Raw genomic sequence first — 142,481 nt, forward strand, 5'->3', positions numbered from 1 at the left:
ACACTTGATATGGGGCAAGTAGATTTTTATAATCGCTGCAGCCTCCGCAATTTGTGCATTGTGGCTTTTCGTGTACTTTGTGCCGTACCGGTGCACTCCGTAGCGCACTGAGGTGGCGTTTTCATCTCAGACATTTATATTATATTGTCCGCCGATTCGTGATGTATCGTTACACCCCTGAAAATGTAAAAATTGTGTGTGCGGTTGGATCCCCTGAATCTTTTAATCATGCCGGAAGGGTACCAGCGAGGAGGTGAAGAGTGTGCGGCTCTTAATGAATTCTGCGTTGGATCGACGGCGTGTCTTCCGAATCGTCCCCCGGAGGAGTGGCGCGTAAAGTTTGGTAATTAAAGCGTTTGGAAGGAAGATTGGAATATCCTCCGGAGCCGCTGCGCTTCGGCTTCCACCAGCGTGGAAATCCAGGACATAAGAGGGACGAGAGGGGGAGAGAAGGAACGATGGAAGAGAAGGAACGATGGAAAAAGCCGGAGCACTCCGCTCCTGCAATGCATTATAAATTACTCTCAGCACGGTGCAATGGGCCTGTCATCTCTGAGTCGGGAGGGGAAGAAGAAGGGTAACTACCTGTTTATATTTGACGGATCCAATTCGGATGTTCTTACTGTCCCTGTGCTCCCTGACTTGATATTGTTCCCACTGGAGGAATCCTGCTGCAGGTTATGGCTCACGATCCTTGTCACACAACAGACCCTCTGTCCCAAAAGCCGGTGACCTCTGAATCGTAGCAGCTGGTCAGTGCCGACCACTGTAGGTCAAGGCCAACGTGTTCATCTTAAACCTCTTATTCCAACTTCAGACCCCGGCATGTCCCACGTGGGACACAGCAATGGACCAAGTGGAGGAGCGAGTGATTGCCAGACCTTATCCAGAGCGCCTTACAATCAGTAGTTAAGGGGACAGTCCCCCTGGAGACACTCGTGGTCAAGTGTAGGGCTGAAAAATATATCAAAAATCAAACCAAAATCGCGATTTCCATAAATGCAACCCCCGGAGGACACATGCGCAGACGTGCTGGGTCGGCTGTATGCAGCCATTGAGCGAGAGTCGGGAGGCGGGCAGGAGAGGGACGGAAGCAGTGGGGAGAACGGGACCCGACGAATGGCGAATGCAGCCAAATTGGCGGAGCGTGGGCATACGGCGCTCCGTCCGTCGGAAGGGGTGTGCAGTAGAGTAAACAAGGTTTTTCACCTATCAAAAATCAGCTTTTCCTCCATTCCCGCTTTGTGGTTGTGTGTGCGTGTGCCTCGAAGGGGAAGACCGAACACCCGAAGCTTTGACTCTATTGGTCGTGCGAAAATGTGGTACGGATACGGCACTGAAAACCTCTCTTTCGCGACGCAAGCCTTAGAAAATAACGGGCTTCAGAGCAGCGCACGCCACGTTTGGGCCACCAACCCCACCCACTGTGGCTTGAACCTGTGACTTTATGGTTTTCCGGTTGATAGTAGAGTGTCTACTGCCACTCTTCCCGTATGTTACTGCACCAACAAGACTCTACAGTTGCAGTCAAACAGGGTCTAGTTGTCCTTGCGATTAGTGATCTGATCCGCTAATCAATCACCGGCAAGACTTGTAAACTTTTAGAAAAGTCCATACCTCACTTCTGAGAAGTCCGGAGGTCCCTGTTGATGCTTTGGGGACGAAACCAATTGCTCTGGGCCGAAACGGACCTTCGTGCCGACACACCTGAGTGGGTAAATTGAGCTCCAGACAGTTTTAAAAGGCTGCACTGTTCATCGTTTTTACTCGCGTCCTTGACTGTCTGTGCCATGTGTCAGCCCTCCCCGAGGGCCAGTCGAAATGAACGAGCCACTTTCCACCAGGTGAGGACTGAGAGCTGGTGTCTGTGGCAAAAGAGGTGTGATAAATGGCATGAATTTTTCAAGACCGCAGTGCTTCGGAGCCATTGCTGAAGATCAATAGTGATTTGAATTAAGCAGCAGTAGATACGTACGTTGGGTAGGTCTAATGTGTGAAGTTGCAGATACATGTTAAAATTGGTGGATATGGAACCATCTGAATGAGCATATTTCCCCTGTGAGCCTGTTTATCTCAGTCTGGGTCTGAAACCAATCTTTCTGCCAATCTTGATCACAATTGCATCGTCTCAAGGGCGTTGCCTCTGTCACCGGCATTGTTCCAGAGTCTTGAGTTGCTTAAAGTGCCTGTCTAGTAAACAGGAGTATTCCTGGGTTCGAATCCCAGTGGTGCCTTCATTTGTTTGAGGGCAGTGGTGTCCTAGCAGTTAAGGAAGCGGCCCCGTAATCAGAAGGTTGCCGGTTCGGATCCCGATCCGCCAATCTGGCACTGAGGTGCCACTGTGTCATGGCTGCCCGACGTCCTCAGGGGATGGGTTAAACGCAGAGACCACATTTCACTGTGCGCACTGGGTGCTGTGCTGTGGTGTCACATTCACTTCAGTATGGTCTGTACCTCGATTTTTAGGCCATGGTTTCGGTTCGTTCTTGGTACATGTTTTGCGCGTAAAGAGAACTATTTCATATTTTCTTATGTTTTATGCCACGGTAGGTATGTTCAAAGTAATTTTTCGATAGACGGTGCATTTCAAATCTGCGGTTTGACTAGCTGTGTTATGTGGTTGGGCGGATCATCAGCCCGCACGTCTGTGGTTTACCTTTTTAAATCCCAGCATTTCACCCTCGCACGCGCACAAAAATACAGGCTACCTGTTTGATTTGCTCGTTCGAACCTCGAACTCCGGTTATAACAGTGTGAGATGGGTCAAGCGGGTGGAGTCACACCAGTGACTGGACATTGACGGGGTTAATGTCCAATCACTGGACATTGCTGGACAAATTTCGAAATGAACTGAAAAAAACGAAATCGTGGTCCATAGTGTCGCATTGGACAAACGAACAGCTCGGTATTTTACCAATTACCGTTGCACCGCTAGTCCAGAATATCGGGATCTTTAGCTAGTAGCATTTTGATGTGTTTTTCTACTACAGAAAAGGATGAGTAGCACTTTACATACTGATTACCGTGTACACCGATACGTGCGGGGAACTCGAGGTTGCTGAATGCGTTTCCGCCCATCGATGCCATCGAAGACCATGACTTTTTGCCACATTTAATGAGTGGACATTATATTTTGCATGCAAATTAGTTTACCTATGGGTGTAGGGCAGAACACCTGCTTCATTACCGTGCCGATTCCGCGCTGCGCTCTGTTCGCACTAGCGATTGCTCCAGATTGTTCCCTCGTCGAGCTCATTTCTGCTGAAACTCTGCTTGTTCGGTGCAATCTGGCGTCAGCAGAAAACAAGTCGGGGGGGCTGCGGGGAGCCGGAGCGGCGTCGCAGACGTCATTACACCGGGCTCCGGCCTGCCCACGGCATCCTGCCTACCACTGTTTCAGGCGCCCATCTCTGAATCCACGCTGATTACCGCAGAGTGCCGTAAATGTGGCGTGTTTCTATCAGTAGCCGGCACCTTCCTCCTCCTCCTGGGAGCCTCATATACCGAGGCTGTTCAAAGTGCTCGGTGAAAGGAACCGGCCGATTCACCGCAGCGCGGCACACTCTGCATTTAGCCCTGCATCACCCATGAAGGACATGACCTCAGTGGGACCTTCACTACATTTAAATGGCCGCCGGTCACAGGCCACACGGCCTTAAGCGACCTTGGCTATTTATACAAGGCGAATGCCCCAGTCAGTCCTGGCTGTTACCTGGAGACTTTTGCCGGTTGTAGTCGGTTTACCGTTGCTGTATTAATAATAATGAACATGTCCTTGGTCCTTCAATGATGATTTGTTTCCTGAAGCACAAGGACTAAATAATGCAAATGATCTAATGCAGCCTTGGGCCTGATCTCCGCGGAGCTTCTCCGTCCATGGCGGCCTGACTCGTCCCTGTAACATCGGGAGGCGGTGCCGGGGACCGGTGCCACGCGCCAGTCGCTTTCGCTCAGCCTTGTGGAGGGTTCGGTATGCGCACGCTGGCGACTCCGCCCGTCCTTCGGCCTAATGAGGGACGAGAGGCCGGTCTGGTCACGCCGGCGCCTGGGCGGTGGGGGAGGATAAGAGACGCGAGGTGCGGCTCTCGGCGCGGTGATTTGCAGGATAATGTATTCGGCGACGATGGCGCCTTCTGGCGCGCCACCTGTTGTAGTGGGAGAGAACTGGGACTTTGGTCGGCCCGTTTACCCTTCGGAAGGCTGTTCTAGCGGCGGACGCATCATTAATATCTTAATATCGCCCCATTGCCGCAGCTTCCTGTTTTGCTGCAGCCGGCGGCGGTAAGAATGGGGGGAAAAAAGTGAGCCGCGGATAAAGCGATCTGTTTTTTTTGTTGCGGCATCTGTGAAAAATGATGCCATCAGCGCTGCAGATTTCCGGGCAGCGCAGCGAGGATGCGTTAGCGGGTTCGGGCGTGTCTCGGAGCCAGACGTTGCCGCGCCGTGCATCCTCGTCACCGGACCTGCTCATTCAAACGAATTCGTCATCATGGGCCGCGGCCATTCCAACTCCACAGTCTATTCTGCTCATTTGTTTCCATTAACGAGTTCATGAGTTAATGAGTAGGCTTGGGTTAAATTAGATATTTCATTAGATTATGAATAAGTTATGAATTATACACAACCAGGAATTATTTGATATACATTTACAGCATTTACCAGACGTCCTTATCCAGAGCGACTTACAGTCAGCAGTGACGGGGACAGTCCCCCCCTGGAGACACTCAGGGTTAAGTGTCTTTCTCAGGGACACGATGGTAGTAAGTGGGGTTTGAACCCGGGTCTTCTGGGTTACCCGCTAGGCTACTACCACCCTACATCCAAATACAACTTTTTTTTTTATTGTTCGGATTATTTGGATGCTAATAAAATTATTTCATGTGGTTGTTCAGCAGCTTTGTTTGATTATGTAATCTTCGATTCTGCCCTCTTATGTATTTTTCTTTCTTATAATATTCGTAGTAATTCCATATTTAATAATGGATTTTTATTGAATGTATTGTATTTGCTGTTCCTGTTTTTTTTCTGGTCTTCTTGCCTCTGTTATACAGTGCCAGTGAGTGTGTGTGTTAATAGCACAACAGTGTTTAAAAATAGAATCCTCTCTCTCTCTCTCGCCCTTGCTCAGCACGCCGTGGCCATGTACGATGGGGCGAAGGCTCCGTCTCCCCAGGACGGCACCAACGGCCTCCCCGCGCAGCCGGGGACGCCCGCGGCCGAGGAGCCTGCCGCGGAGGAGCCAGTTGTGGTGAAGAAGGCCCGGCGAGAGATCCTGGACCACGAGCGCAAGCGGAGGGTGGAGCTCAAGTGCATGGAGCTGCAGGAGATGATGGAGGAGCAGGGGTGAGTCTGACAGACGGGGAAAACTGCGGGAAATGAGTGGTGACAAATCCACATGAAAGGATCATTTTACTCCTACATTTTGTAATAAGAAAGTGTGATGCACAAAAATTTAAAAGATGGTTTTTATTTTTGCATTTGGGAATGTACTTGGCCCTGAACTTTCAATTTATGCCTGTGAGTGGGATTTTTACACCCACACATGGTGCATTATTGTGATATCATAATACAGCAAACATCTGGCAGCTTTTCTGCACCTCGTACACATGCTGTACATGTAATTGCTGTAGATCCCAGTAGCTGCTCCCCGCATCAGATTCAAAATACTGACGCTGGCCTACAAAGCCAAACATGGGGTTTCACCATCCTACCTCATACTACCATACCTCGCACCGCACCTCGCCCTCTCTGACCCTCCTGTACTGCTCGCCTGTCCCTCCACACCTAAAGGTACGAGGAAGACATGTGTCTAGACTCTTCTCCGTCTTGGCCCCTCGGTGATGGAATGAATTTCCCCTGGAGTATTTTCAAACGGCAGTTACAGTAGAGGCCAAAGGTTTGGACACCTTCTCATTCAACGTGTTTTCTTTATTTTCGTGACCATTTACGTTGGTAGATTCTCACTGAAGGCATCAACACTACAGGGAGTGCAGAATTTGTATTCTGCACTCCCTGTAAGTTGTATTTTTGAGGAATAATTTTATTATTGAACAACCATGTTCTCAACGAACCCAAAAAAAACTCATTAATATCAAAGCTGAATGTATTTGGAAGAAGTTTTTAGTTTGTTTTTATTTTTAGCTATTTTAGGGGGATATCTGTGTGTGCAGGTGACTATTACTGTGCATAATTATTAGGCAGCTTAACAAAAACAAATATATACCCATTTCAATTATTTATTTTTACCAGTGAAACTAATATAACGTCTCCACATCTCCAGAAATATACATTTCTGACATTCAAAAACTAAACAAAAACAAATCAGCGAAATCACTGCCATCCATGGATTCTGTCAGTGTTTTGATCTGTTCACCATCAACATTGCGTGCAGCAGCAACCACAGCCTCCCAGACACTGTTCAGAGAGGTGTACTGTTTTCCCTCCTTGTAAATCTCACATTTGATGATAGACCACAGGTTTTCAATGGGGTTCAGATCAGGTGAACAAGGAGGCCATGTCATTAGTTTTTCTTCTTTTATACCCTTTCTTGCCAGCCACGCTGTGGAGTACTTGGACGCGTCTGAGTCGGACTGGAGCTCTCTGCCCTTTACCAATCCAGCCACGCGCCCATCCATCTGGTCAATCAAGACTCACTCTCATTTCATCAGTCCATAAAACCTTAGAAAAATCAGTCTTGAGATATTTCTTGGCCCAGTCTTGACGTTTCAGCTTGTGTGTCTTGTTCAGTGGTGGTCGTCTTTCAGCCTTTCTTACCTTGGCCATGTCTCTGCCCAAAAGCACCAGGTGTGCAATGCTCACTCCAGTGATGTTGCAGCTCTGAAATATGGCCAAACTGGTGGCAAGTGGCATCTTGGCAGCTGCACGCTTGACTTTTCTCAGTTCATGGGCAGTTATTTTGCGCCTTGGTTTTTCCACACGCTTCTTGCGACCCTGTTGACTATTTGGAATGAAACGCTTGATTGTTCGATGATCACGCTTCAGAAGCTTTGCAATTTTAAGAGTGCTGCATCCCTCTGCACGATATCTCACTAGTTTTGACTTTTCTGAGCCTGTCAAGTCCTTCTTTTGACCCATTTTGCCAAAGGAAAGGAAGTTGCCTAATAATTATGCACACCTGATATAGGGTGTTGATGTCATTAGACCACACCCCTTCTCATTACAGAGATGCACATCACCTAATATGCTTAATTGGTAGTAGGCTTTCGAGCCTATACAGCTTGGAGTAAGACAACATGCATGAAGAGGATGATGTGGACAAAATACTCAATTGCCTAATAATTCTGCACTCCCTGTATGAATGAGTTCTGTACTTAACAAAAAAAGGTGAAATAAGTGAAAACATGTTTTATATTCTAGTTTCTTTGCTCTGATTACTGCTTTGCACACTCTTGGCATTCTCTCAATGAGCTTCAAGAGGTCGTCACCTGAAATGCTTCTCCAACAGTCTTGAAGGAGTTCCCAGTGGTAGCACTTGTTGATCCAGCTCACCCCAAACCATCTGGATTGGGTTCAGGTCCAGTGACTGTGGAGGCCAGGTCTCCACTTTTTGTTAAGTACATAACTCCACATGTGTTCATTCACAGTTTTGATGCCTTCAGTGAAAATCTACCAACGTAAATGGTCATGAAGATAAAGAAAACACATTGAATGAGAAGGTGTGTCCAGACTTTTGGCCTGTACTGTATGTAAGAAAAAACTACAACCGAGATGTATAAGGGATAAATGCCGTAAATGTAAATGTAGTCATCACTGCCTCTTAATGATGGCCATTTCTCAACATGCGGGATGATCTAATGATCACTGTTCGCAGTCGAAGAAAGAGAGTGTGCCGGTGACCCTTTCTGGAGATCGAGGTGAAGCCCCGCCCACAACCACTTTTTCAGCACCCGTCTGCTCGTGCCCTGTGCTCCCAGTGTGGGTTGGTTTGCATTTTTTTAAACCGAAGGCCGAACAGAACAACGGCGTTCTTCATTAGGATGTTTTCGTCCCCGAGCGTCGCATCACGGGGACTCGGCGCCTACGGTGGATTTGTTGTCGCTTATCCTCGGCGCGCCCACGGCCACATTCGGAACCTTTCAGACTTGCTCGGAGTGGAGGCACAAAGCTAGCGGTGACGCTAATTAATGACGAGGCGCGTGGCCTTGCATTTAATGGAGCAGCGTAGCTTCTCGGATAAATACACAAGCTGCGTTCAAGAAAGAAGCGAATCTGCAGCTTTTTTTCATTCTCACCACTGACGCTCGTGATCAGTCCTTCTCCTCAATGTAAACACTTTACTTTACTTTACTTTACTTTACTTTACTTTACTTTACTTTACTTTACTTTGCAGACGCTTTTATCCAAAGCGACTTACAAGAGGACGACACCAGCAATTCTCGTTCGGTTTCTATAGATTTTGAGTTACAAAACTAAGATCCCTGATAAGGCCGAACTTGTCAGGAATAGAACATGCTCGGGACTTGTTAAGTGCTGGACGAGGAACATTTTTTTTTTTTTGTGAGTGTGTGTGTTAGTGTTAGATTCGTCTGAAATGCTTTTAGAACAAGTGGGTTTTCAGCTGCTTCTTAAAGGTGGTGGTCGTCTCGGCTAGTCGAATGGAAGCCGTTTGGAAGCCAAGTTGTCCCACCAGCCAGGGACAACAAAGGAGAACAGAGTCGAATGGGACCGGAGACCCCGTGAAGAGGGGATTTTTAGTCTCATTTCATTTGCAGATCTGAGCGGGCGTGCAGGAGTGTATCTGGCTAGTAGTGTGTTGGTGTAAGAGGGAGAACTTCCATTTACGGCCCTGTAGGCAGCATCAAGGATTTAAACTCGATGCGAGCGGCTACCGGGAGCCGGTGGAGAGAGGTGAGGAGAGGCGGGACGTGGGGGTGTTTCGGCTGATTGAAGATGAGGCGGGCTGCTACGTTTTGGACCATCTGGAGGGGTTTTATGGTGACCGCAGAGGCTCCAGCCAGGAGAGAGTTACAATAGTCCAGTTTAGAGATGACCATTGCCTGGACCAGGAGCTGCGTAGCCTGTTGTGAGAGAAAAGGACGAATCTTGCCAGTTTGTCATCAATCCAAACTCCAGACGCCGTGGGTGTTAACAGTAGCGAGACTATTTGAATTGAAAGGTTTCGCTGAGGGGAGTTGTTGCCCGGAAAGATCAGAATCTCACGCCACGCAGTTTGCAGCCTGCTTGTCCTGCCACGGCTCTCCACCTCGGCAACAGACGAGTGGGATTATCGGGATGGGGTTGGGTGGAGGGGAGCAGCTGGGTGTTTACAGGGCCCCCAGGGACCCAGGTGATGGGAAGGGACCATATGTCTGGTGTGGGGGGCAGCCGGGGCGGGGTCATGATGACAGAAGGGGAGCGGCTGAGTCAGCATCTTGACCCTAATCAGTTTCGCACACTTTTCAAACAGCAAAATACAAATAAATAGAAATAACCATATAATGAAACCATATTCATCCTGCTCTATATAGTAGTATGTCTAAGGGAAATTTGGTAGAATTTGGTAGAACACGATTTTTTATTTATTTATCATTGAATTGTAACCTTTCATCCCTCCTAAACAAGCCCCGCCCCCCCGTGATGTCACACTTGTAAGTCGCAAGACGCTTGTTTGGCTTTGATTAAACTGATGATTTATTCAACACGTTTACGGGAAATTATGCCTGTTTCTAATTGCAATTATGTTTCAATATGCGCTGTGGGTGCGTGTGTGTGTGTTTTTATGTGAGAAAATTGGCATAATGAACGTCTTAATGGCACAGGGGAGCGTCTCTGTCTGTGTTCTAATGACAACCAAATATATATTACGTGTGAATATATATTTGAATATAGAATAGAAAAAGAAAGAAAATCAGTCAGAATGGAGTGTCTAGACGGACCACTGCAGTCATGCGGTTTTCCAGCTCCATAATAAAGTTCCTCATCGTCAGAGCTGTGGTCGTGCATCCTACTTATGGCGCATCTTCACATAGTTTCGTGATCAACCTATGTGTAGCAGGGAATTAATGTATTTCATTTCCTTTTAGATATGTTGTGTAATTTTATTTTACCAAAATCTGTTTTGTAGTGGAGGTAAGGGGTTAAACTGTCAGAAATTAGGTCACCTGTCTGGAGGGAGGTACGTGGTTGGATCAGTTTTCTGATTTACATGGTGTAAATAGGGGCTCTTGTTTGATGTGTAAAATTGTAAATACGTTGCTGTATTGGTTGTGGTGGCCCAAAATGAGTTGGGGGGCACGTGTTGTCAGCTAGTTAGCCCGAGCATGTTAGCGGCTGCAGTTTGGTCTTCACGAAGGAGCGTGAAGTTTTATTAAAATGTGATTTTATTTTTTTCTTATGTTAATTTTCTGTGTTAATTTTGCGAAGTTATTCATATGTCCGGACTGAGTTCACCTGTCTTTGTCACGTCCGCGAGCTTACGGGGGAATGAAGCGCCGAGGCGGGACATACTGGCAAACACAATTTATTAGAACACAAACCAAACAGGCACGAGGGCCAAAAATCAGGCGAAACAAAAGGGGAGAACAAAAAGAAACCCGCCAGCATGTGGCAATTGTCCATGGTCGCACGGTCCACGCATGGTCCCGGGTCGGCTGCTCAGCAGGTCCTTATAATTGGGCTCCAGCCATGCACACCTGTCCAAGGCTGGAGCCCCGCCGTCAAGCAGACCGGTGCCCGCTGTGTTTCCAGCTGCACCCAATCGCTCCTACAAGAAGACGCCAGTTCGTACATCACGCTCAAGAAGGTTCAAGAGTGAGAAACAGTTGTCCACGTCGTTCCATTCCAGCAGCAGAGGAGATTCATCAGGAAGCAACTTAAATCAGGCCTCTTTCAGAATGTTCTGACGTCGTCGTTACCGCCATCCATTAACAACCCCCATCGAGGTGAACTGGGTGAGCCGCTGATGGCTGCAGACTCGCTCGCACGTGAAGTCATGACCTCGCTGTTAAAGCGAGGGTCAGTGGCTTTACTCCGCCGGGCAGAAGATCGATGTTCTCCGATCACCACCTCTTTCTCTCCGGACATTTGGAGAGGTTTCTCGTAATCGTGACTTGTGAGCAAAATAAGCCACCAGCGGGCAGATAAATACCAAAAATCTGAATCCGAATCACGTTTTTGTGTGAGTATGCGAATGAATTTTATTCCAGTCAATGGTGTCCCTCAAGCACAACAGTACGAAACAACAGCAGTATACAATACAGTGGAACTCGTACACACAGCAGAATACAAAGATTACAGAAGCAGTACAATTGTACGTAAATGTTTATCGTTAAAATAGTTACAGCCATTAACACCCTTACACCAAGTGAGGGAGCCTGTGTACTACATTTCTGGGGGTATTTATGTCTGAAAAAAGTAGCATTAAAGGTTATGCTATTTTTTTTTTTATTTTGGTCTGGTTGGTCCCCTAATTCTGTATCTGACGTCTCTTTCCGAAGTTCAGACACTTTGATCCAGTTCCACGACTAGATTTTCACCGTTTCACCGTCTGTAGCTTTAAATGAACCAGAAGACCCGGGTTCGAATCCCACTGACTACCATTGTGTCCCTGAGCAAGACACTTAACCCTAAATTGCTCCAGGGAGACTGTCCCTGTAACTACTGATTGTAAGTCGCTCTGGATAAGGGCGTCTGATAAATGCTGTAAATGACTACATAAGGGGACAAATTCCAGATCTGACCGTCTGAGCTGCTGCTCTCTGAACAAAATGACCAAAGCACTCTTTACAGCTATCACCATTTCTAGCCACTGCAGGACCATAGACAGGCTCGGGGAACTCGTTAATGTTAAATCATCTCACCAAAGCACATTTTCATGATAGGGGACCTTTAACAATGCAACTGTTTTAATACACGGCATAACCTTTATTAATAGCCGTTATGAATAGTCGTAGGAAAACCCAGACTGAATAGTGGTGGCCTAGCAGTTAAGGAAGGGACCCCAGTAATCAGAAGGTTGCAATCTCGATCTGCCATGGTGCAACTGAGGTGCCACCGAGCAAAGCACCGTCCCCACACACTGGTCCCCGGGCGCCTGTCATGCTGTGTGCTGCGCTGCAGTGTTTCACAATGACGATCACTGCACCTTCACTTTCTAGTAGCGCCCTACGCTGGCGCATATGTAGGTTCAGTAAGACGACGGCCCCGCGGTCCCCCTGGTCCGCCAAATCTCCTCCTGGAGAAGAGCTGATAGTGTGTGAAACGGCTGAACGTCTCCGATTAGGCCAATTGGACAAGGCGTCCCACAGGCACGCCAGACAAACAGAGGACGAGAACCCAAGTGAAACCACGCCAAAACACCTTCTGGAACCCTCCCCTGCACGTGTCTAAAAACTGGGGCTCGACGGCCAACTCTGAGCCCATCCAGACCGTGCTAATCTCGTCTCTGCAGTCTGTTTAATGTCCAGACCGGCCCATTTGCATGCTGGGTAATGTTCACAGGCAACAGGTCCTCTGCGATGTGAAAACGTTGATGTTTACCCGCATGGCGAGTCCCCGGCAGCCCCAACCGTGTCAGTCCCGTTAAGTGTCTCCGATCAATGGGGGCCCGAATGAATATCGACTCGGATGTCATTTTATTAACTGTCCCTCGTCCCCGTGACGCTGCAGGGACCTTCCGCTTCCCCGCCATGTGTGAAAGGCCACAGCTCGCCACTTCCCGTGTCGGCCTCTCGGAAAAAGATGCCCGTGCCCATGTTTACGCTAAACTGCCAGAAACGGGCGTGGCCCTGTGCGGACACAGGAAGTCGCGACTCGTGATCGGCGTGTGTGCTGAAATGAGGAGGTCGTCCCGGTTACTGTGTGGACACATGAGAGACGAAAAGTGTGTGTTTGGGGGGTCGTGGCAGTGACTCGGTGTTACAGTCACAGCGTCTCCACGGCCGTGGCCCCGCCTCTTTCACCCCCGCTCGTTTTTCGTGGCGCAAAAAAAAAGATCGGATGCCACATTTATTCATGTACATTTTCAACCATTAGTCATAATTGAAGCAGATTTCTGTGGCCGTTTCGTACATGTTTGTGTGCAGGTACTCCGAGGAGGAGATCAGGCAGAAAGTCGGAACTTTCCGGCAGATGCTGATGGAGAAGGAGGGGGTGATCACCAGAGACGGACTAACACCGTAAGTAGAACACACAATTTCATACAGACACACACACACACACACACACACACACACAGCTGTGCCTAGAGTGGAGAGGCTGGCTGACCGGCTGCTTTACAGATGACGAATGGCCCCGGTTAAATCCCAGCCACAGCCCCGAGCGAAACCACGGCAACCGTACATCACCGCCACAGCCCGGAGTCCCCGACTTAATAAACGAGCCGCCAGCGGTTCCGCGGCATAGTCTCATCGTCCAGCACCAGCACACCTTTTTTCGCAGATGGAATTTTATTCATGCTGTAACACGGAAATCGTTTTTACGTTCCAATCAGGACGTTAATGGGCGGGGTTTAAGTATTAATGGGTGGCGGTAACATGTTAATTGGAGGGTTTGAGAACAGTTATGTGGGAGGGGCTTCAGTGTAAATGTTTCCATTTGTATTGAATATGACCTGTTATTGCTAGGATTCAGTCGTAGTGTCACCCTCAGACATTTAGGGTGGTAGTAGCCTAGCGGGTAACGCACTCGCCTGTGAACCAGAAGACCCAGGTTCAAATCCCACTTGCTACCATTGTGTCCCTGAGCAAGACACTTAACCCTGAGTGTCTCCAGGGGGGACTGTCCCTGTAACTACTGATTGTAAGTCGCTCTGGATAAGGGCGCCTGGTAAATGCTGTAAATGTAAAGGTGATTTAAAATGCTTTGATATGCATGAATAATGTGTGGAAATGACATCTCAGTCTGGTGCCTTGGGTCCACAGGGTTGCCCTCGATCCCCATCACCTGAACGACCCAGCCTTGGCAGATGGATACGGGGAGGAGAGTGACTGGCAGGACGGTTACTATGACGACGACTATAGGTGCATAGTGTTCATGGCCGTGTGGCAGTTGTGTTACAGATAGTGATACCGATGTGTCGCAGAGCAATAGAGAGTGTAACTTTTTGTTTTTGCCTTTTTTTTTTATATTCCCTGCTTTAAAACAGAACAAAGAGGAAGTTAAGCAGCTCTCCCTCGCCCCGTCCCAGGAAGAGGAAGAAAAGGAAATCCGGGCGGAGAAGGAGCCGGTGAGCTCTTCACATGTTTCTGATCAGAGCAGATAAGAATCTTTAAATGGCTGGTGCGCAGTAAGAGGGTTTGCCTGAGTGAGATAATGAGTCTCTCAGATGATAGCGACACCGGGAAAAGCACAAGGCAGAGTCTTAGCTGAAGGCAACAACAAAAAAAATGCAGGAGGAAAACAGAACAAAAATAGATCAAGAGACAAACACATATTCAGATAACAGAAGGTGACATACACGGAGAGAAGAGAACCAAGAGGGGAGCACCAAACTGAACAATAAGACATACGAAAACAAAAGGGTCGCTCAGCATTGCAGATCTCAGGTGCAGGAGTTCGGGCAAAGCGCTACTCCTTATTCAGTCCTCTTCCGTTTTCTCCTCTGTGTCTCCTGCAGGGTGGAGGGGTCTCCTGACCCCCGCAGAGAGAAGAAGAAGAAGAGCAGAAAGAAGCACAAAAGAGACAGGTGTGTTCAGAACTGTAACACAACCTCACATCAGTTATAATCATGAACACAACCATAGCATGAGCTTACACCAATCATAACACAACTATAGTACAACATTACACCAATTATAACACAACTACAGTACATCCTAACATCAATCATAACACAACTATAGTACAACATTACACCAATTATAACACAACTACAGTACATCCTAACATCAATCATAACACGACCCTAGCACAACCTTACACCAATCATAAAACAACTATAATACATCCTTACACCAATTATAACACCATCATAGCACAACATTACACCAATCCTAATACAACTATAGTACAACCTTACACCATTTATAACACAACCATAATACAACTTTACACCAATTATAACACAACCATAGTACAACTTTACACCAATTATAACACAACCATAGAACATCCTTACACCAATCACAACACAGCTATAGTACAACCTTACACCAATTATAACACAACTATAGTACAACCTTACACCATTTATAACACAACCATAATACAACTTTACACCAATTATAACACAACCATAGTACAACTTTACACCAATCATAACACAACCATAGTACAACTTTACATCAATTATAACACAACTACAGTACAGCCTAACATCAATCATAACACGACCCTAGCACAACCTTACACCAATCATAACACAGCTATAGTGCAACCTTATACCAGTCTTAACACTACTATAGTACATCCTTACACCAATCATAACACAACCATAGTACAACTTTACACCAATTATAACACAACCATAGTTCATCCTTACACCAATCATAACACAGCTATAGTGCAACCTTACACCAGACTTAACACTACTATAGTACATCCTTAGACCAATTATAACACAACCAGAGTACAACTTTACACCAATTATAACACAACCATAGTACAACCTTACACCAATCATAACACAGCTATAGTTCATCCTTACACCAATTATAACACAACCATAGTACAACTTTACACCAATTATAACACAACCATAGTACAACTTTACACCAATTATAACACAATCATAGTACAACCTTACACCAATCATAACACAGCTATAGTACAACTTTACACCAATTATAACACAACCATAGTACAACCTTACAGCAATCACAACACAGCTAAAGTACAACCTTACACCAATTATAACACAACCATAGCACAACCTTACACCAATCATAACACAGCTATAGTTCATCCTTACACCAATTATAACACAACCATAGTACAACTTTACACCAATTATAACACAATCATAGTACAACCTTACAGCAATCATAACACAGCTATAGTACAACCTTACACCAATTATAACACAACCATAGTACAACTTTACACCAATTATAACACAACCATAGTACAACCTTACACCAATCATAACACAGCTATAGTACAACCTTACACCAATTATAACACAACCATAGTAAAACTTTACACCAATTATAACACAATCATAGTACAACCTTACACCAATCATAACACAGCTATAGTACAACCTTACACCATTTATAACACAACCATAATACAACTTACACCAATTATAACACAACCATAGTACAACCTTACACCAATCATAACACAGCTATAGTACAACCTTACACCATTTATAACACAACCATAATACAACTTTACACCAATTATAACACAACCATAGTACAACCTTACAGCAATCACAACACAGCTAAAGTACAACCTTACACCAATTATAACACAACCATAGTACAACCTTACACCAATCATAACATGACCCTAGCACAACCATAATAAAATGTTATAATTATAACACAACAAGCACTTCATAAAAAAATCAATTTAATTAATCTGAAGGACAAGCACAAATAATAATATATAAGGATTTGTGATCAACTATCAGTTTATTAACGGAGTATTCTGTAGCATCCATTGTTCATTTGTATGTTTCTGATCCAGTCCTGGCTCTTTCTGGGTGTTGCGATTCTGCCTCTAACCTTCTCTCTGGTCCTTTATTTATTACGTTTTGGATGAAAGCATCCACCGAGTTAATGAATGCAAATGAAAACGTTTCACGTATTCTCTGGGACAGGAGGGCTGTTACATTTGCCAAGGTTTTTTTGCAGTGAAAATACTGCAGGTGTGAGGAGTAAATCTCAGTAAAAATTGCTCATCATGGTGGTACAGGGTGAGACGTGTAAGAGCAGGTACTTCAGTGCATGCGCCACTTATGGATCTAGTGGAGGACTGAGGACACGCTGGGGACATGATGACATGTTTCCTCCCTTGTGGTCTAACACGGTCCCTCGGGTACGAATTTATTTCTCTAATAACCTGAACACCTTGTGCAATTCATGTTCAGTAGTGCTGAAATAAGTGCCACGCCTCGCCCCACCTCACTCGTCCCCCTCCTCTCTCGTGTCACTGAGGAAGGGCTGCGTCTACTTTAATAAATAATGGACCCGTGGGTGGAAGACACAGCGAGCGTGTGTCTGGATGTGATCAGATCTGCATCTGCAGTGGAGTGTCTGGTGTCTGGATGAGCTGGTTCGAGGCGATCAGCATCCCTCAGTGACTGTTCCTACATGTTATCGCCTGCGTCTCGCTGGACGTGGAACAGGCTGAGGAAGGTAAAGTAGTAAATTAGGGTCAAGTTGAGGCATTTCGAAAGCCAGGACTGCTCTAGCAGAAAACAAACCATTTGAATGACAAAAACTCATCTACATAAAAATCTACATGATGAGCGTTTATGGAATGTAAGTTGCATTGCTATTCAGAGTGTTATCGCCCCATTGTGGTCTAGATTAGGTGTTATTACAGTCTAGAGGGACGAAGTCGCTACATCTACATGCTTGAGAACCCACCGGTGCCACCATGTGGCCCACTCTGTAATAAACAGAAAGAGCCTGGGATTTAAATGTTGAATCTAGAATTTTTTTTATATATGTTAATAATAACCCTGCTGCCTCTGTGAGAGCCGAACCTTTCTGAACCGGCGCTGTGTCTTTTGTGTGACGTGACTTTTCTTGCTTTGCACCACAGTCTTGCTCTTGACCTTGTGAATTCATTCCCACAAGCTCTCTTGGAGTCCACAAGCCGTCAGTGGCAGATCCTGGGAGTTGCGAGTCGGTGGCTGCGTGGATCGGACTTGATCCTCCAGCACAGCACCCCACAGATTCTCCATCAGATTTTGGGAATTTTCAACAGCTTCATCTAATGTTCCTCAAAGCCACTCCTAAACAGCTTCTATAGTGTGGAAGGGCGGAGCATCCTTTTATCCACAAGTGCCGTATCCATGGAAGGGTGTACGTGGTCGGCAATGTTTAGGTAGGTGGTACATGTCAAAGAAACATCAAGATGAATACATGATCCAAGGATTCCGAGCAGAACATTGACCAGAACATTGCACTGCCTATTCTTCCCAAGGGTTCAGATGAAACATGATCCATCAGACCAGGGTACCTTCTTTTACCCTGTCATGATCCACCTCAGACGTTCTTGTACCTAATGCAAGAGGTTTTGATTGGGGTCGGGCTTGTGGGTTCACCGGTTGTCCTTTTTTGGACCACTACTAACCACTGCATGTCAGGAACACCTCATCTGCTGTGTTGGAGATGTTCTGTCTACCATCATAATCTTGTCAGTAAAGTGACGACACTTTTTCCTGCTTCCAGCACATCAACTGTTCATGAATCCACCATTGCAACCAGATGAGTGAAGTTCTTCACTTCTAACCAGAGGTGTGAACCCTCACTGGTCTCACGATTCGATTCGGTTACGATTGTCCGTGCCTCGATGATCAAATCATCACGATGCAACCCACGCCTCCAGAAAATCACCATCATTATGATATAATCGATTATGTTCTGCGTGTTTGCATGGCGATGCATCGATTGTGAGGTTAATTTCCGCGGCCCCGAGTTTTAACGTTGGGGAGCATTCGTTATTCTTGCTCAGAGCGTCTCGTTGCTTCTCCAACGGTAAGAGTTCGTGGGATCGCGGTGAAGCAGCGACTCCTGATGTCTCCGGCAGGTCTGCCTCCGACTCCCAGGGAAAGAGGAGGTGCCGGTGAGACTTCGGAGTCTGCAAAGACGGCCTGTTGTCATGGCAACGCGTCCAGCCGCGCCCGCGTCGACCTCTCAGCTGCCGAAATACATATGACCTGAAGCTTTACTTCAAGCCCCCTACTGACTTAAAATTGTGTTTTTTACCAGGTCTGGGAGCTTAAAGAACAAACACAAAGACAAGAACAAACAGAGGAAAAGGTGAGAATTTATTATTCTAAACACGGCTTCTAGGCGCGTGTATGTGCAAATCAGCGGAAACGGATAATGAACGCGGAAGGGCTGCACATCTGCACACGTAATTGTACGCCATTGTTTATACCGCTCAGGTCTCCAGCTGACTCTCCGAGCAGGAGTTCCCACAGACGATGGAGCTGCAGCTCACGCAGTGCTTCGGTCTCCTCTGCTGGAAGCCTGAACGGATCCCCTGGCAGGTACACACACGTACCTCAGTACGCGGGGTGTAGTGGCCTAGCGTGTAACACACTCGCCTGTGAACCAGAAGACCCAGGTTCAAACCCCACTTACTACCATCGTGTCCCTGAGCAGGACACTTAACTCTGAGTGTCTCCAGGGGGGGACTGTCCCTGTAACTACTGATTGTAAGTCGCTCTGGATAAGGGCGTCTGGTAAATGCCGTAAATGTACGAGCACCACACACACACACCAGCGCGTCACACACACACGCCGATGACGCAGTCGTGTGTGTGATGCCAGGCCCGCCCGCCACAGGATGGACGCGTCTGATGGAAGTCCCGGCCCCGCCCCAGCCGCGGACGACTCCTCGGCGTGGCAGAACGGAAACCACGGCGACCGCGCCCGCAACGGCAAGGACCACGTGCGCGGCCACCAGGACGGAGAGAAAGTGCACAATGTACGTAGTCTCCTCTGCTCCGCCCACCACGCCCTCCACAACGGTCTCCTCCGCACCTCCCCCTCTCCCCCAGTCCAGCCATATCAGTGTGGGTTGACTTCTTTTATTTGATCTGTTGTCTGTTTGACTGTTTTTCTCTCAGACTGTTCCTTGTGGGTAGGGGGGTCCCCTCTTTAACTAAAATAAACACCCCGTGGGCGCTCTCTTCTGCTTTTATGCCTCGACTGTTGCACAGGAAGCCAGAGGGCATGACAAACCTTTCAGAATTTCACCACCGGCAGTCTGACAGCTGATCATATATGATCATATGGCCATTTCATTTCTTCTTTTTAAATGCTACAGCGCTGTTTAGCATTGACGGTAGGTTTTAAAAAAAAAGAAACACCTCGCCATAGCAGGTTGGGTTGGGTTTGAGGACCACAATCGACAGGAAAGATGTCATTAAAACAAAAAATATATATATAATATATAATATAAAACGATAAGACACGTTTTTCTTCCTCGCTTTGTCGTGGTGGCTCGTCGCTCCCTTTCCTGCCACATGCCCGCTCTCGTAGGAGGGTTTATTTTAATAAGTGACCAGGTACGTGGTGTTGCCACACTACTATTAGAAGAGATAGAATTGGCATCGCACTCTTTACCAATAACCAAGTCAGTGGTGCATTATTAATTGACATGAAAAAACGGTGTTTTCACTGTCGGGTGGGATTCTGCAGCCTCACACTTCCGTTTTATGTACATGAATTACATTTAATACGTGTAGGCCTCGCTTGTTCAAATAATCGTACCGCTTCCATCTGCTCTCAAAGCTGAATGCTCCATCACAATAGCAAATAGAGAAGTTATGAAGTCTGTTTTTACACTCCGCATCAGATCGATTAAAAATGGCGGCTGTGCTGCCTAAAGCCGACTCTGGTTTATGTACGGTGCCTATTGTTTTCTAGGCACCGTACATCGCATTACACGTTTCCATGTTATTTTAGAACTGTCGTGGGGCATCTGGACCGGCGACAGACGCAAATTAATTCTCTTTCAGGGACGCTTGTGTAGCAGATACCGGCACCGGTCTTTCTGTCTACCTGCTGTTATTGGTTTTGGAGTTTACAGGCCTCTTCGTGAGGATGATGGTCTAACGGCCAGCGCGTGGCGTCTGCTCACATTGCATGCGTTCGAGGAGGTCTGAACTGCTGTCTCTCTCTCTCCTCTCTCTCTCTCTCTCTCTCTCTGTTTTCTCGACTGCATGCCCCATCCGTCACTCTTTTATTTGACCCCACCACCCCTGTTGGTTTGACTGCTGACTTCCCGCGAATTAAAAACCCAAACTTTTCTGTCTTGTTTGTGTGAAAAGCACTCATGTTCTTTGGAAGTGGACCACGTAGGTTAAATGGGTATGTCAATTATCAGTTCTTCTTGTCAATTCAGCTGTCTTCAACGCACATGTTCTGCACAGTGATGCTGTAGCACCCCCCTTCCTCCAGATCTGTCACAGGTGCCGCCCTTCTGAACTCGCTCATCTTGACCTGCATGTTGCCTCTGGGTGGCAGTGTCACTTCTGTCCGACTGTCCCCCCGCCCGATGCTTACTCTCACCTCTCTATGTGGGACGCAGTAAGGCAGGGACTTTCCGTCCCGGCAGGTGGCTTCTTGATATTCAGGAGACGTAGGACCTCCAGGCCTGCACCTGTAGCACGGTGTTCAGACATGTTTGTTGGGACACCTTAAGGTCAATCTATGCCTTTTCTTATGTCCTCTTTTGTTTCAGTTTGTCTTGTGTCTGTCTGGTTGTTTAAAGTACAGTGTCACCGTTTAGATAGGACAACGTGCCACATTTTAGTGACATTAAAGGGACTGTAGATATTTGGACCCGAAGGGACGGCCTGTAGAGATGACCACATGCCACTCGCCTGTACACGTGGCTGCATGGCGAGGCGTCAGGCCACCGGGGTCCCTTTTAAACGTGCCCCACCCTAGCGGCGCCACCCTACACCGCCCATCCCATCCGTGTCGTGTTCGTGTGTCACTTCCACCCCTCCACCTCCATCATCTGCATGCCCCGCCCCCTCCATCCACCCCATCTGATTTATTTTTTAATTCACCCCCCCTGCCCTGGTACTGTGGTGGCTGCATTTATCAGAGCGGAAAAACACGGCGGCGCGTCACGTAGCTCTAGACGTCTCTTCTCTTCTCTCTCTTCTCGTCTTCGTTTGTGGGCTCTTCCTTCATTTCTTGCCTCAGTTCTGTTTGTTGGTCTGTTCCCCACCTCCTCAGTGTGAGGAGCGGTGCCTGGCGCTGATACTAAAAGAATTCATTGTCTTTTTCCCATTCCGCTGCGGAGAACTTTCCTTTCTCCTTTCTCCTTTTGTTTTTTGTTTTTTTTTTCCCTTGTTTCCTCCTTTCCTTGTTTCTGTTGATCTTGCATACGTGTCTCTGGTTGAAATGGAAGGTAGGTAATCCTCTGCCTACGCACGTGGTCTTTATTCAGATGAGAATGTGACGAGCACCCTAGCTTGACTTCTATGTTTCTCTCGTTCTTTTTTTTTTTTACTTTTTTTTTTTTCATTTAAAAGCCTAAAACAGTTTCAGTTGTTAAGAAAAGATTCTGAAAAATGTTCAACTCCTTGAGTCTTTTATCCTTTGATTTTAACTCCTCCTCCTCAGCTCATACTGAAATGTCCAGCGCACTACCCTCCTCTACGGCTCATGTCCTTGTCCACGTCTCTTCTGTTTTCGGTAGAATGCTTCCATGTCTGTGCTGCATCTTTCTGTTTCTTGGTGAAATGGTTCATTTATCCATTTATTATTATTCTATGTTTATTTCCTTTCCGATTCATGTTCAGTTCTGTTCACGAAGGCCATGTTGTCATCTGCACCAGGGCTCGTGCCAATCTTCTTTAGTGCTCCTGCGTTTAGCGGTTGGATGTCGTTACGTCTCTGGCAACGTCCCCAGATAAATTATCCGTATCCAGCGAGAAACGCCACCGTTGTCGGAAACGTGTTCACGTATTAACTGGAGTATGCACGCTGTTATTATCACCTATCTGATTTAATTCTACAAAATCACAGTAAAGTGGTACAATTTTAGATCATTTCCGTAACAGAAATCATTCGCATTTTTATAGCTTTGCGCAATATCATTGGGATAAAAGTAAATGTAAATTAAAATGTGAGCAAAACTTTAAGTTAGCGATATTTGCTACAAGTAAACTCCAAAGTACTACTAATAAGAAGAATTGCTGCATAGCATGTATAAAACTATGGTATATATGAAAATGTATGCGCTTAGGACAAAAGAACAGATCAATAGAAAAAACGTTGTCCAATGGATCATCACCTACCTGGGAATAAAGCGCGTTCCTCTACACATTGTACGTTTCCTTTGGTTTCTCTCTTCAGTTTGATTTCCATGCATTTGTCTCATGATTCACAGCCAGGGAAGAGTTTTGTGTCTTTTTCTCTTGCATTTTGTGACTCTAATGATGCACTTATGTTGCCCCACTTTTCCCTTTTCTTCATACCTTACCTACTAAAGGAGGGAATACCACTTTATTGGTAAGTGGATGTTAACCGAAAGGGAGTTATGAGATTAACCAGTAACAGTCAGAGGAAATGGGTCGCTGTTCACATCTCAGCAATTGTCTGCAGGGCAAAAAAAAAAAAAAAAAAAAAAAGATCCACAAACAGAAAGTTACTCTTGAGTAAATGGAATTTGTTTTCTGATTCGACTGATTTTATTATTGTGAATCTTTATTTTGTTCCTTCCATTTCTGTGATGTTCTGTCGAGTTGTCCTTTTTTCTTTTTCGTTTTTTTTTTTTTTTTTTTTTTATTCCTAAGTTTGATTTCACTTTTGTGTTTTAGCCATTTTCTAAAACTGAAGAAGTCCTCCTCTGCTTTTTTCTGTAACGTCTCTGTCTCCTCTCTCCTGCCTCTCTTCTTTTCTCTCACAGTTTTTCATCGTTTCTCTTTCTTCCTCTTCTTACGATATCGTTTCTTTGGGGATTTTCTTTTTCTTCAACTCATTATGGTTTTGCATGCCAAGTATTGCATGCGCTGCACCATAGAGGACTGTCTATAAGCCATACTGAGACAACCTAGAACCTTTTCCTTTCTAGCTGTTTATCTTCTTTTTCTGTTGTCGTTTTTTGAGAAAAAAAAGATACACCGTAGCGCTCCCTCACTATGACGACGACCTGCTAAGGCCCTTTCTCACTTTGCTCTTTATTTTTCTGTTTCTTTCGTTCTTTTGGTTCTCTTTTATTTCCTTCTGCAGAAGTTCTCCTCACCAGGAGCTCTGCTCGCACAAGCCCAGGGCAGTGAGCTCCCGCACGGGGACCAGAGGCAGCGGCCCTCCGCCGAGTCGTCCGGGAAGCGCAGGGGGCGGCACCAAGCCGAGGGGAGGGCCCACAGCAGCGACTCCGCCCACTCGCAGCACAACCCACCAGCCAAAGGCAAAAGCGCGCACCAGAAAAAGTGAGACATGCGGCTCAGGACTTTGATGGGGTTTCACATGCTTTTATATATCACCTACTCATGATACTGTGATGAACTGCTACTTTTATAAGTATATTTTTAAGTCTGTAATTTTACGTGTACTTAAGTACAAATTTAAGTGAGTAATCTACTTTTACAGTCACATTTTGTTATTGAGTACAAATTTAACTAATAGTCAAACCTTTGCATGGCATGGCAGAAAGGTATCCGATTACAGACCAACCAATAGCAGGTTTTTGGGAGAAAACGGGAGTCATTTACCGTCAGAATTTTTGGAGAAAGAAAGATATTAAATGCAGCACAAATTATGAAAAGGAAAAAATGTTTTATTCAGTTGACCATGTGCTGGCAGTGTTGCCAGATTGGGTGCTTATTCATTGCTGGCAGTGTTGCCAGATTGGGCGTCTTTCATTAAACTCACGAAAGGAAAGATGGCTGAGAATGAGGCACCCTGCGCCTCACAGTAAGTATCCGGGTTAAATATCACATTGTTGTGTCACAATGTCGACTTGATTTGTGAGGTGCGGTCTTGTTTTTCTATGTGCATCTGCTGTTCGGTTTAGTTGATTTATCGATAATTCTGGAAATGGGTCGATAGTAGCCTGGTGGGTTTAAACCTGAGTGGTGGGTTTAAACCCAGGTTTAAACCTGAGTGTCTCCAGGGGGGGACTGTCTCTATAAAGACGCCTGGTAAATGCCAGAAATGTACTGTAATGTAAATGTTATTTCAGAGAAGACTGCTTTGTACTTTTTGTAAAACCAGTACTACCAGTTCCACTATTATTTTGAAAGTGTAGTGATTGTCACTTGTGATACATAGCAGCACAGGACACGGTGAAATTTGTCCTCTGCATTTAACCCATCACCCTGAGTGAGCAGTGGGCAGCCATGACAGGCGTCCGGGGAGCAGAGTGTGGGGACGGTGCTCTGCTCAGTGGCACCTCGGCAGATTTTATCTGTAACAGTACTTACGCTTCGATTCAGATTTCCAGTCCTGCCTAGAACGTGCACCTTGACTGGGATGTAAGATGTGTCTGAATGTTCCCGCGCCAGGGCCAGAGGCGCTCACTCGTCAAAGAGGCACCACCACCGCGGGCGGGGCCAGGCGCGGCACCGGAGCTCGTCGGCGTCTCCAGGTCGGCACCGGCACGCCTCCGGCAGGAAGAAGGGCAGGTCGCGGGGCGGCGTCCGGCCGCGCAGCAGCTCGTGGAGCAGCGACCGGTCCTCCTCCCACTCCAACTCCAGAGAGCGCGACCCCAGCAAGGCCAAGTCGCCCCACGGCAGGCAGATGGCGTCCCGGTACGCCGCCCCAAAATATCCTTCTTTCCTCTAGACTAATACGGAAAGGAAATTCGGAGAGATTTTTGACGTTTTCCGTATGGTGTTTTGCGTGCGTGGGCAGGGAGAAGGACAGCCCCCACCCCTCGGACGCGGAGGGACGGGTGCGCCGGCGGTCGCGGAGCTACTCCCCGATCCGCAAGAGGAGGCGGGACTCCCCCAGTTTCATGGAGGCCAGGAGGATAACCAGGTAGGATGGGGAGGTTCCCGCGTCCTGCGTCCTCGTCCTGCGCGGCGTTCTGTAGGCGCGGCGGCTGCGGGACGTTCTTCCTCTACAGCCGCCCCGGAGCGCGGGACCCATGCCAGTTCCTGTGTTTCAGGTTCTCTCTCACTCTTGCATTGAAGGTGCCCCGAAGACAGGCGACGGCGGGATGCTGCGGCGCCGCAGGCGGGGTTACCACGGTAACTGTTGCCATGCGGCAGGACTCTCCTGGGTCCTCCGCGAGGCGGTTAGCGCACGGGCGGCGTCCCCTGAGTACCTGCCCCGCCTCTCTCTTTGACTAACAGCCTCTCGCCCCGCCTCTCTCTCTCTCGTTTTCTGACTGACGCACTCCAGCTCTACCGGGTGGCGGGACGCCAGCGCTGTCACGGAGGCCACGAGTCCACGCGCATCATTATCCTTTTAATGATTAGATATCAATACATTCAAATACATCGATAAATCTTCGTAGCCATATTCTTAGTTTGAATCCCACTCATGCAATTTTCACATGAAAAAAAAGTGTATGGATATGGAAAAAAATGGACCCTTCCTAGATCCGGACCTACTGCTTTTGTGGCGGGTCTCTATGGTTACAGAGGCGGTGATTAAACGTACCAGCCAATCAGAATTGTAATCATCATCAAGCGGTTTACTTCCATTCAGAAAGGACCATTTTATTCCTCCCTGACCGCGCTGCGCGTCCCCGGCAGCAGGGATCTCTGGGATCCGCCCCTCACTGCCTAACGCTTTACTAACCGGCGGCACGGCGGCTCTACAACTCACGGTAACCTGGTTTACGCGCGTGTGTGTGTGTGTGTGTCGGTACAGCTACTAACGAGGCCGGCGTTCCTCCTGCGTCACAACCACAATTCCAACCACCCGCTACGGTCGCGACCGATAATCTCCGGTACCGAGGCCCAGGTGGTCAGATCCCATCAGGATTTTGCCGGTGAAGTCCTGGGGGGCCCTGGCTCTCACCCCGGCCTGACCGACGCTCTGTTCTCCTCCGCAGCGCCCGCAAGCGGCCCATCCCGTACTACCGTCCCAGTCCGTCCTCTTCCAGCTCGGCCAGCGGCCGCGGCAGCTCCGGCCGCAGCCGCAGCCGCAGCTACGACAGCTACAGCAGCTACAGCCGCAGCCCCGCCCACAGCTACTACAGCCACAGCAGCTACGAGAGCCCGGGCTTCTGAGGGCCGCCGCCCGCCTCGGCCCTTCTTTTTGGTAAGAGTCATGACTTGAACCCGGGAACAAAAACCGCAGAGAGAAGAAGCACTTTCCCCCCCCCGGAATACTTCCACCGAGCGGAGACGACCAAAAAAAGATCAACGCGAGCGAGCGAGCGAGAACAAAGACCAGGATGGTGGAGCGGTGGACTGGAACCGCCGCATCGTGGACGCGCCAGGGGGCCTGGGGCTTCTGGCTGTAAAACTATGCACTGTAAATTTCACTTTATTTCTAGCGTATTTCCTGCGCCTGGCGGCACCCAGAGTGGGCGTGGCGTCCCCCGTGCCCCTCCCCCCGCTTCTCCACACCACCCACGAATGGTTCCTGCCGCAGAGACGTGCATGGACTCCTGGGGGGGCGGGGCCCGGCCACGTCCATTAACTTGTGTTTATTGGTTATTTATTATGTGTTATTTATTTCCGTATTTGTTTATTTATTGGTTATTTATTACGATACGACACTTTTTATTGCCTGATGAGGAGAGGGTCACATCGCAGCCGTGTAAGGTGGTGACCGTTTCCGCGGTGGAGCTCCTGTGTCAGAACTGCACCCGTCTGTAGACCAGGAACCGCCAGGAGAACAACTCGGACGAGCTGCAATCAGGGAACGAGAAACCCCGCAGTCTTCCTGCCCCCCAAAAAACCCGTCAAATCAGCGCCGCCCCTGCGAACTGTATACAAGTCAGTAGTTCTAGTTGTACTAATTATTATTATTACGATGGTCATGGAACAATAAAATATATTGCAATGGCAAGTGAGAGCCGGTGTGTTTTGTGCAACGCCGCTTTTGACCAGGTGAGGGCGCCGCAGGCTCAGCTCTGCGCTGAAAGATCTCATTCTGGGGATTAATATGGTCAGGCTGGTGGGGTGGAGGAGAGGAATGCAGGGGTGGAGGGACATGGCGAAACACACAAACTTCCTAGAAGTCCATTTCCTGTTTAATAATCACGTTTCCGTCATAATGCAGCATTGTAACAGCGTAAAAAGGGTGGTAATAGCCTAGTGGTTAACACACTCGCCTATGAACCAGAAGACCCAGGTTCAAATCCCACTTACTACCATTGTGTCCTTGAGCAAGACACTTAACCCTGAGTGTCTCCGGGGGGGGACTGTCCCTGTAACTACTGATTGTAAGTCGCTCTGGATAAGGGCGTCTGATAAATGCTGTAAATGTAAAATGTAAATGTAAAAACCGTATGTCCACGTGCTGCTGGGAGGGTTTTGGACACCAAGCTGTAGATGAAGGCGGGTTGGTGATGATGATCCACTCACAGCGAACTCGACTGGGGTATTCCGAAATGAACCCGCAGCTTCTAGAGTTGAATTCCATTCTAGTGCCTCGTCTGCCCTGAATAGACCTTCTAGTCACTTCTATAAACGTCTGGCGGAGGAGGGGCCGCGGAGGGAGGGCTTATAAAAGCCGCCGAGGGGGGGCGGGGCCGCCAGAACACTCGGGAACACGCAGACATGGCAGAGAGACGCGTGCCCTTCGCCTTCCTGCGCACCCCCAGCTGGGACCCGTTCCGGGACTGGTACCAGGGCAGCCGGATCTTCGACCAGGCCTTCGGCATGCCCTCCTTCCCCGAGGAGGTGCCGGCCTTCCCCGGCAGCCACTGGCCCGGCTACATCCGCCACGGCCTGCCCCCCGTCCCCGACCTGGCCGGCCCGCTGATGGTGCCCCAGCACCCGGCCTACGCCAGGGCCCTGTCCCGGCAGCTCAGCAGCGGCGTGTCCGAGGTCAAGCAGACCCAGGACTCCTGGAAGGTCAGCCTGGACGTCAACCACTTCGCCCCGGAGGAGCTGGTGGTGAAGACCAAGGATGGCGTGCTGGAGATCACCGGTGAGTGAGCGCCGCTCCTTTCCTCCTCCTCGCTGTAACTGTCCGTGTCCGGGAAACTGTCACGTGCCAGAACAAGAGCAGCAGAACTCCGATAAAGAGTCCTGAAGGTCTCAGTCAGGTCCGCTTCTCACCAACGATTCATTCCACACGTTCTTCTCATTAACGAGTTTGGAGGAACTTGGCGAGTAATGGCGATGAGCCCATGTTGCTGATGTCATTTATCATCAGACGGGTCACATGTTGGTCATGTATTATATTATGCTGTAGCGGTGAAAGTAACTTGGACGTTGTTGTCCCGCAGGCAAACACGAGGAGAGAAAAGACGAACACGGCTACATTTCCAGGTGCTTCACCAGGAAGTACACGTAAGTGACCTCTGACCTCAATTCGTCCTCTGGATAAACGCGGTTGATTCGCAGCCGCTCGATATCGGTGTGGGTAGATATCTGTCATCTCGATGACATTCTCCGTGGCGAACTGTCACAGCGGCGTTACGCTCCCACACGCACATTCCTGGTGGACAACGGAGACCAGGCCACAACTCCCCCGGGAAGCCTGAGCTCATCACTCCAAATACACGTTTTAAAAAGTGGAACGTGGGGGGATTTTGGGATCTTACTGGACGCCCTTATCCAGAGCGTCACAGGGACAGTCCCCCCCTGGAGACACTCAGGGTTAAATGTCCTGCTCAGGGACACGATGGTAGTAAGTGGGGTTTGAACCTGGGTCTTCTGGTTCATAGGCGAGTGTGTTTCCTACCAGGCCACTCCCATCCCATCTCATGGTGGTGCTTCTGACGTTCCAACAGAAATACTGTGAAAGAAGGACTTTTTAAAGCCAGCACTTCCCAGTCGGACTTGATCGGAGCGCCGTGGAGACAACTATTCCGATTCTCGTGTGGATAAGTGACGCCGTTTTTTTTTTTATCGCTTCTCTAGGCTGCCCCCCGGTGCCGACGCTGAGAAAGTCACGTCCTGCCTGTCCCCCGAGGGGGTGCTGACGGTGGAGGCCCCGCTGCCCAAGCCGGCCCTGACGGGCCCCGAGATCCCCATCCCGGTCCACAAGGAGAGCAGCGTTGAGAAGAAGTGAAGAGGCGTTCACCCCTCCTCCTCCTCACAGCAGAGCCTTCACACTCACACACACGTTACACTCCTCACATCAGCAGGCCGAGCGATAGGTGGCGCTATGCGCCGGACAAACGCAGCCTCCAGCTCGCCCTCCCACCCGCAGTAAACAGAGAGAGAGAGAGACAGAGAGAGGGAGAGAGAGAGAGAGACAGAGGGAGCGAGAGAGAGATGCTTGCTTGGCTGATTACCGCTGCCTTTGTACATGTTCTGCTGCTTTTCAGGGCCACTAATGCTCCACAAAACCATTTCGTTAGATCCTGCTCGGCCACGCCTTTTTTTGTATTTTGTATAATGTGGAAACTTGTGGAAATGAACATTAAACCCCTTTTGTCTGTCACATGAATAGAGCTTTTTGTGGTTTCTGTCTTGAGCCAGGAGACGTGTACTAGACATGAGAGATGTTACTGTACAGGTTTACCACAAATATAACCCAAAGGTTGATAATTAACCGTTCCCGAAGGTCACGGGGTCATGCCCATGTTTTAAGGATTTATTTCATATAACTGCAGCTGTTCATTTCTGTTCAATTCAGTGCGCATGCATGATTAATAATCATGAGAAGATCTACACTGAGATATTGAGAATTTAAAATGTGTAAAATTGCAATCCAGGAAACGAATCATTTGTTCATTCGTTGAATTGGTTTCGTTCACGTCTCTCTAAATAGAAATGAAATGTTATCAGTTTCGTTATTATGGTTATTATTTTGTAGGCTGTGATACGTTTCATTCAGCTCAGATTGAAGGAACCATTTGGCCAAAAATGACCAGATTTTGCATTATCAGATCGTATGAGAATTTCATACCCCATAATTCCACCCTTAATTAATAATTCATAAAACGATCTTGCCTTAATTAAAATCTTAATCAAGAATTTGTACAGGTTTAAGGACCCTTAATCTAATTCATATTTTTAATTGTAATTAATTCATCAAAATCAGGCCTGAGGGTGTGAAGGATATGAAATGTGTAAAAATGGGGGTCGTTTTTCCATCTTAATCGGTGAGGAATTCTGCACGTTCTACATTGAATCTTCGGAATTGTTCTTAACGACGTTCCCCCCTCCTGGCGCGGCCATTTTGATGGCGCCCTGATGCAGCACGTCCCGTGGTAATTCAAGCCGCCAGATCGCCACCGACATTCCTTCGCTTTTTTATTTTGGTTTATTACTCTTCAAGTCGGTCAGTACGTAGCAGCGTCTGGTGTCGAGTTCCGGAGGGTTCTAGCTCTGGAGCGATGTGGCCTGTGTCTTCACGAACCCGCCCGGATGCGAGATAAACGACGGAACCCGGAGACGAGCAGACAAATGCGACAGTTCCACGTGTGCAGAGCTGGCCTGCGGCATGGGACGGGGTGGTACTGGGGGACAAACAGAGCGTCTCTGTACTGGTCAGTTACAGGGGACCCCCACAACTTCACCTCTCTCTCTCTCTCTCTCTCTCTCTCTCTCTATGATCTTTATTCATTCACAAAAGAACAGAAAACACCCCATCAACAGAACGTTCCGGCAGGAAGCCTGATGCGGCCGGAGGAACCGTTTAAAGTTTAATAGTCTTATCGCCGTTTCATTGGTGCAGCGGCGGCCTAGCGGTTAACAAAGCGGCCCCGTAATCAGAAGGTTGCCGGTTCGAATCCCGATCTGCCAAGGTGCCACTGAGCAAAGCACCGTCCCCACACACTGCTCCCCGGGCGCCTGTCATGGCCGCCCACTGATCACCCAGGGTGACGGTTAAATACAGAGGACACATTTAACTGTGTGCACCGTGTGCTGTGCTGCTTCACTTTCAAATAATACTTCCCCCTCAAGATACCAGACAAAAACGAATGAATGAAAAGCAATGAAAAAAAAACGGTCCATGTGCGACTTTTCGAACAGAATCGCCGGCGTTTCACCCCCCAGTGTCAGCGGGCGTCTCTGGGTTCATTTTTATTTTATTACCGATTCATCTGTGAAATCTGCATCTTTTCTTTAATAAAACCCAAACACAAGAATGGCATGTCACTACAGCAACATCCTTGACACGTCATGGTTAACAATCACTGTTGTGGTGTAGCGAACTTCAGCCAGAAAAATCCAACGCAATAGACAGAATTAACAGAATTTCTCGTTCATACCAACAGATAACATCTACAGTTAAGTTAATAAAGTCAAGCTACTGTATATAAATACATCACCAGCATGCACGGTACTGTAATATTCGGGAATATTGGATCAGTCATCGTCTTACACTGAGAAACAGTATAATAGGCAAGTGCATGTCTTGTAAAAAAATTATAATAAAAAAAAAAATACAAATCACAAACCTCAAAAGCTGCTTTAAAACCATCGAGCGCGTATACGTCACCAGTGCTCTTCTGTTCCAGTAGATTCGGTTTACTGCGGCATTATGGGAAACGAAGCATTGGGGTCGGGGTCACCTGGATTTCTGGGATAATTGCTGATTATTATTCACGGATTATGCTCACACTTTATTAATATAACGTTAATAAATACGAATCTCTATATGTCATCTGCTCTGTTCCAGCCCCAGTACCGCACTGCAGAAGCAGAACAGTCCTGTTGCCATGGTAACCGGGCGTGTGCGGTCCTGAAATATGAATACGGTGAAGCCCCTCCCCCCCCGACGCATCTGGGACCAATCGGCAAGCTCTTCAGCCAGGCGGTGGCGCGTTTTATTACCGCCTCGTCGCGCGATTAACAGAAGCAGCTTGACGTGGAAAGACGGGGGGTCCCTGCGCCCCTGAATGTTGAGAATTACGCTTTTTATTTAACCTCTTACGGCCTGAACTGGTCAGCGTCCCTCTACGTTGCGGATTTAGGTTGTTTTTGGGGTTTTTTTTTCTCGTTTCGTGCGGCGCCGCGGCTACGGGACGGCCTAGTTGTTGCCCTCGCCGCCCTCCTCGTCCTGCTGGTCGCTGGTCCACAGCGTCAGGTTGTCCCGCAGCAGCTGCATGATGAGCGTGGAGTCCTTGTACGAGTCCTCGTTGAGGGTGTCCAGCTCGGCGATGGCGTCGTCGAAGGCGCTCTTGGCCAGGTGGCAGGCCTGCTCCGGCGCGTTCTGGATCTCGTAGTAGAAGACGGAGTAGTTGAGCGCCAGGCCCAGGCGGATGGGGTGGGTGGGCTGCATGTGCTCCTTGCTGATCTCGTGGGCCTCGCTGTAGGACTTCTCGGAGGACTCCACCACGGCGGCGCGCTTCTCGCCGGTGGCCACCTCGGCCAGGTAGCGGTAGTAGTCGCCCTTCATCTTCAGGAAGAAGACCTTGCTCTCGTGCTGCGTGTCGCTGCAGTTCTTGATCAGGAAGTCGTCCAGCAGGTTCAGCACGTCCTGGCAGACGGCCTCCAGCTCCTTCTCGATCTTCTCGCGGTAGGCGCGCACCATCTCGATCTTCTTCTCGTTGCCGTCTGCGGAGGTCTTCTGCTCGATGCTGGAGACGACGCGCCAGGAGGAGCGGCGCGCGCCCACCACGTTCTTGTAGGCCACGGAGAGCAGGTTCCTCTCCTCGTTGGACAGCGCCTCATTCAGCTCGGTCACCTGACGAGAGAGGAGAAACTCCATGTTTAATTATTCAAATTTCCACCTTCTGATTTCTGATCCAAGCGTTGCGGCAGCTGTAATTACGTCCTGAATCCGAACACGAAGAAATAACTCAAATTTCATTATGTATTCAGCGCGTGTAACTACAACCTCAGCGAGAAGCTACAAGCACGGATGGTTTCACCAGTAGCCTAGCGGGTAACACACTCGCCTGTGGACCAGAAGACCCAGGTTCAAACCCCACTTACTACCAACGTGTCCCTGAGCAGGACACTTAACCCTGAGTGTCTCCAGGGGGGGACTGTCCCTGTAACTACTGACTGTAAGTCGCTCTGGATAAGGGCGCCTGGTAAATGCTATAAATGTAACAAGGAGAGCGGGGAGTTACAGCGCCACCTACAGGTGTGGAAGGGGGTTTAAAACAGCGTTCAGGACGTTCTCACCAGACAAGGAGAGCGGGGAGTTACAGCGCCACCTACAGGTGTGGAAGGGGGTTTAAAACAGCGTTCAGGACGTTCTCACCAGACAAGGAGAGCGGGGAGTTACAGCGCCACCTACAGGTGTGGAAGGGGGTTTAAAACAGCGTTCAGGACGTTCTCACCAGACAAGGAGAGCGGGGAGTTACAGCGCCACCTACAGGTGTGGAGGGGGTTAAAACAGCGTTCGGGACGTTCTCACCAGACAAGGAGAGCGGGGAGTTACAGCGCCACCTACAGGTGTGGAGGGGGTTAAAAACAGCGTTCGGGACGTTCTCACCAGACAAGGAGAGCGGGGGGTTACAGCGGCCACCTACAGGTGTGGAGGGGGTTAAAACAGAGCTCTGGACGTTCTCACCAGACAAGGAGAGCGGGGGAGTTACAGCGCCACCTACAGGTGTGGAGGGGGTTAAAACAGAGCTCTGGACGTTCTCACCAGACAAGGAGAGCGGGGGGTTACAGCGCCACCTACAGGTGGTGGAGGGGGTTAAAACAGAGCTCTGGACGTTCTCACCAGACAAGGAGAGCGGGGAGTTACAGCGCCACCTACAGGTGTGGAGGGGGTTAAAACAGAGCTCTGGACGTTCTCACCAGACAAGGAGAGCGGGGAGTTACAGCGCCACCTACAGGTGTGGAGGGGGTTAAAACAGAGCTCTGGACGTTCTCACAGACAAGGAGACCTTGTTAAGGACAGGGCGGCTGCTCTGTGTTTGGCGGGTGCTCTTCTCCAGCTTGTGAATGGTATGAATCAGCATGAATCAGCGCTCGGTTACAAATACTCGAGATTTCCACGGTGCTGACGCCGAGGACGCCTCCTCCACGGGAGCTGATGGTTGGGCGCAGGTACGACACCACCCACCCCTGCCATCCTACCGGACCGAAGAGCTGCACCCACGGGGTGCGAGCGGCGCCGAGTACAATCACTGGTTTCTATGGCAACGAGGCGGTCTGCTTTGTTCGAGCCTGGACTCCATCTCCGCGATGCCAGTGCTGTCTGGGGAGGTGTGTGTGTAGTAAAAGGGCCAACTGCAACTGCAGATGTGCTAATGCGGGACCATAATCTCATATTCCACACAAGCCAGTCACCTTTCCGGCACGACCTACGACCTACGACCTCACCTGAAGGGATCTACAGCGACTCTGCCTGTGTGGAGGTCTGTCATATAGACACGGTGCAACAATGGTGTAAAAAATGAAAAGAAGAGATGAAGAGAAGAGAGGAGGCCGAGGGCGTGGCTGGTCAAAGTTCGTAGCACGACCAAATTCGAACCCCGAAACAGAGGTTCTATCCCCGTAATCGAGATGTTCTAGAAGACCCCACTCGGTAAATGATTGTCTCTTTCCATTCATCATTCAAAGAAGCAAAATTAACGCTTCAGATGAATCCGTATTTGATCAATATTTGGCACGGCGCGGTTTCTTCCCGCATATCGATATTGTCCAATGTTCTGATGGCTTTTTCGATCCAGTTTCCAGTTGGACCGTCCTGTCTTGGTCTCTCTGTCAGGAAGACAGCAGCCCCGCCCAACGAAGTCCACGGGCACGGAGACGTCAGAGGCGGGGTGGTGAGCCGTCTGGCTGGCGAGCCCAGGGAATTCTGGGACGCAGCGTAACTCGTTATTGTTACGTAACCGTAAAGCAACTTTTTTTTTTAAACGTGCAGCTGTTTGCAGGTTCTAAAAATAAAACGGCAGGAACGAAGCGCGCACCCCGCAGCTAGTAGCCCGGATACCACTGAAATACGGCAAAAAAAAAACCTCGTTTAATACGGACGGGTGACGGGACTGGAGGGGAGTCCAGACAAGCGGAAATGATCCCTAATCCAGACAAAAAATATCTGCAATACGGTTCATACTCTACATAGCTGTGAATATTTTTATTTCAAGCTTTCACCAACACACGGTTGATATTTATTCATGGATTTTTAGACTAAATTATTTAAAACCCAGAGAGATAATTGTTGCATTTTACCATCTATGTGTTACTGACGTGACCTGTATGATTCCAACACGTCAGCCATGGAAAAACAGACCTGCCTGGACGTGCAAATCAATGTAAATCGCCACCAAAGGAATATTACACTTCTAAATTAAATGTCAGCAAACTTGAATGCATCAATGTGTAAAAGTTGAGTTTTATTAGAAATCTGCTTAAAGGCCGAGTCCCTGATCGAATGAAAAAATACCCGCTTTTACGCCCGGCATAACGAGCCCACGCTCATCGATATTTCCCTTCAGCATCAGTGCAGAGTCCAGGCCCGGTTGTCCGAGGCACTGGCCATTTAACCGTCCCGAGCTGCAGTTCCGCGTCCAACTGTCCAGCTAGAGGAGCAAATCTGAGGCCTGCTGAGAAAGCAGCTGGCGTGTAGTGAACGGGAGCCACGCCCACGTACGGATCGGTCGCCGGTGGAGAGGTGCAGGGGAGGACCACCGCATTGGCGAGGGATTCCCCGCCGCTAGTGGCCAGGACAGTGGACACACCCCACCGGCCCACTGCAGCAGAGGTGGTCCTGTATGACGCCCCGCCCCCCACGCCATCCGGCCTGTAAAGAGCCCTCCAGAGGGGTCTGGAACACCATGACCAGGCAGTTTTCTCGCCTCCTGAAAGCATCTCTCCTGCTTCCTGACCTGGACCTGGATGAATTGGTGCAGGATGGGCGCTGCGGCACGCCTCGTGGGAGAGACCTGCCCTCCTCAGAGGAGAAAGCCGAGCATCACCACACCAGACTCCTTCCTCCTGATGGACGTCTCCATCAGTCCAACGCGGTCCGGGCACCGCCCCAACATCCTCTGCTCCCTCATCATCCCCCGCCGGGCGGCGCCATCATTCATTATAACAAACGCGGGCACATTTCGATCCGCATTTATTCATTTATTCGTACAGAACCAGAACGGGACCGGAACTCACCGATTCATGGCAGCTGCCATGTCGTCGTACCGCTCAGCCTGCCTCCGCCAGCCGGGCTTTCTGAACCAGCTGCTCGCGGTCCACCATGTTCGCGGCTTCCAGAAGCTTCTCGGCTCCGTGCGACGGGGATCGGCTGCTGATCGCGGCGGGGAGACAGGCGCCGAGTTCCGCTCTCTGCCGCAGCTGCTGCCCGATGTCCGCCGCCCCGCCCACCGCGCACTTTCTCCCTCCCACTCGGTGACGCGGGCGGGCCTTGTGAGGAAATGGGCGTGTCCGCGGTTGTGGCGAGTTAGCGAATCGGAACGGAGGTCCTGCGGAATTGTGGGAAATGTAGTCCGCGCGTCCTCCGGCGCTGTCATTACTGCCACACCCAGGAAACGACTGAAGAAGAAGGTTTCAACCTTTCATTCTGACGCCATTGTTTTTTTTAAATTGAGTATTTAAATTAATATTTAATATAATTAGAATAATATAAATATAATAACAATTAATTTTTACATCACAACCAATTAATGTGTTGCAGTATGCAATCGAGCCCCTGTTTCTCTCTGCCAAAGGCTCTCAGGTCCACAGCTGTCTGAAGACGAGTGAATATGTTCATTTGGTCGCAAAAGAAGGGCACCACATGGCTGTGAGGTAATCCACTCCTCCAGGCAGACCTCAGCAGTTCCGACTTCTCTCCCCATAATCTGTCCAACTATTCAAATTCAAATTTTATTTGTCACATACACAGTCATGCATGGTATGATATGCAGTGAAATGCTTTATTTATGCACCAGCTGAACTGCGGCACACACTTAATGCAGATGCTTTGCCTCATAGCCAGTCGAGTTGTAAAGATGGTGAATTTTATACTTTATCAGACATATTTGTGCTGATGGCAGTATTCATGGTGGGAGATCAACTGTGTACCATTTTATTATGTTTAAGATAAAATATTATTAATATATTCTACTATACTAAAACATCATGCCTGATGTGGATGGTGCGGAAGAAGTCAGGTTTTGAATATTCATGGTTGAAATACCGGTGTGTGTGCTGGAGATTTTTGGCCCTGTTGGCTTGCCGTAGTTGGCTCATGGGACATTTACATATCATCATTATTATTATTACTACTTAATAGGCTTTGCTACACAGGTATAACCTTGAGTAATGCGCATGCGTCACACGATCATGCTGTACAAGTATGTCAATAAAAAAAAAAAAAAGTTTGCACACGCATGTCCTCTCGCTCACAGTATCTTACAGACTTGATAAATAGCACAAGGGATGGAAGGAGGGGGTGTTCGTTTTAGATTCTGACACCCCCACTCATCCCCACTCAACTCAAGTCTTTTCATGTTGTTGCATCCCACATCCCAACCATTGATCCCATCCTATCAGAAGTCAATCTTATTACAGGAAGGGAAAGGATTTTAATGTCTTGACTCAGGTTATGATGTCCTTAATTCTCAATCCAATCTCAATTTTAAACTCTTTCTGATAAGAAGATTGCAGGTTAGTTTCCTACCACGGTCGCTCCCTTAGGGCCAGTGGTGGCCTAGCGGTTAAGGAAGCGGCCCCGTTATCAGAATGTTGCCGGTGCGAATCCCGATCCGCCAAGGTACCACTGAGGTGCCACTGAGCAAAGCACCGTCCCCACACACTGCTCCCTGGGCGCCTGTCATGGTGCCCACTGCTCACCAAGGGTGATGGTTAAATGCAGAGGACACATTTCACTGTGTGCACCATGTGCTGTGCTGCTGTGTATCACAATGACAATCACTTCACTTTTGTTTACTTTACCTTGCAGCTCAGGTTTTTGTCTGTTAATATCCAAATCCAATGAAATAACAAGAAACGTCTGTGACATTTAATGCTTGTCCTAATGGAAGTGTGTATAACAAAATACGATTCCAATTGTGAGCAGACAGTTATGTTCTTTCTATGAAAGGGTTCTTCAACAGTGTTTATACCTTGGCACACCACAGGACTTACTGAAAAACTCATTTAATCTGAGAATATGGTGGTGTGTGTCGTGTGATGCACTGAAGAAGACACTATTAGAATCACCACCCAAACTGGGTGAACTGGGAGATGCCTGTCCATCATCTGTCCATCATATGTCCATACACACTGAATGGAATCTAAACTGAAATGTTAGACACCCTCATATGAAACAGCCCTGAACAGCTGGAGATCTTCACTTTGTCACAGAATTGGCCTTTTCCATCGTCTCAGACCCAAAAAAGAAATCTTCGCACATGGAGCCAATAACTGAAAGCGCAGCCAGAGCGGTGGAACCCCGGCACACGCCGCATTCACCAGGCTGAAGCTCAGCAGCAGGCGCCGAGGTATTTACACCACGCACGTGTGTTTCTGGCGTGGAAGCGGCTCATCCATCCTTTTTTGGTGCTGTGGTGTCAGCGAGCACTGGGAGGAAAGAGGAACCCTTTCATCTTCAGGGTGAATAATGAATGGCCTTGTTCCACCATGCCTTAGTCAACCATCAAAGAATGTGGGCCGCTGAGGCTGGCAAGTGTATTTAAATATTTCAGCGTCTCAGCGGAGGGAAAGACGAAGATAGAGGCAGTCAAACGCTTAGCTCAATGAATATCTTCAAAACCTTTTAATACTTTTTTCATATATTTATTTATGTATAAAGTGCATAATAAGAATATATTTATTTAACTTTATGTAATAGTATGGTTTGTGTTTATAGTTTTGTTTTTTCATTCATTTATTAATCTTCCGTCGGGGTCAGGGTAAGCATCTATTTACATAATGTACACAAGTCCAGGTTTGATGGCTCCACCCACTTGCTCATTGCCCAAATGGCCAGTGAGCAGGGGGCGTGGCCACAGGCAAAATCAGGAGAACAGGCATGTGACCCCGGCGTCCTCTGAGTGGTCGCAGTTGTGCACGTCCCACGCTATATGAGAGCAGTGTAGCAGGGAGCTCTCCGTGCCTCGGCACTTCACATTGTCCAGATGGATGGCGCCGACGCCCGGCCCAAAGTACGCCTCCCCCTGGGCAGCCGTGGCCTTCCCACAGCCCGCCAGCTTGCACACCACGCCGGCGTCGGGCAGGTTCCAGGCGTCGTCGCACACTGTCCCCCACATGCCCCGCGAGAACATCTCCACCCTTCCCTCACAGCGATGCTGACCCCGGACCAGCCTCACGTCACCTGGAGAGAAGAAGGGGGCGAGATAGCATCAACGCGTGGCTGCGTGTCACTACAGAGCTAATCCGACCCGACAAGTACAGGTTTTTAAAAAGCCCAGCTTTCTTCACTGTACTAATGTGCGGGGAAATTTTCACCTACTGTCACCTATTAACAACACATCACCTGACGATGGTGGCAATTCACCGGGGCAGTGGTGGCCTAGCGGTTAAGGAAGCGGCCCTGTTATCAGAAGGTTGCCGGTTCGAATCCCGATCTGCCATGGTGCCACTGAGGTGCCACTGAGCAAAAGCACCGTCCCCCACACACTGCTTCCCGGGCGCCTGTCATGGCTGTCCACTGCTCACCAGGGTGACGGTTTTAAATGCAGAGGACAACTTTCAATGTGTGCACTGTGTGCTGTGCTGCTGTGTATCACATGTGACAATCACTTCACTTCACTTTCACTTTCAATGAGCATCTCACCGAAGCAGCGAATCATACGGAGAGGATAGGTACTATAGACCGGAAGTTCGTATTTGCTGACTGAAAGGATGTTGGCTCGGCCCACACATTTACATGCTCTACACTACAGCCACTTTTTTAGTCATGAATTCCGGACGTGTGGTTCAATAGCAAGAGGGTTTACGTAACTTTTTAAAGAGACAGACGTACTGTTTTTTGAAAGGTCAAAAGACCAGGCCACAACTGGCGCATGCAAGGAGCATCGCTGATGAAGAGGAAAACAAGCAGCAGAAGACCACCACTTCCTGCTCCGGTGGGCAAAGCACCTCCGTACGAGGACCTGCTGGGTTCCGATGAACTGAAGCATGCGGGGTACAGCAGCGGGGGTTTGATTGCAGGTTGGACTGAAGTGGACTGACGTTACCTGGTAACCGTCATCAACGTCCGACAGGATTACTTCTTACAACCTGAGTCCTCTGGTCCAGTACAGCAGCTTTGTTTGCTGTATGAATGTTCTGGTAGCATCATAATGGACACGTATTGTACGCCATGACACTGGACTACACTCTGGACTTCTCCACCTCTACAACTGTAGGTCTTTTTCTCTTATTGGACAATCATCACAACCTGCACTGACACCACTTGCAGGTTCACTCTACCCTGGAAGGGGTGCCCTCTCTCTTTCACTCTGGAGTTTTTCCCTTGTGTGCAGAAGGGTCAAGTGTGTTGGGGTTTCAACTGTAGGCCTGTCAAAGCCCATTGAGACGTACTGTATGTGATTATGGGCTTAAGAAAAAATAAATGTTGTAGTTGTTGTTGTTGCCGTCTAATCCCAGACTGCTGGTGTACGAGATGCAGCGATTAATGCAGTAGCCTTTACTAAAAGTTAAAATTGCATCCGGACGCAGCGTTTAATGCATGCGTTCCTCACGTGATGTTGCTCCCTGTGAAGCAGCTCAGTGAGCAGACAAGCTCTTTTCCTGAGGCCACGCGTGTCCATCATGCCCCGTCAGTCACTGTCTCCCATAATCCCATGGTGCCCCCCGCGGCAACTGTGGCTCTATTTCAATGCCTGAGTACACAGGCTCGAACATTTTGTTTCTGAATGGCACACGTTGCTATGGCGAATTAGGCCTGTGATCACATGTTCAGGGAGTGGCGTGTGAGTGGGAAACTTCCGCAGCCTTCTCCTCACCTTCGACTGGAGGGTTTGACTGTGGTCTGGGGTTTCAGAACTGGGGCGGTCGTTCTTGGCACTCCAAAGTCCCGTGCCATTCCCACAAGGCTCTGGAACGCTGAGTCAAGGAGAGGAAAGAATAGCACTGTCAGAGAGACCGTTCAACGTCCACGAAACCCTCTCCACGGGCCACGAACCCGAGCCAACATGGACCCCATGTTTCCTGTTATGCCCCCTGTGCCGCTGTCTTCATAAATGTTCATATGCGGGATAATTTCGTGCATTTATTAATGGCCTGCAAGCTCCGCGTGGCTTTGTTCGGCCCGTCAGAGCGGCAGTTTGGCCCGCGGGCCTGCGGTGACGCTGAGTCGCCCCGACTGGCCTCTCTATATTTCATGCATTCGTGGCTCTTTGGAGAGCTCAGCTGTGCCCAGTGATGAGAAAGCAGAGTCTGCACTGAGGGAATCTGCGTGGGCTCTGCACGAGGTGCACCAAGGTTGCCTGAGCCTGGCCCTGGAGATCAGGCGACAAAGTTATAGGTTGTATGCAAAAAAACAACAAACTGTCTTACGCAAGCAGATGACCCCAGCGTCCTCATGGTGGCCACAGTTGTGCTGACCCCAGCCCCAGGTTTGAAGCAGTCAGAGAGCCTCGGCTCGTTGCCCCCTGCAGTCCACGTTGTCCAGGAAGATGGTCCCGAGCCATCCCGAAGTAGGCAGCTGCTTCGCAGCTAAAGCCGGGCCGCAGCCCAGCTGCCTTGCAGACGACCTGGGCGTTCTCCATGTCCCAGTCGTCGTCACACTACCGGTGCCCCACACGTTGTCGTGGAACACCTCCACCCTTCCCTGGCAGCTGCTGTTGCCATTGGCTAGTCGGATGGTGGGTGTTCTCTGCACAAATGTATTCGATCAGTAAAATTATTAACAGGTTTTGCATGAGAAGAAGACAGTAAATTTTACTGAAGATCCATAATTAATAATCATTGTCCCTTTGGTAGGGTACCTTTTGTAGGTTGTGGAGTTGTGGGTGCAGAGGTAGTTGTCCTCTGTGGCTGGACCCGTCACATCAGTAACTGAAAGACAACAGTGAGGTGAGCGCCCCCTGCTGTCCAGTCTGTTGCCCAGTACTGGTTTTGATCCAGACTGCCTGATGGCTTTTAACTGTTCCACGAATGGCAGATGAACCGCTTTGGACTTGTGTGTGTGGACATACCTGCAGCTGCTGTGCTTTCTGGGTGCAGAAGAAACCTCCGGCCCATCGTCTCGGTGTTTAACATGGCACGCTGGTGGACAGAGATCCTTCGGGAAGGAGAGGGATGGATGAGCCAGTCAGTAACGTTCACATCAAAGATTGTCGTGTGAAAAGTTCTTGCAGTGTGCTGTGAGCGTCACTAGACAGTGCTGTCTGACTGTGAATATGCAAAAGGAACATGCACATCCATGTCGGTAAATGTCTAATTTTAATACATTAATGCACCAAGAAGGTAAAACTTCTGATCAATAATCAGTCCTTAATTATGCATTAAGGTGTCAGTTTCCCATTAAGCCTAGTCCAAGACAGTGAAGTTTTCCATTCAGGACTAGGCTTGTTTCTATGAATGGTATGTATGGTTTCTTTGTAGTAACTAGACTGAGTGCCGTGGCACCTGAGCAGATGACCCCAGCATCCTCGTGGTGGCCACAGTTGTGGATGCCCCAGCCCAGACTGTAGCAGGCGGACAGCTGACTCTCGAAGCCTTGGCAGTTGACGTTGTCCAGTAGGATCAGGCCGGTCCCCATAGCCAAAGTAGGCATTGGTGGTGGATGCAATGGCTTGGCCACACCCGATCTGCTGACACACCACCCCCGCGTCTTTTATGCTCCAGTCGTCGTCGCACACCGTCCCCCAGCTTCCGCTGTAGAAGCCTCCACCCGACCCTGGCAGGAGTCCTGCCCCCCACCAGCCGGATGGTGCCATCTCCTGCAGCACAAGCAGCCGTGATATTATGAGTCTCTATCTGCAGCACCCTTCCTTTCGGAACCAGTTTGCCAACAATACCACTGCTCACGTGGGAACGCAGTGTGAAGGGAGTTGACCATGCATCTGGTGTGATGGAAAAGCTCACGTCTACGGTTACAGTGGAAGTTATTATTCATTGTTCTGTATCCCCCCGAGAGAAGCCATATGAACAGAGAAGGTGTATCTTGAGTTTCCACTTCTGAAATTGGTCACGAGATATCATTCCTGCGACAAACAGGTTTTACGTTTACATTTCTGCCATTTATCAGACAGCCTTATCCAGAGCGACCTACAACCAGAGGTTTAAGGGGCAGTGGTGGCCTGGCGGGTGAGGAAGCTTACTCCAGAGGGGACCTCAGAGTCCCCACACACTGCTCCCCGGGCTGCCCACTGCTCACCAACCAACGGTGATGGTCAAAAGCTGAGGAATTTTCACGCGGACGATCCCCCTGGCCGCACTCTTGCTGTGGGACACAATGGTTCTGCTGATTTAGGATTACTAAGCAGAAGCTAATGAGATCTTCAGTTTCCTGGCCAATCACCTCATTTCCTCATTGTGAATTTTGCCATTTGTAACCGTCCTCCGCGTCCTGGAAGGAGCTCGTGAAGATCGTTAGAAGCCCGTCAAGACCTACGGTTACGTGGCGGAGTAATTACGAAGCTATCAAGTGCTATTATGTAACACGGTCACTTTTCATGTGGGCCTTTCTTCTGGAATTGCATCTACTGAGTCATCCTATGTCCTGCTGGAATAACCCTAACGACTGTGGATGAACTTACGTAATCCTGAGCTCCTGCGCGACGGCGTGGTAGGCGGTTCCTGACCTCCTCGAAACTCCGGCATGGATGTTCCTGATCACACACAACACCTTCAGCATCAACAAGGGAGAGGAACTAAAACCAACTCCCACAGTACATGATAAGCTGTCCAAGCTGTCTGACCTCAGAAGAACGTCTCCTGATCAAAACTAACTCCCACGGTGCATGATAAAGCTGGTCCATGCTGACTGACCTCAGAAGAACATCTCCTGATCATCCATCAATCAGCATGTCCTGCATATCCTGCTCATTTATTGATATTTCTTCCCTGTTTATTCTATGTCTAACTTTGTGAAGACCTTCCAAGCTTTTTGCTGTGGTCCATGTATGTTTGGGTACCTTACAGGAAACAGCCACATCCTCATAGTGGTAGCAGTTGTGGACGCCCCATCCCAGACTTCCACACTGACCCAGGTCCACCTCACCACCCTTACAGTCCACGTTGTCCAGGAGGATGGGCCCGAAGCCCCTGGCCAAAGCGGGGAGCTGCTGCCCACTGCTGCCGCCAGGCCGCACCCCAGCTGCCGACAGACCACGTTGGCGTCCACCATGTCCCAGTCGTCATCGCAGACGGTGCCCAGGTCCCGTTGTGCTGGACCTCCACGCGACCTTCACACCGGTTCCGCCCGTTCACCAGCCGAACTGACAGGGGTCCAAGACACCAGGGTTCACACACGTCACCATTACTGATGTTAACACTCTGAACACGACCCCATATTGTTTCATTCAGTAGCAACAGTCGTCTGTTTTCCATATTTGTTATTAAGGCTCCTTCTTCTACAGCAGCGTTAACAACAACATGTTCACATCACGTCCCCTTCTGTCCCTGTACTGGTCAGCCATTGTGAACCGGAAAGCTGAGCGCGAGGGAGGCGACCTCGTTATTTGTGCCTGGAAGGCTGGAAGGGAAGTACTGTCCCTCCGCCGCCCCCCTACATTGTCCCTCGGCCCGTTCTCGAGGGGACGCGTGCAGGTGTGTACGGCGGGGAGCGCGAGATCCTCACCTTGGGACGGCGCGGCGGTACGGTGCCGTCGGCTGGAGGAAGAAAGAGAGCGGGACGGGTGGGGTGGGGGTGGGGGTGGGTGGGGGGCAGAGGGGCGGGAGAGACTCAGGTGAATTATTTGTTGAAGGAGGTCCTTGGCCCTCCGTAGTCACCGTATTCTATATCGGCCGCATCTGTCTTCCTGTATCTTACACCTGGCCAGCACCAAAGCAGGAAGGTAATTTTCGTCCTGGCCATCGTCCGGCGTGCCTATCAAACCGCGCTCGGACTGGGAGATCTACTCAGGAAAGAGTTTAAAACACCACCTGGCGCGACTCGTCTCGTAACTTCAACGCTTCCTGTGGTTGGACACAAAAAAAAAAACAGGCAACTTTGTTTAAAGTGAAGTGATTGTCACAGCAGCACAGCACACGGTGCACACAGTGAAATTTGTCCTCTGCATTTATCCCATCACCCTGAGTGAGCAGTGGGCACCATGACAGGGCGCCCGGGGAGCAGTGTGTGGGGACGGTGCTTTGCTCAGTGGCACCTCAGTGGCCCCTTGGCGGATCGGGATTCGAACCGGCAACCTTCTGATTACGGGGCCTCTTCCTTAACCGCTAGGCCACCACTGCCCCACTGACCACTGACCATTCAACTACTCAGAAAACTGATGAATAATAATTCACACACACACACACACACACTGACCTGAGTTGTGCAGGACGGTGGCGACGCCCAGGAGCAGACAGACCGCGAGGACAAGCAGGACGACCACTGACCTCCACGCCTGCCACGCCCCGATCCAAGCGGCCCTCATGTCAGCCAGAGAGACGCCACCGGCACCTGAAAACACGCCGACACACACACACACACCAACACACAGCAGGCTTCAGTCACCCTTCTTCTGTCCCCCGCGTCCCCTCGCTTACTGAGTGCCAGCGCTCGCTATCGATGCTGAAGTGGCTGCTGATGGGAGTTCTTCAAAAGAAGAGCAGGACAAACACGTAGAGTGGGGCTGAGTGTGTGTGTGTGTGTTGTGTGTGTGTGTGTGTGTGTGTGTGTGTGTAGTTAGGTTTGTCAGGCGGTGTTTATCTGTCTGCGTGCAACATTGATTGTGTCTGTGTGTATGTGGGTCTGGAGTGTGTGTGGAGGGGGTGCTCGTCTGTTTACATCATAGTAGGGAACAAATTTTAAAATCTATTTATTTTTCAAAGTATGAGAATTTTTTTTTATGTTTAAGTTGTAGAGAGTTAATTAGCAGTTTATTACACTGTTATTACACTATGTTAACACAAATTTGTGAAAACAAATTTGCTTGTGTTATAGAATCTCTGATTGATTGATTGACAGTCTGGAGTGTAAACCCCGCCCATATTCCCCGCGGCAGCTTACTCCGCCCACTGATCACCAAAACCAGCATTGGTCCATTGAAAAACACACACTTCCCTCCACACAATGTACTACACGCTGCCCTACACACACTACACACACTGTACTACACACACTACACTACATACACTGTACTCACACACTACACTACACACACTTTACTACACACACTACACTACACACACTGTACTACAAGCTGCCCTACGCACACTACACTACACACACTGTACTACAAGCTGCCCTACACTACACACACTGTACTACAAGTTGCTCTACGCACACTACACTACACACACTGTACTACAAGCTGCCCCATCACACACACACACTGTACTACAAGCTGCCCTACGCACACTACGCTACACACACTGAACTACAAGCTGTCCTACGCACACTACACTACACACACTTTACTACACACACTACACTACAAACTCACTGTACTACACACACTGCCCTTCCACACTCTGTACTACACACACTTGTACTCAAACGCTGCCCTTCACATACTAACACATGTACTACACACACTAAACTACACACATTACACTAAATACACTGTACTACATGTTGCCCCATGCACACGTACTACACAACCCTACACATTCCCTAAAAACCTTCCAACCGGAATTTGCAACTGCACACTGCACTTGAGTCTGTGTGAGATCACCTGTTACTGTCATGTTTAATGCACAGAGGATTGGTTGTAGCTGTGTTGGGTATTCGGGTCTTTACTGTTTCCTCCAAATCCGCCCTGACCTTATCCTGGAATGCGCTGCAGCCCTGGGACGATGTTCTGAATCCACAAGAAGAGGGAGAATTTGATATTCGGGAGAGGAGATAGCGCACATTCCGAGCCCGGGTCGCACAAAAAAGCCGTTTCTGCTGTCTGTGTCCCCCATCGTCAGGGCTAAAACGCCGCTTCCTGCGGATCTGTCACTGGGACCCTCCGAACCGCTTAGGCCCCCGATGACACCTCAGGGGCGCCTCTCGTCTCTGCCCAGCGGGCGGAGGGTGGGGGCGCCGAAGGCGAAGGCGCCTGGGCCTCGGCCTTGCTGGGACTTGGACATTTCGTATGGGCGTCCGGATCACAGGGGAGCTGGTCAGCGGCCGGGCTGTTTCCTGCGTAATGCTGCCACCTCGGTCATCCTATTAGCGCGCAACACTAACAAAGTAGCACAGTTATGAGGGATGAAAAATAATCTAGTCCCCAATGTTGTGTCGTTCAATACTCCATTCATGGCTGGACGCAGCACTGGTCCACAGGGGAATAATGTTTTCTTTTGTGCCACTGCTGCTCGCCCTCCCTCCTCTCTCCACCCCGCTGAGGAACAGCTGAAAGATCTCGGCCCCACAAAAATACCCCGTAAAGTCATAGATAATCAGCAGAAAACAGACACACACACACACACACACACACACGGAACCAACACGGCTGAGGAATGTCATGGTGCTTTTAAAATTCGCCTTCGCTGCGTCTGTCAGCGCGTCCGTCAGGCCCGTATCCAGTTCCCAGTCAACAACACAAACCAGCCAACTGATACACACATATATACACAGATGGGACTCAGACATCACAAACAGTCCCATCACAACTCCAACAGAACCCATCAACGTCCAACCACCTTCCAACCAACTGGACTTTTTCCATCAGAAAGTTCCTCCATGCTTTTAAGACGTAGTTGCCGAATGTATTTTTCATGGTAAAAAGTGTAAAGTCCCGTACCTGAGGAGCTGCTGAGGAGCTGCTGAGGAGCTGCTGGGGATCTGCGGTGACCTTGTCCCCAGCAGGAGAGCCGGTGAGGAGAGTCCCCACAGGGTGGTCCGGAGAAGCGGGGCTCCGCGTTTCTTCTGGAGGTCGGCTCCCTACAGCAGCGTCCGGCTCCGAGAGCGCGGTGGTGCCAGGGCGGTCATGTCCCGAGCGCTGCGTGTGGAGGTGCGGATGCCTGGCGTCCTCCTGCCTGCCTGGGATGAAAGAAGAAGACAACGGGCGGGCAGCGGCTGAGAACCCTTCACAGGTGAACTGGCATCTCCAGTTTCAGGCAGAAGGTGCCGCCTCGATCATCTAAAGGAAGAGAGTGTGACAGAGAGAACATGTCTGTGGGAGGTGTGTCTGTGTGTGTGTGTGTGTGTGTGTGTGTGTGTGTGTGTGTGTGTGGTGAAATAACATAAATGTGACTTATTCCTTCATCTGAGTCTCAATCAAATCATGTTTTTTTTTTTATTAACCTTTATGCACACAAAATCATCTTCTATTTTCATTAATAAAGGAATAAACAGCACAGTGAAATCAGTTGTTCTATATTGCATTAAGACAATTGTAATTATGTAAGAATTATGTAGATCAAATAAAGTTTCAGCTGCAATCCTGTGTCATTTAAAACGAAGTTAAAACGTTCAATCCAGCCACTTTGTGCAGATTTTTCATGTGCAGATGCCACTGTGCCATTGGTCCGGAGGAGAGGTAGTGCGAGGCCCGACTGCAGGTGACATGGGCTCGGGGTCCACCGGGGGCCATGAGCCAGAATGCCGGGCCTCGACGGTGGCCTGTTTGGTAGAAAGTAGGTTACGTAAAGAAGGAGAGTGAGAAAAAACCCGGCGGGAACAAAAGCAGGAAACAGGAACGCGTCTGATTGTGCCCAGCTGGGAAAGTGATACGGGACAAAGGCTCTTGCGAAACCCATGATCTCAATAAAAGATCAAAATCGCCACAAGCAGATCTGAAGCCTTCAACAAGGCCCTGCACTTCCAGATGATCGGGGTCCAGGTTGGGCGTTGCTCCAGGATGAAAAAGGGTCCCCTTCAGGAATCAGGAGAGATTTCGTTGTGCTCCATCCTCCTGTCCACAGATGGGGACAGAGGCACACCAGGCCTGAGGAGAACGGATGGAACTTCACATAGGACAAGCACGAAGTCCGGCTTTGTGCTTGTACCTTCACTACCGGTCAAAAACGACCGAATTTGCACAACGAGGACCCTGAATGACGTCAGAGTGGACGTCAGAAGACGACGCCGTCCTGATGTGGCCTGTTCACTGCCCCAATGTCATGCCCAAAGGGGGTCTGCTAGGGTTCCGTTAAACATGATATAGCAACATTTAGAACTCTTACAGGGAGAACAAGCACGATTTCTTTTTCATCATGATCAGCCGCCAACGACTTGCTGTTCTATTACAGCAGATCAGATGCTGATCACATCCTGTGCTGAGATGGTCTAACAGAAGATTCTGGGTCGTTCTGTTATAAAATCTCTTCCTGGTCTCCATTCACATCCTGATGCTTTTGTCTTGCAGAACCTCCAGAACCTCCTCTGGCGTTTTCCTGTCCCCCACCCACAGTGTCTGAATTCACTGAAGTGAAGCGTGAAGATCGGCCACTTGGTGAGACCAGCTGATGATGGATTTCTTGTGCACTGGACAAATCAGTCATTTTTGCATCTAGTGTTTATTGTATTTATTACCAAAGGAACAGCATTGCAAGATCTGATCTTAATATTTTGGAGTGCTACATGACATACTATAAAATAACATATGAAGACATAAAACAGCTGTGCAAGCATTAGCACAAGCTTTAGTCTTAAGGTTCCAAGAAGTAAATTGCAATATGTGTAATTAAGTAGTTAAGTAATGTTTTAATCAATCGACAGCCCTATTTTCTTATGACAGTTATCGCAGTTAGATTTACAGTGTCACCTGTACTTTTAGAAATGGTACCTGAAGGACATTTGGTGATGTATCATGGTGGCAAGATATCAGCTATTGTGGTGGCAGTGGTGGCCCAGCAGGTAAGGAATCGGAAAGGTGCCCCTGAGGTCCCCTTGGTCAAGGTACTGTCCCCACGCGCTGCTCCCCGGGGCGCCTGTCATGGCTGTGTCACCGTTTGCTCTGCGTCACATATTTCATATTCGCTTTCATATTCTGTATCATGGGCAGATGAAATGCCACAGAGTAGAAACAGAACCGTTTTCAGAACCGCTTTACGTGTTTTTTTTACTTCTTGTGTGTGAACAGCACGATGCCGTGAAGGTTTGGCGCTTTGAAAACTCCCACGAACGGCCTCGGAAACAGCGCACAGAACAAACGAACGTTTAAATAACCCGTCTCAGGGGCTTTACAGCCACTACAGGTGACACGTCTCATACTCAGACGCCCTCTGGACACGAGGAACAGCTCCCTGGACAACTGACATGGAGGGAAAACGGGGGGGGATTCCGAGTGGGACGCCCTTCCGGGGCAGCACGAGGGTGATTGTCCACGCTGATGAGGGGTAGTGGTGGGTCCAGCAGTACATTACATTCTATACCTTTTAACTTCATTTTACGTGCATTCGGTGTATTATGTGTTACTGATGTTTCAGTCTATTTGTTACATAACTTTTTATCCTGTGCTAATGTGTAATGCTGTACAAATAGAATTAAGGCTTTCTTTTCTACTCTAATATCAGTCTAGTTTGTGCAACAGAGGACAACTACCCTTACATAAAACTAAAAATGAAAAGGATGGGGCAGTCTGCGTTATGAAACCAGCCCAGCCTGGCGGTACAAGCTTTCGGGCTCCAGGTCCCTGGGGCTTTTCTTCTGACGTCTGAAAGAAATGATCTGAGCGAAACCCAAGCCCCGTTGGGACGGTCAATGCACCACTCCACTATTGTTTTCTGGAGAGAAGGAAACAACGGGGACAGCGTTCGCTGTCAGGGAAGTTCCTCCATCTTTCACCTTGATCAGGCGTGGATCAAACAAGTCTGAGAATGAGGAAGGAGAGAAATCATTTCTCTCCGTCGCAGGGAACGCGGCCAGTGAGTGAAACGAGAGGAGGGGGAATATGTGGATGAGACGAGAAGGTACCTCCCAGCAGGTTGGATGAATGGCTGGGTCTGCGGGAATAAAGAACATGCAGTGTGATGGAACACGATATTCATTCCTGAATCTCTCTGTATATCTTGCTCCGCCACTAGGAGGCGTGCTGGGATCTTCCGAATGAGAAGTGTGCAGTTCCTCCAGCCGCCAAGGGGCGCTCTTCAACATCTCTGGAGGTCTTAAAATGGCTGCACTGACGCTTCCCATTAAAACCTGGTGGAGCCTGAGAGGTTCTGCAGAGAGGAATGGGCCAAACTGGCCAGACTTTAACATGAGGGCAAAAAAATGTAATGGAATACATTTTGGAATAAGGCTGTAACATAAGATATTGTGGGAAATGGGATACATGTACATTCACATTTACAGCATTTACCAGGCGTCCTTATGCAGAGCGACTTACAATCAGTAGTGACAAGGACAATCCCCCTGCTCAGGGACACAATGGTAGTAAGTGGGATTTGAACCTGGGTCTTCTGGTTCATTGGCGAGTGTGTTACCCACTAGGCTAGCCATGAATACATTCATAAGCCATTAAAGTTACGTTTTCACATGGCGGGGAGACAGGATTCAGGACAGGGTTGCGTCTAAAGGTCGTGCCTCTGATAGTTCTCAAAAAAAGTCACTTCATTGGAATCAAAAAGCAAAAAAAAAAAAATCAAAACCTAAAAATTCGTGTGTTCTGGCGCACAATTATCCAACACATTCATCCTAAAACTGTCAAACTAAACCCCATTCTTGAAGAGTAATGGACCATTATAACAACATTATAACTGCGTGGCACTGGGTGATATTGGGCCTGCAGACCCAGACACTCTGCTCCCTTTTCATGGCTGCCCACTGTCACTAAGGTGAGGACACGTTTTACTTTTGATAAATTATTTGTGCGTTATAGCGTGATAAGAGTGTATTAAAAGGAATAAACATTACAGTAATATCAGTGCAAGAGCTTCTTCCCCCAAGCAGTTGGCGCCCTCAATGCACCGCCATCACCAGAGCGCTGTTAAACTTCCAGCCTTATGCACCTCCTAACGTCCTGCACATTTTGCACATGTTTGTCTTGTCTTGTGTGTCCAGTTACAAGCTTCTACGTGATGTTGTCCAGTTGTCCTTGTTAAGTGTACAGAAAGTTTTACTAATTTCTTTTATACGTACAGTACAGGCCAAAAGTTTGGAGACACCTTCTCACTCAATGTGTTTTCTTTACGTTGGTAGATTCTCACTGAAGGCATCAAAACTATGAATGAACACATGTGGAGTTATGAACTTAACAAAAAGTGGAGACCTGGCCTCCACAGTCACCGGACCAGAACCCAGTCCAGATGGTTTGGGGTGAGCTGGACCAACAAGTGCTAAACACCTCTGGGAACTCCTTCAAGACTGTTGGAGAAGCATTTTCAGGTGACGACCTCTTGAAGCTCATCGAGAGAATGCCAAGAGTGTGCAAAGCAGTAACCAGAGCAAAGAAACTAGAATATAAAACATGTTTTCACTTATTTCACCTTTTTTTGTTAAGTACAGAACTCCACATGTGTTCATTCATAGTTTTGATGCCTTCAGTGAGAATCTACCCACGTAAATGGTCATGAAAATAAAGAAAACACGTTGAATGAGAAGGTGTCCAGACTTTAGGCCTGTGCTGTGTATATTTGTCTTTTTTTGTGTGAAACAGCATTTAATACACTCATTTTACTGACAGTAAACCTCTCTCGGACCCGCACGTCGGGCTCCGCGCAGTGGCGCGTCTTGGCCGCCAGGGGGCGGGCGGTCCCCCGCGGCGCCGCGCTTCATGGCGGTCAGCTGGTCAGCGGCGTCCGGCGCCGGGGATTTAGCAGCGGCGGAGGCCCTGGCGGCTCGGCGGAGGGCCGTGTCGCGATACACCCCGGACGCGGAGCCCGGCGCGCCGGCAGGTCGCCGCGGGTTAACCTGTTGCGCCGCGACGCGGCTTCTTCTCCTCACACGGCTCCTCGACGTTTAGGTAAGAAGACGGAACGTCTCCCGGTAACTCGCTGCGTTCTTTCTTCCACTTACTTCCATATTTCCCGCAGTTATTCAACAAAGAGACGAATCGTTTATATAGCCAGGTACAATTCTGCGTTTATAAGGCGACATTTATTATCATTTACAGCAATTACCAGACGCCCTTATCCAGAGCGACTTACAGTCAGTAGTTACAGGGACAGTCCCCCCCTGGAGACACTCAGGGTTAAGTGTCTTGCTCAGGGACACGATGGTAGTAAGTGGGGTTCGAACCTGGGTCTTCTGGTTCGTAGGCGAGTGTGTTACCCGCTAGGCTACTACCATTCTCAGCTAGCCTAGTGGGTAACAATAATCCATATTCTATTAACCAGAAGACCCAGGTTCGAACCCCACTTACTACCATCGTGTCCCTGAGCAGAAAAAAAGTGAAGTGATTGTCACTTGTGATACACCGCAGCACAGCACACGGTGCACACGGTGAAATTTGTCCTCTGCATTTAACCATCACCCTGAGTGAGCAGTGGGCAGCCATGACAGGCGCCCAGGGAGCAGTGTGTGGGGACGGTGCTTTGCTCGGTGGCACCTCAGTGGCACCTTGGCAGATCGGGATTCGAACCGGCAACCTTCTGATTACGGGGCCGCTTCCTTAACCGCTAGGCCACCACTGCACCAGGACACTTAACCCTGAGTGTCTCTAGGGGGGGACTGTCCCTGTAACTACTGACTGTAAGTCGCTCTGGATAAGGGCGCCTGGTAAATGCTGTAAATGTAAATGAAATTCCAGGCCACGTTCCAGTAACGTTATTCAAAATGCAAGTAATAAGGCGGGAACTCCGCCCTTTTCCCAACATCCGCGCACAATGTAATATCTGCGGCGGTGTGAGTTCACTAGTACGCGGTACAGACGCTCAGGGTTCGGGGGGCTCAAACCCGGGTGTGGAAGTTCTGGAACCCGAGCTTCTCTTTCCCTCCTGACGTCTCTGACGTGCATGTCCATCTTGCTTCTTTTCAGTGGCGCGGGGCTGCTGCTGCATGTCCATGTTTCTGCCTTTAACTCCCATAATCCTTTGCATGAGCCTACCATATCTGTCGGTCCTCCGAGTGTGACCCTCGCCTGCGTGTGAAGGCCGCGGCGCCGCCACTTGTGTTGTCGTCATGGGGAAGGACCGAGGTAACCGCCCACCTCTCTCCCCCCCAAGAAAGCCCCGCCCCTGCTGCGCGGCACACCACGGCACGAGCGGGAGGGGTGGAGCGGCTCGGCGCCGCCCTGGAGGCTGAGGGAGAGGAGCCGCGGCAGGCAGCGCGCAGGAAGTTCTCCTGGAGCTGCGGCGGGCGCAGCGAGGAGGCGGGGCGGCAGCTGACCACGCCCTGCGGGACCTCACCTCCCGGCTCGAGCGGCAGAAGGCCCTGGAGCTCCACCGGCTGCGGGCGGCCCTGGACAGAGACAAGGCGGCCGAGGTCAAGCGGCTGCTGCGGCGGGCGGGCGGGGCCGCAGGGCCCGGTTGCCTGGGCAACGCGGCGGCCTATCGTAAACTGGACGAGGTGCTGCAGGCGCTGTCGAATGGACACGGCGCCCGCCTCCGATGCCTGCGGCACGACCTGGACCTGGAGCGCGGCCTCTTCCTGTGTCACCTGCTAGACGCCCACGGGTGTCCTCAGGAGGGCGAGGACCCGACTGGACCTTCTCCCCGTGCAGGATGGAGCATCTCTGAGGGCGTCATGCAGGAAGCGGTAAGACGCACGTGTCTTTATTTCTGGTTTTCTGGACATGGCCTGTACGCTGAGGGCGTGGCGGCGGGCGGGGTGGAGCGTTCCGAGGTTCAGGGGTGTCGCTCCGACCTGAACCTCCTCCTCTGCGGAGCTCGGCTCGGGTGGAGTTCGGCTGTGTAAATTATTAAGGCCCGCCCTGCAGATGGGAGAATGGAATAAGTGTGTGTGTGTGTGTGTGTGTGTGTGTGTGTTATCGCATTTTAATGCGCCGTTCGATGCATTATTTAGTAAATTCCGGGTGTCTGCGGCGCCGGTCTCGACCCCGGACCGCATTACTAGTATGTTAATGAAGAGTGGAGCACATGAAACGCGCAAATGCGGCCAAATATGACGATTATTATTGCCTAATTAATTAGATGCATTTTTAAAATCCCTGCTTGTGTCGATTCTGTATGAATCATAATGTCCGTGTGAGTTGTGGTGTAAACACACACACACACACACACACACACACACACACACGCTGTAGTTAAAAGCGGTCTGTGGTCTGAGCGCTACACCGGGCGGAAGAACGAACCCGCATCCAACGCGCGAAAGTGAGGAGGAAATCAGCTGATGTGAATATGTTCTCACAGAACTGTGTATGTGTGTGTCTGTGTGTGTGTGTGTGTGTGTGTGTGTGTGTGACTTTTCTGATGTTTTTGATGCCTCGCTCTGATTGGTCGGTGAGGGGTGTAGCGGGACTCTCCTCGCTCTCTCCTCGCTCTGGGTGGGGTGAAGAAGAGGGGTGCTCTGCACGGGGTGGGGCAGCTGGCGGAACTCCTCCCAAACTGGGAATTTTAAATAATTGAGTTTTTTGAGTGTTTTGAGTGGAGCCCCAGTGGGACGGTGGTGGCGGGTCAGCTGACCTCCAGACGTCTGTTTTTATTTATTTACTTCATTATTGATTCCCTTAAACCCCCACATCTCACCGTCTCCCGGCTTTTAATCCGGATGCGGCGCAACTGGGCTTTAATTAATAATGAACCGTAAAAACAATCTATGCATGTGTCGTAATGGCAGCGTTAGGTTTAAATCACGCTTATTATGGGGTCTCTCAGGTTAGCAGAGGTGCTACCGGGCTAATTCAGAAAATTCAGAGATCGTCCGGGGATTAATGCCATTCGTTTTAATGCCACGTGCGTTTTATATTCATATCGGCGTCAGAATTCCTGCTTTTTTAGAGCAAAGTCGACATCCTGCTCCGGAACTGAGCGGATGGAAGGTAGTTACGGGGCTTTTTTTAATGGAATTTGTTTTAAAACGTGCGTTTTATATTCATATCGGCGTCAGAATTCCTTTTAAAACGTGCGGTAAAATGGCCAATCACAGACGAGATGAGAACGTGGCTCCTCCTCCAGCCGGATCTGAACCTGTAGGCACCGTCCCGGTTTCTGCTGGTCTGGTCCTGGTGTTTAAACTCTCGCCACCTCACTGCATGTTAATGACCCATGATGTGTTTCCTCTGGGAGACTGGCCAAACACACACACACACACCACACACACACACGACTTGGTTGGTTTTCATCTCCCCAGGGTGGCGTGTCTCCGTCTCCGTGATTATTGGCTGTCTCAGCGCCGCCGTTATATACGAGTTTAAGAGTGTGTGACATCTTTGCTTACCAGCGTCCTTCATGTGTCAGCAGGTGTGTGTGTGTGTGTTTTTTGTGGAATATGAATTATTGATTTATTGACATTAGACACAAATGATGCGAACTGGTAATTTAATACGAATTCTTGCAGCAAATGTTGGTTTATTTTTTGAAGATAAAAAGGCTGATGATTCAACAAAAATATTTTTTTAAAGATCGTCACATGCTGATATGAAGAGTGTGTGTGTGTGTGTGTGTGTGTGTGTGTGTGCGCATCTCCTTCCGTTACACCGAGCCTCCTCTTGAACAATCAATCGGCTCCCAGCATCATTCCAGCATCATCTCCATGGAAACCAGTTCCTGCTGCAGTCACGATTGGCCCGCTGCCTCGGCCTGGCTGCACGTGATAGGCTGACGGAGCCTGTCTGCCCCACCCCCTTCACCCACACCATCACACACACAAAGCTCCTCCTCCGTCCCTCGTCTCCCGTCTTAACGTTCCGTGTCCGGACGGAGAACGGAGAGGCGGCGGCGACCCTGGATACCGCGGCAGAACCGGCTTTTCTCCGGAGGAGCGAGTGCGGTGCCGGTTCCGCCCGTTCTGCGAGGAACCGACCGCTGCGGCACGACTCGTGGACGACGTCCCTGCTTCGAAGTGACTCCTTCCTGCTCCTCGCTGTCCATTGGCTGAGGAGGGCCCTGGTACTGTCTCCGCGGCGACGAGCGGGCCCGTCATGCGTCCGCGCTGATCCGGCGAGCGGCGCCGGGAGATGTACGACCTGTGCACCAGGCCGGAGTCCGACGGTCCGGGCGAGATGGACGCCGCGCCGGACCCCCGCGAGGAGCAGGGAGCTCCCGTCCTGGGAAGACGCACACACTCGCTGTACGAGGCGGGCTTCGCCAAGGTGGGTGTGTTCACGGACCCCGGCAGTGATGTCACGGCGCCGCCGACACCTCGCGGCTCTAAATCCGGACTCTGACCTCGACCCACATTCCTCACCGCCTGTCCGCCCCATCCGTGGAACGTTCATACTCTGGAAGGTGGGGATGGCAGGGGACGGGGTGTAGAACGTCTGTTCCAGCCGGCCTGCAGAGACGCAGCCGTGTGTGTGTGTGTGTGTGTGTGTGTTCCACCTCTATGACCTTCCTGTGAATTGGGCAGTTATAGGTGGCCTATGGTGGCCAGTGGTGGCCTGGCGGTTAAGGAAGCGGCCTCGTAAATAGAAGGTTGCCGGTTCTAATCCCAACCCGCCAAGGTGCCACTGAGGTGCCACTGAGCAAAGCACCGTCCCCACACACTGCTCCCCGGGCGCCTGTCATGGCTGCCCACTGCTCACTCAGGGTGATGGTTAAATACAGAGGACATGTTTCACTGTGTGCACCGTGTGCTGTGCTGCTGTGTATCACAAGTGACAATCACTTCACTTTACTTTACTGGACATGGAGTTGCTCTTTTTTTCCCAGCTGTCGGGTGGTGTGTGTGTGTGTTTTTTTTGGGGGGGTCAGTTACTTTTTGTGGGTTCTGTAGTGTGTGTGTGTGATGTATTTTTAGACTAGTTCTGCAGTTTTGTCTCGGCTCGGTGTAACGTGTGTATGTGATTCATCGTCCCCTTATGATTTACATTTACATTTCCAGCATTTACCAGACGCCCTTATCCAGAGCGACTTACAGTCAGTAGTTACAGGGACAGTCCCCCCCTGGAGACACTCAGGGTTAAGTGTCCTGCTCAGGGACATGATGGTAGTAAGCGGGATTTGAACCTGGCTCTTCTGGTTTGTAGGCGAGTGTGATACCCACTAGGCTACTACCGATTTACTGAACTGGGATCCTGATAACGCCTTTACGTTTGGGCCGCTGTCCAGAGCAACTCCCAATCCGTAGTGACGGGGACAGTGTCCCTGAAGACGGGCTCGTGTGTGTGTGTGGTCGACCTCGTTCTGTGTGCATGCGGCATGAGTCGCGCCTCTCAGTCGTGTCAGGGTCCGTGTTGAAGTTTAAGTTGTGCGGCGCGTGTGACACTCGTACCCCAGCGGCCTCGTCACGCTTTACGGTTTAGAAGCTCTGTGAAGATCTAATCAGGTCCAGGGGCCCTGGAGGAACATGAATAAATTCACACGCTCCTGTAAACCAGCAGCTCTGTGTGTGTGTGTTGATGTGATGCCTCGGGCACCATCTCTATAGTCTGCAGTGTTCACAGCACACACACACACACACACACACATACACAGCGTCATGCCACATACACACACACACACACACACACACACACATCAGTGTTCACGTTTTTTTTTCCAATCCTGTCACTTTCACACCTTACACACACACACACACACACACACACCTCCTGGACTATCTTGCTTACACCCGCGTGGGTTCCAGGTAGAACCATGGGATGTTCTCCCTTTTCCTCAAACACACGTCAGCTGTTCAGATGTGTGTGTGTCAGACCCCCCACCACCACCACCATCACACTTCAGCGGCGTCTCTGCTGTAGAAAGTCTGCCGTTGACAATGTGACTGTTTGACACCGTCACTTACATTCGTCCCACGTATCCCTGACGTCCGGTCCTCGTCCTCTGTTTTGGCCCCGCCCCTTCCTTTGTTGCGGCGCTGTTACGGAGCAGGTTGTGATGCCTCAAGCAGATCGGTTGTAGACCTGTGTGGTGTGTGTGTGTGTGTGTGTGTGTGTTCCCGATGAGGAATTGGCCACTTGCTTTTCTCCACCTGACGCGGTTCATCTCCAGCGCGTGGTGAGATCATATCAGGTCTCGAGCTGGAGAACCCGGTTCCACCTCCAGAGACACAGAGATGCCGTCTGAGTCCACACACACACACACACACACACACACACATTTTTACACCCAGAATTCCACTCCAACCCAATTACGATCGCCCCCTTAGAACAGTATAGATATGTTCTAGCGTATGTTTACCATGATGTATTTTACTGGTCGGTCGATCGGCTGCACCGGAATCGGACTTCCGATTCGGGCCTCCAGGAAGTTGGTAGAATGGCCGGAAGCAGAATCCAGTCGGAGGAAATTCCTGTGTCTTGGTCTCCCACATTTTTCCCCCCATGTGCTTCATGGACAGGAACCGCCTGGTTATCTTTTTAAAGTTTAAAACAGACTTTCTCTGTCTGTCTGTCTGTCTGTCTGTCTGTCGAGGTTGGATCAGAGGCTCCAGTTTAACCCCTCGTTACCTCCGACGTCAGTGTTGGTATTCGGAGGAGCTCCTCCTGCTCCACCTCCTCGGCTAAACGGCCGCCTGAGGGTCCAGCACGTCCCCAGCGTCACGGTGACATTTTACAGAGAGAGAGAGAGAGAGAGAGAGAGAGAGCGAGAGCGATCTGGTTTGAAGGCCTTGCAGACGTCTGAACGTCAGACTCTGACTCCACACGTACGGGATGGAGAACCCGTACTCGTCTCTGGGGCTTTATGGGTTCTGCGTCTGAGCTGAAGGTCAGAGTGTTGGATGATGACGTTTCCCTTATTTTACGTGATGAATGATTCATGACCTGCTGCTCAGGTGGAGCTTCCGACGCGCCGGCTTTCAAGGTGAACCTGGTGAATCCAGGCGTAGACGCTTTTTGTGATGTTTCTGTAAAATGACCTGTTTTCGTCCATCGGAGGACATGGCGGGGACTGCTGGAATTCTGCGTTGGCTTTTTGGACCATACCAGGCCTCTGCTTGCACTTGATTGGTCGGGGAATGGTCTATAAAGGCCGTACGGCCAATTTCACACATCTGCTTGACTGTAATGGACAGACGTCCATGTGATGAGATTTCATTCGACAGACTAACTGAGGTGGGTGGTTTCCGCCCACTGATGCCGACGCCCATTTAAATAGGCGGGCTACGAGGTGAACGGGGTTCGGGATTGGGGACGGGGATGAAGATTGTCACCCAGTTCCGCATTCTTATCACTCACGCGCCCGGAGTCACGTGACAAACTTTGGGATCAGATGGGAAATTTAAAAGAAAGCCGTCCAGAACGGATCTGACTCCGTTCTGACTAAACACACTCCGGGCGTGGTCTTCCTCCCTGGATCAGATGTAGTTTGCCAGGGAGAATTGTGCAATAAATGTCTTACTACTTTATAACAGAGATCATGGTCGTGATGTGCAGTGTTTGTGAAGTGATTGTCACTTCTGAGACACAGCAGCACAGCACACGGTGCACACAGTGAAATGTGTCCTCTGCTTTTAACCCATCACCCTGAGTGAGCAGTGGGCAGCCATGACAGGCGCCCGGGGAGCAGTGTGTGGGGACGGTGCTTTGCTTTGCCGTATTTAATCAGGATCATGTAACAGTTGAGGGAGGACGTGTGTTTATAAGGTTCTGAACGGCACGTTCGAGGCTCTCGCCGCGTTTATGTCCCCCGTCCGCAGGCGTGTGCCGCCCGGGCGCATCTACGGCATTTTAATGGCAGCCGGGCCCTGCGGCGGGGTGGGAGGTGGGCCTGTAAATCCCGCCGTCCTCCCTCCCTGCTGTAATTGTGTCGTGCGGCACTTGCCGATTTCTGCCGCGCGGCCCGCAGTAAATTCGCCGGCGCGGACTCGATTTATGTCCGCTGCTTCTTCCGGATCAGCACTGCGTGTTAATCAGATGCTGTTTAATATGGAATCTGCGACCCCGTGACCTCGTCTCATTTGCATGAAACGGAAGAAAGCGGCGATGCTGTAGCATTTATGGCATTTACCGGACGCCCTTATCCAGAGCGACTTACTATCAGTAGTTACAGGGACAGTCCCCCCCCGGAGACACTCAGGGTTAAGTGTCTTGCTCAGGGACACGATGGCAGTAAGTGGGGTTCGAACCTGGGTCTTCTGGTTCATAGGCGAGTGTGTTACCCGCTAGGCTACTACCACCCCATTCTCCCGTTTGGAGGGTCGGGGTCACATCTAATACACCCTGATGGTGGCGTCCTCCTCTCAAGACGATGCTGAAGAAGACGACAGGATGTCTGGCTGTTTTTTCGACATCATGTGTTTGGTTTGATGGCCCAGGCCAACTTTCGTGTTGTGTTCTGCTGTGTCCTCTTTATCAATCGGCCTGAAAAGTTAGGCCCGACCCGACTGAAATGCTCGGGCCGAGATTCACAGCTCTAATTTGTATTTTCATGCATGTGCACATCATTTGTTTTCATCCTTTTTGCTTTTTGTTACCGTGTGCTTTTTGTCTTCACGTTGTCCTGTATTAAGGACACGCTCCGGGGGGGGGGTTACCCACTGAGACAACCGCCCCCATTCCACACCTGAGGCCGTGTCCAGACCAGCATCTTTAATTCCGGTGGGAGTCTGAGGGGAGGGGCTGGGTGCCTGGAGAGCTTTGTTCCGCCGGGCGGGACGCACCCACCCTAATCAGTCACCGCCCACTACCTGACAGCACAGAAACGCTGACAAATCACAGCCGGCACGAGGAGCGCCATGAACGGGCATGTCTCAGGGAATAATAAATTACAGTAGAGCGACTTTGTGGGATTTTTATTTTCCTTAAAGGATTACAGGCAAATCTAATTCTCACCGGACTAAATATGGACATTCAATTAGAAACCGAAGAGTCAGAAGTGGGCGTGGTTAATACTAATGCAGTCGTCCATCCTTTATGTCTTCTGAATATTTTAGGCATCTACCATTTACGCCATTTACCAGACGCCCTTATCCAGAGCGCCTTACAATCAGTATTTAGAGGGACAGTCCCCCCCCCCCGGAGACACTCAGGGTCAAGCGTCCTGCTCAGGGACACAATGGTATTAAGTGGGATTTGAACCTGGGACTTTGTGGTGTTCTGGTTTTATATGCAACTAGCAGCCTAATGAATTTAGTTAAATGTATTGATTATTAATCGTTGCTGAAGTCCCGGGGAAATCTGTTAAATGGAGCGGTCGTGTATTGGACCGCGGTGTGCGGCCGAGCCCGCGGTGACGGGCCGGCGTGGTTGTGGCTGAAGATCGGAGGATGGATTACACCGCAGCGTGGGCAGGGAGAGAGAGGTACGACGCAGAGTCTGACAATGGTGCTCAGTGTTGCTGGAGTGACCCACTTTCCGAGGCGGCCCAGCGCTAGTGAGCTCCGCCTCCACGGTTCTGGCGTTTTCCAAGCGCAGCAGGCATATAGAAGGGGTTTTATTGTGCCCAAGTTCCCATCACGTACTTTATACATCCCTGTAATTAGAGCAGGAGAAGGAAAAAGCGCCTTCATCAGCTTTTACTAACAGACCCGGGACTCGTAAACCGAAATAGATTTTTCTACAAATGCTGCATGTAGAGGAATGAAAGCTGTAATGTGCTTTCATTTTAAAATCTTAATTCCTTTTTATTTATATGCCCCCACTGTTCCTGGGTTCTGCCAATCGCCACAGTCCTCTCATCCAGAGAACACATCAAAGCATCACCACTAATCCTGCAGAAGAGAGATGGAGCGCAGAGCTGGAGATGCTGCAGCGATGCTGCAGTTCAACCTCCTACGGGTGGAATATTAATATTCTGTCTCTTGTAAAACACACATACAGATATTTAAAATCCAAAATCCATCCGTCCATCTATTCATTATCCTTCTACCTAACATCCAACACTACAACATCCATCCCTCTAACAGTCCAACATGACAGAATCCAACATCCTTCTACCTAACTTCCAACCATACAACATCCAACACTACAACATCCGTCCCTCTACCAGTCCAACATGACAGAATCCAACATCCTTCTACCTAACTTCCAACCATACAACATCCAACACTACAACATCCATCCCTCTAACAGTCCAACATGACAGAATCCAACATCCTTCTACCTAACTTCCAACCATACAACATCCAACACTACAACATCCATCCCTCTAACAGTCCAACATGACAGAATCCAACATCCTTCTACCTAACTTCCAACCATACAACATCCAACACTACAACATCCGTCCCTCTACCAGTCCAACATGACAGAATCCAACATCCTTCTACCTAACTTTCAACCATACAACATCCAACACTACAACATCCGTCCCTCTAACAGTCCAACATGACAGAATCCAACATCCTTCTACCTAACTTCCAACCATACAACATCCAACACTACAACATCCGTCCCTCTAACAGTCCAACATGACAGAATCCAACATCCTTCTACCTAACTTCCAACCATACAACATCCAACACTACAACATCCGTCCCTCTACCAGTCCAACATGACAGAATCCAACATCCTTCTACCTAACTTCCAACCATACAACATCCAACACTACAACATCCGTCCCTCTAACAGTCATCCATCCAACATGACAGAATCCAACATCCTTCTACCTAACTTCCAACCATACAACATCCAACACTACAACATCCGTCCCTCTACCAGTCCAACATGACAGAATCCAACATCCTTCTACCTAACTTCCAACCATACAACATCCAACACTACAACATCCATCCCTCTAACAGTCCAACATGACAGAATCCAACATCCTTCTACCTAACTTCCAACCATACAACATCCAACACTACAACATCTGTCCCTCTACCAGTTCAACATGACAGAATCCAACATCCTTCTACCTAACTTCCAACCATACAACATCCAACACTACAACATCTGTCCCTCTACCAGTTCAACATGACAGAATCCAACATCCTTCTACCTAACTTCCAACCATACAACATCCAACACTACAACATCCGTCCCTCTACCAGTCCAACATGACAGAATCCAACATCCTTCTACCTAACTTTCAACCATACAACATCCAACACTACAACATCCGTCCCTCTAACAGTCATCCATCCAACATGACAGAATCCAACATCCTTCTACCTAACTTCCAACCATACAACATCCAACACTACAACATCCGTCCCTCTACCAGTCCAACATGACAGAATCCAACATCCTTCTACCTAACTTCCAACCATACAACATCCAACACTACAACATCCGTCCCTCTAACAGTCCAACATGACAGAATCCAACATCCTTCTACCTAACTTCCAACCATACAACATCCAACACTACAACATCCGTCCCTCTACCAGTCCAACATGACAGAATCCAACATCCTTCTACCTAACTTCCAACCATACAACATCCAACACTACAACATCCGTCCCTCTACCAGTCCAACATGACAGAATCCAACATCCTTCTACCTAACTTCCAACCATACAACATCCAACACTACAACATCCGTCCCTCTACCAGTCCAACATGACAGAATCCAACATCCTTCTACCTAACTTCCAACCATACAACATCCAACACTACAACATCCGTCCCTCTACCAGTCCAACATGACAGAATCCAACATCCTTCTACCTAACTTCCAACCATACAACATCCAACACTACAACATCCGTTCCTCTAACAGTCCAACATGACAGAATCCAACATCCATCTACCTAACTTCCAACCATACAACATCCAACACTACAACATCCGTCCCTCTAACAGTCCAACATGACAGAATCCAACATTCTTCTACCTAACTTCCAACCATACAACATCCAACACTACAACATCCGTCCCTCTAAGAGTCCAACATGACAGAATCCAACATCCTTCTACCTAACTTCCAACCATACAACATCCAACACTACAACACCCATCCCTCTAGCAGTCATCCATCCCTCTACCAGTCCAACATGACAGCAGACAAATGGGAAAACCAGGACTGAGTTTTGCTTCATTTTATCCGTGGTTGACTTTCTGCAGAAGAGTCTTTTGTAAATTCTTCTGTGATGAGGACTGCAGGCCGATCCATACAAATGGAACTAAAAGCTTTGAGGAGCTTGAGCAGATGTGCTCTCCTTCTATTTAATTACCGACACTCACTCTCAGAAATTAAATGCATTTGGAAGGAGGTTGAACTCTGAGAGGCCTGTCATGGAAATTTGCTTTTCACCGCGGTGCCTCCAGGGCTCGTCTCCAGCGCTCTACCCTTCTATTTCCTGCACCCCGACCCGACCTGCACCCACATCCAATTTACCTGGAAAAATGAAACGTGTTCTCATCGCTGGTGGCAGGAGAGAGAGAGGGAGACGGAGTGGAAGGAATAATGGGAATTCTCATGAGGAGGAACCCCAGGGGGGATCCCGCTCGGCGACGTCTTATTGTCATGCATATTGTTTCCCCCCTTTCCAAAATGCTCCAGGCTCCAAAATGCTCCGAGTCCATTATTTTCACAGAACGTTGTATAATTTAGTGCATTACGCGGCAGCAATAAATTTTGGTTCGTGAAATTGGTTAAAATTTGTAGCCCACTATCCCACCTGGGCGACGCATCCAATTATCTCACATTTACGGACATACAGAAATCAGGCCCATCTATCATAATTACCCCCGGTTTTATAACACTAAGTAGCTGGGTGGGGCCACTGGATCGTTTGGAGAGGCTCCACCCCCCAGCCAGGCTGGCTTTTTGTGCTTCTAAGCTCTCCTGAACAGAGGAGTTGCAACCGGGCTCGATGGATGGGAGATTCTCCAGCATCGAACGTTCAAATACGAACAGAATGAAGTTCTCCATCCTGGGTAGATGATGTGAAGGAATGTGCAATTGTTTCCATGGTTGCATCATTTTCTGAATAATATGATAAACATTTAGCGTCGTAATGATTGAAAAATGACAATTTTCCGCTCACTGGAGCAGGTTCACAGTGATGATGCAAACGGTTGAATATAAAGAGGTTCGTTACCACACTGCTGCTCTAGAACCACCACCATCATATCCTCGTTACCACACTGCTGCTCTAGAACCACCACCATCATATCCTCATTACCATACTGCTGCTCTAGAACCACCACCATCATATCCTTGTTACCACACTGCTGCTCTAGAACCACCACCATCATATCCTCATTACCACACTGCTGCTCTAGAACCACCACCATCATATCCTCATTACCACACTGCTGCTCTAGAACCACCACCATCATATCCTTGTTACCACACTGCTGCTCTAGAACCACCACCATCATATCCTCGTTACCACACTGCTGCTCTAGAACCACCACCATCATATCCTCATTACCACTCAGAGCAGCACTGATTTAATCAGAATGTCATTGTTCCCTGTCCCTCTGTCTTGCCGGGACGTTGTGATCTTTTTTTATTTTTTGCTTAATTAAAACCCAGCAGGAGGAGAAGAAATTAGAGCGGCGCTTTTAATTGTCATTTTTACAGGAACCGGTCGTCCATACAGCAAACTGCAGTGATATGGAAATATAAAAAGCAGGAGGGAACCTCTGCTTTCACACATGGGTGTAGCTGGAATTATTATAGCATCTATAGCATCTACTAAAAGAGAAAAAGAACAGCAGTAAATAGAACCATCGTTTAGAGGTAGTGTGGGTCATTTAGAAATGTCCTCTTTTATAGTAGGACACAGAACTCCAGACATTGCTCATGTTGTAAGTTACTCCATCATTTGTTAAGTCAGTCACTTAAAAAGCCTCTTTCTTTATCAGATTATTAAACCCTTTTGTGTGTGTTCTGAACAACCATGGCTGCTTAATGAACTACATCATTCTGTTCTCTGAAATCAGAACCTAATCACGAGAAAAGTAGAACCAACGATACTGAAATACAGATGCACCGAGATATATCAACCTGTGTGTGTGTGTGTGTGTGTGTGTGTGTGTGTGTATATACAAACACACACACCTATTACTAACTTGATCACTGAAATTTCTATGTTGGATGCGGTTGATGTTAACCTGATAGTAATTTTGGATAAATCTGTAGTCATTTGCTAGATAAATGTATGTTGTTTGTGGGAATTTGCTGAATAATTTTATGGCCCTATGAAATCTTAGATTTTTCCCTAAATTCCATTTTTTTTCCATTTTAATCCTTCTGAATTCCATGTTTTCCATTGTAAGCGTATTTATTCCCCTAAAACCTGTGTGATTATGGAGTGGATGGTGCAAAAAAGAACGAATGCTGAACTGCGGAGCCGATCGGGCAGGTGGTACGGATTCGACACCGACAGCCTCTTCGCCACGGCGGTGGCCACGTTATCAGAAGGTTGCTGGTTACCGTCCCCACACGCTGCTCCCCGGGCGCCTGTCATGGCTGCCCACTGCTCACCAAGGGTGATGGTTAAATACAGAGGACACGTTTCACCGTGTCACCGCGTGCTGTGCTGCACAATGACAATCCCTTCACTTTCACATAGTGGGCAGGAGCAGCCAGAAAGGCGAATTATATGCAATTCTACGTTTTACAGCGGATTCCATTTTATTTGTTGGACTTTCCGTGACGTGGAAGTCAAGCTCCCGAAATTTGTTAGTTGTTTGTGGGAGTTAATTTCTTTCGTCTGGTCGGGTACATCTGTGTTTGAATCCGACGTTCTCTCTAGAATCGTCTCATTCTTGCTCCTTGGACAGTTTGGATCTACACCCCATCCAAGGTGAGGCTTCCATCTCCTCAATTCTTTTGCTGAGATATCTGAGGCCCCTCCCCTTTGGACTCCTGTGTCCCACCTGTGACCCGGGTTCCTCCCATGAGGGTGCGGGCCATTTGCACGCTCAGCGTCTCCTTCCATTGTTCTCCAGCCGACCCTTTCACACGTGCTTGATTATCGTGGCTCTTTATTTCCACCAGGGGCTCGCGTTTCAGACACTTCCCGCGCCGGGGGCGGGGCAGACTGCGCTTCCTGCACAGGCCTTCAGGGAACCGGGAATTTCGCATATTCCAGGCCCGAGCATAACATCGTGTCATAACACACACTCGCATCTGCTGATTCTGCACTCGCTTCTTCAGAATTGCACCGCTGGTGCCTGCGTTTCATCAGAATATTCCAGGCTCTGATGTTCTGACGTCTGGAGCCACCTGATTCTAGTGTGATCTGAGGTTTTCTTTACTTCTTGTTCTTCCTCCTATCGATTCCTGTCAATTTAATTTCTGATCAGCTGCGTCCCAAACTCCCATTTACGCTTATTCAATTATAATCGATCGCATGTCCTTGGGCATAAACAGCGAGGAGAAATGAAAAATCGATCAGGTGAGGCGGGATCCCGACGCTTTATTAAAAATGAGCCAGATCGTTTGTCTGGTTGAGAGTATTTGTGAAAGTGAAGTGATTGTCACACGTGATACACAGCAGCACAGCACACAGTGCACACAGTGAAATTTGTCCTCTGCATTTAACCCATCACCCTGAGTGAGCAGTGGGCAGCCATGACAGGCGCCCGGGGAGCAGTGTGTGGGGACGGTGCTTTGCTCAGTGGCACCTCAGTGGCACCTTGGCAGATCGGGATTCGAACCGGCAACCTTCTGATTACGGGGCCGCTTCCTTAACCACTAGGCCACCACTTCGGGTGGTCGGCTCGAGCGTCCGATCTATAGTACCTACCCTTTCCCTGTGATCCGCTGCTTGTAAATTTTTTATAGAATGTTTATTTGATTTTCAGTTTTTGGCGGACATGGTCAGGGGATTAGATTTAAACATCGCGAGAAAGACGCGAAATTGCTGAGGGGGGCGAAGGGAGTACTTTTCAGGCCCAATTACAGCTGTTATTCGTGGGTGGCAGGCTGCTGCACCCACGATGTGGGAAGGAGAGGTTCAGAAGGTCTATTCTTCCAACCGCTGTCAAGACACACACACACAGACAAACAAACACACACATCAAATACACCACAGTAGTTACCTACTGTACAGGTGTACCCATTGCACATGTGTTGATTTCAATTGTACATTTGTGTGTGTGTGTGTGTGTATATATATATACACACACACACACACACACACACACACACACACACACACACACACACATATACATATTTATACATATGCTATTACCTCTGTTTCTATCCACTTTCTGCCGTGACATATGCAGTTTCCCACTTGTGGGACTAATAAAGGTTGATCTTATATTATCTTATCTTATCTTAATGCTCAGCGCGCATATATTTTTTACTTACGCTGCATGAGCAGCAAGCGTTTTTTTTTAGTATGGCTCAAAAACATAAAAAAAACAATAATTTCATTTATTTGTTAATTTATTTATTCATGTATTTGTCTGTTTGAATTTCAGTATTGTGACATGCCTGCTTCGTATGGGTGGTGTTTGTATGTCCTGTCCTGATGACCTGGTTGTTGGTGTGTGTGTGTGTGTGTGTGTGTGTGTCATCTGAACGTGAGAATAGCTGCCTGACTCTTCCTCAGCGAGCTGTCAGAAAGTACTGTCTCCCGCTCTCTCTCTTTCTCCGCCCTAAATCCCGCTGTCTGTCATGCTGCGCTTGACGTCTGGAGGTGTCTGTGGCGTTCCCGTCTCCCCTCTCATCTCCGTGGGTGGAGTAGCCCCCCCAACCCGTGGGACTCATGTCATCACAGCGCTCCTCTATCGACCCAAAATCCAAAATAAAATAAAACGACCCGACTGCCGACTGTCGTTTAATATTTCAGCAGGAACGTCGTTTACAGGCTGAAACGTTCCCCGTTGTTCTGTTCAGCCTTCATTTCATCTGGAACGGGATTAAATAATTTATGCTGCGGTTTGCATTATTCTGTTAATTTTTAATCCTTCATTTCGGAAAAGATTCTGGAGCACATAACCATTCCAGCTGCATCGGAAGATATGAAGAAATAAAGATGATGGAGGTTCAGTAAAGTGAAGTAGATCCCGTTTATGACCGCTTTAATAATAAATATGGATCAAGTGGCCATATAGGAGCATCGGTTATGTGGAGATACCAGGTTCATGTCTCGTTAATGATGAATTATGCGGCAACATTGATGCACTCACGTTTATCCATAGCAGCGATCATGTGATGCTGATAATGTATATTATTATTATGTTTTTTTTTTTTTTCTTGCTTTGCACACTTGTTTAGGATCATTTGGCAGAGACCTTTATCTAAAGCTCACAAATGTACAAATGCAAGTACCTGAGAATTCTGACACTCTTATTCAGACTGTTGATGTGATTAATGGCTGCAGATGTTCTGTCGGTTTTACTTTGGTGAAAAGTGCATCAGCAGCTGCTGCTCGTCCGCCTCTAACCACCATGTCCCCTGGAAAACTGTGTCTCCATGGAGACCGGTGTCAGGCCGTGCCGCGTGATGGAGGGTGTGTGTTTTTGGAGGCTGTGGCCTTCAATTATCTCCATTTGTAGGCTCCCCTCTTTAACATGACGTGGTGGAGAACTTCCCCGTCCCGTATCATTCCCCGCTCCGTCCCCATCTCTGGGGCGGTGCCGGCCTAGCGGTTAAGGAATCAGAAGGTTGCCGGTTCGAATCTCGATCCGCCAAGGTGCCACTGAGCAAAGCATTATAAAATAAGAATGGACGGGTCAACATGCTGCCTTAACAACATAAAGCCATTTATATGTAACGTTATTTTCATTTAAACACTAGACAAGCGTACAGCCATGCAGAGATAGAGAATTTAGAGTATTTACCAGACACCCAGAGCCCCTTACGGTCAGTAGTTACAGGGACGGTCCCCCCGGAGACATTCAGGGTTAGTAAGTGGGGTTTGAACCTGGGACTTTGTGAACCTGGGACTTTGTGTATCAAGTGACAATCACTTCACTTCTCTTCTGGTTTATAGGCGAGTGTGTTTCCCCCGGCCACTACCATCCTGTTCCTTTAAAACCACACACACACACACACACACACACACACACACAGACACCTTGGCAGCCAAAAGGCTCCTTTAGTTGGCGTAGCAGCCAGCAGGTGTAGACGTGGTGGCCGTCTGATTGACGGGCGCTTGTGCCACTCGGCCTCCCTTGGACGCCTGTAAGAGGCCGTTTGCTGAGGGAGGCATTGGGGAGGATTAATGTTGGCCCCGCCCCCCCCTCCAGAGAGGGGATTTGAGGTGTAAAGTGCTGAGCGTAGGACTCAGATGCTGTAAACTGGTGTGAGATTCCTTTATTTCTACTTTTTCCACCAGTAAAGAAAATTTAAATCTGGAACACAGCGCGTTCGTGTAATATGCAGGGGGGAGGGCGGGGCACCGGGGACTTCATTTGGGGAACACCATTCATCACCGGCATCGGCCCGGCGTCTCTGGCCCCGCCCATTTATCCATCCCCCGCGATGGCAGTAGAAACGGTGGAAAACTCTGTCTTTTCATATCCGCCGGTTTTGTTCCCATTCTAGTGCCTGTAGTTTATGTATTTATTAAATGTCGACCATGTCGGCACTGATCCGCTGGCAGCAGTGGGAACGTTGTGTCTGGCGTTCCGGCTTCCCGGCACCCGTCTGGCACGACGGCTCCTCACAGTCAACTGGGATTGTGACGGCGTCCCTGTGCCAAGAGAACGAACAAAAGGCGCAGCTGTAGACACGGCGAGCGGCGGGTGTCCGGTGGTGTGTACAGCTTCAGCTGGACCTCAGGGGAGGCGGAGCTTGTTTGGAAGTCATGGGCTTGCAGATGCTGCTGATTGGTTGGAATCAATCAGGTTTGCCTGGGATCGTCAGGCCATGAGATCGCTGATGTCATCTTTACATTTACAGCATTTACCAGAGCGACTTACTATCACTAGTTACAGGGACAGTCCCCCCCGGGGACACTCAGGGTTAAGTGGGACTTGCTGTCTTACCCACTAGGACACCACCAGCCACTTCAGCTCCTGTCTCTGACTTTAGCCAGAGGGCGTGGCAGGGGTGCTAGTAGCCTAATGGGTAACACACTTGCCTATGAACCAGAAGACCCGGGTTCAAACCCCACTTACTACCATCGTGTCCCTGAGCAGGACACTTAACCCTGAGTGTCTCCAGGGGGGGACTGTCCCTGTAACTACTGATTGTAAGTCGCTCTGGATAAGGGCGTGGCAGGGGCAACATGGAGTAACGCCCCCTCGTGTCTCCGCAGAACGGCGCGGACTACAGCTTCCTGGTGCGGCAGAACGCGGAGCTGCTGCGGGCGCTGGAGGAGCTGGAGAAGACGTGTGCGACGCTCCGCGACGAGAACGGGCTGCTGGTGAGGCCACGCCCCCACCCCACCCCCTGCCTGAACCAGGGAGTCTCACCCGACTCTCCACAGCACGTAGCCCACTTCCAGACTCCTGATGCATTATGGGTCTAAAGTCATGCAAGAACATTTCTTTTCCTTCTTTACCCCTCCATCCTACCCCAGCGCAAGAGCAGCTGCCCGGAGACAGAGGAGAAGGTGAAGCGGCTCCGCAGGAAGAACACTGAGCTGGCGCTCATCGCCAAGCGGCTGGAGGATCGAGCGCACAAGCTGCAGGAGGCCAACATGAAAGTGGTGAGTTGCAACACCGCAAGACGCATTATTCCAGTCTTCAGGGGAAGCATCGGATATCCAATGAAAACCGGGAACATGGCAGCGGCACTCATGCGCCGCAGATCAGATGCTTTCATGGTCCTCGGTCGGCTGAATGGCCCTCGTTGTTCCACCGCAGGGGTTCCGCCGAGCAGCCGAGTGGCTCATTAGTGGCTGGTAATAAACCTTCATCAAATCTTCAACTCTTTCTATTATTTCATAGTCCTGTATCTTTAGTTTTGTCCTATAATGTAAAAACCCATGAATGAGGAGGCGTCCAAACCTTTGACTGGTACTGTACATTATTTTTTTTAAATATCCTATTTGGGAAATTAGGCTTTTACTCTTAATTTACACTCACCGGCCACTTTATTAGGCACACCCCGTTGACACAAATCACATGGTGGCAACTCAATGCATTTAGGCATGTTGACATTTTAATCATTCCAATTTGAAGACGGTATTTCCTAAATTTCATAAAAACATTCTCTGTCACACCAGAGGAAACAAAACTCTGGATCAAGTTTATACAAACATGGCTGAAGCCTATGCTGTGACCCCCCTCCCCCACTTCGGACAATCAGATCACCTTTCTTTGTTTCTCACCCCCAAGTACTCCCCCCTCATCAACCGTGTGAAGCCATCAGTGAGGACCATCAAAGTGTGGCCAGCGGGGGCTGACATCACACTCCAGGACAGGTTCCAACACACAGACTGGAGTATGTTTGCTTCACAGGCCACCTGTGGCTCTCACACGGACATCGACATCTACACCTCCTCTGTTCTGAACTACATTAACACCACCATAGACACGGTTACTACTCAGAAACAGATCACCACATACCCTAATCAGAAGCCTTGGATGAACAAGGAAGTGCGTCTCCTGCTGAAGGCACGCAACAATGCCTTCAGATCGGGTGATGCACAGGCCTACGGCATTTCCAGGGCGAACCTGAAGAGGGGCATCAAAAAGGCCAAGCACTGCTACAAACTAAAGCTAGAGGAATACTTCTCCAATGCTGATCCTCGACGCTTGTGGCAGGGCATTCAGGCCATTACAGACTACAAACCCAGCAACTCAGCCCCCACAACCACAAATGTCCTCTTTCTGAATGAGCTCAACGACTTTTATGCTCGCTTTGAAAGAGACAACAAGCAACCTGCTGTCAAGATCCCCTCATCTACCGACCACTCGCCCATCATACTCACCTCCTCAGATGTTTGCACTGCACTGAGTCGGATAAACGCGCGCAGGGCTGCTGGACCAGACGGCATCCCGGGGCGCGTTCTTAGAGCATGTGCAGAGCAGCTCGCTGGCGTATTCACGGACATTTTTAACATGTCTCTCGCCCAAGCAGCTGTTCCAACATGCCTCAAATCCACCTCCATTGTACCAGTGCCGAAACATTCTAGCCCAACATGCCTGAATGACTACCGCCCTGTAGCACTCACACCCATAATCATGAAGTGCTTCGAGCGGTTAGTCCTGGCACATCTGAGGGACTTCCTCCCACCAACTCTGGACCCACACCAGTTTGCGTACCGTAGCAATAGGAGCACAGAGGATGCAGTCTCCATAGCGCTGCACTCTGTACTCACACACCTGGACAAGCAAAACACATATGCACGGATGCTGTTTGTTGATTTCAGCTCAGCATTTAACACTGTCATCCCCTCTAAGCTAATCTCTAAACTTAGAGCCCTGGACATCAACACCTCACTTTGCAACTGGATTATGGACTTTCTGACCAGCAGACCACAGCATGTAAGGTCAGGCCACATCCGCTCCACTACTGTCACGCTCAACACTGGTGTACCACAGGGCTGTGTGCTGAGCCCCTTCCTCTACTCCCTCTTCACCCATGACTGCCGACCTATGTATGGATCAAACTCCGTTATTAAGTTTGCAGATGACACCACGGTGATAGGTCTCATCGACAACAACGATGAGACTGCCTACAGGGAGGAGGTCCAGCATCTGGCCACTTGGTGCACAGAAAATAACCTTCTTTTAAACACCACCAAGACCAAGGAGCTCATTGTGGACTTCAGGAGGGAGAGAAGAGGCTCGCATGATCCCATCCACATCAATGGGATGACTGTGCAGCCTGTTACATCCTTCAAGTTCCTGGGGACCCACATCTCAGAGGACCTGTCCTGGAGCATTAACACCTCCAGCCTGGTCAAGAAGGCTCACCAGCGCCTCTTCTTCTTGAGAACATTAAAAAAGAACCAGCTACCCACTACCATCCTGTTGAACTTTTACCGCTCTACAATAGAGAGCATCCTTACCAGCTGTCTCACAGTGTGGTATGGAAGCTGCACTGTTGCTGAGCGTAAGGCAATGCAGCGGGTGGTGAAAACTGCCCAGCGCATCACAGGGACTCCACTTCCATCCATTGAGGAAATCCAGAGGAAGCACTGTCTGCGTCGAGCTCGCAGTATTCTTAAGGACTCCTCCCACCCGGCCCACGAACTGTTCTCTCTCCTGCCTTCAGGCAGACGGTTCAGGCTACCACGGACAAGAACCAGCAGACTTAGGAACAGCTTTTTTCCCAGAGCTGTTTCCTTGCTGAACTCCTCTGCCCCCCACTCTTGATAATCACTGCACTGCACATATCACTTTGTACTGCACATATCACTTTGTACTGCACATATCACTTTGTACTGCACATATCACTTTATGTATAGCACATATCACTTTATGTATATATATATAACTTAACTTATTTGAACTGTATCCTGCACTTGCTGCTTATTGCACTTCTGGTTAGACCTAAACTACATTTCGTTGCCCTGTACTTGTACATGTGTAATGACAATAAAGTTGAATCTAATCTAATCTAATCTAACATGGTCAAGACGAAGCGCTGCAGTTCAAACCGAGCTTCATAATGAGTGGCTTTGAACGTGGCATGGCTGTTGGTGCCAGACTGCTGATCTTCTGGGACTGTCACACACAACCATCTCTGGGGTTTACAATGATGGTCCGAAAAAGGGAAAGAAAGGGGCACCTTTAGTAGATATAAATAGAGCACTTTTGGGATGTGCTGGAGCGGGAGATTCGCATCATGGATGTGCAGCCGACAAATCTGCAGCAACTGCGCGATGCTATCATGTCAATATGGACCAATATCTCGGAGGAATGTTTCCAGTACCTTACATTTACATTTAAGGCATTTGGCAGAGCGACTTACAACGTGCTTCCATGTCACCATGGATGAAGTGGTCAGTTCTGGTTCACTAGGACCCCCAACTATCAATACAATCTTTTTATTCACTCTGTTCTAGTTACTATACAGACGTCAGACAAGAAGAAGGTTACAAGTTCATCTAAATCTTCTCTAAAGAGGAAGGTCTCGAGCTGCCGCTTGAAAGTGCTCGGTGACCTTGTTGAATCTATGCCACCAAACATTAAGGCAGTTCTGAAGGCAAAAGGGGGTCCTACCCGATACTAGCATGGTGTGCCTAATAAAGTGGCCGGTGAGTGTAAAAGAAAGGAAGAAACGTTGGGAAGGAGTGATATAGAGAGGGACCCCCTTCCAGGGTAGAGTGAGCCTTCAAATGGTGTCAGTGCAGGGCTGGTGATGATATAATAATAAGTCCTACGTTTGTAGGGTTGGAGAAGTCCAGGATGTATTCAGTGTCATGGTCTAGATTACGTGTCCATAATGATGCTACTGGTCCATTTGAAGATCCCTGAAGTTGTAGTTGTAATGGTGGTGGTGGCTGTGGTGACCCTCTGGTTTGTTTCATGTTATGTCCTTGTAAAGCAGTTGTCAGGAACCAGAGCGACTTACAACGTGCTTCCATGTTCCCATCAATGAAGTGATCAGTTCTGGTTCACTAGGACCCCCAACTATGAATACAATCTTTTTATTCACTCTGTTCTAGTTTCTATACAGACGTCAGACAAGAAGAAGGTTACAAGTTCATCTAAATCTTCTCTAAAGAGGAAGGTCTCGAGCTGCCGCTTGAAAGTGCTCGGTGACCTTGTTGAATCTATGCCACCAAACATTAAGGCAGTTCTGAAGGCAAAAGGGGGTCCTACCCGATACTAGCATGGTGTGCCTAATAAAGTGGCCGGTGAGTGTATATGCCACAAATGTCAATCACAATATAATATTTAAAGATTGTCTAATTTAAGCATTAAAATACGAAACCGTAATGACTGTATGTCACTAACGGGACAAAATACAGAAAAAAAATGGAGGCCTGTGTTCAGTATTAGAACATCATTTGTAGAGGAACGTTTAATAGAGTTCATTACAGTTACTCTAAATGATACGAGAAGGTGACGTTTAGGCTGTAATGCAGACAGTAAATTATTGATTATATTGATTATTAACCCAGTCAGCTGCTGGCTACATGCAGAGACAGATCGGCACTAATGTTTAATTGTGTGCCGTGCTGCTGTGTATCACATGTCTATGTCTATGTTAATTGAGTTGAAGCCCCGCCCCCTATCATGTGTCCCTGGGGTTGGTGTCAGTGGGACGGCCGCCCACTTGGCCACCTGGACCTCCACCTGTCCCTGTCCTGGTGGGGGTGGGGGGTTACAGCATCTGTTCCTTGCTGCCATCACACACACACACAGACATGCACACGTCTCACTAGAAAATGAAAATGACCAGTAAAATACCCCCTGTTTCAGGTCAATGTCCCCATGCCGGTGAAGCCGGGGGTGGTGGAGCAGTACAAGAGGGCGTTCGCCCGGCAGCGGGCGCGGGACCTGGCGCAGCACGCCGACTCGCTGCTGTCTAAAGACAAAGAGATCGCAGCCCTGCAGCAGGAGTGCCGCCAGCTGGAGGCTCGACTCGGACAAAGCAAGGTGCTTCATCGTCTTCTTCTTCTCCATCGTCCCGAGTTTGGGAGTTTTTACCAGGACGCCGCTGCTGTTGAAATAAAAGCGCGAATGCTGGTGAACGCGTTGGTTAATGGCGCCCCCTGGTGTCAACTGTTCCCTGTTTGCCACGCTTTCGTTGTAATAGGACATTATTGGATGCAATAATATGTGTCACATTACGCTCTGTTGGAAGGGTGACCCCGTTCTACTGTGCCAGTTCAGTCATTTGTAATGTCCTGGAAAACACAAGAATGGGAACCCTTCTGTTCCCAAAGGCCTAATAACCTGAATTTCTTCCATTTAGTTTTTTTTTCACCTCCCTTCGGCCCGTTGGGCTCATTTAAAGCATAAAAATACACAGTCGGGACGAAGGTTAAAGGGACACGAGTAGGAGTCTTTCTGAGTACAGACAGACTATCGGTCTTATTGGTCCCGTAAAACTGTAGGAAGCCTCTTTCTGAAATTCAGTGTTGGTGCAGAATTACAGCCACTTTGATCTAGTCCCACAATGAGATTTCCCACCCACCGTCTGTACCTTTAAATGCTAATGAGGAGGAGAGAGGCGGGACGAGGAGGAGGGCGGCCAATAGAAGTTGAGGGGGCTTTTCTAACCATTTCTAGCCACTTAAGGACAGGCTAGGGGAACTCGTATTAATGTTAAATCATCTCACAAAGGGAAAATTCCATAATAGGGGACATTTAACAACGTAAATAATTTCTTATTGACAGTTTTTCTTGTGTTATTAAGCGGTTTTTATTGTGAGGACCTGCAAAATGTCCCCACATGGAGGAGAGGGGTTTTCCAACTTTGTGTACTGTGTGTGTGTGTGTGTGTGTGTGATTGCAGGACTCTCCCGACTCCAGTGCTGTGGCAGATTTTGAACGTCTGCTGAGGGAATCGCAAAAGGAAGTTCTGCGTCTGCAGAGACAGCTGTCTGTCAGCTCCACCCAAGAAGTAAAACCCGCCCCTGACTCCGCCCATGACATTACAGACATTGCAGTGGCAAGCACCCTCCTCACCACAGATGACACCCACAAGGTGGGTTTAAACTGCGCTTTGGAAATGGCAGTCCTACTGTACCCCTCTACAGGAGTGTGCAAATGATTGAGGTAGCCTAGTGGGTAACACACTCGCCTATGAACCAGAAGACCCGGGTTCAAACCCCACTTACTACCATTGTGTCCCTGAGCAAGACACTTAACCCTGAGTGTCTCCTGGGGGGGACTGTCCCTGTAACTACTGATTGTAAGTCGCTCTGGATAAGGGCAAATGCAGTAAATGTAGGTAGCGTACTGGTGTGTATTGTAGTGTAATGTAGTAGCAGCGGAGTAGATGCAGTGTGTATGTTGCAGGTTATGTGTATGAGTGCTATTGCCTGGTTGTAAAAACTGTCCTTCATTCTATTGTTCTTGACCTCAGCGCCAGCATCTGAAACGCCCTCTGTCCCGGGTGTGTGTAGTCTCCAGCGGGTGTGTGTCGTCTCTAGCGCTACAGTCTTGTAGACGTCCTTTAGATGTTCTCTGCGGTGTTGATGACCTTCAGCACACTGTCAATGGAGCAGCGGTAGAAGGCGGTCCACAGCTCCTTCATCAGGTTGACTCTCCTCAGGAGCCTCAGAAAATGGAGTCGCTGTTGGGCCTTCTTTACTACCGCCAAGGTGTTGGAGCTCCATTTCAGATCTGCATCCATATGAACACCCAGCAACTTAAAAGTGGCCACCTACTCCACACCCTCCCTGTGGATGTAGATGGGTTGCAGGTCAGCATTCCTTGGTTTTTGAAGTGTTGAGGACCAAGTTGTTTTCCACACACCACCCCACCAGCCTCTGGACCTGCTCCCTGTTCGCTGTCTTGCCACCAGTGAGGTCACGCGAGACGTGATGATAGCGTTATTTGGGTGGGCGCTGACACAGTCGTACGTGCACAGCGTGGACCGTAGGGGACTTAGTACGCACCCCTGTGGAGATCCAGTCTTAATGCTGAGGACTGTGGGAAGCTGGGATCCCACTCTGGGGAAAATCTCTAATCCAGCAGCAGATGGAGAGGGGAACGCCGATGTCCAGTAACTCTGTAGTGCAGCAGGACCCCATTACAGGGGTCAGAGGTCATGCTCAGAGACACCTGTCAGAGTGCGTCCCTGACCGCGCCGAAGCGGACAGCGATTTTCCGACGGCGACAGATTATGTATGTGTGCGTGTTAATGCGGAACGTGGTGTGGCGCCGTTTTTGGGAGCTTAGTGTATGTTTACACTGTCGCCGTGGCGACTGCGGCTGCTGTTATATAATGGCTTGCGGTGGGAACTGCCAGTAATCCGCCGCGGGGCGTAATGAGCCGATTCTCACGCTGAACTGTGGCCCGAGAGGGAAAGAGAGAGGTGGGGCTTCCTCCCACCGTCCAAACGTCCAAGGGGCAGCGGTGGCGCAGCGGTTAAAGAAGCGGCCCCGTAATCGGAAGGTTGCCGGTTCGAATCCCATGGTGCCACTGAGGTGCTGTGAGGCACCGTCCCCACAAACTGCTCCCCGGGCGCCTGTCATGGTGCCCGCTGCTCACCAAGGGTGATGGTAAAACACAGAGGACACGTCTCACCGTGTCCCCATGTGCTGTGCTGCTGTGTTTCAGAATGACAATCACGTCACTTTCACTTTCAAATGCAAGTCCACGACCTGCAGGATGGTTTCTGATGAGCATTTTCATATTTTATATTTCTAAAACTATTTTTGTAACGTTGAACAATTAAAAATATATATTTCTTCTTTTATTGTAATTTAGTTTAAATTGGTGATGTGTAATAAAATATCCGCTGCATGCAGAACTGTTCTGGAAAAAGCGTCCAGTTCTACGCCCACTTTAAGTTCCTCTCTGGATCTCGCAACCTTCTTCCTGAGGCGCAGATGAGAGTGCCAGTAGTGGTAATCTGTGGTTTACACACACACACACACACACACAGAAAGGGGGCCATGTTGTGTATGTGTGTGCGCGCGCTAATCCCCTCTGACAACAGAATGGTACGGTCCAGTAATCCTCTCTCGGTTGCCGTGGTTGTGGTGAGAGGGTTTGGGGATGAAGGTAGAACTGTGGCGAGATCGAGGACCGGTGACACCACGCAGGAGGGGTACGTTGTGTTCTGTTGTGTGTGTGTGTGTGTGTGTGTGCAGTTTCGTGCAGCGTCACGGGGCACCGGCGTGTGCACCGTGCAGGTGGCGTCCGTGAGACGCTCCGGTTCCGCTGCGGCACCTCACCGCTTCTCGGAAGCGGTCTGCACCCAGCAGGCAAGGCCGTCCCGTCCTCCGCGACTCCACCTGGCACTGCCAGAGAGGAGAGGAGGCCCGCCGGGCCGCCACCGCCACCACCGCCACCGCCCGCTCCCTCGCCCGCATCTTTATATATATTCAAAATCAAAGACGAGCAAGCAGGCCGGCCAATCCATTAAGGTGCTTTTAAAAGAAGTGATCCAGTTACCCGTTCCAGTAGTCCAGGGATTACGGCAATGTGCTTACGGTGACCGCGGCCTGTCCCATCCGATCTGTGCCCCTTGGTAAGCGCGTGCCGGGGACAACGCCCGGGCGTTTTAACCCGGCCGCGCTGGTGGCGCCTCGGCCCGGAGTGAGTCCACTGTGCACATTCAGGGCATTTATTACCCCAGGGGCGCCTTCCAGTCAGTAGTGACGGGGACACACCCGGGGACACGGCGCTCGTAAGCGGGGTTTCGGCGTTTCCAGGGCTCGTATGTTTGAACCGCCGGGCGTGTTCCCCCTGCCGTGTGTCTGTGTGACTTGCTTCTCTGGCTGGGTGCGAGGTGAGGGTCAGTAGGGCAGGTCAGGCGGGATCGTCCTGATCTGCTCCGTCAGGCTCTCACCTCCGATACCGCCACACGGAGCTGATTTAGCAAAGTCTCCTTCACAGTTCACTTTCGTCTTTGACTTCGGTGCAGTTGCATGCTGGGTAAACTCGGGCTGTCAGAACGCCTCCAGCTTATCTGGCTGCTTGTTGGTCGGGGTGATGAGAGCGGGACGCCCACCCTGCACCCGCCTCTCATCTCGTTACCACGCAGCCTTGCCGACGCCGTGTGACCAGGTGTGGCTCTAAAATTAGCCTCCGATTAGGGGCTGACCTCTGACCTGCTGACGATAGACACTCTGTCCACCGTTCTGCCGCGGCGTGGTGTGGGCCTGCTGATGTATCTGTGTTCAAGTTCATATCACTGTGACAGAATCATGCATCTGGACAGGTATTTAAGTTTTAGTTTTAGTTTTAAAAAAATGTGCAATTCTGTGCAATGTTCTTTTGTAAATTAATGTGAAATGTACAATATTTGTATACATATGTATTTTTTTTACAATCGCGCTCTGGGGGGTCTGTGTGAAACTGTATTTCAATACACTGTATTCTGTGTACACTGTTGTACTGACAATAAACCTCTCTTGAATCTTATAGAAATATTAAATGTGGAAAGAATATTATGGACAAAAGCAGAAAAACTGTAGATTTTAAGGACATCAGGATGGCAATGAGTCAATGAACAGATTAACATCTGTATCTTGTGTGAGGTGTAGAACCTTCACTGGTCGTACGATTCAATTCGAACGCAGCTACAAAGCGCAGTAAAAACACGTCCGGCGTTCAGAGGGCGTTCACTCCAAACGTCCTTGTGGACGAGGCCGAACTCCTACCTGGAGCGGCGCTGTTCTCAGATCAGGTCGCTACCGGCCCTACTATATAACTAGAAAATCACCAAACATTTACAGCATTTACCAGACGCCCTTATCCAGAGCGACTTACAACCAGTAGTTACAGGGACAGTCTCCCTGGAGCAACTTAGGGTTAAGTGTCTTGCTCAGGGACACAATGGGATTTGAACCCGGGTCTTCTGGTTCATAGGCGAGTGTGTTACCCAGGGTGGTAGTAGCCTAGTAGCCAAACAACGTCATTATGATCTAATGGAGAATCTTCCATGCAGAATCATCCACGTCTGGTAGTATCCGAGTTGGTAACACACTCGCCTATGAACCAGAAGACCCAGGTTCAAATCCCACTTACTACCATTGTGTCCCTGAGTAGGACACTTAACCCTGAGTGTCTCCAGAGGGGGACTGTCCCTGTAACTACTGATTGTAAGTCGCTCTGGGTAAGGGCGTCTGATAAATGATGTAAATGGAAATGTGTAATGTCTGCATCGCCATGCATCGATTGTGAGATTTATTTCAACACGCCGAGTATCTTGTGGCATTAAGGCAGCTTCTTGGTGAAATTTATTTGCCATTATGTGCGTAAAAAGGCTAGATTTTTTCCCGCGTCCGACCATCAGCTGGGACATTCAAGCTGGATGTGGACTTCCATCATGACGCTCAAATTTAGCTGTCTGGTTGTGAACCCTGGTGTGAGCTCAGACTCCCAGGTGAACAGAGTGTTGAGTAAAACCTAGTAGTTGGTTAGTAGCCTAGTGGTAGTAAGACACTTAACCCTGAGTGTCTCCTGGGGGGGACTGTCCCTGTAACTACTGATTGTAAGTCACTCTGGATAAGGACGTCTGGTAAATGCTGCAAATGTAAAACCGTGGTCCTTGCAACTTCCTTATATTAAAGATTAGGCATTTCATTATGAGAGCCAACTCAGTAAGTAAAACTGGAGGGACGTCACATGTTATGACCGCTATACTGGACATCGTTGACCTGCTTTGATGTGTGAAAGTTTGTTCCTCGACTGGATAAAAGTGTTTGTAATGTCTTCTGTTCCGCAGTCCCCGCTTGAGACCCCATCACCACCATTAGATGATGCCCCGCCCAGGTGTCAGGAGGCTCCTGTCAAAGAGAAGGAACCGTGGCAACCAGTGACGCCCCCACCGGGCCCAAGCCCCGCCCAGGAGGAGGAGCCAACAGAGGAGCAACGTGTCCAGTTCTTGGTGAGAACAGCGTATTTAAGGGCACTTTCGAGTAAACGATTCCTCGTTTTAGAAATGTGCATTTCAGGAACATCATAAGCAGCGGGTTTTCTGGTGCAGGGTTTCATTAGCAATTCGCTGCTCTCTCAGGACTTTTAATCTGAGATCCCACCTCCGGCTTCAATTAAGCTGATTTAATCAACACCTCCACTGGGGTACAGCATCAGAAAGTCCAATTTAGTTATTGTGGATCATATAAGCTGTACTGAATTGTGGCAGTGGTGGCCTAGCGGTGGGCAGTGGTTGCCTAGCGGTTAAGGAAGCGGCCCCGTAATCAGAAGGTTGCCGGTTCGAATCCCGATCCGCCAAGGTGCCACTGAGCAAAGCACCGTCCCCACACACTGCTCCCCGGGCGCCTGTCATGGCTGCCCACTGCTCACCAAGGGTGATGGGTTAAATGCACTGAGGACAAATTTCACTGTGTGCACCGTGGGCTGTGCTGCTGTGTATCACATGTGACAATCACTTCACTTCATTATTATTATTATTATTCATACGCTGAATTGTGATTTCTGAAGTTCCGTTTTGCGTGGAAGCTCGTGGTGAAATAATCAGATTTCCACCTTTTGTTGGCACTGCATGTAAAGCTGCATTTAGATTAATTAAAGGGCGCTAAGCTTTACAACACGGCAGCGCAGCTGTTTGAGAGCGGTGGTACTCCTCCTCTTTTTTGGGGGGAAACAGATGCCTGGGAACTTTTAGGGAAAGTGAAGTGATTTTCATTGCGAGACACTGCAGCACAGCACACGGTGACACAACGAAATAAGTCCTCTATATTTAACCATGGGCAGTGGGCGCCCACGACAGGCGCCCGGGGAGTTTTTTTGTGGCACCTTGGCAGACCGAAACCTTCTGATTACGGGGCCGCTTCCTCAACCGCCAGGCCACCGCTGCCCCATTATTTCCAGATCTTGCCCACCCGGAGAATAGATCTCCTGTTTTTTAACGATAAGTTGATGGAGCTGTTGATCGACGCAGGACCTCCTGCAGGTTGCATCGCGGTGTGGTTGTGAACTGCCGTGTTGTCCCACAGGAAAGCGAGCTGAGCAAGAAGAGAAAAGAATGTGAAGGTCTCGAGCATGAAGTAAGGAAGCGGCAGAAGAGATGTCAGGATTTGGTAAGAAATCCTTCACACGTTTCTAGATACAAATGTACAAAAGAACACAGACACACACATGCCCTTTATGGGACTATACACACAAAATATTTTCACAGTTTAGCACTGTAATTGGTTCTATTGGTGTGTTGTGTGTTGTGTTGTGTGTCTGATCTGCAGGAGAGCCAGCTTGAGGAGGAGTGCAGCAGAAATGAGAGATTAGAGGAGGAGACGCAGCTCCTCAGGAGGAAGGCTCAACTGCTCGAACAGGTGTGTGTGTGTGTGTGTGTGTGTGTGTGTGTGTGTGTGTGTGTATTTGATGACTGTATGTTTCTGTGTGTGTCTGCATGTTGTATTCGTGTGTGTGTCTGCATGTTGTATTTGTGTGTGTGTGTGTGTGTGTGTGTGTGTTTGATGATGGTATGTTTCTGTGTGTGTCTGCATGTTGTATTTGTGTGTGTGTGGTGTGTGTGTTGACCGTATGTTTCAGTGTGTGTCTGCATGTTGTGTTCATGTGTGTGTGTGGTGTGTGTTTGATGACGGTGTGTGTGTGTATGTGTGTGTGTGTGTGTGTTTGATGATGGTATGTTTCTGTGTGTGTCTGCATGTTGTATTTGTGTGTGTGTGGTGTGTGTGTTGACCGTATGTTTCAGTGTGTGTCTGCATGTTGTGTTCATGTGTGTGTGTGGTGTGTGTTTGATGACTGTGTGTGTGTGTGTGTGTGTGTGTGTGTGTGTGTGTTTGATGATGGTATGTTTCTGTGTGTGTCTGCATGTTGTATTTGTGTGTGTGTGGTGTGTGTGTTGACCGTATGTTTCAGTGTGTGTCTGCATGTTGTGTTCATGTGTGTGAGTGGTCTGTGTTTGATGACGGTGTGTGTGTGTGTGTGTGTGTGTGTGTGTGTGTGTGTGTGTGTGTGTGTGTAAAATGTAATGTTCTGTCCCGCAGTCCCAGTGTGATAATGATGGTTTGAGGGAGGAGGTTTGTACGCTGGGCGTTCAGTACCGTTCTGCACTCGACGAGAACCAGAAACTCCGAGCCAAACTGGAGAACTTAGAGCAGGTTCTGAAGGTACTTGTAGTGTTCTTTAACACACTCACACACATTCTTAGTGATGAACCAACACACACCAGGCACTGTTTAAAACGTGTGTGTATGCGCGTGTGTGTAGCACATGCGAGAAGTCGCTGAGCGAAGGCAGAAGCTGGAACTGGAACATGAGCAGGCTCTGGCCATCCTCAAATTCAAGCAGGAGGAGATCAAACGGCTTCAGCGGGTCAGTCACACACACACACAAACGCCACAAACACACAGTCATGGCCGCCTTGTATACCAAATAATAAAGATTACAATAAAAAATTAGACTAAAGAGCGAAAATGATCTTCTCCTTGTTTATGAACATCCGTTTTAATTCTTCCCTGATTGATGCATGAAATAATTTAACCTCCCTGGACCACCCTCAGCAGCGCTCAAGTCCAGGCTGTAATTAAAAGCGTCCAGCAGGGGGCGCCAGCAGCGGCAGAATATTCCGGATCCAGGTCCAGTCCAGAGTCCGCTGGTTCTGGCGCCCCCTGCTGGAGAGTGTGAACCCCGTTACCATTCTGCACCTTCTTTCCCCTGCCAGGCCCAGTTGTTTGCTAAGCGGGAGCATGAGGGCGTGGTGCAGATGCTGGAGGTCAGTGCGCCTTTCCTCCTCAGCTCTGTCTGTGGTTGCCAGATCTTGAGATGAAGCTTCACGTTTGACACACCGACAGAAATGCACAGAAATGTTGTTTCAGTCTCTATAATTACACGGCTGTGTGAACAGTCATGTGTGCCAGGCTCCAGGCGTGCGTGACTGGGTTAGTGGTCATTACAGACATTACTACCCAGAATGCAGTTCTCTGTCACACATCTTATCAGATCAGAGGCCTGCGCTTGCCACATATAAACCGTTCCAGAGCCATATGTCCTGAACAAAGAGCTCATTAATGTTTCATCACACACACACACACACACACAAAAATGGTACATCTTTTTTTCTGCTTATGCAGATTCAGTCTTTGTTCCCTTATTTTTATGCACCTGGTGGTTGTGACATCACTCGGTAGGTCGCCGTGGAGACGCTGGTGCTTCTTCACTCAGAAGGGCAAGTTGTCAACGGTGTGACTTCTGCTGCTGTGTCAAATGTGAAGTGTCCATTTCCCAGTTTATGTATGTGTCTGTATAAAGCTGTTGAGTGTGTGTGTGTGTGTATGCTAACTAATGGAAGTGTTTGGTGACTGGCGCCACTGGGCCTGAGTGTGAGCGTGAGTGTGTGTCAAAAAGGAAGCAGTGAAATGCCTGTGTTTTGTGTGAACATGTAAATATTTTTTTGCCACCATGCAGTAAATGAAGATAAATGTGTGTGTCCACATGAAAGTGTGTGAATGTGTGTGAAATGCCATTTTTAATGTACAGTTTTGGTTCTCCTGTCCCTTATCATGCATTTAATGGTTGGTGTGTGTGTGTACATGAACAGAGAAGATGTGTGTGTATGTGTGTGTGTGTGTGTGTGTGTGTGTGAGAGAGAGAGAGGTGGAATGCCAGTGATGTATTTTTATTCTCTTGTTATCATGCAGTTCCTGACGTGTGTGTGTGTGTGTGTGTGTGTGTCCTGTAGGAGTTGGTCCAGCTTGTGTTGCACAGGGAGCTGGTAGAGTACACTAGTTGTTGATTTGTTTGAAGTGTTCTTTCTCTTTCTCCTCCTCTAACTTCCTTCACACTGTATGATCTCCTCCTCGACTTTTCCCGCCTCGCCTCCTTTATCGGGAGTCAGAGACACAGATGGTGACACTTCTGCCACCGTGGGAGTGGTGGCAGTTGTCACGTTGAGGTTCCTACCTGCAGCATGTCATGTTTCTCAACAACTTTCTGTCTGTCTGTCTGTTTATTCTGTTCTTTTGCTGCTAATCAGAACACGCTGGACTGCATGCAGGTACCGGCGCCACACGACTACACCCCCCTCAGCAAGCTCTCTCTGTGTGTGTGTGTGTGTGTGTGTGTGTGTGTGTGTGTACATGCTGCTGGTTGCTTGGCTATTGGTCAACCCCTCACTAACAGATTGCTGGTTGTTGCAGCATTAAAGTGTGTGTGTGTGTGTGTGTGTGTGTGTGTTTGTGTACCTGACGATTTTCTCAGGTTTTATTGTTTTCAGATGTTCCCCAGCTGAATTTACAAAAAAATTGCACACACTCTCATTCTGTGTGTGTGTATGTGCGCTGCCTAATTGTATGCTTGTGTAAGTGTGTGAATATGTCACTAATGTGTGTGTGCGAGAGTGTGTCGGGTTGTTTGTCAGAGGCCCTGTTTGCCAGGAAGCTTCACCGCAGCCGGAAGTGAGAACAGCTCTGAGCTCTCACCTCTGTGTGTTTGTGTGTGTGTGTGTGTGTGCGCGCGCGTGTGTGTGTGTGCTCCTCCCTGCATGCCGTAAACTCAGCCAGCAGCTTAGCTCCCAGCTACCAACACACACTTTAACAAACCAGACCTTGTGTATGTGTTCTCTCATTACCTCTCTTTTTGTGTGTGTGTGTGTGTGTTTACCTTCAGAAACACAGACCACATGCAAAAGTTCTGACTGTCTCTCCAGCTTTAGTCATATAACGTATATAAAACACAGATGGCCGAGATCATGAGATCGTGAGCCTACGATGGCGCTCAGCCAAACCGTGTGAATGGTGGGTCGATGAGTATGAACATGTTCATCCCTCACCTGATCAGCACATCACCTATGGGAGATTCAGGATTTGTACAATTGACCTTCTGATATCACAAATTGAAATTTGAAATAGAACATACACACAAATTTTAAAATAAAAAAAATCTATAGCCAAATTTGTAAAACTGCATTTACATGTTACATCTAAAATACATTGTGCCGTATGTCATGATGTCATTTGGTTTGTCCCCCTTCTGTAGCTGTAGTCTGGCAGGGCATCGCCGCAGGGCGTGTCCAGCTGTAGCTGTAGTCTGGCAGGGCGTCGCCGCAGGGCGTGTCCAGCTGTAGCTGTAGTATGGTAAGGTGTCGCCGCAGGGCGTGTCTGTAGCTGTAGTCTGGCAGGGCATCGCCACAGGGCGTGTCCAGCTGTAGCTGTAGTATGGTAGGGTGTCGCCGCAGGGCGTGTCTGTAGCTGTAGTCTGGCAGGGCGTCGCCGCAGGGCGTGTTTGTAGCTGTAGTCTGGCAGGGCGTCGCCGCAGGGCGTGTCTGTATCTGTAGTCTGGCAGGGCGTGTCTGTAGCTGTAGTCTGGCAGGGCGTGTTTGTAGCTGTAGTCTGGCAGGGCGTGTTTGTAGCTGTAGTCTGGCAGGGCGTCGCCGCAGGGCGTGTTTGTAGCTGTAGTCTGGCAGGGCGTCGCCGCAGGGCGTGTTTGTAGCTGTAGTCTGGCAGGGCGTCGCCACAGGGCGTGTTTGTAGCTGTAGTCTGGCAGGGCGTCGCCGCAGGGCGTGTTTGTAGCTGTAGTCTGGCAGGGAGTGTTTGTAGCTGTAGTCTGGCCGGGGGCGTCGCCGCAGGGCGTGTCCAGCTGTAGCTGTAGTATGGTAGGGTGTCGCCGCAGGGCGTGTCTGTAGCTGTAGTCTGGCCGGGGGCATTGCCACAGGGCGTGTCTAGCTGTCGTGTGGCAGGGGGTGTCCAGCTGTAGTCTGGCAGGGCGTCGCTGCAGGGCATGTCGCATGGCCGGGCGTCGCCGCAGGGCGTGTCCAGATGTAGCTGTAGTATGGTAGGGTGTCGCCGCAGGGCGTGTCTGTAGCTGTAGTCTGGCAGGGCATGTTCAGCTGTAGTCTGGCAGGGCGTGTCTGTAACTGTAGTCTAGCAGGGCGTGTCCAGCTGTAGTCTGGCAGGGCGTGGCTGCAGGGCGTCGCCCCGCCTCCTCACCTCCCTCTTCCTCCCTCTCTCAGGCTAAGGTGCGGGAGCTGGAGGGGAAGTGCCGCAGGGCGTGTAGTCTGGCAGGGCGTGTCTGTAGCTGTAGTCTGGCCGGGCGTGGCCGCAGGGCGTTTAGTCTGGCAGGGAGTGTCTGTAGCTGTAGTCTGGCAGGGCGTGTCTGTAGCTGTAGTCTGGCCGGGCGTGGCCGCAGGGCGTCGCCCCGCCTCCTCACCTCCCTCTTCCTCCCTCTCCCAGGCGAAGGTGCGGGAGCTGGAGGGGAAGTGCCGCAGGGCGTGTTGTCTGGCAGGGCGTGTCTGTAGCTGTAGTCTGGCCGGGCGTGGCCGCAGGGCGTGTAGTCTGGCAGGGCGTGTCTGTAGCTGTAGTCTGGCCGGGCGTGGCCGCAGGGCGTTTAGTCTGGCAGGGAGTGTCTGTAGCTGTAGTCTGGCCGGGCGTGGCCGCAGGGCGTTTAGTCTGGCAGGGAGTGTCTGTAGCTGTAGTCTGGCAGGGCGTGTCTGTAGCTGTAGTCTGGCCGGGCGTGGCCGCAGGGCGTCGCCCCGCCTCCTCACCTCCCTCTTCCTCCCTCTCTCAGGCTAAGGTGCGGGAGCTGGAGGGGAAGTGCCGCAGGGCGTGTAGTCTGGCAGGGCGTGTCTGTAGCTGTAGTCTGGCCGGGCGTGGCCGCAGGGCGTTTAGTCTGGCAGGGCGTGTCTGTAGCTGTAGTCTGGCCGGGCGTGGCCGCAGGGCGTTTAGTCTGGCAGGGAGTGTCTGTAGCTGTAGTCTGGCAGGGCGTGTCTGTAGCTGTAGTCTGGCCGGGCGTGGCCGCAGGGCGTCGCCCCGCCTCCTCACCTCCCTCTTCCTCCCTCTCCCAGGCGAAGGTGCGGGAGCTGGAGGGGAAGTGCCGCAGGGCGTGTAGTCTGGCAGGGCGTGTCTGTAGCTGTAGTCTAGCAGGGCGTGGCCGCAGGGCGTCGCCCCGCCTCCTCACCTCCCTCTTCCTCCCTCTCCCAGGCGAAGGTGCGGGAGCTGGAGGGGAAGTGCCGCAGGGCGTGTAGTCTGGCAGGGCGTGTCTGTAGCTGTTGTATGGCAGGCCGTCGCCGCAGGGCGTTTAGTCTGGCAGGGCGTGTCTGTAGCTGTAGTCTGGCCGGGCGTGGCCGCAGGGCGTTTAGTCTGGCAGGGCGTGTCTGTAGCTGTAGTATGGCAGGCCGTCGCCGCAGGGCGTTTAGTCTGGCAGGGCGTGTCTGTAGCTGTAGTCTGGCCGGGCGTGGCCGCAGGGCGTGTAGTCTGGCAGGGCGTGTCTGTAGCTGTAGTATGGCAGGCCGTCGCCGCAGGGCGTTTAGTCTGGCAGGGCGTGTCTGTAGCTGTAGTCTGGCCGGGCGTGGCCGCAGGGCGTGTAGTCTGGCAGGGCGTGTCTGTAGCTGTAGTATGGCAGGCCGTCGCCGCAGGGCGTGTCTGTAGTAGCTGTAGTCTGGCAGGACGTGTCTAGCTGTAGTCTGGCAGGGCATGTTCATCTGTAGTCTAGCAGGGCGTGTCTGTAACTGTAGTCTAGCAGGGCGTGGCCGCAGGGCGTCGCCCCGCCTCCTCACCTCCCTCTTCCTCCCTCTCTCAGGCGAAGGTGCGGGAGCTGGAGGGGAAGTGCCGCAGTCAGAGCGAGCAGTTCTCCCTGCTCTCCCAGGAGCTGGACCGCTTCCGGCTGCACGCCGCCAAGATCGACCTGGCCAGCTCCGGCCTGCTCTCCGGCCCCGCCCTCGCGCACCTGACCAATGGGCTGGGCCTGTCCGTGGAGACAGGTAACGTTCTTTTCTGGTAGTTCTTGTTTGAATATTATGTTAATGCTGTTTATGCTTTTTTTGTGGTTGGCTGATGAAGAGATGAAGGGTTCATGTGCAAGATACCGACCAGGTCTCGCGTAATTCCAGAGGCTGTTTTGTGCCTGTGCTCTCTCTCTCTCTCTCTCTCTCTCTCTGTCCCCGTAGGCCCTATTGACCCGGGGGCGGTGCTCTCACTGGGGGACATCGCGTTTTGGACTCTGGAGGGCACTGACGTCCCCCCCGGTGCCGCTTCTGAACAGGGTACCGGCTCTGAGACAGTGTTTTTGTGGCCGTCGTCTGGCTCACCATCCACCTCGTGCCCCGCCCCCTTCACTCTAGGGGCTCGCGTGCATGATGCAGATGCATGTGCTGGACCACACGTGTGACCAGAACCATCCACATTCGTCCGGGGCCCGGCGCATTGCACCACCTGCATGAGTGTGACCATTGCATTTTTATTCGCGTCTTCGTGTCGCCTGTGTGGGCACGCCGAGCCCGCCGTGAACGAGATGCTGTGTCTGTCGGGCCCTCGCTGGTTTTAGGGCCCTTATGACGTTCGGCCGGTTTATTTGAGGGTCGGAGGGTTGAGTAGAAGTGCGAGTTGGGAGTTTGGCGTTACGTAAGTCCGCCAAGTCGCGAAGGCCGGCAGCAGCAGGCAGCGCAGTTACACGCTACCTGACATCGCGACCTCTGGCCCCGGACAGATGGGCCCTTTAATCGGCTGATCGCGGTACGTAAATCTCCGTCACGTTGTGCTGCAGCGGCGCGAGCGTCTCCCTCCGAGCGCAGAGCCCGTTTTTTTTTTGTCGTTTTTATTACTTTAACCCTTCGTGGTGGTGGATGCTTGGTGTGCATAAGGGATCTAAAGCCCCTTTTATATCAATCTGGTGTGGGTCGTATCTGAACGTGTGCGGCACAGGCTGAGATCAGAACATGATTGGATCAGGCGCAGGCGAAGGTCGCCCGAAGGTCATCCCTGTCACCGCCTGTGCACGCGCGAACAGTTATTGTGAAATACGGCACGACTAATCGACTGATCTGCAGTGGCTGGAACTCTCGATAATCTGCTGGAGAGTTGTTCAACCAAAATGCAAATAAAAAGGGGTGGAGACAACGGCTCTCGCCTGTGAACCAGAAGACCCAGGTTCAAACCCCACTTACTACCATCGTGTCCCTGAGCAGGACACTTAACCCTGAGTGTCTCCAGGGGGGGGGACTGTCCCTGTAACTACTGACTGTAAGTCGCTCTGGATAAGGGCGTCTGGTAAATGCCGTAAATGTAAATGTGCTAAACTGGAACCAAAAGGAACGTTACTGAGAACTGTGCAGACAGAATGGACGTGACCAGAAGACATATTAATACCTGGATTTCATTGGCTCCAGGGAATAGGGCCTGTTTGTCTGTGCGGACCTGCGTCGCCCTGATCGTGAACAAGTTGGGTGTTTGTCGGTTTGAAATGACCTCCTCTGCCAATTCTGTTGTAGATCTGGAGGCGGTGCTCACGACAAGCCCCACCCCCATCGCTCCTGGATTGGCCAGGCCACAGAGGTCGCCCGCGACTAAACACAGGGAGCTTCCCACCCTCGGCAACACCAAATCAACATCCACTTCCAGCACGCCCAAATCTGACTCCGCCCACCTCACTCCCAAATCCGGGTCCCACCCACACAGCCCACGTAAGGCCAGTCCTGTACATGAGGTATGTGGTCAGCACAAAACTGCTATGCAGTAAATCATTCTGTTAATTGTGCCAGTGTGACATTCACCTCCAGGAAGTAGTCGTATTTAATCGGATATTATCTAGCCCGTGTCCCTCGAAGCTGACGAGATTTCTGACGGCTGAATATCCATTCGTCCGTGAGATTGCATGTTTCATATAATCTGCGACTTCATGCTGGGCTACTTGCGGTGTCTGAAGGCCTCTGCAAATCTCATATTCAGCGAGATAATCCCGGCCTGCCGGAGATTAGGAAGGTTGTTGTAGTTGTCAGTGATGACCCCCCCACGGTCTCCTCTGCGTCCGTATTCATCCTGCGGACCACCATTCTATAGCCTGGCTGCTTAAATCGAGCACTGAGGAGGAGGAGGATCTGATGGCGGCTACAGGCTAAACCGGGGGTCGCGACCTTTAACACTTAAAGCACCAGAAGAGAAAGCACCGGGAACCGCAAAATATTTTCGGCATGTAAAACGAATATAACGCTCCATATATTATTTTTACTTTTATGCCGTGTATAAAAAAACTAGGCAAGTGTGTTTTTTATAAGTTTTTTTTTTTTTTTGACATTTCAAATGAAATAAAAAGGCAAAATTAGAGTATATATGCAGCAAACTAAAATTGATTATTGATGGTGATGATTGCATGATTGGGTGGGGCTTTGTAAAATGCATGGCAGTTTGGCCGACAAAATCTTAATTTTCAAATTTACAAAAAAAACAACAACATGTAAAAATACAACATCACTTACATTTTTTTATTTTCCAAAGCCACAAGAAGCCGCAGTTTAAGAGTCACGATATTGGATCTCCTATAAGCAATTGTTTTACCTTTGTTATTGATAATGAAACAAACCAGAGGGTCACCACAGCCACCACCACCGTTACAACTACAGCTTCAGGGATCTTCAAATGGACCAGTAACATCATTATGGACACGTAATCTAGACCATGACACTGACTACATCCTGGACTTCTCCAACCCTACAACTGTAGGACTTATTATTATATCATCCCCAACCCTGCACTGACACCATTTGAAGGCTCACTCTACCCTGGAAGGGTGTCCCTCTTTGTCACTCCTTCCCAACGTTTCTTCCTTTCTTTTTTTCTCTCTCCTAGAGTTTTTTTTGTGTGGAGGTTTTCCTTGTGTGCAGAAGGGTCAAGTGTGGGGGGTGTCAACTGTAGGGCCTGTCAAAGCCCATTGAGACGTACTGTATGTGATTTTGGGCTATATAAGAAATAAATGTTGTTGTTGATGTTGTTAATATCAAATCAGTGGATAGATGATTTCGACCAAATCACTCGGCATTTTCCAAAGATCTGAGCAGACAGCGTTTTTTATTGATATTGATCAGGTGGACACGGCCAGCGAGGTTGAAGAGCTGGACATTGACGTGTCTCCCGCCCCGTACTCCGCCAGCAGAGGCGCCGCCAAACTGCAGGTGTTCATCGCCAGGTACAGGTACGAGGCCGCAGACCCCTCCGAAGTCCACGCCGTTCTTCAGGACATTTGTGGTGGTGACGTTGTTCGTGTCCCCCCCTCTGTGTAGCTATAATCCTTACGACGGGCCCAACGACAACCCCGAGGTCGAGCTTCCGCTTACCGCCGGTGAATATATCTACATGTACGGTGACATGGACGACGACGGCTTCTACGAAGGTGACATTATTAAACACGTCCTGATGGTACAGTGGCGGTGGAGTGTCTTACCTGCTATCTGTCGCCCCTGTAGGTGAGCTGATGGACGGTCGAAGAGGACTGGTCCCGTCCAACTTTGTTGAGCGCGTCTCCGACGACGATATCATGAACGCCCATCCCCCCGAGACCGGGGAGCTATCCCATAATTCCTTTCAGGACAGCAGTTTCCACAGCAGCAGCTTCCAGCACAACTCCCATCAGCACCCTCCACACCCCCACCATGTACGCTTCGCCCCCAGCGTCTCCGAGCCGACGGACTCCTCCGCGCGTGCAGTCTCCACCCCTTCTCCAAGACCAGGCCCCTCCCCCAGCCCCACCCACACGGCTCCAGTCACCAATGGCCTTGACCTGGACCTGGAGGAGGTCGGGGTGGACACAGTGCCTTACCCTCGCAAGCTGACCCTGATAAAGCAACTGGCCAAGAGCGCCATCATCGGCTGGGACGCCCCGGCGGTGCCAGCCGGCTGGGGGAGCGTCTGGAGCTACAACGTCTACGTGGACCAGGAGCTCCGCCTCAACGTGCCGTTCGGCTCCCAAACCAAAGCTGTCCTGGAGCGGCTGGACGTGGCGACCAACACGTACCGCGTCTCAGTCCAGAGCCTGACGGACCGCGGCGGCTCCGACCAGCTGCGCTGCACCATGCTGGTGGGCCAGGACGCGTGCGTTGCCCCCTCGGCCCTGCACGTCGACCGCGTCACCGCCACCTCGGCCACCCTCACCTGGTTGCCCAGCAACAGCAACTACGTGCACGTGGTGTCGCTGAACGAGGAGGAGTGCGAGCTGGTGAAGGCCGGCTGCTACTCTCTGTGCCTGGCCAACCTCGCGCCCAGCCTCCGCTACCAGGTCAAGGTGGAGGCGCGGCCGCACCGGACCCCCTGGGAGATGCCGCCAGAACAGCGAGAGCGCAAGGCCGCGGTCACCTGCTTCTCCACGCTGACTGCCGGTGAGGGGGCGGAGCTTTCAGTTCAGTTCCAGAAACGAAACGCGATGATCAGAAATGATGATTTGAAGCATTCAAAAGTAATTCAAGTTTAAAGTGAAGTGTCATTGTGATACACAGCAGCACAGCGCACGGTGCACACAGTGAAATTTGTCCTCCGCATTTAACCCATCACCCTTGGTGAGCAGTGGGCAGCCATGACAGGCGCCCGGGGAGCAGTGTGTGGGGACGGTGCTTTGCTCAGTGGCACCTTGGCGGATCGGGATTCGAACTTGTGATTACAGGGGGAGCTTCCTTAACCGCAAGGCCACCACCCCCTCCCTCTCATGAATTGCCACGAGGAGCTTGACCTTTGACCTCTCATTTACAGGTCCCCCCGATGCCCCTCTTGACGTGCAGCTGGAGCAGGGTCCCTCCGCTGGCATCGCCCTAGTCAGCTGGCTGCCTGTCACCATTGATGCCACGGGCACCTCCAACGGTGTCAGTGTCACCGGTTACACCATCTACGCTGACAAAAAGAAGGTGCGTGTGTGTTTACCGAATCCACCCGTTTTCGGCTTTTTTGTGCGGTTTATTTTGAATCGGATTTGTGTGTGTGTGTATTTTGGACATGTAGGTGTTGGAGGTGGCATCACCCACTGCGGGCAGCGCCCTGCTTGGCCCCTCCCAGATCCAGTCCCTGCAGTCGGCGCAGGAGCTGACCGTCCACACCATGTCCGCCCACGGGGAGTCGCCCGACTCGGTGGCCGTCAACGTCCAAGCCAAACTCCCTGCCATCATGACTGGCACGAAGCCTTCATGCCCACCAGTGCCAGCCTTGTCAAGCGCTGCCTCAGAGCTCTTCCTCCAGGCCACGCCCCCCTCGTCCTGCTCAGCTGCCAAAACGTCCACACCAGCCTATGCCTCGCTGCCAGATGTGCACGTGCCCAGTCCAGGCGGAGAGGGCGTGGACCTCAAGCCCAACGCCGTCACCATCAATGCCCCCCTGCCCGCCGCGTCCTACGCGGAGGCCTGGGCAACGCCCTCGTCTGCTGCCTCAATCGCCGAGGTTCTGGCTGCACCAACGCTAGCGCCATCTGTTTCCAGCAACCCACAGGTACCGTGTTAGAACCGACATAAAGAATAAAAAAATTACCGTGGTTCCCACCCTGGTGTCCGGGGGGCACTAGAGGGGTTGTGAGGCTACCAACATTATATTCCGAGGATTGGTTTCCCGCCAAATCACTCTACAGGAAGTCACCCATGGACACCCTGGGTTGGGGACACAGAATGCAATAGAATAGAATAGAATAGAATACAGCAGAAAAACTTTAAAGGACAAATTTAAGGTCGGTTTGGTTAACTTGTCTTTATGCTTTTTTACTCAGATGAGTGTGACGTTGTCAGCCCGCATATCGCCATCGCCAACGCAGGAACCGAGCAGAGACACGGACAGCCCTGGTGCCAAGCGTCCCGCCGTCTCCATCGCAGAGTTCCTGGAGGACCCCTGTGCCAAGACTCACGTCCATCAGCCCGTCCCTGTGCCCAAGCCTCGAACCCACGTCCCCGAGGTGGACCCCCTCGACGCCCCGGAAACGCACCCTCTGCGGCCACCCAACCCCTCGCCTCTGGAGTCAGAGGCGGAGGAGGACCTGGAAAACGCCAGGCTGGTGTCCATTGAGGAGTTTCTGAGGCCGGCGCTCCCCCACCTTTATCAGGTGCCGTCAAAGCCCCGCCCAAAGGATCAATAGGCCATTCAGAGATTAATTTTTGATTAATATTAGGTTAGGGCTTGACTTGTATATTGTTGTGGTGCTGCTCTTTAATGCTATTTAAAGAATGTCCCCAGCTACGGTGTGCCAGAAGGGTCAACGCGAATGCAAAAGCCACAACGGAAGTTACGGACACTGCGTTCATATATCAAATATTTTATATTCTGTAAAATTTTTGATATATGAACACAGTGTCCATTATCCCTTTCCAAAAACACATCACAATGAATAACATTAATACATGTTTTCTAGTGCTTCACTTACTTAGAGTAATGAGCCTCATTTCCATAGCTGATGGTGAGGATGGTGATGGCTGTTTTGTCACCGGAGTTGTGATGCGTTTCCAGGGCTACAGCGTGGGTCTCATGGAGCCGTCCAATGGCCCGCAGGCCGACAGCAGCCGAGGCTCGGACTTGTCTGACATCCTGGAAGAGGAGGAGGAAGATCTGTACTCCGAGTCCGCTGGAGAGGTGCGGGGCAGGGGCTACAGTACAGCGGGGGCCACCGGCCGGGTAAATACATACATTATACACACACACACACACACACACATTCACACTGATTGAGAGAGATAGAGAGAGAGATTAGCAGTGTTGCGGGTGGTAGTAACACTCTAGGTGTAACACGCTTGTCTATAAACCAGAAGACCCAGGTTCAAACCCCACTTACTACAATTTTGTCCCTGGGCAAGACACTTAATCCTCTCTGGGGGGGACTGTCCCTGTAACTACTGATTGTAAGTCGCGCTGGATAAGGCCGTCTGGTAAATGCTGTTAATGTAAATGTTGCCAGATCCTGAAATTTGTGTTGTACCAGCATGATAAAATTATTAAAATTATGCAATTTCCATTCAGACGTTGCTCAGAAAATCTGCTTCAATAACACATATTATCATAGACTGTATATATTATAATTTGTAATGCAACTTCTACCTACACTGAACAGCCCAGAGAATCATTTGCACCTTGCAACAGGGTCAGAAAGCCACCCAGTAAAACTGGGGCCTTTCTCCCATTCATTTCTGTAAATCTTATGGCGATGTTGCATATGCTTTATTTTCATGACCATTTACGTTGGTAGATTCTCACTGAAGGCATCAAAACAATGAATGAACACATGTGGAGTTCTGTACTTAACAAAAAAAGGTGAAATAAGTGAAAACATGTTTTATATTCTAGTTTCTTTGCTCTGGTTCCTGCTTTACACACTCTTGGCATTCTCTCAATGAGCTTCAAGAGGTCGTCACCTGAAATGCTTCTCCAACAGTCTTGAAGGAGTTCCCAGAGGTGTTTAGCACTTGTTGGTCCAGCTCACCCCAAACCATCTGGATTGGGTTCAGGTCCGGTGACTGTGGAGGTCTCCAGGTCTCCACTTTTTGTTAAGTACAGAACTCCACATGTGTTCATTCATAGTTTTGATGCCTTCAGTGAGAATCTACCAACGTAAATGGTCATGAAGATAGAGAAAATGCAAACTTTTTGTCCAAACATTTGGCCTGTACTGTATATAAACTATTAAATATCATCATACTTCTTATAGGCGAGTGTGATGACCACTAGGCTACAGTTACAGCATTCAAAATACAAATGTAAAACTGTATAAATATATCACTCAAACACACACAACAGAAATATGCAGAATACACCCACATATTCGTGCTCTATATACTCTATAGATCAGCATCTTTAGGCTTCTGCTCGAGATCTTCTCTGTTCTTGAATTCATGTTACTTTTGTTTTCTTTTTTTCTACTCATCTTCTCGTCTGTTGAATGGGGACGACTTTTGGGTCACTTCTCTACCCCGTGTGTGCACGTTAATCCCACACTTCTTCACCTTCCTCCCCCACTCACACTCATGCCCCAGCCTGATGTGTGGGAGCTGGACAGCGATGAGGAGGTTCTGGAGAGGATCTTGAAGCTGCCTGCTCAGACCTGCAACACCAAGCAGCTCTTCAGCATCCCCGAGGTCACGGAGGAGGAGGACAATAGCGCGGAGGAGGCGGAGCCTCGCAGGCGGCTCGCTTCCCGGGGGGAGGTGCTGGCCCGAGGCATCCTTCGACAGCACCTCCCTTCTAGCCTGACGCCGCCCAAACGCTCCGCCCACCCCGCCCGGCCCCGACCGCAGCTCAGAGTCCACTACGCTGACACGGTGGAGGAGGAGGAGGCGGACTCAGACTCCAGCCTGTACGCCGGACCCGACAGCCGGGAGGTCTGGTCCCGCCGGTCACGCCCACCACACCACACCCACGACAGAGACCGCCTCCGAAAAGAGGCTCTGCGCCGCAGCCACATGACCTCCGACCTACCAGCGGTTACAGCTGCCTTACCGACAGCCGGCCCCTCTACCGACGGCGGCCCCTACATGCTGAGCCGGACCATCCACCGGGTGAAGTCGCCCACAGGCCCCGGCGTGGAGATCGACGTCGAGTACGGCACAGACAACGACGAGGACCCCGCGCGCTACGAACCCGGCGAGGTCGTCGTGGAGCAGATGAGCTCCGAGTGGTGGGTGGAGGGTAGCCATGACTACCACCGACCAATCCCTGCACCGCGCCGGCCCAAAGCCGAGCAGCTGGCTATCACTGCGGCGGATCACCACCAGTGGGTGTGTTCACCACCTGACCCGCCCACCCACCGTGTTCCTTCCCACACAGACCCGCCTCCGCTGGGTGTCACATGACCAGTCTCTCACCAGGGGCTTCCCAATGTCTATGATAAGGACGCTCCTCCTCTCCTGTCCCTCCCTGTGTAGACGTCTGCTCGGCTCATCCTCTGTGACCTCTGCTTGCCCTGTTTGTATCTGCTGTCCTCGACCCTCGAGATCCACTTCCTGTCCCATTTATCCAGAGCAACTTACATGAGTGCTTTAAAATGTCCCCTCCCTGAGACACACGTTGTGCTTTACCTGTTCTCCCGTACTCCTGTCCTCGTGTTTAGATAAAGGTGTATGTCCGTGTCTTCAGTCCAGCTGCTGTGTGTTTGTGTGTGTTTTAACATCTGCTCACACTTTCTGCAGGACCCACAGCTGACTGAGACTGGTGCTGCCTGGTGCCCACCGGACGGCATCTCTGCCAAAGTGTCTCGGCCTGGCGGCAGGCGGGTCAAAGGTCAGGATCCTACTGTCCTGTTCATTCAGTTCCTCACCAGACAGCTCCATCTGGTGGTGCTTCCTTAACTGACATTAAAGGTCCTCTGACATAAATGTTGTTTGTCCCCTAATTCTGTATCTGACGTTCTGCGTTGTGAAATTCCGCCGTGGTGCAGAATTACGGCCACGTTGGTCCAGTCCCACAATGAGACTTCCCAGGACGCGCCGTTTCACCGTCTGTAGCTTTAAATGCTAATGAGGAGGAGAGAGGCGGGGCGAGGAGGAGAGAGGTCTACAGAAGTTGAGGGGCATTCGCGGAAATGACGTCATCAGCACCATCCACCAACCACGATGTCTGGCGCAGACAGGAAGTCGCGTCGCCGTTTTTCCAGGAAAAATTTTATCAACTCACTGGTTCTTTAGAGTCTTGCGTGACGGAACTAAAAGATGTTTTAGGGGAGTGTTGGGGAAATTCTCTGGTGGAATTAATGTTAATTCATTCATGTTAAATAAGCTCACAAAGTCACATTTTCATGTCAGTGGACCTTTAAATACCAATGATCCTTCACAAGTGAGAATATTAAGGTTTGGTCAAATGCAGACTGTTCAGCCCTTCCTATGTTAAAGGGTTTATATGTTTTAATAGTGGGGTTTCGAATTCCGATCCGTCAAGGTGCCACTGAAGTACCGTCCCCCGCCTTTATGAGGACACTAACCTGTTAATGCATGTACACACACACAGACACACGCACACTTTTTCTCTATGTCTCCCTCCCCCATGGTTGTGCGGGTGGCTAGTGGTACTGCCCATGACGTCTCTCTCCCAGAATCCCCTTGGCAGATTAGCAGAGGAGGGCGGGGCTTCTCAGATGGGGAGGGTGCAGAAGCGGCTTAATCCAAAATCAGCCAGAGGAAGTGACAACAATTAAAATAGCAGCGCGGATTAGCCAGCAGTGAAACCACAGCAGACGTCCTCACCAGTTCTGTCTCCTGCGTCCAGTTCTGTCTGACCTAGGACACACATACACACACACACACGCAGACTTTCACTGGGCCACCACACACACACTCACACATCGCCCTTTGACTTAAGACCGCGTCCAGATGAGCAGATTTCAATTAATGAGATCAGTGGGTCCTTTGAGAAGGTGAAGTCACACCTTGTCACCAGGAACAGGACCTCAGGACTTTCACTTCCTGTCGCTCCACTTCTCATATGCGGTCATGCAGAGCAACACACACACACACACACACATTTCTACTCGTGTATGTCCCTTTCGTTTCCAAACATACACAAAATAGAAAAGAATCATGTAATCTGTATTAAACCTGCTGTCCTGTGTGTGTGTGTGTGTGTGTGTTTGTGCGCACACAGAAATCCCAGATGCTGCGAGGCTGGTCCGAGAAAATGAGATGAGGATATTTGTTGCGCTGTTCCCTTACGATCCTGTCACCATGTCGCCAAATCCTGACGCAGCGGAGGAGGAGCTTCCCTTCCAAGAGGGCCAGATAATCAAGGTATGGATCTGTGTTCTCTGGAACGTTCCAGCAACATTCGAGTTAGACCTTCTCAGGCAAAATTCCATGTACGAACCCAGTATTAGGGCAGATCTACTGAACTCGCAGCACTGACTGTTCCATCAGGAGTGGGGATGTCTGTCTACACGCAGTGAACCTTCTAGTGGTGCTTCCTGATATGACACTGCTGATTAGGAAATTCAATGATATCAAAAGGCGACTAATCATCAGACATCCTCAAACGATCTCCTAAAGGAGCTCATTGGGTGTCTTCCAAGTAGGATTAGTGGATTAGCAAATGAAGCCAGAATCAAACCTGCTCCACTTTTCTTCTCCGCGGCTGTGATTGGATTTCCGGCTCTGACCCACCCACTGGGGCAGTGGTGGCCTAGCGGTTAAGGAAGCGCCCCTGTAATCAGAAGGTTGCCGGATCGAATCCCGATCCACCGAGGTGCCACTGAGGTGCCACTGAGCAAAGCACCGTCCCCACACACTGCTCCCCGGGCGCCTGTCATGGCCGCCCACTGCTCACTCAGGGTGATGGGTTAAATGCAGAGGGCAAATTTCACTGTGTGCATCGTGTGCTGTGCTGCTGTGTATCACATGTGACAATCACTTCACTTTATTTATATTTGACCTCCCCCAGGTCTACGGAGACAAAGACGCTGACGGCTTTTACCACGGAGAGTCGTCCGGCCGCCTGGGCTACGTCCCCTGTAACATGGTGTCGGAGATCCAGGTGGAGGACGAGGAGACGCGCGAGCAGCTGCTGCAGCAGGGCTTCCTGTCCACCGACGCCTCCATGGAGAAGATAGGTAGGCCCATCTTCACTTCTGCCCACCGCACACGCTGACAACTGGTCTGAGATCAGCTCTTTCACTGCACTGGTCCTGGAACAGCTGTTAAGGTGACGTGGATGCACTGGTCCATGCTTCAGTATGTCTTATTACTGTGTCCATCAGTCTGTGGTTTTAGACCAGGTCAGATGCAGCAGGGTCCAGAAGTCCCACCACGCGTCATTAAGAGGTCACATGATCGGTGACGCTCATTTAGGAAAACACTAAGGATCTTCTAAATGCCGGATGCAGATTTTTGCACCCTGCTGTTCACCGAGGTCCCGGCAATTTTTTGTATTTTTTTAGAATTGATTTCTCGGCAAATCAATATCAAATCAAGCCGATTGTTACTTTCGGCTTCTTGACTAATTTACTGGAGCGTTGCGTAGTTTATGCACGTATCCAGACAGTCGTGTAAAAGTGCGTCTCGCCACGTTAACCGCGGAGCGATTGCAGATGCCAGATGTGTTCAGATGTTGCGTAACTGGCAGCAGATGTTGGCAGCTGTTCGTATTGTTCTTTTGTATTTTTCTAGTATCACGGTGGCAGACGTAACTTAATATTCCTCATATGTGGACAGTCGCTGACACGATCTGAAGAAATCTCTGTTAATCCAGGCTAAAAAAATGAAAAAAACGTTCCGAATTAAATGTTTGGCTCTTTTTACGCCAGCCGCCTTCACAAAGTATTAATCAAATACACAAATTTTATTAAAATGTAATCTGGGGCTCAGTTTCACCTTTGTGGATCAAGACTTAAAGTGCTTTAGAACTTCATTGCAGTTCTGGTTCGTCTAGAACAGTGGTTCTCAACCTTTTTTACCTGAAACCCCTCACGCCCGTGTCCAAGACGAGCCAGGACCCCCTCCCAACCCCAATTCATTCCCGCATACGCGGATTAAAACAATAAAACGATTCGTTGCGAAACAATAAACAGCAGTTGTAGGTTTTTGTTCTTATTCTCATTGAACACTGCAGGCTATATAGAGGCTATATAGAGTCTACAGCCGCGATGTTCAGCACCACCCACTCGGCGTCTCTCACCTTTCATACAGAAAGGATGGGTACTATAGGCCGGAGGTTCGGAAGGCGGCCCGACCCGACTAAAATAGTAGAAAGTGGACCAGGATGTACAGCGTATAGGAGTATTGGGATTTTATTGGGACCTCTCAACGCACGATGAGGAAGGTACCACCATAATACCAGCATTTTTTTGGTGTTGAAAGCAGTCATTTTTGGAACTCTTCCTTTCTTGACAGTAACATCTGATCCACATGGGACTGTTACATATGGACGTATTAAAATATTGACAATAAACGAATCGTTAAAGAGTAAAATGATGCATGCTGAGCAGCGAGAACGTTACGTGGTGTACGATCGCCTCCCTTCCCCCGTTCCTTCCCAGAATCCCCTGCGGCAGGCCGCTGCTGTCGGGTTGTTCTTTTTGTTGCTTTGTTTGCTTGTTGTGCTTCTCATTCTCCTGTCTGGTCTGCTTGTCGTGTGTGTTGTTCTGTTGGGAAAAACCTCCATAAAGGCGCTCGCTCACATGCACGGCTCCCACGCCGCCCGGTTCCGCCGGCCAAACCGAGACGGTCCAAGAAAGGTGTGTCTCCTCCACGCCCCACGCTACGCTCTCCTCCTCTCCTCCTCCTCCTCCTCTTTCTGCCTGACTGTTCACTCCCATTCGCTTCGGTTCTTCTGTCTCCTGAGAAGACTTCTTCTCTGTTTTCTTTTTTTTATCATCCATCCTCTCTCTCTCCACCTTCATGACGCTCGTGGGTCTGTCCCGTCAACACACAAACCAGAGGTCCCTGGTGTGTCCCACCTGGAGTGGTGATGAATGGGACAGACTCATTACGATGCAGCTCACGCTCCGTTCAATGTCTTCCACGCTTCTCCTGTGTGTCTGATTGGTCCAGAGCCCCATAGGCTGCAGGCTCCGCCCCCTTTAACCCGTTTTCTGTCTCCCCGTCCAGTGGAGTCGGCCGGCGTGTGGGACGACAGCTCGGCTCTCGACTGTAGCAGCACAGGTTGGCCCTCGTTCTTCATCCCTCCATCATCATCATCCTCCTCCTCCACTCCTCACGCGCATGGCCGCCTGCTGAAATTCCTTTCTAATCCCGCCTTTCTTACAGGACTGTCTGCATGGAGGTCATTTCCCTTCTTCTTTACAGATCCCTGCATGCACTCCATGTTCTCGTAACGCGTTTACGCCACGAAGGTTCCCTGCTTTAATGTCCCCTGGTGGCGCTGGTTTCTGACAGGTTCTGCAGCCGCCACGGACGTCCAGGGGCCCGGCCCTCGCCGAATGGTCGCCATCTTCGATTACGATCCTCGAGAGAGTTCCCCAAACGCCGACATCGAGGTAAACGGGGTAGAGCAGCTCGGTTTTTACTGCTCCATCGCAGCGCCTCTGACTCTGCTCCCAATGTCGCCCCCCGCAGGCCGAGCTGACCTTCAGCGCCGGTGACGTCATCTACGTGTTTGGCGACATGGACGACGATGGCTTTTTCTACGTGAGTGCTGTCGTTTCTGATCTGTCGTATGCACACACGTTATTAGATTGTGAGCAGGCTTGGAATGGAACCGTGATGCGTATTCGGTCCATGTTAAAATGTAATAATTTAGAATTTAAATAAAGTTACATTTTCGTTTATTCTAACGAAGAACGTAATTTGGTGTCGATTCTCCAGGGAGAGCTGAACGGCCACAAAGGTCTGGTGCCGTCCAACTTCCTGCGGGCGTTCCCTGAGGCGGGGGAGGGGAATGCAGGGGGGGCGGGGCCACACCCGGTCGTGCTCGACGGCCGGAGAGACCTGCAGGTGAGCGCGTGTGGAGTAGGGCGGAGCAAAGCGCTTCTTTTGGTTCTTCTTCTGCATGAGTTTTACTCTCTTTAATCTCTCCTGCATGGGCCGGTGCAGAAACTGAGGCGAAGCGCGCACGCAAAGCGTAACGCGTAAGTGAGCGAGACCCTGTCTGCCCCCGTAGGTCCCTTTAACCCCGTAGAACCCGTCCCAGGAACACTGCAGCGAGCGTATCGTAGTTCCCCTCCCGCTTCCCGGTGATCAGGTTGCTGATCCGGACATTTTATTAGACCGGCAGGATCTGTCGGGACTGAAGGGTGGAAATGAGACTTTTCTTTTTCTCCCCCCGCTGTCCTGCAGGTGAGCGATCAGGCAGACCCTGCGCCCGCCGCGCTCCTGGAGGAGGATCCACGGCCCTGTCCAGACCCGGAGCCCCGCCCTGCAAACGTCCCAGCCCCTCCCACCAACCTGCCCCCGCCCGCCGACTCCTCCCCACCCGGCAAGAAGAAGAAAGGCTTTTTCTCAAAGGGGAGGAAGCTGTTCAAGAAGCTGGGATCCGGCCGGAAAGAGTCGTAGTCGCGACTGCTGCTCCGCACCTCTTCACCTGTCCCCATAATCCATTATGGCTCCGCAGATTTGGCTGCAGTAGAAATCAGCAGGCACGTCGCCTGGTCGCTTCAGCATTTTCAGCGGCGCAGTAGCTGAGGAAAGATGGCGTCATTGTACGCCGATGTCAGCCCTTTCCGGAGTGTTCGTGTAAATCTTGTGTATTTCCGCGTTGTGGAGAGTTGCACATTTCCTGTTCCTTGTCTGCACACCGCCGGCCAGATGCTTTTTCAAGAAAGTTCAAGAAAACGTTAGAAACGGTGACGTGGAACGTAATGGATGTGGAGTTTCATCATTATCATCATCATCTTCACCCCCCCTGTCTTCGTCACAGCAATTTCTACAAATACCGTCCCTCCCAGCAGAGTGACTGTCAACTGCTGCAGAGTACGAAACCCCGGAATCCAGCGCGTTAATAATATTCCCCGCGTCTACGGTCGGGTTCCTGCATGGCGGAGGTTCTGCGAGGAGTTGCCCGGTACCCCTGTACTGGTTCAGTGTGTGTGTTCTCCAGTCGCCGGTCTCTCCTTTCATTTCCTCCGTATGATTTTCACATTTTTCTTTTTTTTTTTTTGCCTCCGTTTTAGGAGAGGTGCGTTGCCACGGTGACAGAGCAGCCGTGTCCGTGCGTCTCATTTCTCGGGCTTCGCTCCGTTCCTTTTCTCCACCTCACCGGATCCAGCCGGAAGCCCCTCTTGCCAAAATAAATTTCAGATGCTCAGCTGGTTACTTTGACAGCCAGGTTCAGCAGCCTGCGATGGCGGGCGGGGCGGGGCGGGGCGGGGCATGGTTACTGTCAGGATGGGACAGAACGTGGTAACGAGAACACCACTTCTAGCATGTTCTAGCCGTCATTTTTAGCCTTACAAAGACGTCTTAAATCATTGTTTACGCGGTTGTACTGGCCGCGCGCATCGTGACGTCACTTCCTGTTGGGCCTTATTAATTTATTTAATTTATTCATGTTTCGTTGTCGTGATTATGCACGCATCTCACCTGCACCACTTGTTGCAATAATTCGGGTGGGTGAATGTGTTGGAGCGCGTGTGTGTGTGTGTGTGTGTGTGTGTGTGTGAGGGTACACACGGTGTCTGGCCGACTGTTCGATATTTTCATGCTTGGGGAAGTGAAGAGAGTAAAAAGCTGATTTATTTTGCTCTCTGTACATTTTTCTTTCTTTCTTTGTTTTTTTTTATTTTTATTTTTTTTATTCACATTATGAACGATCTGTAAATATTCTCTCTCTCTCTCTTTGCGCCTGAGAGCAGACGCGTGGACGGACGGTGTGAGAAGGTGGTGATGGGGACCTTTTTACAGAAACAATTATATTTTCACATGAAACATGATGCTATTTTGGCTCTGTGTGGTTATTGTGTGTGTGTGTGTGTGTGTGTGTGTGTGTGTGTGTAAAAAAGACCATATTACAGTTAAACTTGAGTTTTATTGATTTATTATTTTCCAGGTAAACACATCACGGCGCACATTAGCAGTTTTATTTCTCGGCGTGAAGCGGCTGCGCCGTTTCGTTCGGCTCGCACAGTTCATGTGGCTGCGGGGCGAGAACACCATGACTTGTGCGCAGCGTTCTGAAACCGGCAGCTTCCTCTTTCCTCCTCCTCCTCCTCGTCCAGCGGCCATTTTGCTCGTTTCCAGTAGCCAACAGTACAGTCATCCATAAAGTAGGAAACACTACACTGTGGCGAGGGGTTTAGTAGTGCTTTCTACTTTATGGATGACTGCACTGTACGTCCCAGAGTCGTCTTCTGTCTTCTGATGGCAGGCCGGACACACACACACACACACACACACACTTCTGCCCCACCCAGGCACAGCATTCATCTGTTCAGTACTTGCCACCCATATTCTGTTCAGATTCAAATGAGTCGTTCGTGGAATGAATCATTTTGAAAATGAAACGAGAGCTCCTCAGGAACCAAAACCAACCGAAAAACGTCTGTAGAGGCCAAAATGGAATTCATTTTCTGGCCATAAAATACAGAAGTCTTCTGTTGAACCCGCCTTTTTTTTAGAAAAGAGGCGCATATTTTAGTAGCTGAAAATACAAAAAGCTTAGCGCTGCGTGACACAACGCTTTCTCGCGGAAGCCATTTTGTTTGCTGTGAGTTAACGTTTCGCCCCCCCCGTAAATTAACATTTCTGTACGGTATTATAATTCTCCGAACATAAATGTATTACAAACGTGTTAAAGTCTAAAATTACACATTGCGCATCTTACAAAAAATTCCATTTTTAAAAAATAAACTGGCACGTGGCTACGTGTGCAGGCTTTCAAAGGCCTTTCTTGCAAAACGATTCTTATTAAAGTTTGAAATATATACATTTGCACACAGTCTAATAGATACATGTGCATAATGTCACCAGGAAAGTAAAAAGTGACTTTTCAGGCGTCAGCCGGAACCCGTCCCGGCCTACATCATGTCCATACCGTTCTTTCTTTCTTCTTCCTTTTCTAGTCTCTTCCGTTCCTCCGTCCTCAAAGTGAAGCTCTTCTGCTCGCCGTCCTCTCCTTGGCTCCGACTGGTGAGGGCCGCTGGAGAGCGTCTCCTTTTAACCCCTGTCTCAGCCCCACGTGGTCCAGCCCACAGGAAGAGGTCTAACAGTCACGGCCTATCTGCACTTTTCTCCTCGCGCTCCTTCGCTCGGCCGCCTCAGCCCGAGCGGCCGCGGGCCCGACTTCTCCTTTCGCTGCTGGACGCTCTGCGCGTTGTGAAAGAACGATTGCAGAGCCCCCCCCTCCCACGTAACGTCCCACCCCACAAGACCCCGTGGTCCACAGCTTTGTTGGCTGTAGCTGTTCTCCGTTCTATAGTTCTGTGGCCCTGGTTCTCAGGGTTCCGTTGACTGGTTCCTGTTTCAGGGCTTTCTGCAGTCCGTCCCCGCAGTTCCAGGCCCCGCTGTTGCCTAATCCAGCGTGTGCTGGGGGGTTACGACATGGCGGGCTGGAAATGGGTTCCTCGCGGTTCTAGGGCCTGTAGTCATATGGAACGTGAAAATGAAGAGATGTTGACTGTAAATTCTGGATGGAAGAGAAACTCTGAGGAGAACCTTCACCAACCATAATGCACCGGTGTCACCACCAGACATATAAAACATATGCAGAGGAGATAAAAGGCGTGACGTGGAGCGGAAGGAAGCGCGATTCTATCTCCCGTCCTCTAGCTGGGCCACCAACGTCTGACCTCTCTGCTGAGGCCGTTTCTACCTGCAGGCCCGGGGTGAGATGTTTCCTCCTGGTGCGTGAAGGCCTGATGAGAGCGAGATAGAGGAAGTGGGGGATGGGCGGCGAGAGGAGGGAATTCACGCTGCTCTACTTTTTCTTTTTTAACTCTCTGGGGTCTCTTCTTTTTTTTTTTTTTTTTTTTTGAACACCATTTTTTAATTCTCTTTTTATATCCACAACATTTATTTCATTTTATTTTTTTCGGTTCACTCTACCAGCACTCGTTTTTTTTGCTTTTTGTCCGATCTTCGCGTTTATTTTAGCATCCAAAGCGCCCTAAAAAGGTTTCGATTCCCCCTCCGGCGCCGGCGGCTGCACAGCAGTTGGTAACCATGGCGACGGGCGGATGGCAGGGCCGCGGAGGGGGCGGCTGAGGTTACCGCAGCACGGGCCGGAAAAAAGGTGTGGTGAGCGCCGAGCGCTGCAGGTTTCAGAATGACTCCCCTCCCGAGCAGGCGGTGGAAAAAGGGGCGGGGCCGACATGAGGGAGGGGCAATCGTACCTTTTTCCCCTTATCAGCATTAAAACACAGAAAGCCACAAGGCTCTGTGTTGGGGGGGGGGGGGGGCTGAAAAGGTGTAAAGAAACAGAGCGAACCGCACGTATCTGTCGGTGTTTGGTATCTGAAGTGGTACTTTTCCCCTGAAATGAGCGGAACCGGTTCTAGATGTTGTGTGTGGTGGTTTAAAGACGGTAGTAGCCTAGTGGGTAACACACTCGCCTATGAACCAGAAGACCCAGGTTCAAACCCCACTTACTACCATCGTGTCCCTGAGCAGGACGCTTAACCCTGAGTGTCTCCAGGGGGGGACTGTCCCTGTAACTACTGATTGTAATTCGCTCTGGTTAAGGGCGTCTGGTAAATGCTGGAAATGTAAATGTTTAAAAGTGGAGGGTTCTAGAGCACCAGGGTTCCCTCGAGCTTTCGGTCGCCCTCATCATCAGATCATCAGTGAAGTCAGGCTGGCGAAGGCTCTCGGCGGCTCATCTGATTGTGCTGCGATTTGGCGGAGCCCAGGATTTCCTGTACGATCGAATCCTCGCTCTCACCACCCCTCGCTGATGTAGACTCAGCGTTCATGTTTTTCATTAGAGAACCTGGGGTTTTCTTTCTGGGTTCTTCGTACCTGCGGGGGGGGTTTCCTGTCCAGTCATCTCTTGACGGCTCGGATTATGATAATCCCGGTCAGGCCCTGCGTACGCGTATGAAATGATGATGAGGGGTGAAGGTCAGATTCACGTGACATGTTCCATGTGTTTAAGGAAATATATTGTAATATTTGGTTTTCGTTCTCCTCTCACCGCTCGAGATATGTTGAAGATTCTAGTGAATTTTATTGTCAGAACTACACTCCACACAGGAATATCCAACTATACTGCGGTATGCAGATATATGAGAACCAAATATATATTATATATATATAAATTACATATATAAATACATATAGATGTTTCAGTAAACCTGTGACTGAATGTACATTATCATACGGGGGCGGTTTCCAACAGTCCTGAAGGTTTTACGCCAAACACATTCTTATCGTGTTAATGAGCGTCTCATCAAGCGGCTGACGTTGACAATAATGAACAAAGCCGCCATTAAAGGAAGAGGGAGGAAAAACATACTTCACTTTCTCCTCATACTACACCAAGAGTGATGGTTAAATGCAGAGGACACATTTCACTGTGTCCACGTGTGCTGTGCTGCTGTGTATCACAATGACAGTCACTTCACTTGCTCCTCGTACTACAAATACGAAATATGTTTCTTCTATTGGATTTGTTAAAACGGTGTGAACACTGTATTAAACACTCATTCTGATGTTACCTGGCATGAAAGAGGCATGATGGCACAACAGAGGTTATAAAAATGAATATTTTCTCATTTATTATCATTATTACTATTGCAGTTGTGTGTAAATATTGTTTGTAAAAATGGTACCGATGTTACAGGAAAGCCCAAAGTAAAAGAAAGGAGAAAGGGATGGAGGAAGATGAGTTGAAAAGCCAGGAGCTTGAGAACATTTACATTTACATTTACAGCATTTATCAGACGCCCTTATCCAGAGCGACTTACAATCAGTAGTTACAGGGACAGTCTCCCTGGAGCAACTTAGGGTTAAGTGTCTTGCTCAGGGACACAATGGTAGTAAGCGGGATTCGAACCCGGGTCTTCTGGTTCATAGGCGAGTGTCTTACCCACTAGGCTACTACCACCCTACCGTGGAACAGGGAGCCCCCCCAGCACCCGATGGAGGAGGAGGTGAAGACCATCAGCACACAAGAGAAAATTCTTTTATACATTTGACTCCCAAAAGGTTCCCACATACCAATCTGGATTTGTCCTTTGATGTCTCTGCCTTGTCTTTCTCGTCGTGACACCTCTTATTTGGGGGGGGGTGACAAAGATACAGGCGGGGGACCTTCACGAAAGACAAAAGCACAAAATGCCATGGACCTGGGCTCTTCTTACAGATTCTTCAATTCTTGCTTCACTTTTCATCTTAAATGATTTAACCGTCACCCTTGGTGACGACAGGCGCCCGGGGAGCAGTGTGTGGGGACGGTACCTTTATCAAGGGGACCTCAGTGGATCAGGATTCGATGTGGCAATCTTCTGATAGCGGGTCCCTTTCCTTATGGAGATGCCAAGGTATTGAACACAGGACCTCGTAATCGCAAAGCAACATCTCCAGTTCTTAGTCTCAGAGTAGGGGCGTCCAGACTTTTGACTGGTAGTGAATATCTCATTATAATATAATTAAATGATGATGAAGGTCAGTTTTTTATTAACATTTTTTATAAAGCATGTACAGTAAAATACTGTAGTTCAGGACACTGTAAATTACAGACAGAACTATTTCAGCGGCTTTAAAACAGTGCAGAATGCAGGATGGTAAAGTAGTGACGTGACTGTAGTCTATTTGTGGATGATGTATGGCCACTATTTTGGTGTAACATTATTTTGTGATTCATGGTGAGTTGAAAATGTCTGTTCTAGGCCAGTAGAGAACTGTTCTGAAGTGAAAGGAGGATTTATGTAAGCGTTCAGTGTTTGTCGTGTCAGGTTGAGTTGAGTTGAGGGGTTTTCTGTCCACCGAGGACCCTGTCTGGCCTGTTTTAGGTCCTGAGATCTTCTCGTCCGATGACCGTGAAGCTCAGGCCCTCGTTGGCTCCACAGATAGACGTTATCTGGGCCGGCAGCCATTTCCCCTCCCAGCTTCTGTCTGACACCTCCACCACCACCCTCCCCCAGACCACCGTAAAGTGCAGAACCGTGCAGAACAGGGACCTGGTCCATTAGCAGGAAGTCCTGAGAAGAGGAATGGCTGCTGAGGAGGAAGCTAGAGGCCGATTCGCTGCCACTTGGTGAAGTGAAGCTGCGTGTGAAAGGAGGCGTCTTGGTGAAACTGGGTCACGACTGAAATTCACCGAGCGTCTCTCTCTCTCTCTCTCTCGCTCTCTCTCTCTCTGCCCACGTGCAGCCCTCCCTGCACCTGACGGTTCTCAGATCATCACAGAACCTCCACGCAATCGTTCTTCAACACCGACGCTCCTCAGGTCGTTAATAAGACAGACTCAGACATTTCCAAATAAGGCAAAAGCAGCCGAGGCCTCCAGCCAATCAGCGGCCTCCTTGCAGCCCTGTGGGTTCTGCTGACAGGCGGATGAAAGAGGCCTCGGCCGCTGGGAGGTGGCACGCGGCGAGATGTGGGCGGGGCTGACAGCTGTGGTCGGGGGCCTGCAGCGACTTCTGCAGCCGCTCGATTGGGGATGTGAGCTTTATCAGACCAATGAGATCGTCCTGACCTGATCCATCACTTCAAAAATTGGAGGGTGGTAGTAGCCTAGTGTGTAACACGCTCGCCTGTGAACCAGAAGACCCAGGTTCAAACCCCGCTTACTACCATCGTGTCCCTGAGCAAGACACTTAACCCTGAGTGTCTCCAGGGGGGGACTGTCCCTGTAACTACTGATTGTAAGTCGCTCTGGATAAGGGCGTCTGGTAAATACTGTAAATGTTCAATAACCTTAAATACATTAACACGGAGTCTCTGATTGTTCGGAAGAAGTGAAAACCCACACACACGTCGGAGGTGATTGGAAGCCAGGCCCGGCACAACAACATTTCCTCAGGTCCCGGGTTGTAAGGGTCCCATGGGAACAGCTGATTCTGTACTTACAACCATTAATCTGGTGGAAACTGGCCATTTTATGGAAAGATTACTCCAGAAGAAGCTCATCGAATTGTCTTCCTGCAGCAGTTCATCAAACGACTCACTTCAGCCATGATGCCTGGTGGCGTCGAGTATCATGTCTCTGTAGGAACATCTCGTGTCTTTAGAAATGTTCCAGTGGGTTTTACTTATGAAATTATGCTTTGTGCAGCCAGAACTTTTATTAATATCGCAGCTTCCTTCTTGTCGTGCAGGTGTCGGGTGCATTTGATTATCACTGGGCCCTGACCAACTGTCCTCCACACACGTGGCAGAGGAGCGGGTCGGTCGGGCGGGGCCGAATTCTCAGAATCGGTTGCAAGGTGTCGGCGGCCTTTGAAATGCATGCGAGGTGCAGCCTGCTGCGTCTGCGGTGGAGCAAGAGATGAGGCTGATTAAAGCCCGTCTCCGCACTTTTCCCGCCAAAAACACACGCTGGCCGCTAACAAGCAATACGTCTGGTGTGGACTTGAGCAGGGTGCATTGTGGGAAACCCGTGGAAAGGTCACCGTTAATAAACTCGTGTGGCATTTTTTTTAAGCAGAATTCGCGAAATCGGGTGGCGGCGGCTGTCAACCTGCGAGTACCAGGGGTGAGATTTATAACGGTGAAGAATCGCAGCGCCACCTTCTGCCCGGCCAACACAACTTCAGGCAGAATTTCACAGTAGGACAACCTTCGGGTTCTCCACATCGTCACCTCCAGATCCAGACGACATGTCTCAGAAATTGAAGGATCGCTCTTTATACCACATTGTGTCAAAATGAAGGATTTATTTGAACATGAGATCAGCGTTGTATAATGGGTGGACATAACACGAAAAAAATAAAACCAACAGAAGCAGCACTATTTATTCACAGCATCGCGAAGCGGGATGTCGGCAGAAGAGCGGGGTTTCGCTGGTTTTGGTCCTGCCGTGAAGCTACGGGCGGGAGGTCGTCACGTTTTCACAGCGGTGTCCCTGGACTTGTAGATCACCCCTCGACTCTTCAGCTCTCGCACCACCCCTGAGGAAGAGGAGGATGGCGGCTGTTAAAACAGCAGCAGGAAGCATCTGAGAACGTCTCGGCCTTCGCCGAATACAGACATACCTGGCGGCAAGCGGCCGGTGACGGTCACCGCGTAAACTCCAGGCTTAAAGTTACCTGGAATCAGGAGAAAAGTCCATATAAAGTAAACACACGAAGTAAAGCCGTTTCTGATGTGATATTTTTAATCCTCCACACTCACTTATTCTCTGCCATTTGGCCACCCAACTGTCTTCTGGACTCATCATGGCTATTACGCTGGAAAAAAAAAAAAAAAAAAAGAGAAGAAAAGCGCTGTGTGAAGTTCACTACTTGTGTCCGGTTGGGACAGCAGAGCTCCGCAGGCGATGTGCAGGTTCCCTGAAAACGTACACCTGGGTGGTAGTAGCCTAGCGGGTAACACACTCGCCTGTGAACCAGAAGACCCAGGTTCAAACCCCACTTACTACCATCGTGTTCCTGAAAAAGACACTTAACCCTGAGTGTCTCCAGGGGGGGACTGTCCCTGTAACTACTGACTGTAAGTCGCTCTGGATAAGGGTGTCTGGTAAATGCTGTAAATGTAAATATGGAACCTCGGGCTACAACTTGAAGTAAATCGATATCTGAGGCCACATTCCTCTGATACCGATCTGACACCAGTATTGAACGACCGTTAATACGTTTTTTTCCCCACTTGCAACCCACACAGTCCACCGCCCCTGTTTTCAATGTTCCTACACATTTTCCATGACTTTTTCAATTACATACGTCATGAAAACCAAGTAGTAAACATTGTTACGCATTAATGTGTCTTTCCTAGAGCTTTATATATTTTTAGTTGGTGCCCCTGGGATCTTCTCTTTTCAAATTTCATGGCTTTTCCAGGTTTCAGCCTGTGTTTTGTGTGACGCTTCTGCCCTGATGACGTTTTATTGGCAGAGAAACAGTGCGCCTGCGCGGAAACGCCGTCCATTCACCTGCAGAGGTCGATTTCAGAGCGGTTCTTGGCGTCATTATTCTCCCCTTTTTTTACACCACTGCTGGAACCGGAAACACGATGCGATAAATCTGTTCATTTTCAACTGCGTGTTAGTAGCCTAGTGGGTAACACACTCGCCTATGAACCATAAGACCCAGGTTCAAATCCCACTTACTACCATTGTGTCCCTGAGCAAGACACTTAACCCTAAGTGTCTCCAGGGGGGACTGTCCCTGTAACTACTGACTGGAAATCGCTCTGGATAAGGACGTCTGGTAAATGCGTCACTTTTCCCCGTTCCATCCGTCTGTTCTTTTGCGGGTCTCACCCGTCGAAGGAGGAGCTGGTGCACTCGTACACCATCTCACGGTTCCCCTTCATCTGTAGGTACGCCTCGCAGTTGTCGCATCCGTCGTATTCAAACTGGTCTATTGTCTGGAGAAAACAACACCAAGAAGAAGGGACGATGACGGCGACGTGTGAGTAAAGCAGATAAAGACGAGCTTTGCGTGGTACCTTAACCAGCGAGCAGAGCAGACACGCCCGCAGGTGGCGCAGGTCTTTGGGGACCGTCTCTAAAGCCATGGACAGAAGACGCAACGGACTGGCGAACCGGTTCAAAACACGACTCGACAAACCACGACCGCCCGGAAAATACCTCCGCGCTTCCGGCGAACGGTTATGACGTCATCGTCAGGCGACGCATTACATTTCCAACATTTACCAGACGCCCTTATCCAGAGCGACTTACAATCAGTAGTTACAGGGACAGTCCAACCCTGGAGACACTCAGGGTTAAGTGTCCTGCTCAGGGACACGATGGTAGTAAGTGGGATTTGAACCTGGGTCTTCTGGTTCATAGGCGAGTGTGTTACCCCACTAGGCTACTACCACCCCAACTTCTACAGAACCACATCACGTCGTGTTTCAAACGAGCACTCGTTAATCAATAAAAATGTCTCCTCTGCACTCTGGTCATTTTTTTTAAATATTATTGCTGCTGTTTTCTTCTTTCGTGGCATTTTGCGGCGGAGGGAGAGCAGAGGTCACTAATGCACTTTATAAAAAAGGGCAGAGCGGGCTGTACCTGCTGCGGAGACTCAGGTCTTTTGGGGTACAGGGGCCACTCCTAAAGACTTTCTATGACTCTGTAGTGGCATCAGCCATCTTTCATGGTGTGGTCTGCTGGGGTAGCAGCATCTCCGCTGGGGACAGGAACAGGCTGATCTGGAAGGCCAGCTCTGTTCTAGGATGCCCTCTGGACCCAGTGGAGGTGGTGAGTGACAGGAGAATGGTGGCTAAGCTGTCATCACTGTTGGACAACATCTCCCACCCCGTGCAGTGAACTCTGACAGCACTGAGCAGCTCCTTCAGTGACAGGCTCCTGCACCCACGATGTGGGAAGGAGAGGTTCAGAAGGTCTTTTCTTCCAACCGCTGTCAGACTCTATAACAAAGACCTAACAGCTGACCACACACACACAGACAAACACACACACTTTGGCACATTCTGTTAAATTGTCAGCTGTTTAAATTGTAAATTTGTACATATATACAGATACATATTTATGTTATTTTTTGTGATGCTATTACCTTCTGCTTCTGACCACTTTCTGCCGTGACAAGTGCAATTTCCCACTTGTGGGACTAATAAAGGTTTATCTTATCTTATCTTGCACTGGGACTGCTGTACAGGACCTCACTTTCGTCGTGCTGTAGTACTAAGTATGATTGTGCAATGACAATAACGTCTTTAAACTTACATTTTCTCTGGCATTAGATTGAACAATGAAAGTCTCAGAATCGTCAATTTGCACGTCAATAAATGTTTTTGTTCGGACTCAATCGATTAAAAGTGATTAGTCGCTAATAGGGCTTCCCATGATGCATATTTAAAACTATTTTCAATTTGTTACTTTTAAAAGCTATTTAAAATACAGAGACTTTTCCCTTCCACGTCGAATGGTGTAATATCATGCAAGTTAAAGGGAATAAATTGGATAATGAATCCAATGAGTGGATGCAAATTTTTCGACCAATGGTCTCCATGGCAACAGGTCAGTAACGGTCAGTCCGATTAATCAACGTGCTCCACTTCCACAACTCTGGTCGACCCGAAGCGGTTTACCTGCGCCAACAAAGCGAGACTGCGAGCGGGTCTGCAGATCCTCCCCGACGTTGAGGTAAACCAGACTGTGATTTGTTCTGGAACTGTCTCTGGAACGTACTCAGCTCTTAGTGATGGCACACAGCTTCACGGTTAGAACTCTGTCAGGTTCTACAAGTGAAAGTGAAGTGATTGTCATTGTGAAACACCGCAGCACAGCACATGGTGACACGGTGAAACGTGTCCTCTGTATTTAACCGTCACCCTTGGTGAGCAGTGGGCACCATGACAGGCGCCCAGGGAGCAGCTTGTGGGGACCGTGCTTTGAACCAGGGGACCTTGGTGGTTTGGCATCCACACCTGCATCCTTCCGATTACGGGGCCACACTTGGACCGTGTCGCCATATCGTAATACAGCTAAAAAACTCAATGTTGCAGGTGAGAACTTAAACAGACCAATCAGGACATGAGAAGAATCATGTCTAGCTGCCCTAAATAGATCTTTCATACAAGACACAGTTAGAAATGATGATGAGCACTTTATTACACCGCGTCATATTTACAATTACGGCATTTGGCAGAGCGACTTACAACGTGCTTTCAAGTTACCATCGATGAAGAGATCAATTCCGGTTCACTAGGACCCCAACTATGAATACATCTATTTTATTCACTCTGCTGTAGATTCTGTACACAAGTTTGACAAGAAGAAGGTAACAAGTTCATCTAAATATTCTCTAAAGAAGTACTGGAGGCTCGGAGTATACCAGGTGCAGTGCGAGGTGTAATAAGGGCTGTGAGGTAGGATGGTGCTACTCCATGTTTGGCTTTGTAGGCCAGCATCAGTATTTAGAACCTGATGCGTGCAGCTACTGGGAGCCGGTGGAGGGAACGTAGTAGAGGGGCGGTGTGGAGAACTTGGGGAGGTTGAACATCAGTCGTGCTGCTGCGTCCTGTATGAGTTGTAGAGGTCGGATGGTACATAGAGGTAGATTATTTTTTACTGCCACTTTCACTTTTTAATCATTATTATTGGTGTGTTTTACACTTGGCCAACACGCTCGCGTCTGAACCAGAAGAGCACCAAGTTCCAGGTTCAAACCCCACCTATGTCCCCAGGGGGACTGTCCCCGTCACTACTGAATGTAAATGTGTTGTTACGGAACACGTAAAATAATATAGTTGTATATAATCCAAGTGAAATATAGTACATGGTGAACTATACAACATGGTTTTTAATGTTTGTCTTGTGTTTTGGACGTGTGAAGCTCAAGAAAGTCAAAGGAGATTTCATTCATCTTTTCTTTATAGATTCTTTATTTGGCGTATTTGCATTTTGTAATAACGCTCATGTTACGATCGCCTTTACGATGTCCGCATAGCTGCGTCCTGTTCGCCAGCCTCCCTGATGAACCTGGCCAGCCTGGTTCTTGTACTGGTTTCTTTTCTCCACGTCTCCTTGTGAAGCTTCTTGAAGATGCTCCAGTGTTGCTCTCATGTCCGCTGTCTGCTCGAGTTGCCCACACAGTTCCTCCTCCCTTCTGAGGAGGACCTTCAGGGTTTCCTCAATCTCCTGCCTCTTGCTTGTATTGTTTAAGTCCTGGAAACGTTTTTCCAGTTCGTTCCTGGTAGATGTTTCTTCAAAGAGCACTTTTTCAAGTTCTTCTCGTGCTCTGTGCTCATGGTCACGTTCGGCTGTCATCATCTCAAGTTCCTTTTTCATTTGCTGGAGCGTCTCCTCGTGGAGACTGTCTTTGCTCTCCAGCTGATGACGGAAGTTTGTCTCTGTCTCCAGGAGAAGCCTCTCTGCCTCTTTCCTGCTTTCTCTTTTTGCTTCAAGCTCTTTTTCAGCTTTCTCTCTCCTGCTCTGCTCATCTGTCATTTGACTTCTCAGCGTTTCCTGCTCCTTCTTCTCGTTCTGCAGCGTCTCTTCATAAAGAGCCTGCTTGCTCCCCAGCTGCGTATGGAGCTGTGTCTCCATCTCCATCTGCTTTCCAGCTTCTCTCACGTTACAGAAACGCCTTTCTGCTTCTTCTCTGTTGTGTCTCTCCACGTTCAGCTGTGCTTCAAGCTCCTCACATCGCAGCCGTTCCAGATCTTGTTCTTCTCTCAGTCTTTCTTTTACTTCATTCTCAGCCTCCTGGATGGCAATTTGTCTGTCTCTCTCTTGCCTCAGCTCTTCACGCAAAGCCAGGCTGTTCTGTGTCGTGTCACGAATAGCCATCTCCAGATTATTATTAGAGGCCATGAACATCTCCTCCACTTCTTTACGATGACCGGGATCCCTTTCCAGGAATGTCTCCGTCACCGCCTCGAGTGTGCCGAGCTGTTCCCCGAACACCTCAACCTGACCCATCTGAGCTGACTTCAGATCGGTCATTTTGGGCTCAACGGAAACGTCCTTCTTGAAGAAGCGACGCTTGGTCCACCTAACAAACTTCTTCCACGCCTTCATTTCTCTACCTCTATACTGAACTCTCGTAAATCTGAAATGATTTAGTTCTTCACGGCTCACCCCTTAAATAGAGCGAAGCTGATGATGTCACTTTTTTTTAGCCAATCAGATGGAGGATCAAGATCTTTCGCTCAGCTGATTACGCTAAAGAACAAGAGCTCAGAAACATTGTGATTGGCTGGAAAAAATTATATCAGCCAATCACATTACTTCTGGGCTCTTGTTCTTCAATCTGATTGGCTGAATAAAAAGTCCCTCTCTGGACAGTGAATCAGGCGGAAACCCACACCGAGACAGAAGAACATGTAAACTCCACACACACAAGGTTCTGTCAACGCTATTTGTCCCAAATTACTGCCACTTTCACTTTTTTTATCATTATTATTGGTGTGTTTTACACTTGTCTAACAAGCTCGCGTATGAACCGGAAGAGCACAAAGTTCCAGGTTCAAACCCCACTTACTACCATCGTGTCCCTGAGCGGGACGCTTAACCCTGACTGTGTCCCCAGGGCATACCTGTCAAGTATCCCGTTTTGGCCGGGAAAGTCCCGTAATTTAGCCTTCTTTCCCGCCGTCCTCCCGTATTAGTGTTTTCCCGTAAATCTCCCGTTTTAATCTGCGTTATTTAAAAAAATAATCTGAGTTGTGTCGCTAATCTCGCGATAAGTGCCGCCTGCAGTAGCTACTACAGGTACTGAAGGTGGCAGTTCTCGCGAGATTAGCGCGTGAGGTCAGATGACGAGATGATGAGTGACGACGCGGGAAAAAAGAAGAAGAAACAGACAGATGATGGACGCCAGGACAGAGAAGGAAGGCGCTCCTGCCAAAAAAAAACTAAATCCTCGTGTCAATATCGCGATCAATGGGACACCGAATGTATTTTTATGAAGAAGAGCGGGGTGGGGGACAGTCATTTGTAACCGCGACTTTAGCGTCACGGGGGAAGGAATGATGTCCACCAGGCACAAAAACATGCCCGGGCGATGTCAGCATTCGTGACGAGAAATGCCACTGAGGCAGACCAGGTCACAAGTGCAGAGGTACAAACGGCAACGCCGTGTACCAAAAGGGCGCAGGAAAATGTCCCTTATTTTCAAATCTAAAACTTGACAGGTATGCCCCAGGGGGACTGTCCCCGTCACTACTGAATGTGTTGTTACGGAACAAGTAAAATAATATAGTTGTATATATTCCAAGTGAAATATAGTACACGGTGAACTATACAACATGGTTCCAGTCAGTAAAAACATTTGTTTTGCACGTCATTAGTGTGAACATGGACACGCCCCCTACACAAACGGGCCAATCGGATACCAGTACAACTTTGATTCTACATTTTATTATTAGATCATTTGTACCGTGATATAAAATTATTTTTAATGTTTGTCTTGTGTTTTAGACGTGTGAAACTCAAGAAAGTCAAAGGAGATTTCATTCATTTTTTCTTTATAGATTCTTTATTTACTGAAATATCCTACTGTGTCTTCCTTTTACCTTCAGAGATGGAGGGACCAGGCGAGTAGTACTGGAGGCTCGGAGTATACCAGGTGCAGTGCGAGGTGTAATAAGGGTATTATAAATCATTATAAATCTGCTTGGCAGCAGAATCCCAGAATCTCTGTATTTAATCAGCTCAAGGTAATGTTGAGACGTGAGAGAAAGTCCTGATGCACACAAATAACTTGTGAAGCATAAGATTGGCAGAGTGCTTAGTCTGAATTGTGCTGACTGTCTGGTTCCAGTTCTGGATTTTACATGGTAAACACACAGATGCATGTTGGAGAGTAACGGCGCCACGTCTGGGTGCAGCAGGAGCCCCAGCTGGCAGCACTCAGCCTGACAGCAGGGCTCTAACCATGGACAGGTGCTGCTGGGTAGGCATCCGTGGTTGGAGCCCTGTTAGAAGGAACCGATACTGATGCATCGATGTGGATCCTGAACTTTGATTTCAGTTCCTGGCAATCGGCACAAGCCTGTTGGTTTGTTTTTCTTGGTTTCCTTTGTTTTGTCCCTCGTGCCTTTTTCTTTTGTGCATATTAATAAATCCCATTTGACCAGATGTCTCTGCGCTTCCTTCCCCCGTCAGCCCGTGGTCGTGACAAACAGAGGTCAAATTTGCCAGATAAAGTAAAGCATACATGTGCATGTTTTTGGTGTTATGTTTTGGTGTTTAATTATCATTATATTCATGCATTTTCTAAAGATTCTGTTTTTGAATAAAGGGTTGGAAATGAATGCTTTTATTTATTCATAATTTAAAAAAATAATCGACAGATGAATTGATTATTAAAATGATTGTTAGTAGCAGCCCTGCTTCTTTATTATCGGAAGATACATCGAACATTAAGACTAACTGTGCTGTAAAACAAGTATTTGCTTTATTAGATATTTCTCCAGATTTATTTGTTTTAAAGCCAAATGGCGTATGATGTAAGCCAGGACTTTATTAGGCATCAGACCAAGTGATGATTATCACCATTTCACAGGGTGAAGAGCAGGAATCCGCTGAAGATGCAGTGATTACTCTCATCGTTGTAAAGTCGCTGGTTTCCAGGAAGACGCAGGTTAACCCAGTCTCCCGCCTCCAGCTGCAGAGTCACGCCGCCGACCAGGTAGGAGACGTGGTGGTCCATGTCGTACTCCCCCAGCAACATGATCCTCTGCTGGTTCCTGTACAGCGCTGTGTACATGGTGCGCGATGAGAGGATGTCCGCCACGGTGAACCTGAAGAACCCTGCAGGAGACTATCAGTCCCTGTTCATCACCGGACCGAACCACAAACCCTGGTGGACGCCAGGGACTCCGCCTTCCAGTCCAAAGACAAAGAGGCTCAATTCTACAGGCCGAGCCAACCAGTCACGGGCCAGTAAGGAGCAAAACGAGCTGATGCAGAGAAGATGAACATGGCTGCCCGCTCCTCACCAACGGTGATGGTTTAAGCCTTTAAACCTGAGCCACACCGTGTGTGGTGTTTCACAAGGACAAAGTGCGTTAAGAGGCTGGCACTGAGGTGTTTAAAGAATGTGACTCCCACTGACACCATGACTATGAGAAGATGCTGAAAGAAAAGAAAGAAAGAAGAAAAAAGTGAAGTGATTGTCACATATGATACACAGCAGCACAGCACACAGTGAAATTTGTCCTCTGCATTTAACCCATCACCCTGAGTGAGCAGTGGGCACCATGACCAGCGCCCGGGGAGCAGTGTGTGGGGACGGTGCTTTGCTCAGTGGCACCTCAGTGGCACCTTGGCAGATCGGGATTCGAACCGGCAACCTTCTGATTACGAGGCCGCTTCCTTAACCGCTAGGCCACCACTGCTGAGCACCTGTATTACTGCTGTAGGCGTTTCCAACATTGGTGATGATGTTCCTGAAGACCAAGTTCATTTCGGAAGGTCCTGCTTGTACATACTCAGTATTAAATGTCAAAGCTGCTGAAAAGGCCACTTTGCCTCCTGTAAAGTGGAACAGAACCAAAAAAACATCACTGCTGATATTCAACTTTACAAAAAGACAAAAACATAATCATCTGATATGTAAGTAATTCTATTGATTTACATAGAATGATGACTAGAAAGTAACTTATATCCCAAATAAAAGGCACATCATATTTAAGGATATGACCCAATACTCATCATGTACAAATAAACCGATCTTTCATCACGATTACAATATGTATTCAGTATATAGCAATAATAATATCAAAGTTTCTTCAGTATATTTTCCGTCATTTACCTGCATTCATGTTGTTCAGTTTCTCCACTTTGGTCTCCACTGATGTTAGTCTGGTCTTCAGTCCTCCAATCTCTGCATTCAGAGCAGAAAATATTAAAACCACAGTCAGTTCCTACGTGATCTTTACTAGAACCAGTGGACTTCTCCGTCTCCTTTTTGCATTTCATAAATATTCATAAATATCTGAACAGAATGAAGACCCCCACTACGCTGGTACGTAAACTTGGTTAATGAGTTCATCACATGATACCTGAGTTCTTCTGTTGCAGATCTTCTACTTGGTTCTTGACAGCTGTCAGCTCTGCTGCTTGTTCTGATGTAGGTGAAACACATAAAATGAGCAGAAATCTTCACTAAGAAAATATGATTAGAGATCATTTCAATCCAGCACCTGCATTCTGATGAGTCAGGTTCTCCACGTTCTGCTCATTGTCATCCATTTGGATCTTTAGAGCCGTCAGCTCTGCCACAAGTGCTGCAATAATGGAGGAATAATTCAGTACTTTATGGTAGATAATGGTATGGCTTATTTCTATGGGAGACTAAAGTGTTTTTATAACAGGATGGTCGCATATAACAGTTAATTTATAAGGCTGTATATGGCAGTTTATGGCAGTATATAATAGTTTATGGATGAATATGGTTTCATATAACAGTTAATTTATGAGCCAGTTTGTGGCGGTATATAATCGTTTATGGATGAAAATGGTTGCATACAACAGTTCATTAATATGGCTGTATATAATAGTTTATGGCGGTATATGAATGTACATGGCTGAATGTATGGATGTATAACAATGTATATTGATGAGATGTCGCTGATTGTTCCCATGCTCAGAATTACTGTAAAAAATTAAATGGTCACTCTTGTAAGCAGCTTGGATGTGAACGTTGGACTGTCTGTTCTGCATTACCTGCATTTTCCATCTTCAGATTCTCCAGGTCTTTCTGTACGTCTGACAGGACAGCATCTTGCGCTTATATACAAAATAATTCAGATGTCTGTTATTCTAAATTATATCTACTCATTACTTGTAGAGAATTGAATTACTGTACTGTTATTATAACCTAAACTAATCATAACCAATGAATAATAATTCACTGTTTATGTTAATTATACAGTAACTACATGGAATTCATACTATGTGTGACTAACTAATACTATTTATATAGTATATTTTAAACGATAATATTTGTCAAATGTCATTTATGCACCTGCATTCTCCTTCTTCATGTTCTCCACTTCATCCTTCATGGTCTTTATCTCCACATCTTGAGCTAAATACCAACATTAAAGTCTGTGAATGATGTTCATACTGGTCTCAGTGTTGTTGAATTAATATTGCACATTTAGAAGATGTGATTACCAGTGTTTTCTCTCCAGAACTTTGAAATCCAGCCTCAGATCAGGCACCATGTCTTCAGCGTCCTTTAGGTTGGTCTTCACATTCTCCAACTGGACTCCCTGAGCCAGCATCGTGTCCCACAGGTAGTAGACCATGTTCCTCAGGTACTGCAGCTCAGCGTTGATGTTGCTCTGGTTGTTCAGAGAAAGAGCTCTAAATGTGGAGAACAGCAGGAACTGCAAGGAGATGATGACCCTCATCTTCAACACAACCAGGTCAGCTTTCCACTCATCTAGACTCTTCTCCGTCTTGGCCACTCGGTGGTGGAATGAACTTCCAGCTCAGTCACTGAGCACCTTCAAACGGCAGCTCAAGACCTTCCTCTTTAGAGAATATTTAGATGAACTTGTGACCTTCTTCTTGTCTTCTGTATAGAATCTACAACAGAGTGAATAAAAAGATTGTATTAATAGTTGGGGGTCCTAGTGAACCAGAATTGACCACTTCATCCATGGTGACATGGAAGCACGTTGTAAGTCGCTCTGGTTCCTGACAACTGCTTTACAAGGACATAACATGAAACAAACCAGAGGGTCACCACAGCCACCACCACCATTACAACTACAGCTTCAGGGATCTTCAAATGGACCAGTAACATCATTATGGACACGTAATCTAGACCATGACACTGAATACATCCTGGACTTCTCCAACCCTACAACTGTAGGACTTATTATTATATCATCCCCAACCCTGCACTGACACCATTTGAAGGCTCACTCTACCCTGGAAGGGGGTCCCTCTCTATATCACTCCTTCCCAACGTTTCTTCCGACCTTTTTTTCTCTCTCCTAGAGTTTTTTTTGTGTGGAGGTTTTCCTTGTGTGCAGAAGGGTCAAGTGTGGGGGGTGTCAACTGTAGGGCCTGTCAAAGCCCATTGAGACATACTGTATGTGATTTTGGGCTATATAAGAAATAAATGTTGTTGTTGTTGGTTAAGGACGTCTGCCAAACGCCTTAAATGTAAATGTAAGCGGCCTCCTTTTTTTATAGAGTCGAAGTTATTCATTATTTACATTTAAGGCATTTGGCAGACGGCCGTATCCACAGCGACTTACAACGTGCTTTCAAGTTACCATCGATGAAGAGTCTAGATGAGCGTCTTCCTTTTACCTTCAGAGATGGAGGGACCAGGCGAGCAGTACTGGAGGCTCGGAGTAAACCAGGTGCAGTGTGAGGTGTAATAAGGGCTGTGAGGTAGGATGGTGCTACTCCATGTTTGGCTTTGTAGGCCAGCATCAGTATTTAGAACCTGATGCGTGCAGCTACTGGGAGCCGGTGGAGGGAACGTAGTAGAGGGGCGGTGTGGAGAACTTGGGAAGGTTGAACATCAGTTGTGCTGCTGCATTTTGTATGAGTTGTAGAGGTCGGATGGTACATAGAGGTAGATTATTTTTTACTGCCACTTTCACTTTTTAATCATTATTATTGGTGTGTTTTACACTTGGCCAACACACTCGCGTCTGAACCGGAAGAGCACCAAGTTCCAGGTTCAAACCCCACTTACTACCATCGTGTCCCTCTGTCCCCAGGGGGACTGTCCCCGTCACTACTGAATGTAAATGTGTTGTTACGGAACACGTAAAATAATATAGTTGTATATAATCCAAGTGAAATATAGTACATAGTGAACTATACAACATGGTTTTTAATGTTTGTCTTGTGTTTTGGACGTGTGAAGCTCAAGAAAGTCAAAGGAGACTTCATTCATCTTTTCTATATAGATTCTTTATTTGGCGTATTTGCATTTTGTAATAACGCTCATGTTACGATCGCCTTTACGATGTCCGCATAGCTGCGTCCTGTTCGCCAGCCTCCCTGATGAACCTGGCCAGCCTGGTTCTTGTACTGGTTTCTTTTCTCCACGTCTCCTTGTGAAGCTTCTCGAAGATGCTGCAGTGCTGCTCTCATGTCCGCTGTCTGCTCGAGTTGCCCACACAGTTCCTCCTCCCTTCTGAGGAGGACCTTCAGGGTTTCCTCAATCTCCTGCCTCTTGCTTGTATTGTTTAAGTCCTGGAAACGTTTTTCCAGTTCGTTCCTGGTAGATGTTTCTTCGAGGAGCACTTTTTCAAGTTCTTCTCGTGCTCTGTGTTCATGGTCACGTTCGGCTGTCATCATCTCAAGTTCCTTTTTCATTTGCTGGAGCGTCTCCTCGTGGAGACTGTCTTTGCTCTCCAGCTGATGACGGAAGTTTGTCTCTGTCTCCAGGAGAAGCCTCTCTGCCTCTTTCCTGCTTTCTCTTTTTGCTTCAAGCTCTTTTTCAGCTTTCTCTCTCCTGCTCTGCTCATCTGTCATTTGACTTCTCAGCGTTTCCTGCTCCTTCTTCTCGTTCTGCAGCGTCTCTTCATAAAGAGCCTGCTTGCTCCCCAGCTGCGTATGGAGCTGTGTCTCCATCTCCATCTGCTTTCCAGCTTCTCTCACGTTACAGAAACGCCTTTCTGCTTCTTCTCTATTGTGTCTCTCCACGTTCAGCTGTGCTTCAAGCTCCTCACATCGCAGCCGTTCCAGATCTTGTTCTTCTCTCAGTCTTTCTTTTACTTCATTCTCAGCCTCCTGGATGGCAATTTGTCTGTCTCTCTCTTGCCTCAGCTCTTCACGCAAAGCCAGGCTGTTCTGTGTCGTGTCACGAATAGCCATCTCCAGATTATTATTAGAGGCCATGAACATCTCCTCCACTTCTTTACGATGACCGGGATCCCTTTCCAGGAATGTCTCCGTCACCGCCTCGAGTGTGCCGAGCTGTTCCCCGAACACCTCAACCTGACCCATCTGAGCTGACTTCAGATCGGTCATTTTGGGCTCAACGGAAACGTCCTTCTTGAAGAAGCGACGCTTGGTCCACCTAACAAACTTCTTCCACGCCTTCATTTCTCTACCTCTATACAGAACTCTCGTAAATCTGAAATGATTTAGTTCTTCACGGCTCACCCCTTAAATAGAGCGAAGCTGATGATGTCACTTTTTTTTTAGCCAATCAGATGGAGGATCAAGATCTTTCGCTCAGCTGATTACGCTAAAGAACAAGAGCTCAGAAACATTGTGATTGGCTGGAAAAAATTATATCAGCCAATCACATTACTTCTGGGCTCTTGTTCTTCAATCTGATTGGCTGAATAAAAAGTGCCTCTCTGGACAGTGAATCAGGCGGAAACCCACACCGAGACAGAAGAACATGTAAACTCCACACACACAAGGTTCTGTCAACGCTATTTGTCCCAAATTACTGCCACTTAATCATTATTATTGGTGTGTTTTACACTTGTCTAACACGCTCGCGTATGAACCGGAAGAGCACAAAGTTCCAGGTTCAAACCCCACTTACTACCATCGTGTCCCTGAGCGGGACGCTTAACCCTGACTGTGTCCCCAGGGCATACCTGTCAAGTATCCCGTTTTGGCCGGGAAAGTCTCGTTATTTAGCCTTCTTTCCCGCCGTCCTCCCGTATTAGTGTTTTCCCGTAAATCTCCCGTATTTTAATCTGCGTTATTTAAAAAAATAATCTGAGTTGTGTCGCTAATCTCGCGATACGTGCCGCCTGCAGTAGCTACTACAGGTACTGAAGGTGGCAGTTCTCGCGAGATTAGCGCGTGAGGTCAGATGACGAGATGATGAGTGACGACGCGGGAAAAAAGAAGAAGAAACAGACAGATGATGGACGCCAGGACAGAGAAGGAAGGCGCTCCTGCCAAAAAAAACTAAATCCTCGTGTCAATATCGCGATCAATGGGACACCGAATGTATTTTTATGAAGAAGAGCGGGGTGGGGGACAGTCATTTGTAACCGCGACTTTAGCGTCACGGGGGAAGGAATGATGTCCGCCAGGCACAAAAACATGCCCGGGCGATGTCAGCATTCGTGACGAGAAATGCCACTGAGGCAGACCAGGTCACAAGTGCAGAGGTACAAACGGCAACGCCGTGTAACAAAAGGGCGCAGGAAAATGTCCCTTATTTTCGAATCTAAAACTTGACAGGTATGCCCCAGGGGGACTGTCCCCGTCACTACTGAATGTGTTGTTACGGAACAAGTAAAATAATATAGTTGTATATATTCCAAGTGAAATATAGTACACGGTGAACTATACAACATGGTTCCAGTCAGTAAAAACATTTGTTTTGCACGTCATTAGTGTGAACATGGACACGCCCCCTACACAAACGGGCCAATCGGATACCAGTACAACTTTGAGTCTACATTTTATTATTAGATCATTTGTACCGTGATATAAAATTATTGTTAATGTTTGTCTTGTGTTTTAGACGTGTGAAATGGAGATGGAGGGACCAGGCGAGCAGTACTGGAGGCTCGGAGTATACCAGGTGCAGTGCGAGGTGTAATAAGGGTATTATAAATCATTATAAATCTGCTTGGCAGCAGAATCCCAGAATCTCTATTTAATCAGCTCAAGGTAATGTTGAGACGTGAGAGAAAGTCCAGATGCACACAAATAACTTGTGAAGCATAAGATTGACAGAGTGCTTGGTCTGAATTGTGCTGACTGTCTGGTTCCAGTTCTGGATTTTACATGGTAAACACACAGATGCATGTTGGAGAGTAACGGCGCCACGTCTGGGTGCAGCAGGAGCCCCAGCTGGCAGCACTCAGCCTGACAGCAGGGCTCTAACCATGGACAGGTGCTGCTGGGTAGGCATCCGTGGTTGGAGCCCTGTTAGAAGGAACCGATACTGATGCATCGATGTGGATCCTGAACTTTGATTTCAGTTCCTGGCAATCGGCACAAGCCTGTTGGTTTGTTTTTCTTGGTTTCCTTTGTTTTGTCCCTCGTGCCTTTTTCTTTTGTGCATATTAATAAATCCCATTTGCCCAGATGTCTCTGCGCTTCCTTCCCCCGTCAGCCCGTGGTCGTGACAAACAGAGGTCAAATTTGCCAGATAAAGTAAAGCATACATGTGCATGTTTTTGGTGTTATGTTTTGGTGTTTAATTATCATTATATTCGTGCATTTTCTAAAGATTCTGTTTTTGAATAAAGGGTTGGAAATGAATGCTTTTATTTATTCATAATTTAAAAAAATAATCGACAGATGAATTGATTATTAAAATGATTGTTAGTAGCAGCCCTGCTTCTTTATTATCGGAAGATACATCAAACATTAAGACTAACTGTGCTGTAAAACAAGTATTTGCTTTATTAGATATTTCTCCAGATTTATTTGTTTTAAAGCCAAATGGCGTATGATGTAAGCCAGGACTTTATTAGGCATCAGACCAAGTGATGATTATCACCATTTCACAGGGTGAAGATGCAGTGATTACTCTCATCGTTGTAAAGTCGCTGGTTTCCAGGAAGACGCAGGTTAACCCAGTCTCCCGCCTCCAGCTGCAGAGTCACGCCGCCGACCAGGTAGGAGACGTGGTGGTCCATGTCGTACTCCCCCAGCAACATGATCCTCTGCTGGTTCCTGTACAGCGCTGTGTACATGGTGCGCGATGAGAGGATGTCCGCCACGGTGAACCTGAAGAACCCTGCAGGAGACTATCAGTCCCTGTTCATCACCGGACCGAACCACAAACCCTGGTGGACGCCAGGGACTCCGCCTTCCAGTCCAAAGACAAAGAGGCTCAATTCTACAGGCCGAGCCAACCAGTCACGGGCCAGTAAGGAGCAAAACGAGCTGATGCAGAGGAGATGAACATGGCTGCCCGCTCCTCACCAACGGTGATGGTTTAAGCCTTTAAACCTGAGCCACACCGTGTGTGGTGTTTCACAAGGACAAAGTGCGTTAAGAGGCTGGCACTGAGGTGTTTAAAGAATGTGACTCCCACTGACACCATGACTATGAGAAGATGCTGAAAGAAAAGAAAGAAAGAAGAAAAAAGTGAAGTGATTGTCACATGTGATACACAGCAGCACAGCACACGATGCACACAGTGAAATTTGTCCTCTGCATTTAACCCATCACCCTGAGTGAGCAGTGGGCACCATGACCAGCGCCCGGGGAGCAGTGTGTGGGGACGGTGCTTTGCTCAGTGGCACCTCAGTGCCACCTTGGCGGATCGGGATTCGAACCGGCAACCTTCTGATTACGAGGCCGCTTCCTTAACCGCTAGGCCACCACTGCTGAGCACCTATATTACTGCTGTAGGCGTTTCCAACATTGGTGATGATGTTCCTGAAGACCAAGTTCATTTCGGAAGGTCCTGCTTGTACATACTCAGTATTAAATGTCAAAGCTGCTGAAAAGGCCACTTTGCCTCCTGTAAAGTGGAACAGAACCAAAAAAACATCACTGCTGATATTCAACTTTACAAAAAGACAAAAACATAATCATCTGATATGTAAGTAATTCTATTGATTTACATAGAATGATAACTAGAAAGTAACTTATATCCCAAATAAAAGGCACATCATATTTAAGGATATGACCCAATACTCATCATGTACAAATAAACCGATCTTTCATCACGATTACAATATGTATTCAGTATATAGCAATAATAATATCAAAGTTTCTTCAGTATATTTTCCGTCATTTACCTGCATTCATGTTGTTCAGTTTCTCCACTTTGGTCTCCACTGATGTTAGTCTGGTCTCCAGTCCTCCAATCTCTGCATTCAGAGCAGAAAATATCAAAACCACAGTCAGTTCCTACGTGAGCTTTACTAGAACCAGTGGACTTCTCCGTCTCCTTTTTGCATTTCATAAATATTCATAAATATCTGAACAGAATGAAGACCCCCACTACGCTGGTACGTAAACTTGGTTAATGAGTTCATCACATGATACCTGAGTTCTTCTGCTGCAGATCTTCTACTTGGTTCTTGACAGCTGTCAGCTCTGCTGCTTGTTCTGATGTAGGTGAAACACATAAAATGAGCAGAAATCTTCACTAAGAAAATATGATTAGAGATCATTTCAATCCAGCACCTGCATTCTGATGAGTCAGGTTCTCCACGTTCTGCTCATTGTCATCCATTTGGATCTTTAGAGCCGTCAGCTCTGCCACAAGTGCTGCAATAATGAAGGAATAATTCAGTACTTTATGGCTTATTTCTATAGGAGACTAAAGTGTTTTTATGACAGGATGGTCGCATATAACAGTTAATTTATATGGCTGTATATGGCAGTTTATGGCAGTATATAATAGTTTATGGATGAATATGGTTTCATATAACAGTTAATTTATATGGCGGTTTATGGTGGTATATAATCGTTTATGGATGAAAATGGTTGCATACAACAGTTCATTTATATGGCTGTATATAATAGTTTATGGCGGTATATGAATGTACATGACTGTATGTATGGATGTATAACAATGTATATAGATGAGATGTCGCTGATTGTTCCCATGCTCAGAATTACTGTAAAAAATTAAATGGTCACTCTTGTAAGCAGCTTGGATGTGAACGTTGGACTGTCTGTTCTGCATTACCTGCATTTTCCATCTTCAGATTCTCCAGGTCTTTCTGTACGTCTGACAGGACAGCATCTTGCGCTTATATACAAAATAATTCAGATGTCTGTTATTCTAAATTATATCTACTCATTACTTGTAGAGAATTGAATTACTGTACTGTTATTATAACCTAAACTAATCATAACCAATGAATAATAATTCACTGTTTATGTTACTTATACAGTAACTACATGGAATTCATACTATGTGTGACTAACTAATACTATTTGTATAGTATATTTTAAACGATAATATTTGTCAAATGTCACTTATGCACCTGCATTCTCCTTCTTCATGTTCTCCACTTCATCCTTCATGGTCTTTATCTCCACATCTTGAGCTAAATACCAACATTAAAGTCTGTGAATGATGTTCATACTGGTCTCAGTGTTGTTGAATTAATATTGCACATTTAGAAGATGTGATTACCAGTGTTTTCTCTCCAGAACTTTGAAATCCACCCTCAGATCAGGCACCATGTCTTCAGCGTCCTTTAGGTTGGTCTTCACGTTCTCCAACTGGACTCCCTGAGCCAGCATCGTGTCCCACAGGTAGTAGACCATGTTCCTCAGGTACTGCAGCTCAGCGTTGATGTTGCTCTGGTTGTTCAGAGAAAGAGCTCTAAATGTGGAGAACAGCAGGAACTGCAAGGAGATGATGACCCTCATCTTCAACACAACCAGGTCAGCTTTCCACTCATCTAGACTCTTCTCCGTCTTGGCCACTCGGTGGTGGAATGAACTTCCCCTTTAGGTCAGAACAGCTCAGTCACTGAGCACCTTCAAACGGCAGCTCAAGACCTTCCTCTTTAGAGAATATTTAGATGAATTTGTGACCTTCTTCTTGTCTTCTGTATAGAATCTACAACAGAGTGAATAAAAAGATTGTATTCATAGTTGGGGGTCCTAGTGAACCAGAATTGACCACTTCATCCATGGTGACATGGAAGCACGTTGTAAGTCGCTCTGGTTCCTGACAACTGCTTTACAAGGACATAACATGAAACAAACCAGAGGGTCACCACAGCCACCACCACCATTACAACTACAGCTTCAGGGATCTTCAAATGGACCAGTAGCATCATTATGGACACGTAATCTAGACCATGACACTGAATACATCCTGGACTTCTCCAACCCTACAAACGTAGGACTTATTATTATATCATCCCCAACCCTGCACTGACACCATTTGAAGGCTCACTCTACCCTGGAAGGGGGTCCCTCTCTATATCACTCCTTCCCAACGTTTCTTCCTCTCTTTTTTTCTCTCTCCTAGAGTTTTTTTTGTGTGGAGGTTTTCCTTGTGTGCAGAAGGGTCAAGTGTGGGGGGTGTCAACTGTAGGGCCTGTCAAAGCCCATTGAGACATACTGTATGTGATTTTGGGCTATATAAGAAATAAATGTTGTTGTTGTTGGTTAAGGACGTCTGCCAAACGCCTTAAATGTAAATGTAAGCGGCCTCCTTTTTTTATAGAGTCGAAGTTATTCATTATTTACATTTAAGGCATTTGGCAGACGGCCGTATCCACAGCGACTTACAACGTGCTTTCAAGTTACCATCGATGAAGAGTCTAGATGAGCGTCTTCCTTTTACCTTCAGAGATGGAGGGACCAGGCGAGCAGTACTGGAGGCTCGGAGTATACCAGGTGCAGTGTGAGGTGTAATAAGGGCTGTGAGGTAGGATGGTGCTACTCCATGTTTGGCTTTGTAGGCCAGCATCAGTATTTAGAACCTGATGCGTGCAGCTACTGGGAGCCGGTGGAGGGAACGTAGCAGAGGGGCGGTGTGGAGAACTTGGGAAGGTTGAACATCAGTCGTGCTGCTGCATTTTGTATGAGTTGTAGAGGTCGGATGGTACATAGAGGTAGATTATTTTTTACTGCCACTTTCACTTTTTAATCATTATTATTGGTGTGTTTTACACTTGGCCAACACACTCGCGTCTGAACCAGAAGAGCACCAAGTTCCAGGTTCAAACCCCACTTACTACCATCGTGTCCCTCTGTCCCCAGGGGGACTGTCCCCGTCACTACTGAATGTAAATGTGTTGTTACGGAACACGTAAAATAATATAGTTGTATATAATCCAAGTGAAATATAGTACATGGTGAACTATACAACATGGTTTTTAATGTTTGTCTTGTGTTTTGGACGTGTGGAGCTCAAGAAAGTCAAAGGAGATTTCATTCATCTTTTCTTTATAGATTCTTTATTTGGCGTATTTGCATTTTGTAATAACGCTCATGTTACGATCGCCTTTACGATGTCCGCATAGCTGCGTCCTGTTCGCCAGCCTCCCTGATGAATCTGGCCAGCCTGGTTCTTGTACTGGTTTCTTTTCTCCACGTCTCCTTGTGAAGCTTCTCGAAGATGCTGCAGTGCTGCTCTCATGTCCACTGTCTGCTCGAGTTGCCCACACAGTTCCTCCTCCCTTCTGAGGAGGACCTTCAGGGTTTCCTCAATCTCCTGCCTCTTGCTTGTATTGTTTAAGTCCTGGAAACGTTTTTCCAGTTCGTTCCTGGTAGATGTTTCTTCGAGGAGCACTTTTTCAAGTTCTTCTCGTGCTCTGTGTTCATGGTCACGTTCGGCTGTCATCATCTCAAGTTCCTTTTTCATTTGCTGGAGCGTCTCCTCGTGGAGACTGTCTTTGCTCTCCAGCTGATGACGGAAGTTTGTCTCTGTCTCCAGGAGAAGCCTCTCTGCCTCTTTCCTGCTTTCTCTTTTTGCTTCAAGCTCTTTTTCAGCTTTCTCTCTCCTGCTCTGCTCATCTGTCATTTGACTTCTCAGCGTTTCCTGCTCCTTCTTCTCGTTCTGCAGCGTCTCTTCATAAAGAGCCTGCTTGCTCCCCAGCTGCGTATGGAGCTGTGTCTCCATCTCCATCTGCTTTCCAGCTTCTCTCACGTTACAGAAACGCCTTTCTGCTTCTTCTCTATTGTGTCTCTCCACGTTCAGCTGTGCTTCAAGCTCCTCACATCGCAGCCGTTCCAGATCTTGTTCTTCTCTCAGTCTTTCTTTTACTTCATTCTCAGCCTCCTGGATGGCAATTTGTCTGTCTCTCTCTTGCCTCAGCTCTTCACGCAAAGCCAGGCTGTTCTGTGTCGTGTCACGAATAGCCATCTCCAGATTATTATTAGAGGCCATGAACATCTCCTCCACTTCTTTACGATGACCGGGATCCCTTTCCAGGAATGTCTCCGTCACCGCCTCGAGTGTGCCGAGCTGTTCCCCGAACACCTCAACCTGACCCATCTGAGCTGACTTCAGATCGGTCATTTTGGGCTCAACGGAAACGTCCTTCTTGAAGAAGCGACGCTTGGTCCACCTAACAAACTTCTTCCACGCCTTCATTTCTCTACCTCTATACTGAACTCTTGTAAATCTGAAATGATTTAGTTCTTCACGGCTCACCTCTTAAATAGAGCAAAGTTGATGATGTCACTTTTTTTTTAGCCAATCAGATGGAGGATCAAGATCTTTCGCTCAGCTGATTACGCTAAAGAACAAGAGCTCAGAAACATTGTGATTGGCTGGAAAAAATGATATCAACCAATCACATTAATTCTGGGCTCTTGTTCTTCAATCTGATTGGCTGAATAAAAAGTGCCTCTCTGGACAGTGAATCAGGCGGAAACCCACACCGAGACAGAAGAACATGTAAACTCCACACACGCTTAACCCTGACTGTGTCCCCAGGGCATACCTGTCAAGTATCCCGGTTTGGCCGGGAAAGTCCCGTAATTTAGCCTTCTTTCCCGCCGTCCTCCCGTATTAGTGTTTTCCCGTAAATCTCCCGTATTTTAATCTGCGTTATTTAAAAAAATAATCTGAGTTGTGTCGCTAATCTCGCGATAAGTGCCGCCTGCAGTAGCTACTACAGGTACTGAAGGTGGCAGTTCTCGCGAGATTAGCGCGTGAGGTCAGATGACGAGATGATGAGTGACGACGCGGGAAAAAAGAAGAAGAAACAGACAGATGATGGACGCCAGGACAGAGAAGCAAGGCGCTCCTGCCAAAAAAACGAAATCCTCGTGTCAATACCGCGATCAATGGGACACCGAATGTATTTTTATGAAGAAGAGCGGGGTGGGGGACAGTCATTTGTAACCGCGACTTTAGCGTCGCACACGGGGGAAGGAATGATGTCCGCCAGGCACAAAAACATGCCCGGCCGATGTCAGCATTCGTGACGAGAAATGCCACTGAGGCAGACCAGGTCACAAGTGCAGAGGTACAAACGGCAACGCCGTGTACCAAAAGGGCGCAGGAAAATGTCCCTTATTTTCAAATCCAAAACTTGACAGGTATGCCCCAGGGGGACTGTCCCCGTCACTACTGAATGTGTTGTTACGGAACAAGTAAAATAATATAGTTGTATATATTCCAAGTGAAATATAGTACACGGTGAACTATACAACATGGTTCCAGTCAGTAAAAACATTTGTTTTGCACGTCATTAGTGTGAACATGGACACGCCCCCTACACAAACGGGCCAATCGGATACCAGTACAACTTTGATTCTACATTTTATTATTAGATCATTTGTACCGTGATATAAAATTATTTTTAATGTTTGTCTTGTGTTTTAGACGTGTGAAACTCAAGAAAGTCAAAGGAGATTTCATTCATTTTTTCTTTATAGATTCTTTATTTACTGAAATATCCTACTGTGTCTTCCTTTTACCTTCAGAGATGGAGGGACCAGGCGAGCAGTACTGGAGGCTCGGAGTATACCAGGTGCAGTGTGAGGTGTAATAAGGGTATTATAAATCATTATAAATCTGCTTGGCAGCAGAATCCCAGAATCTCTGTATGTAGCCTAGTGGTAGTAGCCTAGTGGGTAACACACTCGCCTGTGAACTAGAAGACCCAGGTTCGAATCCCACTTACTACCATTGTGTCCCTGAGCAAGACACTTAACCCTAAGTTGCTCCAGGGGGACTGTCCCTGTAAATACTGATTGTAAGTCGCTCTGGATAAGGGCGTCTGGTAAATGCTGTAAATGTAAATGTAAATTTAATCAGCTCAAGGTAATGTTGAGACGTGAGAGTAAGTCCAGATGCACACAAAAAGCATAAGATTGACAGAGTGCTTGGTCTGAATTGTGCTGACTGTCTGGTTCCAGTTCTGGATTTTACATGGTAAACACACAGATGCATGTTGGAGAGTAACGGTGCCACGTCTGGGTGCAGCAGGAGCCCCAGCTGGCAGCACTCAGCCTGACAGCAGGGCTCTAACCATGGACAGGTGCTGCTGGGTAGGCATCCGTGGTTGGAGCTCTGTTAGAAGGAACTGATACTGATGCATCGATGTGGATCCTGAACTTTGATTTCAGTTCCTGGCAATCGGCACAAGCCTGTTGGTTTGTTTTTCTTGGTTTCCTTTGTTTTGTCCCTCGTGCCTTTTTCTTTTGTGCATATTAATAAATCCCATTTGCCCAGATGTCCCGTCTCTGCGCTTCCTTCCCCCGTCAGCCGTGGTCGTGACAAACAGAGGTCAAATTTGCCAGATAAAGTAAAGCATACATGTGCATGTTTTTGGTGTTATGTTTTGGTGTTTAATTATCATTATATTCGTGCATTTTTTTAAGATTCTGTTTTTGAATAAAGGGTTGGAAATGAATGCTTTTATTTATTCATAAAAAAAAAAAAAATCGACAGATGAATTGATTATTAAAATGATTGTTAGTAGCAGCCCTGCTTCTTTATTATCGGAAGATAAAACGAACATTAAGACTAACTGTGCTGTAAAACAAGTATTTGCTTTATTAGATATTTCTCCAGAATTATTTGTTTTAAAGCCAAATGGCGTATGATGTAAGCCAGGACTTTATTAGACATCAGACCAAGTGATGATTATCACCATTTCACAGGGTGAAGAGCAGGAATCCGCTGAAGATGCAGTGATTACTCTCATCGTTGTAAAGTCGCTGGTTTCCAGTCTCCCGCCTCCAGCTGCAGAGTCACGCCGTCGACCAGGTAGGAGACGTGGTGGTCCATGTCGTACTCCCCCAGCAACATGATCCTCTGCTGGTTCCTGTACAGCGCTGTGTACATGGTGCGCGATGAGAGGATGTCCGCCACGGTGAACCTGAAGAAGTAAACGCCCTTCGCTGGAGCGGTGAAGAACCCTGCAAGAACCATACAGAAAAATTCACTACAGTCAGATCTACTACCATGATGCACCTGTCAGGTTAAACAGGAGACTATCAGTCCCTGTCCCTGACCGAACCACAAACCCTGGTGGACACCAGGGACTCCGCCTTCCAGTCCAAAGACAAAGAGGCTCAATTCTACAGGCCGAGCCAACCAGTCACGGGCCAGTAAGGAGCAAAACGAGCTGATGCAGAGGAGATGAACATGGCTGCCCGCTCCTCACCAACGGTGATGGTTTAAGCCTTTAAACCTGAGCCACACCGTGTGTGGTGTTTCACAAGGACAAAGTGCGTTAAGAGGCTGGCACTGAGGTGTTTAAAGAATGTGACTCCCACTGACACCATGACTATGAGAAGATGCTGAAAGAAAAGAAAGAAAGAAGAAAAAAGTGAAGTGATTGTCACATGTGATACACAGCAGCACAGCACACGATGCACACAGTGAAATTTGTCCTCTGCATTTAACCATCACCCTGAGTGAGCAGTGGGCAGCCATGACCAGCGCCCGGGGAGCAGTGTGTGGGGACGGTGCTTTGCTCAGTGGCACCTCAGTGGCACCTTGGCAGATCGGGATTCGAACCGGCAACCTTCTGATTACGAGGCCGCTACGTGAGCTTTACTAGAACCAGTGGACTTCTTCGTCTCCTTTTTGCATTTCATAAATATTCATAAATATCTGAACAGAATGAAGACCCCTACTACGCTGGTACGTAAACTTGGTTAATGAGTTCATGTCCAGCTTCGCATTATTTTCATGAAAGAAGATTCAACACTTTCCTCGTCCTTTGACTTCAGAAAGGTAAATCAACTCATTATTTTTTGCAACAGTACGTGTATTAGCTTAACCTAGTGTGCCGGAGTTAAATGGTTACACTAGATTTATAAATGTATTTCTTCTTTTTTTGTGTCTTTTATTTTCTTATTTTCTAAAGACTTTTATTTTGTTTACCTGTATTCTGATGTAGGTAAGGGAATTATAATGATAAACAACTGTCCCAATTGTTTAATTGTAGAATGTTAAAATGTGTTAATGTTTCTGGTTATGTTAAATATGTTTCTGTATTTTTGTTTGTTCAATTTATGATTATTATAAAAAGTTATGTGGGTTCTAAAACTTTGATCACCCCCCGAAAAGTGGTTGGATGCGGCCGTGCCCTTGGGTTAGTGGGTTGGAGACTCGGTTTAGTTCTCTTAGACACATGGCATGAGCTGTGAGAGGTGCGTGGGGTTTGTGTGCAAAAAGTTATTTTTTCTTCTATTTTAATTTATGTACATATTTGAATATTTTTTTCATGTTCCGTTAATACTGTATATTATAGAGAGAGGTGCAGAGAGACGCGGTTTGTGAGGCGATGTTCTGATGTGACCTCGCTTTTGTACAGAATACACTTTGCACGGAAAATTTCTTGGGTGTCAGCTCGTCTATTACGGTTCAAGAAAAGAAATAAAAAAATTACACAACGCTACACCCAGTTCGATCCAATTTCAAACACGTCTTTTTCAGTAAATTCACAGCAAAGGACCGAAACGTCATACAACGATCAGCCCCACACGCACCTGTAACCCGTCTTCCCTGGACCTGTCTCTTCCAGGGACTCTGCGTTGTGATTGTACAGTAGACAGGACACAGGATGGTTGCAACTGACGCTTTTACTGTAACAACTCTGTAACAAATAAAACATGGGTTGTGGATGCAGAGCGTCTCACACAGGGCTCCCCTCTTAATAGGTAAGAAAGGATCTGACCGGAGCACGCATGCGCACGCAGGTTCCCGCGTAATCAGCCCAATAATGCGCGCGCTCGCACACACACCCAAAACCAAAAGGCGGGAGATATAAAAAAAACATATAGAAGCAAACAAAATGCACATAACTGAAAAGAAAGCACAAAATTCCAGAGGTTGCATGTTTTGGTGAATTGCAAATTACATACCCTGTTACGCACCCCAAACTCTCCCTCCGGCGCTTCCGGGGGAGGAGCCGCCTGACGTCACGGCGCCGCAGCAACCGCTCTGTTTACCCTGGCAACGGGCAGCAGGACGCGGTCCGGTGCGGTCACGATGTCCGAACCCCGGGAGCAGCGGGCCGCCCGCTTCAAGGCGGCTCTGATGAAGAGCGGCGCCAGGAGCGACACCAGCCTGTAAGCCCGCACCGTGTCGCCGACTTTTATTCCGTTTTAAATATGAAAATGGCGCCAATCTGCGTGCACTCACCATCCTGGACCGTTAGAACCGTATCAAGTGCTGCCTGTTTTCACTGAATATTTCACGTGGGAGATTTGGACCGATGGATGATAATATTAGGGTGCTGGTAGCCTAGTGGGGTAACTCACTCCAGAGGACCCAGGTTCAAACCCCACTTAATACCATCGTGTCCCTGAGAAGGACACTTAACCCTGAGTGTCTCCAGGGGGGGACTGTCCCTGTAACTTCTGACTGTAAGTCCCTCTGGATAAGGGCGTCTGGTAAACGCTGTAGTTAGGGTAAACAGGAGCTGTGAATATTGAGCCAACTTCATGATGAAGGTCCCGTCCCCACACGCTGCTCCCCGGGCGCCTGTCCTGGTGCCCACTGCTCACCAAGGGCGACGGTTAAATACAGAGGACAAATAGGGTTAAATTCACAATGACAATCACGTCACTTTCACCCACATCTGTGGGACGTGAACATGACGTACCCGATGTTCCTGCTGCTGGGCTGAAGGGGAGGGAGGCGGCTGCTTCCAAATGAACTTCATTCATTCATAATACATTCAGTCCGAGCTCATTATGGCACAATTACTATTTCCAAATAAAAAAAACAGCCGAATCTGTGAATTATTCATTTATTTATATCATGGTGATCCTCACGCTGACCGATGGAAGATGGACAAGTAAAGCTGAAAATGTTAACCTGGTTTTACTAGATAAGATGTGTTGATGTGTCATTTTGAAAGTGTAGTGATTGACACAGCAGCACAGCACACGGTGCACACAGTGAAATGTGTCCTCTGTATTTAACCATCACCCTTGGTGAGCAGTGGGAACCATGACAGGCGCCCGGGGAGCAGTGTGTGGGGACAGTGGGACCTCGGTGGCACCTTGGCAGATCAGGATTCGAACCGGCAACCTTCTGATTACGGGGCCGCTTCCTTAACCGCTAGGCCACCGCTGTT

At 48.8% G+C, this 142,481-nt stretch overlaps 5 protein-coding genes and 2 pseudogenes across 17 annotated transcripts in view; 4 read left to right on the top strand and 3 right to left on the bottom strand.

Moving 5' to 3' along the window:
- Positions 1 to 5,131: 5,131 nt before the first annotated feature.
- Positions 5,132 to 27,578, top strand: LOC114784199 (serine/arginine repetitive matrix protein 3-like). Of its 3 annotated transcripts, none has more exons than XM_028969420.1 (13): positions 5,132 to 5,343; positions 13,044 to 13,136; positions 13,881 to 13,979; positions 14,105 to 14,185; positions 14,576 to 14,644; positions 18,849 to 18,899; positions 19,028 to 19,132; positions 19,416 to 19,572; positions 23,841 to 24,040; positions 25,115 to 25,360; positions 25,464 to 25,589; positions 25,745 to 25,801; positions 26,614 to 27,578. In XM_028969420.1, exons 1-13 carry the CDS (start codon positions 5,141 to 5,143, stop codon positions 26,789 to 26,791), a joined length of 1,665 nt encoding a protein of 554 aa, XP_028825253.1. In that variant the 5' UTR covers positions 5,132 to 5,140; the 3' UTR covers positions 26,792 to 27,578. The 3 variants fall into 3 exon arrangements, with proteins under 3 accessions (XP_028825253.1, XP_028825254.1, XP_028825255.1); XM_028969421.1 differs by having other exon boundaries at positions 19,431 to 19,572; XM_028969422.1 differs by lacking the exon at positions 25,745 to 25,801.
- Positions 27,579 to 28,242: 664 nt separating this feature from the next.
- On the top strand, positions 28,243 to 30,134 carry LOC114784200 (heat shock protein beta-1-like). Its single transcript, XM_028969423.1, has 3 exons — positions 28,243 to 28,664; positions 28,966 to 29,029; positions 29,603 to 30,134. Exons 1-3 carry the CDS (start codon positions 28,292 to 28,294, stop codon positions 29,751 to 29,753), a joined length of 588 nt encoding a protein of 195 aa, XP_028825256.1. The 5' UTR covers positions 28,243 to 28,291; the 3' UTR covers positions 29,754 to 30,134.
- Positions 30,135 to 31,740: 1,606 nt separating this feature from the next.
- Positions 31,741 to 36,928, bottom strand: LOC114784201 (14-3-3 protein gamma-1-like; annotated as a pseudogene).
- A 2,393-nt stretch (positions 36,929 to 39,321) lies between these two features.
- Positions 39,322 to 45,551, bottom strand: LOC114784198 (scavenger receptor cysteine-rich domain-containing group B protein-like; annotated as a pseudogene).
- A 9,331-nt stretch (positions 45,552 to 54,882) lies between these two features.
- LOC114784197 (RIMS-binding protein 2-like) lies at positions 54,883 to 107,947 on the top strand. 11 transcript variants are annotated; one of them, XM_028969416.1, is made up of 33 exons: positions 57,300 to 57,762; positions 72,672 to 72,779; positions 72,936 to 73,064; positions 77,737 to 77,913; positions 78,776 to 78,967; positions 83,667 to 83,828; positions 84,901 to 84,984; positions 85,144 to 85,233; positions 85,912 to 86,034; positions 86,135 to 86,239; positions 86,589 to 86,639; positions 87,606 to 87,638; positions 91,439 to 91,619; positions 91,806 to 91,901; positions 93,126 to 93,340; positions 94,716 to 94,822; positions 94,911 to 95,020; positions 95,094 to 96,002; positions 96,370 to 96,521; positions 96,616 to 97,095; positions 97,367 to 97,696; positions 98,098 to 98,262; positions 99,615 to 100,355; positions 100,767 to 100,857; positions 102,214 to 102,356; positions 103,003 to 103,171; positions 104,726 to 104,794; positions 105,168 to 105,221; positions 105,456 to 105,556; positions 105,636 to 105,707; positions 105,885 to 106,013; positions 106,113 to 106,147; positions 106,356 to 106,496. In XM_028969416.1, exons 1-33 carry the CDS (start codon positions 57,628 to 57,630, stop codon positions 106,357 to 106,359), a joined length of 5,742 nt encoding a protein of 1,913 aa, XP_028825249.1. In that variant the 5' UTR covers positions 57,300 to 57,627; the 3' UTR covers positions 106,360 to 106,496. The 11 variants fall into 11 exon arrangements, with proteins under 11 accessions (XP_028825247.1, XP_028825249.1, XP_028825239.1 ...); XM_028969414.1 differs by lacking the exons at positions 57,300 to 57,762; positions 106,113 to 106,147 and adding an exon at positions 54,883 to 55,247 and having other exon boundaries at positions 106,356 to 107,947; XM_028969406.1 differs by lacking the exon at positions 106,113 to 106,147 and having other exon boundaries at positions 106,356 to 107,947.
- A 6,851-nt stretch (positions 107,948 to 114,798) lies between these two features.
- LOC114784204 (transcription elongation factor SPT4) lies at positions 114,799 to 116,711 on the bottom strand. Its single transcript, XM_028969426.1, has 5 exons — positions 116,562 to 116,711; positions 116,374 to 116,480; positions 115,287 to 115,342; positions 115,148 to 115,201; positions 114,799 to 115,063 (listed from the first exon to the last, which is right to left on the bottom strand). The coding sequence occupies exons 1-5, from the start codon at positions 116,628 to 116,630 to the stop codon at positions 114,996 to 114,998; spliced, it is 354 nt and encodes a 117-aa protein (XP_028825259.1). The 5' UTR covers positions 116,631 to 116,711; the 3' UTR covers positions 114,799 to 114,995.
- Positions 116,712 to 141,305: 24,594 nt separating this feature from the next.
- LOC114784202 (radial spoke head protein 6 homolog A-like) overlaps positions 141,306 to 142,481 on the top strand; it is a 3,283-nt gene continuing 2,107 nt past the window's right edge. Inside the window, exon 1 of the mRNA XM_028969424.1 lies at positions 141,306 to 141,468. Within this exon, the coding sequence (XP_028825257.1) occupies positions 141,389 to 141,468 (80 nt within the window). The 5' untranslated portion in view covers positions 141,306 to 141,388. The remainder of the gene's footprint in view (positions 141,469 to 142,481) is intronic.

Source organism: Denticeps clupeoides, unplaced genomic scaffold (assembly GCF_900700375.1).
Source record: "Denticeps clupeoides unplaced genomic scaffold, fDenClu1.1, whole genome shotgun sequence".
NCBI lineage: Eukaryota > Metazoa > Chordata > Actinopteri > Clupeiformes > Denticipitidae > Denticeps > Denticeps clupeoides.

What these genes read in the sequence shown, in the direction of transcription:
- LOC114784200 (XM_028969423.1), top strand. Translation starts at nt 28,292, where the DNA reads ATGGCAGAGAGACGCGTGCCCTTCGCCTTCCTGCGCACCCCCAGCTGG. An exon ending in TGGCGTGCTGGAGATCACCG is followed by an intron (nt 28,665 to 28,965) that starts GTGAGTGAGCGC and finishes GTTGTCCCGCAG; the next exon opens with GCAAACACGAGGAGAGAAAA. An exon ending in TGCTTCACCAGGAAGTACAC is followed by an intron (nt 29,030 to 29,602) that starts GTAAGTGACCTC and finishes TCGCTTCTCTAG; the next exon opens with GCTGCCCCCCGGTGCCGACG.
- LOC114784204 (XM_028969426.1), bottom strand. Translation starts at nt 116,630, where the DNA reads ATGGCTTTAGAGACGGTCCCCAAAGACCTGCGCCACCTGCGGGCGTGT. An exon ending in TGCTCTGCTCGCTGGTTAAG is followed by an intron (nt 116,481 to 116,561) that starts GTACCACGCAAA and finishes TGTTTTCTCCAG; the next exon opens with ACAATAGACCAGTTTGAATA. An exon ending in ACCAGCTCCTCCTTCGACGG is followed by an intron (nt 115,343 to 116,373) that starts GTGAGACCCGCA and finishes TTTTTTTTCCAG; the next exon opens with CGTAATAGCCATGATGAGTC.
- LOC114784197 (XM_028969406.1), top strand. Translation starts at nt 57,628, where the DNA reads ATGTACGACCTGTGCACCAGGCCGGAGTCCGACGGTCCGGGCGAGATG. An exon ending in AGATCAAACGGCTTCAGCGG is followed by an intron (nt 86,240 to 86,588) that starts GTCAGTCACACA and finishes TTCCCCTGCCAG; the next exon opens with GCCCAGTTGTTTGCTAAGCG. An exon ending in CGGCGGATCACCACCAGTGG is followed by an intron (nt 100,356 to 100,766) that starts GTGTGTTCACCA and finishes CACTTTCTGCAG; the next exon opens with GACCCACAGCTGACTGAGAC.
- LOC114784199 (XM_028969420.1), top strand. Translation starts at nt 5,141, where the DNA reads ATGTACGATGGGGCGAAGGCTCCGTCTCCCCAGGACGGCACCAACGGC. An exon ending in ACGGAGAGAAAGTGCACAAT is followed by an intron (nt 19,573 to 23,840) that starts GTACGTAGTCTC and finishes TTCCTTCTGCAG; the next exon opens with AAGTTCTCCTCACCAGGAGC. An exon ending in AAAAGCGCGCACCAGAAAAA is followed by an intron (nt 24,041 to 25,114) that starts GTGAGACATGCG and finishes TTCCCGCGCCAG; the next exon opens with GGCCAGAGGCGCTCACTCGT.